General features: G+C 42.6%; 1 protein-coding gene across 2 annotated transcripts; it reads right to left on the reverse strand.

The window, feature by feature from the left end:
• Positions 1 to 13,281: 13,281 nt before the first annotated feature.
• Positions 13,282 to 110,196, reverse strand: SLC9A2 (solute carrier family 9 member A2). Of its 2 annotated transcripts, none has more exons than XM_019931259.3 (12): positions 109,624 to 110,196; positions 75,762 to 76,225; positions 68,292 to 68,542; positions 51,257 to 51,474; positions 50,608 to 50,810; positions 42,276 to 42,365; positions 41,494 to 41,564; positions 34,244 to 34,405; positions 30,139 to 30,235; positions 27,775 to 27,906; positions 26,208 to 26,298; positions 13,282 to 25,193 (listed from the first exon to the last, which is right to left on the reverse strand). In XM_019931259.3, the coding sequence occupies exons 1-12, from the start codon at positions 109,928 to 109,930 to the stop codon at positions 24,823 to 24,825; spliced, it is 2,457 nt and encodes an 818-aa protein (XP_019786818.1). In that variant the 5' UTR covers positions 109,931 to 110,196; the 3' UTR covers positions 13,282 to 24,822. The 2 variants fall into 2 exon arrangements, with proteins under 2 accessions (XP_019786818.1, XP_073647062.1); XM_073790961.1 differs by lacking the exon at positions 109,624 to 110,196 and adding an exon at positions 95,229 to 95,340 and having other exon boundaries at positions 23,580 to 25,193.
• Positions 110,197 to 143,461: the final 33,265 nt, after the last annotated feature.

A 143,461-nucleotide genomic window follows, 5' to 3' on the forward strand; every position in this document is an offset into this window, starting at 1 on the left:
AAGACAACCCTCAAAATGGGAGAAAATATTTGTAAATGAAGCAACTGACAAAGGATTAATCTCCAAAATTTACAAGCAGCTCATGCAGCTCAATAACAAAAAAACAAACAACCCAATCCAAAAATGGGCAGAAGACCTAAATAGACATTTCTCCAAAGAAGATATACAGATTGCCAACAAACACATGAAAGAATGCTCAACATCATTAATCATTAGAGAAATGCAAATCAAAACTACAATGAGGGGCTTCCCTGGTGGCGCAGTGGTTGAGAGTCCGCCTGCCAATGCAGGGGACACAGGTTCGTGCCCTGGTCTGGGAAGATCCCATATGCCGCAGAGCGGCTGGGCCTGTGAGCCACGGCCGCTGAGCCTGTGCGTCCGGAGCCTGTGCTCCACAACAGGAGAGGCCACAACAGTGAGAGGCCCATGTACCGCAAAAAAAAACAAAAACAAAAAAAACAAAAAAACTACAATGAGATATCATCTCACACTGGTCAGAATGGCCATCATCAAAAAATCTAGAAACAATAAATGCTGGAGAGGCTGTGGAGAAAAGGGAACACTCTTGCACTGCTGGTGGGAATGTGAATTGGTACAGCCACTATGGAGAACAGTATGGAGGTTACTTAAAAAACTACAAATAGAGCTACCATATGACCCAGCAATCCCACTACTGGGCATATACCCTGAGAAAACCAGAATTCAAAAAGAGTCACGTACCAAAATGTTCATTGCAGCTCTATTTACAATAGCCAGGAGATGGAAGCAACCTAAGTGTCCATCATCGGATGAATGGATAAAGAAGATGTGACACATATATACAATGGAATATTACTCAGCCATAAAAAGAAACAAAATTGAGTTATTTGTAGTGAGGTGGATAGACCTAGAGTCTGTCATACAGAGTAAAGTAAGTCAGAAAGAGAAAGACAAATACCGTATGCTAACACATATATATGGAATCTAAGAAAAAAAAAAGTCATGAAGAACCTAGGGGTAAGACGGGAATAAAGACACAGACCTACTAGAGAATGGACTTGAGCATATGGGGAGGGGGAAGGGTAAGCTGTGACAAAGTGAGAGATTGGCATGGACACATATACACTACCAAACGTAAAATAGATAGCTAGTGGGAAGCAGCCGCATAGCACAGGGAGATCAGCTCAGTGCTTTGCGACCACCTAGAGGGGTGGGATAGGGAGGATGGGAGGGAGGGAGACGCAAGAGGGAAGAGATATGGGAACACATGTATATGTATAACTGATTCACTTTGTTATAAAGCAGAAACTAACACACCATTGTAAAGCAATTATACTCCAATAAAGATGTAAAAAAAAAAAAAGAATCCATAGTAGACTCTTATTTAGAAATAAAATAGAACTATCCAGGGGTCAAAAAGTATCTTTCTTCTTTAGAAAACTGGACCATTTGTCTACCATTTGAAACTCCTAATTTACCATGATTCCTAAAATGCTCCCAGCAATCATTCAGTATCTCTTCCCCAGGTTCTCTCGGCAGCTTAAAAAACTGTCTATACTCCAGGGTGATTGTTAAACAGCTGCTGTGTCCTCATGATCTCTTTACAAATTCAGACGTTGGATCTTTTCCCTTTCAGCCTCTTTTCTAGACCAGGTGATGAGGGGAGACAGACATACCTTAGCACCAACCTCAACTCACAGTAATCCTATAATAGAACAACTCCATGGCTACTGTATGTGCCCACTCCTTTAGTGAATACTGAATCTGTTTTACGCTGATATGATTGTCACAGTGAATCTGCAAGAGCACAAGCATAAGCATGGTGTCTCAGGTTCAATCCTGTGGGAGACCTTGATGGTCAGAAATGTAAATGGAGGAGAATGATAATAACTAATACTCATGAGCATCTACTGTGTGCAGACACCATCCCAAGCATATTAGATGCCTTGAGTACAAGTAAGTCTTCAGTAGGTAGAATATGAAATAATCCATGTCTTGGGTGGGAATTTCAGCATCTAAAGGTCTTCTTGGTAGGAGTTAAAGATGTTCCTGGTCGCATGTAGAAGGCCAGAGGTAAGCAAAGAGAGCTCTGCATGGGGTCCCACTGCCAAAGGCAATTCACAATAATTTGTTTATAACTTTCAGTCTGTCCTCTGGATCCCTGAGGCTCCATGAGAAGGCAACGTGGCTGACTGAGGACCAGGAAATGACCCTCCAGGATCCGGTGAACCTGGGACAAGAACAGGAACTGCAGGGACCAGCTCTCATTCCCACGTTCTCCCTTGTTACTGGTATTTCAGAACGAGTATTTCATTGAATTAAGAAGAGGCGGACTTTCCTTTCACAGATGACTGATATTGGGCAAACGGTTCAACTCTGAGTCTCTGAGCGTATTTTTTTTTTTAATTGGAGTATAATTGCTTTACAATGGTGTGTTAGTGTCTGCTTTATAACAAAGTAAATCAGCTATATATATACATATATCCCTATATCCCCTCCCTCTTGCGTCTCCCTCCCTCCCACCATCCCTAAGGATGGCACACTTCTGAGACATTATGTCTATAAACCTGTTCCTTCTCACGACTCCCAGTGTACAAGCCAGGAGACCGAAGCGCAGTGACATACGCCCCTGCCCAGGGTTGCCTAGGCGGGAGGTGGGGCTGGCACGTGGTTAGCATTCACTGAGTGTTGTCTTAATGAATGAACAGGGAGGTATTTAGGACAGGTTTCTCTGAGTTTTTTTAATACGGAAAATGGGAACAACGCTTCAGAAGATGACTGGGGGTATCGAGTAAGAGGACGTGCATCAGAGGAGCTGGTGCACCACACACATTAGGCTTCTCTTCTATCCTGCCTTTAGCTGGGGATCATTCTTGATGAAAAAAATATATTTTTAAAAAGAAAAGAAAAGAAAACTCCCTATGCTAGCATCCCAGATCTGACTCAGGTTTATTCCCACAGGCTAACTTCTCACCAAGGGCTCCCAGCCCTCCTCTCACCCATACACACCATCCTCCCTCCTAGGTCACCAGCAGTTCCCCAAATCCCTGCCCATTCTGCTCCCCTCAGATGAGAAGTCCCTTCTCTTCCTCCTGGCTGATGAACTCTTCATTAATCCATTCCACAAACATTCACCATTATGCTGCGGTGTGTAATATGTTCTTCTAAGTGTTGAGTTACCATCCGCACTCTCCAAGGAGACTGCATTATACACCCTATACCACTTTCCCATATATTTAACTACACTCCTGCCCTTCTAGACAGTTGTCAAGTCCTGTGTCTTGAAAAAAACTGGGTCAAGAAATTTTGTTCAATGAATAAATTAATAATGAATGAATAAATGTGCCATGGACAATCTGCCCCATTATCCTTCAAGATGTTACTGGGGACACTGGTCCCAACATCTACAGTGTCCCATTATGAAGACCTGGAGGAAATTTCTGGATGCTAAAAAAATGTTGTGTTTCCACAGAGCACTACTGTTATTTTTCATCTTAGAGACACTATACTTGATGCATTTGACAAATGCATATCACTTGCCTGTTCTAAGACAGGGTGCTGTGTCCTAGAACCGTGACAGTGAATAAAATGTGCTCTTTATCCTCAACGAGCTTAATTCTCATGGCACTGAGAGTACTTTTCTTCATTTTGGTACCTGGAAAGCTCGGGGGCAAATGTGCAAAAGGTGATGTCCCAGCTTCCTGCTTCCCTCCCCTACCCTGACTTCCTTAGTTTCCTTTCTGTGTGCCCCTGACTTTCTCTCTCTCACACACATATTTTTAACCTATTATTTTGTATGTGTTTATGTAAGCAGCTTCAAATACTTCTGAGAACAACATAAAGACTAAACAGTGAAGCAAACAAACATGGACACTTTGTGAAATCAGATATGAGAAGTCACCATGTATCAGTTGCGTTTTTCCATTCTGAAAGATCCTTGAATTCTCTGTTCATCCCTGCCTTTTTTCCCATCATTCTGATTATTTCTACTGTCATAATTTCACTTGGCAATCCTCCCGACTTCCTGGAAATAGCATCCCCTTTAGAGTCTCTTGTCATTGAGAGAAATTATGGCAAAAATGTTTTTAATTTTTCAATCTAAAAAATTTATAGTCAACCTTTTAAAATCTTGAGGATACAAAGATCAATAGCATTCCAAGGCGGTGTGGTAAATTTTTTTTTAACAGATTAAATAAAACTTGACAACCAAAGGCTAGATGACCATAGACAATGGAAGGCTTTGCCTATTTTGATTAAATGTCTTTTTATTTAGTTAACTGTGTTTTTTAATCAATAAATACACTAAAACTTAGCAGAAATCCCAAGCCATGCTTAATTTGTGAGTGACAAGGAGCAAAATATTTTTTTCTAAGGTCATAATTTCTAATCCTGATATTGTAATAGTCTTAATTATCTCAAAATATATAATGAAACTATCTAAACATTCCCCCCAAAAATTAATTCTGGTTCACTTTAGTTTAAAACAAATGCAAGAATGGCTCACCATCCAAAAGTACTGAACAAATGTGTAAACAAATATACAAATCAAACTTTCAGAAAACTGGAGTGGTTTTTTGGAGATTTTCGGGTAGATTCTTTTTTGTCTTGGAATAATATATTGCAGAACCACAATACTTATCTGCCATTCCAACATCCAAAATTTCTGAAAACCAAAAGCTTTGGCAAAGCAAACCTGATTGGCATGAGGGTGCACATAAGGTATCGTGTGAATTCTTACATACTTGACTTCACAAGCATGAATGTGTTTGATTACAGGGCTCGCCAGGTTTCACGGGGGGTGTTAAGTAATGTACGGTATATGCATGTTGCTACTTTTTCAAAATCCTCAAAATTCTGAGTTCTAAATACACCTGGCCCTCAAGGTTACGTATAAGGTTACATATAAGGCCCTCAAGGTTACATATAAGGGATAGTGGCCCCACAGTCCTAGACACAAGGCAATAGACTAAATGATGACCCTAAAATTAATTGTTTTCCCTGTGATCACGATTGAAACAGATTTTTCCTGCCCATGAACCATTACTATATGTCTCTGTGACTCTAATGACCTTTGTAAATCTGTTCTGTGTTACGGTTCTCGGTTCTTGTGTGTCATCCTCCCTGCTACCTCCCCCATCCAACAATATGACAATAGGACCACAATCTGGAATTTTAAGAGGTTATTTTCACAAGCCTTCTCATCTTACACAGAGTACAGGAACAACATATAAACTCTATGGGGGTGATAAGAGGTTCTGTTTTTGTTTACTGCTACATCCCTAACACGTAGCACAATGCTTTATGTACGTGCTCAGTAAAAACTTAGCTGACCAGGTAGCACTCTTACTGAGTTGAATTAAATTGGGTTGAACATTGCCATCTGCTGGCCACAGTAAAAAATTGCATTCCGTGGTACACTATGGTCCACTGGGATTTTTATATAATGCAAATATTGTAGAGCAAGGATTTGCTATTGGGATTTTTATATCACACAAATACTGTAGTGCAAGGATTTCCTATTTTCACAGGATATGATGCTGAACAGCCTTAACTAAGATGATGCCATCAAAGCACCAAGGCCCTGATAAATACTTATGCTGAACACAACTGTATCAGGATCCACAGGCTCATTCACTTCATTAATGTGGGCAATTTACACTCCACCAAATTAAGAGCTACTTACACAAGTAACTCAAACAAAGGGAGTTCTATTACAAAAATATCTTTCACTTTGTAGAAGTGTCCGACGCCTAGCTCCAAGTTCAATTCCCATAAAGAACTCTTAGTGCACTTAAGTGCATTAACTCTTGAAAGGCACAAAAAACTTGGAACTTATTTTTTTAAAAACCTGCCTTCAATTGCAATCAACACACCAAAAAACATTTCAGAAACAAAACTGAGGACAAAGGGGAAATTTTCTGATACATAAAAATAGAAATGAAAATTATGTAACCATAGGAATGTATTATATAAACAAATACACATTTAACGATTATAATTTTGATTTAATTTACTCATCCCTTTGTCTCGTTGTATTTCTTTCTGAGGGTACACGTATATTCCATATACCAGAAGCCTGTGAATGAAAAGGTTCCCCTCTCTGGTCTCCTGGTTGTCAAAGTGCTTTGCATGAATCTTGCACACATGACTTGAGTCTTAATCTAGAGAAAGACACTTTTATTTATCCTTGGCTCTGGGGATGTTGCCTTCCCCTTAAATACCTTTGCCACTGGGTCTTTCTTTATTTGTAAAGATGAAGATGGACTTTTACATTTCCATTCCTAAGACTTTTCCAAGAAGGGATTTGTGAAAAGCTCAAATGAGCCCCAGGTCTGTGAGCCAGCACAGGTCGACCCCAAAGGAAAGAGAATCCAATTCATGAGAGAGTGTGGGAGGCAGGGAGAGACACACCCGGGTGACCTTAGTGCCCCCTGAGGGTCTCGTCGGGGGAAAGTAGCTGGTGTTGCATTGGTGTGAAATTACAGTCAGAATGCAGGCAGAGGGTCTGATCGCTGCAGGTGCTACAGACTTCCCTTCATGTCCCGCTCAGCCAAGTCCCTTAAGTTCTATTTAATTTAATTACACGTGTGGTAAGGGGTTAAGGGAGGACTTATCAGCATACTCAAATAGCACAAAAGCTAAATAATAAAAAAGACAACAGCGACAAAATAATAACACCCAGCACTCACTTTGTCCTGAGCATTAGTCTAAGAGCTTTGGGCTTATTAGGCCATTTACCCTCCACAATAACCCACTGTGATAAGTGCTGTGGTTTCCCCCGTTTCATCATCGAGAAAATCAAGGCAACTCTGAATCTCTCTATGGCAGAGTTCGTTATTGCGGACTGATTTGTTACTCGTCCCCAAATTCATCTGTTGAACCCCTGACCACCACTGTGACTACATATGAATCAGGACCCATGAGGAGGTAATTCCGGTTAAATGAGGTTGTAAGGGTGAGGCCTTAACGTGTCACCCCAGAACACGGAGATAAAGTCAAGAGTTAGATGCTCTAGGCAGATCTCAGTTCAGCATCAGTTGTCAAAGAAATACTACAATGTGGAAAAAGCAATAAGGCTTCCATTTCCATCCTGGAGTTTATAGAGAACTGGGAAGAGCATTCTGCCACCTTCTCCGCAAGTAAAAGGTGAGACTAACTTCAAATGCATGACTTTTCTTGAACCCATGGGAGAATCAAGGTCTCAGGTAAACAATCAAACAACTTGTGTTTCTGAGGAAAACTTGTCTTTCTTCTGTGGGAAGAAAAGGGACCCAAGCTTTGGGGAAATGCAGAATGGCAAGCATGTAAGTTCCTAAGAATATTCAGCTAAAAAGTTCTAATGATTTGCATTTCTCTAATAATTAGTGATGTTGAGCATCTTCTCATGTGCCTCTTGGCCATCTGTCTGTCTTCCTTGGTGAAATGTCTATTTAGGTCTTCCACCCATTTTTTAACTGGATTGCTTGTTTTTTTGATATGGAGCTCCATGAGCTGTTTGTATATTTTGGAGATTAATCCTTTGTCTGTTGTTTCATTTGCAAATATTTTCTCCCATTCTGAGGGTTGTCTTTTTGTCTTGTTTATGGTTTCCTTTGCTCTGCAAAGGCTTTTAAGAGTAAGTAAGTCCCATTTTGGAATATTACTCAGCCATAAAAAGAAACGAAATTGAGTTATTTCTAGTGAGGTGGATGGACCTAGAGTCTGTCATACAGAGTGAAGTAAGTCAGAAAGAGAAAAACAAATACCGTATGCTAACACATATAAATGGAATCTAAAAAAAAAAAAAGGTACTGATGAACCTAGTCGCAGGGCAGGAATATAGAGGCAGACACAGAGAATGGACTTGAGGACATGGGGTGGGAAGGTGAAGCTGGGGCAAAGTGACAGTAGCATCGACATATATACACTACCGAATGTACAATAGTTGGCTGGTGGGAAGCAGCTGCATAGCACAGGGAGATCGGCTCGGTGCTTTGTGACCACCTAGAGGGGTGGGATAGGGAGGGTGGGAGGGAGGCTCAAGAGGGAGGGGATATGTGTATGCATATAGCTGATTCACTTTGTTGTACAACAGAAACTAACACGGTATTGTGAAGCAGTTGTACTCCAATAAAGATCTATTTTAAAAAAAAAAAGGTCTAATGAATCAATACAGGCCAAGTGTGGTCAGCATGAAGACCCTGCAGGTCCCAATAAAGGAGGATTTGATGAGCTTACTTTTTCTCAACAATCCTTGAGATCCTTTCCCATCTCGGTATTGGCTGGGAGAGCAGAAAAGCAAGCACTGCCAAACCACTGACCTCCCTCCCCTATGGAACAAAAGCCTTAATCTGCATGGGGAAGAGCAACAAAATTGTCACATTAGGGCACTGGTGGAAACCCTCTGTAGCTGAGTGAGACAAGAGGTTAATAAAACAAGAAAGAAAGGGATAGAGAGAGAAAGAAAGGAAGGAAAGAAGGGAGGGAGGAGGAACTTTCTCCCCCTGTAGCTGAGTAAGACAAGAGGTTAATAAAACAAGAAAGGGATAGAGAGAGAAAGAAAGGAAGGAAAGAAGGGAGGGAGGAGGAACTTTCTCCCCCTGAGAGAGAAGCAGGACTATGCACAGAACATGCAGAATTGTACAGAAACTACTCTGTATGAATCCATAATGGTGGATACAGATCCTGATACATTTGTCCAAACCCATAGAACATGTAACACCGTGAGTGAACCCTTAAGTAAACGATGGACTCTGGGGGATATAACTACCAGTCAGTGTAGGTTCACTGACTATAAGAAAAATACCACTGTGGTGCAGGACGCTGACAATCAGGGAGGCTGGGTTTGTGTGTGTGGATACAGAGGATATATGGGAACTCTCTGTATTTCATGCTCCATTTTTCTGTGAACCTAAAACTGATCTAAATAATAAAGTCTACTAAAAAGAAAACAACCAAAAACAAACCTCTGTCCCTAAGAGAGGAGCTGGAATATGTGATGCCAGGCCCAGCACTACAGCTGAAAGAGGGATGGGAGCATTTGTGAAGGCTGCACCCCCAAGACTCAGGTTCGCAGGGCCCGTCTAAGACAGAGCCTGGCTGAGACACAGTTATCGGAGAATGCTCCCCTCCCCTGCCGGCCACCAACATGCCAACATGGGTCAAGTACAAAAAACACTGGAATACACCTAGAACTGTAACAGAAATTTGGCACTGCAGGCATTAGGTACTGGATAATTCTGTTGTGGAGGGTGGGGTGCTGCCCTATGAGTTGTAGGCTATTCATCAGTATCTCTAGTCTCTATTCACTAGACGCCAGTAGCACACCCCAAATTCAAAGATGTCCCAGGCAGCGCCAAATGTCCCCAGGAGGCAAAATCACCGTACTTGAGAAACACTGCACTAGAGAAAGGTCAAGAGTATGGTGTCTGGAGGGCAACCACGGCAACAACAAACTACAGTCTCAGACCACTCTCGACCAGATTAACACACACCCTCCCACTGAAGGACTGGCAGGAGGAAAAGTGTGTGTATATATACGTACTAGTATAATTTCACTATTACTGTCCTATACAACATGCCAAGCTTTCAACAAAATATTACAGGAACGTGAAAAGCAAGAAAAACCAGTCTGAGTTCTACTTCCAGAATGACAGTCAGGGCAGTTCCACGGATCCATTCCCCAGTGAAACTAGTATAACTCGTGAAATCTATTTAAAACATCTGACCATTTAAAGTCTAAGAAAATTGTCCTAAAAGCAAAGAGCAAATGAAGAAACCTTTATTCAAAAAAATCTACTTAAATTTTGACAAGAACAGCAAGAGTCCTTGACATTTTAGCCATGGCCCACTCCCTCCTTATCTCGCAAAATTTACAAAAAATAGTAATTCACAATAGACTACAGGCCTAAATGTAAGAGCTAAAACCATATAACTCTTAGTAGAAAACACGGGTATAAATATTCATGACCATTAATTAGGCAATGATTTCTTATATGTCACAGCAAAAGCACAAGCAATACAAAAATTAGATAAACTGGACATTATCAAAATAAACTTTTGTTCATTAATGGACACTATCAAGTAGGTGAAAAAATAACCCTCAGACTGGGAGAAATATTTGCAAAGTATATATATCTGATAAAGGACTCATATCTAGAATATATAAAGAACTCTTACAACTCAATAATAAAAAGACAAACAACCAGTTTAGAAATGGGCAAAGTGTCTGAACAGACATTTCTTCAAAGAAGATATGCAAATGACCCATTAGCACATGAAAAGATGCTCAATATTATCGCCCATCAGGGAAATGTAAATCCACAATCATTAGATAACAAGTGTTGATGAGGATGTCCAGAAATTAGAACTCATATATTGCCGGTAGAAAACAGTTTGACAGTTCCTCCACGTTTAAACGTAAAGTTACCAAATGACCTAGAAGCTCCACTGTAAGAGAAATGAAAACACATATCTCCACAAAAACTTGTACACAAATGTTCACAGCAGCATTATTCATAATATCCAAAAATTGGAAACAACCCAAACGTCCATCAACTAATGAAGGAATAAATAATATGTGGTATAACCATGCAATGAATGTTATTTAGCATCCATGCTACCATATGGATGAACTATGAAATCATTATACTAAGAGAAAAAAAAGTCACAAAGGAACACGTATTATAAAATTCCATGCATTCTGAAATATCCAGAATAAGCAAATATAGAGTCAGAAAGTACATTAGTGGTTACCTAAGCTTTGGAGGGCTGGGGGTTTGGAGGGTTATGCTTAAGATGTGCAGGTTTTCTTTTTGGAGTGATTAAGATATTTGAAAATTGATTTTTGTGATGGTTGCACAATTCTGTAAATATTTTAAAAGTTATTGAATTACACATGTTAAACATGTGTTGATTGGGTAGTATGTGAATTATATCTCAGTAATGTTGTTTAAAAAAAAAGAAAGAAAAAACACAGTCTGAAGAGACAAAGCAATCGTCATAACCAAACCCAGATATGACACAGATGTTGAAATTATCACACAATGAAATTAAAATAATTATGATAAATATGTTAAAGATTATGTTGGAAAAGGTAGACAATATTTAAGACCAGATAGGCATCTTCAGCAGAGATGTAAACTGTAAGAAAAAATCAAATGCAAATTCTAGATATCAAAACACAATAACAGAGATGGTGATTGTCTTCGACAATTTCATCAGCAGACTAAACACAGACAAGGGAAGAATCAGTGAACTTGAAGACAGATCAATAGAAATTATCCCAGCTGAAATATGAAAAGAAAAAAAGAGTGAAAGAAAAAACTAAACAGAACACATCATTCAAGGTCTAATGGGTAATAGCATTAGGTCATGCTACTGCATCACTGGAGTCCCGGAAGTACAAGGCAGAAAATGGGGCAGAGAAATATCTGAAGAAATATGGCTGAAAATGTTCCTAAATGAGAAACACAGCAAATAACAGATCAAAGAAACTCAGACAGTATAAAGCAGGATTAATACCAAAATAGAAAAAGCACACAAATAGGCCTATCATATTCAAACTGCTGAATATCAAAGAAAAAGATAAAATCTTAGAGGCAGCCAGAGGGAAAAAGCAAATTACCTACAGAAGAACACAGCAGACGTATCATCAGATAATATACAAGGATGAAAACAATAGAGTGAAATCTTTTAAGGACTGAATGAAGAAAAAACCCACATCTCACTCTAGAATTCTATACCCTTTAAAAGTAAAGGAAAAAACAAGCCTAGTCATACAATAAAAACAGGGGGAATTCATTGCCAGCACATAAGATAAGAAATGTTAAAAGAAGTTCTTCAGGAAGAAGGAATGTGATATAGATCAGAAAGTTGGTTCTAAACAAAGAAAGTAAAATTGCTCTCCTTCTAGTTTCCTACAGTGGAATCCTGGATTATTGATTTTAGATCTTTTTTCTAACATATGCATTCAACGCTATAAATTTCCAAGTGCCACATTTGTTGCATCTGCCAAGTTTGATAAGTTGTATTTTCACTTTCATTTGGTTGAAAATATTTTTTTAAATTTATCTTAAGAGTGTATCTTTGACTATGCGTTATTTAGAACTGTGTTGTTAATCTCCAGATATTTCTGAGTGTTTCAGCTATTTTTCTGTTATCTAGTTTAACTCCATTGGGATCTAGTTCTAGTACATTTTTTCGTAGATTCCTTAGTGTTTTCTACATAGATGACCATGTGGCTTATGAATAGGGACAATTTTATATCTTTCTGTCAAATACAGATGTCTTTTATATCTTGTGCTTGCCTACTGCATTCAGCTGGGAAACTGATGAAACTCACTGGGAAGCCACCAGAGGGGTGCCTATGGAAATGGCCAGGAAGTTACTTGCTGGGGCACCTGGGAGGTTCCCCTGGAAAGCAGCTGGGATGCCCACTGAACTTGCCACCTGTATGGGTGCCACTGAACCTTGCTGGGGGCTAAGGAACACTAAGTATCTCACATTCTCATGGCTACCACACACAGCACACTAGTCTGGAAGAGAAGCTCCTTCCCCATGCAGTGTCCCTCAGCACGGTCTATTGTCAGAGTTTAACATCAAGCCACCTAGCAAAGGAGATATGTTTACAGGGTCCAGCTCCAGGGTCACACAGCAAGGCAATAAGGCGTGTATCTGGAGCTAAGAGCAATAAACTGAAAACGGGCACGGTCCATTCTTCGGTACTCAGCTTCCAAATGCACCCTTCTGTTCACATTTCAATTTTCATAAAACAACTCTATTTTTCCACCTAACACAAGAAAAAAAGTCTCAACGGTCGTTGCACCCATTCTGGCTCTATACGTTACTCAATTACTCCTCAAATTCAGTCAGTCTTACTACATTTTCTGTTACCTAAAGACTAAATTGTAAAGTTAGGCTCCAACTGCTTGTATGTAAAATTACACTTGGAAGAAGACAGAAGAAGATTAGCATACGCGAACACCCACATGTATAACAGACAGAAAATATGCAAAGCTTCTACAAGTCCTCACTTCTGTACTGGGCCCGGGCCCAAGGTCCTAGCTGATATCTATGGCTTCCTTCTTTTGCTACCTATTTCTTTTTTTTTTTTTTTTTTTTTGCCAAGGTTCTTTATCTAAAGGAGAAAACTTTTCTAGAGATTTCAGAAACAGTAGTAATGTTAATGACCTAATTCAAATTGACAACAGCATGACAATTAACATACAAAATTTCATATCTATAAATGAAGCTTGAAACTAAGTGTCCCTTAACCAATTTATTCCTGGAAACAGCTATTATAGGAATAACAAGAGACACTGATTCCAAAACTGAGATTTTTCTCTTTTTTTTTCCTACTTATTTCTTCCTTCACTTGCCCTCAGCCTAAACATAAGCTGGTCAGGGGTCTTTACTCCATGTAAGGATGAAACTCTTCCTTCGCGAGTTCAGGAACTGATTTCCCAGAGTTCTATCTTCTTTTGTTTCTATGTTTCTGGAATTTTCCACATAAAGTCCTTCCTCACTCCACTGTACATCACCCAATTTCTCCTCGCTAACCAGGCTCCATCACTCCAGCCAGGAGAGGTACCCCTTTTGCTTCCTAACGGGTTGGTAGCACCTGGAGGCCCAAACGTCCATATGACGGCCTCCTCTCCTCTCAGTAGCACCTTTGTTACGCCCCTGGTGGAAGCCCTGCCCTCTTGCGATGGAAAACCTCAAAACCAGGCGGCTCCAACTTGCCTAAAGGACAGCGAATGTTCCAGATGTGAGTTCCAGTCGCGGGCCCCAGAGAAAGCGCTCGCGGCTTTTGTAGAATCCTCACAACTCCAGGAGGCTGGTCCACACTATGTCCTCCTGTGTTTCAAGGGGGCAAACCGAAACCGGGAGGGGCCAAAGGAACTTTCTCCAGGTCAGTCACAGCCAACTAGAGCCCTAGGTCTGCGCATCTTCCCACCGAAGCCGGCGCTACCACCTAGGCCCACCCCTACCACTCCTCAGGTGAAGCTCATTATCTCAATTACCTCCAGTCCTCCAATAGCATGGGCGGCGGGCTCTTTATCCCCAGGATACGCAGAGCTTCATTATCACCGTCATAAAACCAGCGCGTCGTGCACACACGTCCACTCCCCGGGCGGGACGCGAACCAGCGGGAACCCGTGCAGACTCCCCCAGCCGCGTCTGCTTAGGAAGCACAGCCCAAGAAGGCAAGCCCGCGGCGTTCAGCTCTGCGCAGGCGCAGCCGCTCGCTTCCGCCTGGGGGCGGGGCCAGCGCCGCGGGCCTGTCAGGTGAGCTCAGCCCCCAGCGCGTGTGAGCCTACGGAACGCTGGGGCTGTGGCGGCTTGGCTCCGGACCGGGGCCTGGCCTCGGCGACACCGTGGCCGCGGGAGAAGCCCAGGACAGGGACCCAGGCGGGGGCTCCCGGCCCCGGTACCGTCGGAGCCCGCCGCTTCCTGCTTTGTCTCTACCTGGTGGGATTCCTGGTGAGTGCGTGCGGGGCTGGGCGCGAAGTGCCGGCTGCGTCCGCGACCTGGAACCCGATCAAGGGTGCTTTTCCTTGCAGCGGTCTGCCTGGTGATGCCTCCCTACCTCTCAGTCCCACTCTTGCCGCGTAACCCCCTTACCTCTGCACCTGACCACAAATGAGGCCTGCCCATCGCGCCTGCACTGGGTCCAGTTCGCGCCCCCCAATCGCAGCCCCGCCGTTTAAGACGCTCCAGCACCAGCTTCAGGTGTGACTCGGTGACCGAGTCGCGCTCGAGGGTGACCCTGGGTGTTAGATCCTGTGGCAGGTGCATCACCTGCAGCCTGGACAGCAGGGGCGCTCGGGGCAAGCTTGGGGAAGCCCAGCCGTGCAGTAGCTAGGGGAGCGGTAGGAACACACAGGTCCTTCTTACCAGGCCAGCTGGGGAAGTTCTGTTGGTCACCCCGCTTGGGCAGAATTAGGTACATTTTCCTTAGGGTTCCTGGTAGACTGGAATGCTTAAAAATGCAAATCACAGTGAATTATACACATCTGCCTTTCCACAACCTTCATATATTGCACAAGGCAGGTTCAGTTTTGTTACGACTTGTGTGCACGTCCTGGTTTAATAAGGACAATTATTAATTTCCCATGTAGAATGGGAAGATTAGAAAACTGAGTGTATGGTAGGGTAAGCCATCCAGCCAGCTGGCCCTCCATTTATTCATGGAATTTATGAAAACCTGTTACGGGGTAGGGGTTATGGAGCTCCAGGCACTGTAATACACATTCCCAACCGGGAAGACCCTGCAGTATTACTAACTGAGCTTGTGTTGGTAATTCCTGTGCCATTATATGCGGGAACCCTACATCTGCCTCTTCAGCCCTCTTTCCCCAAGTCTAGGCCTGGTTCAGTTGCCCTGGTTGTGAGCTAATCCGGGTTAGGGCAGCCTTGGGACAAGGACCCAGGAGGATTTCCTCTTTGCTGGGCCTGGGACTTCATCTTGAAGACAAAAGGAGCTGGTCAGTTTTAAGTGTCAATGGGAGAAGGCTGCCTTCTGAGGCCTTGAAGATGGTCCCCAAGGGCACTGGGTCCTGGCAAAGAGGAATTACTGTTTGCTGCCCAGATGCAGGTGAAGATCACGACTCCCCAGTCTGATGCCTGACTCGAGTTAGGATGCTGAGCTGTGCTTAGCTAGGAGAGGAGTGGGGAGACAGCCTCCTTCCCCATCCTCAGTGCAAGGTGTTCAACAGTCTGTAAAGTTTAATGTTGAGCTAGTAGTTGTTAAGACAACGATGAAAGCATGTTCATCAAATCCCTTAGACACAGAACCATGAGACACCCAGGGAGGGCAGCGTTTGCACCAGGCTCTCTGTCTCCAGTTACCGTGGCAGACCCCACCCCAGGCTCAGTGCTTGGGTTCAGAGCCTGGCTCTCCTTCTGATCCCATTTCTTTAATCTTAGTTCAGTCTCAGGATGTGGTGCCTCTTCAGCCTTCCAATCCAGTCACCCAGAATTCAGAACCGTCCCCTGTGGGTGGTTCTTCAAATTTGGAAAGGGAGTTCTGTGTCATCCATGCTCTGGTAGGGGATGGGGACCACCCTAACTCAGATGGTACTGGAATCTGGCTCTGCCAGATGAAAAGGACCCTCACCTGGAAAGTCCAGACCAGGGTTCAGAGAGTTTTGGAGACCAACATGACGAGAAGGCAAAATAGTGTGAGATTTTTAAAATAAATTTGCAGATCATTCACTATGACCTTCCGATACAGATTTAAATATTCCAAGCTTCTCGTATGTTGGCTACATGCTGTGCACATGGCACAGCCTAATCTAGCAAGCCTGATGGAAAGTTTTAATAATTTTAATAATTAGAAAGAAGCATTAGGTCTCTAATATCTTAAGGAGAAAATGTAAGATTTCCCAGAGTTAAAAGAGAATAGGGAATTTTTTAATGGAAAACGTTGTAAACAATTAAAATATATGCCACTTTGGGTATCCTTGAAGAATCTAAAGGCTCTTTGTTAGCTAACATCTAAGGAATATTATACATAATTTAGTTGTTATTTTTAATATACCTAGGGATGTAAAGACCCCTAAGACTTTTAGGAAGATGGTTTCCAATTGGAAGAGGAAAGGAATAAGATGAAAGCATTTGCCAAAATGTTTTGTTTTTAGCTCTTATCTGTGTTTCCAGGTTTTAGTTTGTTCAGGAAGGAAGACTAAGATGACCCTCTAGGTACTTTGTGATTAGCATCCTAAGATGATGCTAAGATCTATGATTGCGGTCCTTTCTTTCCTCCAGATACCCGGAGAGATTTAGATTCCATTTAATCAGCTTTAGTCAGGTGATAATTCTTTTTTAAAAAAAAGATAATCTACTAATCAAGAAATATTTGGGTTCCTACCCTGAAAAGGGTCCTAAAACTTTAGAATGTGTTCATCAGATATCACTGAGAGAGGTAGATGTACCCCGAGAAGGGTTTAAGTGGTCCCCTCTCACCTGATTTCCTTATAAATGGTTATAAGCACATGACCAGTTGCCAGATTTGAAGTGCACTCAAAAGAGGGTGGTTTTGAAGAAGCTATGGCTTCAGAAGAAGGGAGAAGCTGCCTTTTATAGTCATGGAGAAGTCAATTTTAAAACAGAACTTCCTGAGAGGAAAGAGCTAGCAGCCGGCTAGAGAAAGATAATATTTTTCAGGCTAAGTGTTAAAGTAAGTCTGTTATGAGTTGCCGTTTTCATATTTACCTCCTATAGATTTCAGCCTGACTACTTACAGCTTCCCCTCCCCTTCTTATTTAGAATAATCGTTTGAAATAAATGACAAGTGGTACTGGGAATTTTTTTGGGAAAAAGAATCTTGTTGGACAATTGAGTTTCCTTTTCTGAAAAAGCCAGAAAATTCAACAGCTAGCTGATGTATTTTGAGTCTTATAAATCATCAGCAGGCTGATGGGGCAAAGCTGATAGTAAAGCCCAGAAGAAACTGGCTCAGAAACAGAGGAAATTTTAAGTAGTCTTAAAATTGAAATAATGAGCCATGGTTCTGGTATTATAAACGTGTCAGCTATCTAAGGTCACTGGATATTAAGTATATGGCCATCTAAAGCTGTAACCATGGAAAAGGGCCCCTAAGAAGCGTATTTGGAAGTTCGTGTTTCTATATTAGGTTAATATACAGCCACCAAGAGAAGGAAGCAAAGGATTAATTGTGGAAGAAAAAAGATATTTCTATTTAACCAGGATTACAGGAAAAGGAATTTGGGTTGAATATAAAGAAAACTCTCTGTGTGTGTGCAAGATGTGTTTTTCCTCTCCTGAACCAGTTGTAGCAGGTAACCAAGTGACAGAGGAAGGAAAACAAAACTTAAAGGAAAAAATGTCTTTCTACTAACTCGAGTATTAGCCCAAACGATCAGTACTTACCCCAGAATTGAAGGAAAGAGAACACGTTTCCACTTCTGCTGTGTCAGACCTCCCTCAGCCATCATGTCTCTTAATGTTCATCCCGTTTCTACCACGCAGGTACTGTTATCCCCACTTTTTACAGATGGCAGCACCGACGCTGGTAACATGAAATAACTTTCCAAGGGCACATGCTTAGTAAGTGATGGAGCTGGAATTGAAAACCTCTGACCCCAGGGCCCATGCACCTTCTGCGCCTTAGTGAAGAACGGCAGGCCACCCCCTAGTACATCAGCCTTCTCTCTCCTTTCTGCTGTACTGAGACTTTCCCTTCAGGTCTTACCTCGTCAGGCTATAGACGGCACATGGGTCTCCTTCCTTGACTCCGGGAGGAATTTCACATTATTTAACAGGTGCTGCTTTGCTCAGAAATACGCATTATCCCTCCCTCTTGGCTCATTTCATTACTCCCCATTTTTTAAATTGGAGGAATGCATGTAGTACATGCTCCTTGAATATTAAGGATCAGTGACAAAGAAGCTAAAGTTAAAATGGATTCTCAGGGCGATCCAGGCATTTACAGGTGGCAGCTCTTGTTACACATTGTACTTGGATTCCTTGATTCCTTGAATTTGATGAGTATAGCTTACCGTAGAATACAATTTTGAGTTCTTGTTTGCTCAAAATTTTAGATACTGTGGGGTTTTTTAAATCAGTTTATAATTAGGATCACCACTTTAAAGACACCCAGGCCTCAGTTTCCAATTTGCGTTAATGAGCGTTTTGTTGCTTAGGAGTTGTTTGGTGTGAGCACGGTCATCCCTTTACTGAGCCTTCGTGTCAAGTCTTTTGGAGCGAGTCCAGCAGTTGCTGGAATAGTAGGTGAGCAATCCTGCACATTTTCAGGGCACTGATTTTCAACCCCCCTGAACTGAGTACCTGAAAACACATCAGTCTTTTAGCTAAGTAATATCCAACGGTGAACTGAAAAGGGGATAAAATGAATTTCAGACTATTTCAGAGTACAACCCTGGAGCAAATGTAGTTCATCTTTTCCTAGACTACGTATGTTCAGAGAGGTTTCCAGGTATAGCATCACCCCCATGCCCCACACCGCCTGTGACGTCACAGGTACTTACTGAGCCTCTCCGGGGAGCTGGTTAGGCATGGACTCCTGCCTGCGGGAACCTGTAGCCTAATGTTATAGTCATGGAGAAGTCATGACTCCTCGCCTCATGCAGGGTGAGAAGGACTCTCTCAAGGTCCCTAAGGGTGACCTTTGCCTCTAGTCTCTCTCCTGCTTTCCCTCCATTTTATTCTGAAGGCCTTTTACTAAAAATTATATTAATTTACTCTTCCATCTGAAAAATTATTATGGGGTAATTTACTTTTTAAAAATGGTCTTTTTTTCCCTGATGTTTTTCTGTTAATTTCATCCATTTTTGTGATGGGTCTAGCTGATTTTATAGATACCACTTATGTTTTTTACAGGCTCCTCCTGCGGCGTTTTGCAGTTCTTTTCCAGCACATTGGTGGTAAGTCCTCTTCCACCTGGCAACACATGTTGAAAGTATAACCCTACGCCTCTGAGGCCACCCATCATGGCTGTAGTAAAATAGGGGGTTGAGGTTTACCAAAAAGGAAGTGTGCAGATGGTGAGGACCGGCAGTGCCCTTATTTCAAGAAGGATCCCTCGGTCATCTCTCTCCCTCAGTTGACCTCTGAGAAGACATAGGCCTGAAGAGATTGCGTGGCTGGATCTGAAAGGACTCGCTGAGTCAGAATGAGAGCCTGCTTTTTAAATTGTAACATGTTTTTCCCATGATTCCCTACCAAATTTGTACTAGGAGAAAAGAATGTAAACAGAAGTTATTACCAGTTTTGTTTGTTTCAATTAATTGACAGTCATCAAATCCATTCAGATCTTAGGATTCTATTTGAAGTTGGGCCTTTTTGAACTACATGGCTTATCAATTATAAAACTTAAGTGTATAGACGGAGGAGCCACTAGGAGTGGTGGGTTGTACACCGACCGCAGGGGGTAGAAAGATCCAGAGCTGACCTCGCCACTGCCACTTCTCACCACGCAGTAGTTTGCAGTTCAGAACCTGTCACTGATGCGCCCCTTCTTTCCTGCTCCTGTGTGCCCTCCAGTGCACCATGCTGGTCCTGAGGCCTCGGCGTCCAGTCATTCGTGCAGTACAAACAGAATGGTCAGTTTTGTCCCAGGGATTGATCAGCTGTGACCTTGGTCTAAATAGCTGGTCTCACAGTGAGTGAACACCATGTACATACAACACTATGTTCCCGAAGAGTGGCTCATGTGTAAAATATATTTTATTATTTGTTTTTGTTAATGAATTTATTTGTTTATTTTTGGCTGTGTTGGGTGTTCATTGCTGCGCACGGGCTCTCTCTAGTTGCGGAGAGCGGGGGCTACTCTTCGTTGCAGTGCACGGATTTCTCATTGCAGTGGCTTCTCTTGTTGTGGAGCACGGGCTGTAGGTGCGTGGGCATCCGTAGTTGCGGCACATAGGCTCAGTAGTAGTGGCTCATGGGCTCTAGAGCGCAGGCTCAGTAGTTGTGGCGCACGGGCTTAGTTTCTCCACCGCATGTGGGATCTTCCCAGACCAGGGCTCGAACCCGTGTCCCCTGCATTGGCAGGCAGATTCTCAACCACTGCGCCAGCAGGGAAGGCCCTGAAACTACTTTAATACTCTTAAAAATTCTTCTTTCACAAATTCCAGCTCTCATGACCCCATTTAGTACAAATGAGAATGGTTTTGATGTATAAATATAAAAGTTGGAATTTCTGGGGCTTTCCTAGTTTCATGTGATGTATGATTTTCTCCATAGTGACTAATTAAACATTTCCGTGTAACTTAATACTTTAAACTTCTGTACGACATTTCACAGAAACCAGGAGAAGCACTCCTTTGTCAGCGTACACACATACAATTTGTTTGGCAGATACTGTAACTGGAGGCCTCATTTAAATTAGAAATTTAAGTAGAAAAAAAGCCTCGTTTAAATTAGAAATTCAGTTACCACTAGTACTTATGACTCAGCAGGACCCAATGAAATAAAAAGGGGGAAAAACATTTGAATATTTAATTCAAAGTATTCCGTTACAGAAGTGAAAATCAGAAAAGTCACCACCAGTATGTCCAGCATTAAAGTCGGCTGGGCATCTCACGGAGGGACTTTCTCCACCCTACAATACGAGGACGACGGGTCCCCATAAAACCTCTGTGACAGACTGAGAGGTCCCGAGCCATCCAGAAGAATCAATAGGCCATGCGGGTTGAAACGTGACCGTCCATTTACAGCAGCTAGGTTAACTCTGCACACAGAAAAACTCATTCCCTGACCAGACCGGTATGAGAACTACCCACAGTTTACTGACTGTTCTTAGAGGTAGTCAAGTAGAATTTTATTTGAAAAAGAATTGTAGAAAACTAGAAATATAAACGGGATTGGAAAATGACGTGCCAGCAGAACACTGAAAACACTCGACAACTAACTAACCATTTGGGTATTTGGCCACCATCTGCTGACCGACCGTCTGAGGGTGTCAGCCACGTGGGGAGTGAATGACATTGGGAAAAATTCCAGAGGGAGCTGTCATTTCTTGTCATTTATCGTGGACGAGAGCTATGGTCCCTGCCAGGCAGCAGTTACCAGCTGGGGCTCTCACTTGCCTTGCAGGTAGGTTGAAGAAAGGACCTGGTTAAAATGTGGGATATAAAGTACCAGCAAGCTGGGACTTCCCTGGCGGTCCTGTGGTTAAGACTTTGCCTTCCAACGCAGAGGGTGCGGGTTCAATCCCTGGTCAGGGAGCTAAGATCCCACATGCCTTGCCACCAAAAAACCAAAATATAAAACAGAAGCAATATTGTAAGAAATTCAATAAAGACTGAAAAAAATTGGTTCACATAAAAAAAAAAACAGAAAAACCCCAGCAAACTACCCATTTTGCTCTAAGAGTGGAGAAAAAAAAACGAACCAGAAAATCCCAGATCACCAGACAGTTCTGATTCATGAGCCTGGCTTATTCAAGCTGACGGAAGGAATCAATATTCAGTGTTCAGGCCTCAACAGATAATGTCACAGCTACATCAACTGCACAAAGAAACCCTTCAATCACCCTTGAAAGAGTAAAGTATGCACTTGGAACTAATAAAATATTAGTTCTCATACTTGTTTGTGAAATGCCAGTTTTAACATAAACATGATTTGGGCAATGCAACAGATGCAAAATGTGCTGAGACATGTAATAAGTAACTGCTTCTCGCTTCTTATATAAAGAAACATGCCACCCCCCGCCGCCAGGTAAAACGGTACACCCCGACTCCAAAACTTAGCAAAAGCCGAAGGGAGTTTCACCCTGAATATTTGGGGGCATATACAGCAAACACATGTTTCTAAAAAGTGTCAGACCTTGGGGCCAACTTCTAATCGTCTGCTAACTGACAGAACTGCTCCCAATAACCAGCCTTAGCATCACATATAAAGAAATAAGCCCTGACTTTGTAAATAGTTCAAATCAATTTTTTTGACAACAAATATGAAAGACCCATCAAAATTCCACAATCACAGTGGAACTCTGGCCAGATCAAGTGTTGTTTGAAACAAGGGAATTATTTACAAGGGCAGGGAGGTTTCTGTACTGCAGAAATTTAGATTGTTGTGACATTTAGCTAAAGGGTTTCAACTCCATACCCTCTCCTCCTGTAGTGTCTAGAAATTAATAATTTCATAAAAAGAAGGTACAGAGAAAATACTAAAGTCAAATTTCTTTTTCATCGATTTTATCATTCCACAGATAAGGAAAAATTTAAACTGATAATAAAGATAAAATGACATAAGTGTTCCTTTTTAGAAATTTACACAATGTCATCCAAGTGTTTTACCTGACTTTTAATTGGTGAAAGCTGAATTTGGTCTACGTGCTTAACAAGAAGTATCATCATAAACATTTCCATGTTTTTCTCCTTCCGTTCCAGAACGTTAGACTCCTTCTAATATTTATTAATCTAGGACACCAAGAAAAATCAGGAAATTCATTTTTAAGATAATTTTACATCTCAGCTTCCTTTTCAGATTTCATAAACTGTAACTTAGTCTTCAAACTCTCAAAAATATACATCACATCTCTTGGTGAATCATAGTCCTATAATGAAAATTCTAAATTAAAAGTCAGTTTTAATTTATTTCCAGCAGATGAAATACATATATATTTTTTATATATAAATATTTCCATTTAAAATTAAGAATTTTGGCACAGGGTCCTAAACTTGCAGTTTTCAAATTACGTCTACACTGCTTTCCACTGATCAACCTGGGAGAGTTTGGGAAACAAATCGTGCACTTTTTGAACTTGTACCTTGTGTGTTTACCCTTCCCTCTGTCTCATGCCCAACAATCTAGCAGTATTCCAAGATTTTAGAACATGAGAAAAAAAGGTAGAAGATTTACTTCACATTGGTGGAGGAAGAAGGAAGGGATAAGATTTACGGCTGAGGATTTCTAAGTACCGGATCTTTTTGTTTAATTTATTCATCTTTTTCCAGCAATTGTAGGTGGTCGCTTGTCTCCTTTGCTGTATCTCCAATGTGAATCCAAGGGACTACATGAGTGGCTTCATCTCATATCTAAACCCAGAAATTTTGAGTCTTGTTCTAGTCAAGTTTTAAAGAGGGGGTTTTTCTGGGAAGAGTGACAGGCCAATAAAATCTATCGTCTGAGAGATTCCAATATTAAACTTTAATGATTATGTTCCACTTCTTGTCTTTCTGCTGTACTTTTAAAAAGTACTCAGATGAGTAGAATTCGTTTTTAGATGAAGAATTTGAGCTACTACTTTCTTGAGGGGGGAGAGGTAAGAAATTACAGACTAGTGCAAAAAAAAGAGAACTCCCACATTCTCCAAAGTGCTTCCTGCATAAAATTCAAAACCTGAATTCTCACCAATTGGTTAAACATTGGAATATTGTTTATCCCTACTTTTATCTTTGTCTGCTTGGAGCCTCTGTCCTGGATTCAAAGTTCTAGAATGTGCTACAGAAAAGGTCTAAAGCAGGTGGCTGCAGGTGGGCGTGACAGGGGGTCTCCTGCATCCTCCTCCCAGTATTGCACAAGAGAAAACCCGGCAGCCAGCTGTGCAGGCGCTGCCCTGTCATCTCCACACCCACCACGTGAGGCCAGACTTTGTCACAAGCTGGCTCTGAGTCTGGCATAAGCTGGTGTCACCCACACAGCCCTTCTCTTTGTACCATTTAAACACGACGGGGAGATGGAATCTAGATGTCACCCAAAACACGCGGTAGAACGAGGAACAAATTGAAAACCAGCTGACTCTCATCATTTCATAGGCGCTACAGTCTGGGAGCCAGGCCACGAGGTTCTGCCTAGATGCTCTGGCTGTTGCCATCCTCAGGGGTCTCTGCTCCGTGCCGTGCTCTTCCTTAACCAACTGGCGTCAGCTCAGGATCAGGAAACACCTCCACCCTGAGCTGATGCCCCCCATCCTCTAGGAGCTGCCCTGGATGCCATGGAAAGGTGTTCTGAGTATTTTCAGTGCCGTTCACTGAAAAACTAATTGCAGATATACATATTTTTTCATAAATAAAATCTGAGGCATATATGTATATATTAAAACTTTCACCAACAAGGGTGTGTTAAAAATTTCAAGTTCTGTCCTTCAAGTTCAATAAAGGCACACGTGGCTTTTTTTTCTTCAGGCTTGCACAGAATACAACTGCTAGCAACAGGTCCTATGAGACATGTTATGGGGCTTTTGTTTCTTTGATTTTCTGCTTCTTGGGATAAGCATTCGCCCCATGGATCAAAGGCATGGCTCTACCGCCCAAGGACAGTATTTAGGTGCATAGAGGGTTGGAAGTGGATTCCCTTGCTGTGTCAGGCTGCTGGGTAACCAGCCACAGCTGGGCAGGGCCGGTCCCCCCAGGTCTGCTTTGGCCATTTCCATTAAGGCTTCTCAATCCCGAATCGACCTTTCCGGTTTCCAGGTTCTGATGCCCTTCGGACCAGCCTAGGTGGCGCCTTGGGTCGGATGCCTTCGTTCATGTGGTCGCCCCGCATGGAGCTAAAGTGGCCTTTGGAGAGGAGGGGCTGGCAGAGCACGCCTGGGGCCTGGGGGCCCCCCTCTTTGCTGTGGGCAGCTGGGGAGCTGCAGGGCTGCGCTTGCCTGGAATCAGCATCTGCCTCGTTCTTCCATTCCATTTTATAGGCCTGGGGGGCTTTCTTTGAGAACTGTTCTGGCAAGAAGCGCCTGGCTCGGGGCTGCAGGTTGAGGACGGTGGTCCCGACGTCTGGGTCTGAGTCACTGCTGTTGCCACCTGCCAGAGAGCAAAAGAAGGACAGCGTGGGCGGGCCTTTTAGGGAGAAGGTGTTACAGGCGACTGGCCAATACATTTGTGGGTCTGGCACCTGCTGTGCCCTCCCTGGGGCTCTGGGGGTCGGGCAGGGAGGCCAGAGGGCTCACCCCGACTCCAGCTGAGTCCTGGGCGCGTGCATAAGTCCCATGAGCACGCATGTCCACAAGTGTGTACTCTTGCTAATTCTGAAGAGCTTCCCATGTGCCAGCCACTGTCCTAAGCGCTTTTAAATGCATTAACCTACTGAATCCTCATAACCACCCACTTTACATATGAAGTAACCGAGGTTCAAAAGATATTAGTAAGTGGTGGAGCTGGATGTCAAACTGAGACCACCTGGCGGCAGCTGTGCGCTCACCTGCCCCGTCAGAACGGCCCCAGGGGGCTCAGTTCAGTGTCTGGCTCACGGTAAACAGATCAGTAATTAGCTGCTATTATGAAGACTCTTGTCTTGATCTAGGATGTACAATCTCATGCACAGCTTTATTTCCTTTATATTTTCATAAAATGGTCAGAACACCAATATGGCTTGCAATCTACATAAAGATTACCATCGAATGAAGAGATGTTAGCCGTCATGTCAAAGCTTTAATAATTACAGCCAGAAGTCAATTATATAGTTGCCTTTATGAAAATATATTAAAATTATTATGAACATTTAAAGCTAGAAATGTTGTAAGAGTAACAGAATTAAATTTAAACCTTTGAAGACTGACAGCTTTCTGTTTACCTGTTCATCAGCCACACACAGTGACATCTGCTTTTGCTACATCGAATAGAATCAAATAACTGATTGAATTACATATAACGCCATTCCAAAAGGATGCAACACTAATAAAAGGTCACCAAATTATTACTATAGATTTGCAAACGACTGAACTCATTCATTGTCCTTAAAAGAGAAGGAAAAATGTTCTATTTTATAAACACTAATAAATAAGTTTAAAGTCTTTTTGCTCCAGCTGTATTCAATACCTGCATTAGAAATATTCTTTTTCTTTTGTAGCTTTTCTGGAAGCTTTGTATTTTTTGGTAAGGATAAATATCGGGAGGTTGAGGTGGAAACCTGTAAAAAAAAAATAGAAAACCTTGTTTAGATGACACACATGTCATTTATTGTATGTTACGGGCTTAGAATTCTATGTCAAACCTAACCTTGGTGTTAAAAATTAAAATGTTAGCTCTAGATTCCGAAACTACTGGGTGAGGAGCTGTAGGGATGGGGAATAAATTTCCAAGTAATAGTCATTTTATTTAAAATACGTAAAACCTCTCCTAAAATATCATGGAAATCAGTACTACTAAGGAAAACAGAAATGAAGTGGGACCCTTAGGAACAAGGTATGAAAACCACCGGCTTTTCTTAAAGAAAAGCTACAGAAACACCCACTTATAAAAGCATTGCTAAAAAAGACTTAGAACCTACATGGATAGGGAGGAAGATACATGAAAAATGTAGCATGTTTAAGTTGTATTTACTTTCACAAATCTTGAAAATGACAGAACAGAAAGTATTACTATAGCCAACGTGCTGGCACTTGTGGCATCCAAAGCCACAGTCTCTAGTTTCTTTAACTTTTAATCGATGCTGCCACATTTCACACGTAAAAAAAAATAATATTGTTCACACATAACCGTTTTGGTCTCTGACAGCTCAGTATAGAACATTATTGAGAATGAGATGCGCTGCCTGCTATGTCCGATCAATCAATCAGAATATCCTTTTAAAGTGGCTTCCTTATCTATGGCAATGCCCTGGGCCAAGTCGAATGCTGAGCACACAGCATCTGAAACTCCCCTGACATGCGCACGTGCACACACACACACACACACACACACACACACGGCCTCCTAGAAGTTTCCACACATGCACGCACGGCAGCCCCCCTTCAGGCTGCACCCTCTCCCTGGAAAGGTCAAGACTCCAAATGAAGCCTGGCCCTTCCATTCAGTTTAAAACTGTACCCTGACAGGGATATCAGCTCCGTGCTTTGTGACCACCTGGAGGGGTGGGATAGGGAGGGTGGGAGGGCGGGAGGGTGGGAGGGAGGGAGACGCAAGAGGGAAGAGATATGGGAACATATATATATGTATAACTGATTCACTTTGTTATAGAGCAGAAACTAACACACCATTGTAAAGCAATTATACCCCAATAAAGATGTTAAAAAAAGTAAAAAACTGTACCCTGTATGACCCTTCTCCATCCTCCCAATCTCCTTCCTCAGCCCTTTTAGGTTTATTTTGTCCACAGCACTTACTGCGTCTAACATAACAGATACTTTTCTTATTCTGTCCATTCCCGGTGGCCTTCTCCCCCACTAGAATGTGAATTCCACAAGGGAAAAGAGCTCTGTCATTTTGTTCACCAACGTATTCCAAGTGCCTAGACAGTGTCTGGAAGGTGATAGGTGTCCGAGCAACGTCTGGAAAGACGTGATGATGAGCTCCATCCCAGGATTCCTGTGAATCAGCCCCCCAGGGCCATCCTGGCTTTGCTGTTGAGAGCCTTCTGCGTCCCAGAGCCACAAAGCCCCCTTACCCTGTGCTCCCGATTCAAGCTGCTGTCCTTCCGAACGCTCTCCCGAAGGCTGTGCCTTCGACGGATCAGGATCTCCTTGGCTTGCCTCTCACTCGTGTCTGCAGTCAGATTGTGTCGATTGTAGGACAAAGTCTGAAATGAAAACACAAGCAACGTATTACAAAAACGATGATCACTGCCCGGAAATTCCAAAACTTTACTCCATTTCTTTGGCTTCGTACCTGAGATAGGTACTTAACAATGAATGTGCAGAGGGGAAAAACAAGAAGTATAGAAGTTAACATTCTTTCAAATTTTGAACGAATTCATGTTCTACCAAATCTCAATTTAAGGGTAACAGTGGTAGTAATTTCAAGTTATTTGTAGAGATATATGATATATCGGTGTCACAGAAACCCTTAGAACTTAGAGAAGTGCTCAATTGATATTACCTACTGTTATTAGCTATGATGAAGATGGTGATGGTGGTGGTCTTGTCTAAATGTGTCAGAGCAGGAGCTGTACTTTATTCGTTTGTATCTTCTGCAGGGAATACAGTGCTTTGTTCTACTCATAGATATAGTCAATACATACACCCACACATGTATTCAATAACTATGTATTTGATTCAACCAAATAAAATCCTCTACTTAAGAAAAAAGAATTCATGTTCTAATAAGAGTCGGTGAATACTTTTTTTTCATTGAAAAGTGTGATCTTTATAAATGAGAAAATGATCGCATTCATCAAGCACCTTCGACTACCTTGAAGTACCCTGTCTATATTTACCCATCAGTAGTGGCTGGGGAAAAACACAAGTCAACTCATACCTTCCCTATTGAATAGTAATTGCTAGTACAGAAACCAACCACTTTGGGCCACTTGGTGGCGCCATGACCCTCTATTAAGTCAAGAACATTTCTTCTTTTCAAGTTGAGAAAAGCTGCTGGCTCCCTCAGTAATCATCATGTCCTGGTATTTGAAGCCATACAATTTATAAACGAGGGCTGTCCAGGGCATAATATTTTTAGTTTTACAAGCTCTAGAGAAATCCACTTCCTAAAATAAGTTGTATTTAGTAATTAAATTCATTTTCTGATAGAAATAATGTGTACTTCTTGGGAATACCCTTATCCCCAGAACTATATCAGACCTAGCAGAGATAAACAGAAGTAATGCAGAACAGCACTCAGTTCCTGCCTTGAGGAACTGGCTATCTTAGTTGGGCATTGAAAGCTAAGAAAATAATAACTAAATCACGAAAGGAGGTACTAGAACTGTGTGGCACGTAGGAGCTCTAAGTGCTATTATCCCATTCAAAGACAGGTCTGGGAACAACATAGAGGGCGTTGGGGAAACCTTAAAAATTGGAGAATATGGATGGACTGACAGGAAGAAGTGGGACATTCCAAGTGGAGACACAGGGGAGAGCAACACAGTCCAAGGAATGAATTCAGACCTGTCCTCCGTGGGTGTCTGGGTGGCTGAGGGAGAGGTAGAAAGGGGAACTTAAAAATAGATCCCAAAGGCTGAAAGAATAGTTAGTTTAGCCTGAAAGCCACGACTGCTTTGTCTCATTTTAAATAGGAGGATGCCGCGTTCAGAGGGGCTTGAGGAAAAGAATGGAGCAGCCGTAATGTCGGATGGAACGGGCTGGTCTGTGGGGAGGCCAGCTAAGAAGCCACGGAAATGACCCTGATGTGAGTGACTGGGACCCCTGACAACTGCTGTGTCCCTGTGCCACTTCACCTCACTGTGCCTCAGTTTCTTTATCTGTAAAATGGAGACAATAATAACACCACTTGTTAGAGGATTAAAAGAGGTAATACACGCGATGCAGAGAAATGGGGCTCGGCAAACTGTATGCACTGTTAACTGTATTATTAGCAAACTATGAGAACGAGGTGTTAAAAATGGAAATGGTTTGAAGGAAGTGACTCAGAAGATACAGGAAAGGAAGAAACGATCGCACTTTATGAACAACAAAGAAGGTTAAATACATTTTTAAAAGGCTTCTTCTAAGCAATAAAGCTATTTCATTAAAAAAAATTTTAAAGAGCAATCAATTGCTTTCCTCACCATTAGATAACACACTTTTTTTTTTTTTTTTTTTTTTTTTTTTTTTTAATCTCCAATCCTTTGGTAGCAGAACTCCCAGCTCCCTGGGTCTCCAGCCTAGAGCCTTGACCAAGATGTCTGGGAGGAGGGCAGTACCCTAAAAGGACAGACCCTGGGGTGGGTCTGAGGGAAGGAAGTGTCTGGTGTGGGACCTGCTGAGGGTGCATGACGGTGGGACAACAGCCACTGTAACTGGACAGCATCTAATCTGAAGGCATATTTTTAGCCAAAGGCAAATACATATTTTGCTAAGTAAATTATTCTTACTCGCTGACGGATCTGATAGAGATTTCTTGATAATATTTCTCGAATTTCATCCATTTCACCAGGTGTGAGCTTCCTTATTTTTTCTTCACGACAGTCACTGTGAAAGTTTAGAAAAAAATATTTTACTATGCAACATGTATCAAATTCATCAATTTTCTTTCTTAGAGATATAATATCATCATTTAAGAAGAAGAATCTTGGGACTTCCCTGGTGGCACAGTGGTTCAGAATCTGCCTGCCAATGCAGGGGACACAGGTTCGAGCCCTGGTCCAGGAAGATCCCATGTGCCGCAGAGAAACTAAGCCCATTGGCCACAACTACTGAGCCTGAGTTCTAGAGCTCACAAGCCATAACTACTGAGCCCATGTGCCTAGAGCCCGTGCTGTGCAACAAGAGAAGCCACCGCAATGAGAAGCCCGTACACCACAACGAAGAGTAGCCCCTGCTCGCTGCAACTAGAGAAAGCCCACGCGCAGCAACGAAGACCCAACGCAGCCAAAAATAAAATATTAATTAATTAATTTTTTTAAAAAAGAAGAAGGATCTTAAAGAATAACACTTAGGAATTATTCAATATTTTTAAGTAATTCAAAAATCTAAAATATTGATTTCAGTGTCAAAATCATTCATACAAGTTTAATCATGCACAAGTTTTTTCAGGGTCTATTCATGCAATTATTTAAGGAGGAAAGACCAGAGTAACTTGCAATACTATCACTTTATTATTTCTAATACTCCATAAATTAATATAGGATTTTTTTCCCCAACAAAAACTTTAGCTGCATTTTGCTATTATGGTCTATTCTTTTAAATACCTCCTTAGAAACATTTACAAAGACACCATTTATAATATGTATGTACATACAATTGATCCTCATTATTCAGGGATTCCGTATCTGCAAGCTCAACTACTTGCTAAAATTTATAAACACATTATCAGTACTCATCGCACTGTCCTAGTCATTCACAGACATGTGCAAAGTGGAGAAAAACTTGAGTCGCTGGGCATGCACATTCCCAAATGAGGTCAAACTCATCTGCCCCCTTGTCTCAGCTCTCATGCTGTAAAAAAAATGTCCTTTTCACAGCCTATTTAGTGCCATGTTTTTCACATTTTTGTGCTTTTTATGGGTGATCTTGCTGTTCTAAATGGTCCCCAAGCATAGCTCTGAAGTGCTGTCTAGTGTTCCTAAGCGCAGGAAGTTCCCAAGTTTTAACTCTACTTTTTCTGAAGGATATTTTAGCAGGATATGGAGCTCTAAGTTCAGTTACACTTTTTCAGAATTTTTGAAGCTACCAATGGTGTCCACTGGTTTTGCTGAAAAATCGGTTGCCAGGTTTTTTTTCTCTTTTGAAGAAAATAAGTCTCTTTTTCCCTCTGAGTATGTTTAAGAGGTTCTCTTTGTATTTTTTTACTTTTAGTGGTTTTACTAGCAGGTATCTCATTTGGTTCTCTCCCTATCTAATCTGCTTGGGGTTGTCACAGTTCATATCCTTTATCTATTTGGGGAAGTTCTCAGTCATTATCTCTTAAAATATTGCTTCTACCAATTTCTCTCTCATCTCCTTCTGGAACTTTTCACTATATATATATGAAATTATCCCATATATTTCTTTTTCATCTTTTCTTCATGCTGGTTATTTCCTTCTGTCCTATCTTCCATTTAATCACTTCTCTCTTCAGCTGTGTCTAATCTGTTTTTCTACCTACCAAATGAGATCCTAAATTTAGTTACTTTATTTTTAGCTCAAATATTCCACTTAGATATTTTTTGTTTATATAGTCTCCATGAGGATGCCAAAAGTGTCAATGCCATTTTCTTTCCTTAAACATGTTATTGTTTCTATTTTAAAGTCACTGTCTGATAAATCAATTATCTGAATCCCCTTTGTGCCTATTATTACTCTATGTTTTGTTGATCTTTTCCTCAATATTTTCAGTCACATTTCCTTGTCTACTCATATGCGTGGTTATTTTGGATTGAGTGCTAGACATTATATATAAAAAAAATCATGAAGATAGTTTAACGCTCTTTACAATATTATTTCCTCCAGAGAAGATTTAAATGTACTTCCCTTGAGCAGCTGAGATAGAGGCAATCTCAGTCTCTGATGATTTAAACAATCATGAATTGAGATAATTCTAGGCTGGACTTCTTTCCTTTGAGGGTTAAGGTGTAGGATTTTGAAGGAAAACCTAGAGCTGAGGACATACAAATTCTCCTCCTTCTTCGTAGGTTCTGAATTCCCATTTTATTCTCTAAGACCAATTAGTCTGTCAAAACCTCTGTTTTAGCTTTTTAGAGTCTCAGATACATTCTCTGTATTCCAGAGAGAAAATGGCAACAAATACCAGTTCTATCCTCTTGAACTTCCCGCTTTTTTGACTCTTGGCCAAGAAATTCCTCACTGTAAGGGTACTCTCCAGCTTTCAAGCAGATATTTAAAATATACTTTGGACGAAACATACTTTGTCCTTTTACCTCTAGTTTTCTCAGAAGGTAGTTGGTCTGGCCCTCGGTTCATTATTGCCAGAAATATGACTCCCTATTGCCTTCCTTTTTTGCTTCTATCTTCCTCTAAAGAAAACATTTCAGGAGAGGTGGAATGGTCAATATGGCAATCATTTACCCAGCTATGTAGCTATCCATTAATTTTGTTACCTACTTTCCCTAACCCTAAACGTTTGCCTTTACTGGCTTCTACCACTGGCTTCAAAATGAACTGTGAACAGAGGTAAAAGTGAGATTTCCTTCTTCTATGACCACAAAGGCAATGGCTCCCTTTTGAGAAGCTGGATAGTTGAATTATTGCTTGCTGCAAGCACAAAAGGAACAGTGCATAAGAAAGATCGTAAATTGTAAAGCTAGAGTAAACTGTAGGATCAAGTCTAGCCCCATTTTCTACTTGAAGAAACTCAGCATCAGGGAAACAGATGGACCAGCTTAAGGTCACACAGTGAGTAACTTGCGGAGCTGGGACTATAAAGCAGTCATTCTGCTCAAGCACCACCATTTCCAATTCAGTATAATGCCTTTATGTCTGAGCCATCCTGACCACTACCTTCTTTTTATTCTGGGTTGTGTGAACTACCACAGTTTTTACAGGGGACTATAGTCCTAGTAAAAATCACAGTTTATAAGGTCGGGTGTGATTTGGAGCTTCCTCTCTCATTTCAACCGTCCCATAGATAGCATTTTGATTTAGGTGACATTTAGCTTAAAGGAGCTTCATTCAGGCTCATCGGTGAAAGAAGAAATCAGTGGAACCCGTAATCTGTCATTTTTGTGTAGAGGAGGAATGATGCTTACATGATAAACTCGTTTGCTAATCTGCTAACAGTATTTACTGTCCTGCTATGGATTTGCTGTAAGAGTCTGCTGTAAGACGTTTAAGTCTCTACATTCTGGGTCTTCATTTCCTCATCTTTAAAATTAGGGAGACAGACTAGGTCAATGCATCTCAATCCTGGATGCATATTAGAAACTTCCATACACGTATTATATACTTATAAATAAACCTATACCTGGGCCTCAACCCCAGAGATCCTGATTTTATTGGTCTGGGCGGGGGTGGGGGCAGGCATACGTATTGTTGAAATGCTCCTACAGTTTTTCTAATGTACAGCCTGGGTTGAGAACCACTGCACAAGATGATCACTGATGATCTTTCCAAGACTTAAACTATGACTCTGCAAATAATCCATGAGGAAATAGCTTTGTAATTACATGCATATTTATAATTGCAAATTATAACACACCTTAAAATATTCCATTTCAAAATGCTTGCTAAAGAGGCTTTACTTTCAGAACACACTGAATTGCCCAAAGCAAATATCATAAAGGCATAATCATCCTAAACATGACAAAGTACTTTCTGACTGGTCCACTCTGCAATAACACAACATGGTGTGATGTGACATGACAGAACATAACATAATGGACACACTTCCAGGCTTTCACGTTTTAACCAGGATCTTGTGCTGCTGTGAGGTCTTAAGGAATCATGTTAGGAGATAAGTCAAATTTGCTGTTATTACTGGTTTCACAAAACTATAAAGACATACTTAGTAATACTAACTTTCATTTGCAAAACAGGACTTACTTCAGAGATGCAAAAGAAGGGACAGTACTTATCATTCCCGTCTCTGCCATCTCAATGGCATGTTTTATTTCAAGCTTTTTATATAAAGACACAATGCTTGACTTGGGTTGGTTCTCCCGAATCAAAAGCCTTCGCAGGTACTTGTCATCAAACTTCTTAAACCTAGAAATAAACAAAAGCAAAGCTTTGATTAATTAACATGCCACGGATTAAGAAGAAAAACCTGGTTTTACCAATAAAATCATTTCCACTACTCCCAGGGAAGAAATTTAATAGCAGTGTTTAGTTAGTCTGATCATTATATGTGCATACCTGAATATATATGGATATGTAGAGCACATATTAGTATATTTCTGTATATAGCCACAACATACATGTATCTAATATTCACTAATTATAGATTAAAATGCAGATATTTCTACATTTCCTATGTCTCTGCTTCCCCCTTCAGCAAAATTATTCAAAAATGTTGTTAATACTTCCTTTCTCCAATTGCTCTCCTCTGATTCTCTCTTGAACATTCACAGATCAGGCTTTTGCCTCTAACTGTCCATTGAAGCTACTCATACTGAGGTCATCAGTGACCCCCACGAAATAAACCCAGTGGTCAACTGCTAGTCCTTCCTGACCTGTCCTGCTTAAAACAGTATCTTCCAGGACACCACACTCCCCTGGGTTCCCTCCTACTGCTTTCTCAGCCTCTTGCGTTGGTTCTGTTCCTTCTTTCTCTCCTCTTATGTCAGAGTGGGTGCAGTCCTGGTCTGCTTCTCCACCTCCACTCACTCTCCTGTCTTGTCCAGCTTCGTAGATTTTTTTTTTTTTTTTTTGTGGTACGTGGGCCTCTCACTGTCATGGCCTCTCCCATTGTGGAGCACAGGCTCCGGACGCACAGGCTCAGCGGCCATGGCTCACGGGCCCAGCCGCTCCGCGGCATGTGGGATCTTCCCGGACTGGGGCACGAACCCGCATCCCCTGCATCGGCAGGCGGACTGTCAACCACTGCGCCATCAGGGAAGCCCCCTCGTGGATTTTAATAGCATCTCTATACCCAAAATTCCCAAATTTGTGTCTGCAACTCCAGCCCCTCTCCCAAACCCCAGAAATGAGTGTCCAGCTCCCTGCTCAGCATCTCCACTTGGACATCTCATAGGCGTCTCAAACCTGGCGTGCTCAGAAGGATCTTCTCCCAAGTCCTCCCCATCTCAGCTAGTGACGACTCCACCAGGTAAAAAACCCTGATGTCACCTTTGATTCTCCTGCTTCTCCCCTATTCCATGTTATGGCCTGAACTGTGTCCCCTTAAAAATTCATATGTTACAGTCCTAGTTCCCAGGACCTCAGAATGTGACTGTATTTCGATTAAGTTAAAATGAGGCCATTAGTGGGCCCAAATCTAATGTGACTGGTGTCTGTATTATAAGAGGAAATTCGAACACAGACATGTACAGGGGTAAGACCATGTGAAGAAGCAGTAAAAAGAAAGACACTACAAGTCAAGGAAGGAGACCTGGAGCAGAGCCTTCCCTCACAGCCTTAGAAGGAACCAAATCTACTGACACTTTGCTCTTGGACGTCTAGCCCACAGAACTATGAGAAAATAAATTTCTACTTAAACCACCACCGTGTGGTACTTTGTCATAAGCAGCTCTAGCAAAGTAATACCCCACATCCATTCTATCAACAATTTCTGTTGGTTCCACCATTAAAATACACACAACAATCGAACCACTTCTCACCATTTCTCCTGCCATCACCCTGGTCCCAGCATTATCATCTCTCAATGCGTTCCTGCAACAGGGACCCAGTTGGTCTCCGTGCTTCCACCACTGTGTTCCTATGGTCTATTCTCGACACAAGCCAGAGTGATCCTGGTAAGTCAAACCACGCAACTCCTGACTTGAGTAAAAGTACAATGACCTGGAGGCCCTGCACCATTTGGACCTGCCCCTCTCAGCGCTGTGCTGCTCTAACTCAGGTCCAGCCTCTCTGAGGTCGTTCCTGTCCTGGAAATGTGCCAGCTCTGCTACCGCCTCCAGGCCCCTATACTTACTATTCCTTCTACTAAGAACACTCTTCCCCGCACACTTGCAGGGCTCGTTCACAGACCTTCTTTAAGTCTTTCCTTGAAAGTCGTTTTCTCAAAAGAGCCTTTCCTATCCATCCCATTAGAATTGCATTCCCAGAACTCCCTATTCTACTTCCCAGACATATTTTTCTCCATAGCACTCATCACTTTCTAACAGGCTATATAATGTACTCATTTATTTTATTTTCTGTCTCCTAGCACTAGAGTGATCCATATGGGCAGTTTTTTGTTTTGTTTGTTTGTTTTCCTGTCTCACCAGTGCCTAGAACAGTGCCAGGTGCACCGTAAGCACGTAGGCAGACTGGATCATCTGGTCCCAATTCCTCCCTGGATCCACACCCTGTAACATATCAAGTTACTTGGCAATGTCCTTCCACCGTGGCCGAGGTGCCCTGCTCTGTCCAGCTTCCTGCCACTGAGCTGAATAATGTCACCTGCTTTGGTCAATGGGCTATTAGCAGACACGATGATGAGACCAGAGGCTATTAATGGGCTTGTTCATCGACGCTCACTTCTTGTGCTGCCACATCGCCATGAGAAGGATGTGTACGTAGAGTGACTCCTTAGCCGCAGGACAAAGGTGGATGTCGCATGAAGCAGAGTTAAGTCACCCCACCTACACCAGAAAAGGCCAGCCGGGATCAGCTGATGACTGGCTAACCCTCTGAAGCAGGAGCAAGACCAGGCCAGATCAGCCAAGCCCAGCCCAGATCAACTGACTCTCAGCCTCCTGACTCAAGTACTTAAATAACAAGTGACTGTTCCTTTGAGCAGCTGAGTATTGGGTTGGTTTGTTACATAACTGTTATGCCAATATTCAAGTGAATCAGCATGCAGTTAAGTATTTGCTGAGAAAAAAATTAATGTATCAGAGTGATCCCCATAAGCCCAAAGAGGTTTACAGGCACACCTGTGCTATGAAAGGAAGCAATGTTAACCCACATCCTTGGTGCTAGCCCTTTGTTCCAAATACCGGAGGGCTAAGAATAATTACAGATTCGTCCTGAAAGGGCTTTGCTACTGACTGGCCACTGCACGAAACACTGGGTCTACTTTTTTCTACGTTTATTTTGAATTTCATGTGAAGCTCATTGAACCAGGACACCTGGCAACAACACAACATCTTTTTAAACTTTTATTATTATTATTATCATTAGTATTATTGTTTTAGCTTTTCACTAGAGATCCACAAAAGGACGAATAAACATTAAAGACAATGACATCTGATCTATGTAGTGTAGGAATTGTGCACTTTTTTAAAAAATTTATTTATTTAATTTATTTATTCTTGGCTGCCTTGGGTCTTTGTTGCTGTGCACGGGCTTTTCTCTAGTTGCGGCAAGCGGGGTCTACTCTTCACTGTGGTGCGCAGGCTTCTCATTGTGGTGGCTTCTCTTGTTGCGGAGTCTGGGCTCTAGGCGCACAGGCTTCAGTAGTTGTGGCTCGCGGGCTCTAGAGCACGGGCTCGGTAGTTGTGGCGCATGGGCTTAGTTGCTCCGCGGCATGTGGGATCTTCCCGGACCAGGGCTTGAATCCATGTCCCCTGCCTTGGCAGGCAGATTCTTAACCAGTGTGCCACCAGGGAAGCCCAGTACACTTTCTTTCTTTGCTTCATTTCCATACCTTTCATGTGTGCCAAGCTACACATAGGTGACTTATTTCATTATCATTAGACAACTTTTGCCAAATGTGAGAAACTTCCCTACTGCATGACCCTTTCATTTCATTCTCAAAGGATCAAATGACTCAAGAATTCTCTGGCAGGACCATTAAAAATCCACAATAGGGCTTCCCTGATGGAGCAGTGGTTGAGAGTCCGCCTGCCAATGCAGGGGACACGGGTTCGAGCCCTGGTCTGGGAAGATCCCACATGCCGCGGAGCAACTGGGCCCATGAGCCACAACTACTGAGCCTGCGCATCTGGAGCCTGTGCTCCACAACAGGAGAGGCCGCGACAGTGAGAGGCCTGCGCACCGTGATGAAGAGTGGCCCCTGCTTGCCGCAATCAGAGAAAGCCCTTGCACAGAAACCAGGACCCAATGCAGCCAAATAAATAAATAAAATGAATTTATTTTTTTAAAAAAATCCAAAATAAAAGGATTTCAGAGGAAAGGGAAAGATACCCAACACACCTAAACCAATCACTTGTTTTTTATGCCATTTTTAGTAACATCAACAGTTACGTACAGACCAGAAATGAGATCGGAGAACTGATTTTAAAAATGGCCTGTACCAGCACCAAATCCCTCCATAGTAACTTCTCTTCTCTACTTGCCACATACAGTGTGATTGACAATCCAGGAAATTATTTGAAATTTACCTCGAAAACTTCATGCATGGAAATATGGAAGGGTCTATAAAATTATTGAATAAAGTACATACACTGCAGAGAAAAATGTTAGGCATGTAACAATATTACCTTTCAGACATTTAGTATTGGGTTGGCCAAAAGGTTCGTTCGGGTATTTCCATATGGAAAAACACAAACTTTTTGGCCAACCCAGTATTCATAGTCCAATTAGCCCGGTGCCTGTAGGTGTCTGCCTGGAACAGACTTACATATAAAGTGTCTCTGCCGGGAACACAGGATGGAGCCGGACTTTCTCTGACATTCAGTCCTTCACCTGAGTCCCAGACCAAACCACACGATCACAGCATTCACCTCTTCCATCACCTACCACTGCCCCAGGGCCTGGGGACCTGATTCTTACACCACGTCTCGGTTTCCCCCTGTAGAGGTAGAAGGAGTGGGATAAATCCTTAGTCCAATCTTCCCTCAGGAAAAGAACAAACTGTTCTGGGTTACCATGCTCACTTACCACTTCAGGAAAGGACTGACAGGATGCGAGAGAAAGAAAAGCAGTTGGGTTGAAAGGGAGACGGAAGATGGATAAACGCTTGTCTGTGAAAACAACGGAGAACAAGAGGCAGAAAAGCCTGTATCACAGGCTTGGCGGAGACAAGGAAGGTCCCAGGGACGTAAAACAGGGTAACATTGAAAGTTATGAGGCAGAGAGCTAGGGTTCTCTGCTCTACCTCCTGCCTCCCAGAAAGTGAATACTGCCCAAGATAAACGGCCTTTTGTTTCATACTTTTACAATGGAGAATTCAGTTTGCTTTATTTTATTACCATGTGCCCCCATCTGGCTAACTGGGTACTCTGTCCATACATACAAAATATTTTTCCTTCAGTTATGAAGTCAGGCTAGATCCAAGGGGCCTCTCTACATTAGTAAACAATGTGGTCAGGCTTGCAAAGGTTGTGCCTTCCCTTATAGTCTCTGCAACTCATTACTTACCAATGTCTCACACACACACACACACACACACACACACACACACACCTGTTTCCTGTGTGACTGTTTTGTTGCCTTTATTATATTGCAAAATTTTAAAGGCTCAAGTCTATGGCTTGCACTTTTCATGTGCTCCAGTATCATGTCAGAACATGTGAGCAAACAGTAAGCCCTCAAAAATGCACTTATGTTCAATTACATGAATTGGTAGGTTGGTCAACTTCAGCAGTGGGGAAGATCTGTTAGCAAGTTAGAAAAGAAAAAACAAGAGGGTGATAAGGACCACCAAGTACCCTTTGGAGCCTGTCCATCTCTCTTCAGGGACCAGCTGAAATGCACGCCTTCAGAAGGCTTTCCCAGCCAGTGATGTGCCGGTGAATGTTAACAAATTACTTTCTGAGAAAAAAAAAGAGGCCCTGATCTGTAGCATTTGTCAGTCACCTGGCACACTCTCACCATGGCTGATTCAAGCCACCAATGCAGATGGCACTGAACTTAGATCAGGGAGGAGATACATACAGTCAGCTCCCACCAGCCCATGCGAGCTGGCTCCTCCGGCATCCCACTGGCCCTAACCCTGCTGTCTGAATCCATCCTTACTTCTTGATCCCATAAGTCTGTATTTCAGAATATATTAAAGTGTGCACCTAATTCTGCCTAGCCTGTCTACCTCTTGTATTTCAACTATGAGATCCTTGAAGAGAGGCACTGAATCTTAATTATCATACATATATACACATATGTAAATAGAGAGAGAGAGAGAAACACATCTATGTAACTGTACATAATCTTCCAGAGAAGTGCAGCTTTAAAAATATTTGTCATTTTGGCAAGTCTATGTATCTCCTCAGGTGCTCTGGAGTTCTGCATTTGACAAAGCCCCTCAACATATATGGGAGAGCAAATAGTAATGGAGCCCCCAGTTTTTAACCAAACAGACTGCATTCCTCAGCCGCCCATATAATTAGTCCGGGTCATACAAGGCCAGGCCATGCGATTCAACTGGAAGAATTGTGTGGAATTTCTTCTGATAACTTTGGTTAGGAGGAAGCTAGTACATATTCTTTGTCTCTTCATTGACTTTATTCCTGGAAAGTGTACACAATGGCTAATGCTGCAGCAGCCATTTTGGTTTAAGAGGCAACCTTGAAAATGGAGGTTCTTGGTGGAATCAACTAGATGGAAGGGTTCTGGAACCCTGAGTAATCTGTGGAGTGTAGCTCATCTATTAAAGGTACACTGCTGGGCTTCCCTGGTGGCGCAGTGGTGGAGAGTCCGCCTGCCGATGCAGGGGACGCGGGTTCGTGCCCCGGTCCGGGAAGATCCCGTATGCCGCGGAGCGGCTGGGCCCGTGAGCCATGGCCGCTGAGCCTGCGCGTCCGGAGCCTGTGCTCCGCAACGGGAGAGGCCACGACAGTGAGAGGCCCGCGTACCGCAAAAAAAAAAAAAAGGTACATTGCCTACCTGATATTTACATAAGAGAGAAATAAGCTTCTATCTTGTTAAAGCTACTATTGTTCCAGGTCTCTATTACAGCTAAACTTTACCTTAAAGGACATACTATGGCACAACAGGAAAGATTTGAAACTCTGAAAAATAACACAAGTCAATATGCCCTACTTCCTGTGGAGCCTCACTTGCTCCCTGTACTGTCCCAGGCACTTACAAATTGGTTGAACCATGTTATAGTTTTTCCACCACCTCAAGGCCATACCATTTTTCTTTTTAATATACAGACCATGGCTTGCACTGAGTAAGTGTTTAATAAATATTTGTTGAATTGATTTTCCTGTTCCAAAAAAAAAAATGTCCTGCTTCCAGACTGATTCAGAGCCACGTAATAAAATAATGGCAAAAGGCCTTCTTACTTGTCTCTCCAAAAGTTGTGACCCCAGTGTCCACAAACATCTTCAATCCCGGTCTTCACGTGATCAAAAAACTAAAACAGAAAAAGCAGGCTGATTAATTTTACCTCAAGTCAGTCATTTCCATTTCTATTCATAAAAATTAGGAATTTCTATTTACAGAAATTCTAATTCTTATTTCTACTTATAGTTGTAAATATTTTATCTATAGAAAGTCTAATTATAGAAATTTCTCTTAATATCAAGCTTAAACGTCAAAGACCCTGACAGTTTTTGCTTTTTGTTTATTTGAATAAACAATAAAACAACAATTCATCTTCGAACAAGTTGATGAGATGTTTGTCATATCAATCTCAGGCAATTCATAGATTATTTTTCTTATCATGTATATGTATGGCTGAGTCGCTTTGCTGTGTACCTGAAACTATCACAACGTTAATCGCACATACTACAATATAAAATAAAAAGTTAAAAACAAATAAAACAGCCTGTTCATAATTTTGGAAAATATGAAATATGGTAATAATTTTCCAGTAGAAACATTTCAGGTTGAAGGAAGTGATACTCCTGTATTCCTGAAGGAGTATAGCCTCCTTGGGGCTGTGTTCATTCTACCCCCAATTCACGCCCTTCTCCATCCAACCTCTACCCTACCCCACCCCCCTCACCCTCTGCCAGTTACCTCTTCAGGAAATGAGCACCATGGTGTCAAGCAGTCTGACTTAATCCAATAATTTTCCCTTTGACCATTTAAATTGTTACACTATGGTTACATTAACACCTACCCGACAATGGATTTCCTCACTGACAGCTTGCTGTTTCTTATTGGACCTCTTAACATCAAGGAACTCCACCAGCGGTCGGATAGTTATTCCCTGCACAGAAAAACAAGGAGGAGAAGGGAAACTTCTTGTCAAATTCAAGAATAACTTCTATTCTCCTAAACTTTGATAACTGACAAAAGATACCCTGCCCCCAAGACTTAACACAGCATATGTAACATTTTGTTACTTTTCTTCTTCCTCTCTAACAGCTGGCATATTTTCAGAGGGCCATGTCCCCAAACCTGCTACTAGAAGCAAAACAGTGGACAGAATGCAAGGAATTGAAAACGTAATTGTATGTAATTCTAAGAAATAGAAAAAGAGAGTAATTCTAAAAAATAATAAAGTATTATCCAGTTCAGAGGAATCACCTACTTGTATTATTCATAGAAAACATCTCAATGATTCATTCACTAATCTATTAAACAATTTTAATTGAGCGTTCAGGGCGTACATGTCGGCGGCTCGGGCATTTGGGACACAGGGATGGACAGTTAAGGACCTCAGCTTAAGGACTTCATAGTCTTATGAGGAGAAGGATATGCACAAAACCAGTTACAAAGTAGGCACAGGAGGAATGAGAGAGATACACAGGGAATGGGTCAAGGAAGGCTCTGCAGAAAGGGAACCCTGGATCAGAGTCTTACAAGTTGTTGGAAGCAGAACCTAGCAGAGACCTAACAGGAGCATAGGACCAGCCGTGAGAAAGGACCAGTGTGGGTTTGGGCATGTTCACAGGGCACTTGGGAAATGGAGAGAAACATAAGCTATTTAGTAAGCCAGGAAGAGAAAAAAATCCTTAATATAATAAAAAATATCTGCCAGAAATCTCTAGTGAACATCTGACTTAATAATGAAACATTAAAAGCATTTCCGTTAGAAGTAGGAAAAACACAAGGATACTCCCGACCTGCTGTTCCACAATGCTTGTCCTGGTCAATGAAATAGGAAGAGACAGAGGGGAAAGCATAGATACTGAAAATAGAGTGACAAGGGTTTTGTTGCTCAAGAATGACCTAGTTTTTGTCCTAAAAAATCGACAACAATCTTTTTTCATTTAAAAGTAACAAGAAAGTTTAGTAAAGTGACTAAACATAAAAAGAACATACACAAATCCATCCCATATACTAATTTTAAAAAAAAACCAGAATAAACACCTACAAAATAGCAAGGAAACACACATGTATAGTGAGAGATAGAACGGGAGAGAATATACTTAATACTACTTTATACTACTATATTATATATTATACTATATGGATACTATATATATATATATATATATATATATACACACACACACACACACACACACACACACACACTTTCATACTCTCTACAGAAGTACATAATACAGTATATAATCCTATCATGAAATGCACAGAAAGCCTTTACAAAGAGAACTGTAAAATGTAATTAAAGGTTATTAAAAAGATTTGAGTTTGAAAAACCACACAAAGTTCCTTGGTGGGATTAGTTAACAGTATTATGATGGTAATTTTACCTCAATATATGTGCAATACAATTTCGATAACATATTCCAAAGGATTTTTAAGAAACGTGAATATTTAGAAGTTGAGAAAATGTTCAAAATTAATCTGGAAGAGTAAATGGAACCAGAAAAATTTAGAGAAAGGAGAATGATGGGGCACTAACAGATCCCAAAACAAACTATCGCTATTATGTTTAAAATTATGTGATACGGGCACTAAAATAGGCCAATGCGGGGTCCAGGAAGATCCCCGAGTCTCTTGCCTGGCTGGCCGATGGCTGCCACCACTCGGCATGAAGAATTCATGACCAGGAGGCATTACTGGATTTTCGGGGAGGGGTGGATATGTTGTGAGATGCTCCCTGACACGACTGGTTCCTCGCTCACCTCTCTGCATGTCTTTAAGTCTTTAAGAATGTTTCTGGTAACGTAAACTGTGACACACACACATTTTGTAAAGGAGGTCATTAATTTTGTTCCATCAGTCCAGCTTTGGGCGTTTTTCAGCTTCACTTTCACTTTCTAAAACATGAATGATTTTGAGCAAGTTTGGCGTGACGCACCTTGTGTTCTACTTGTAGTTCAGTCTGCCACTTTGAAATAACATAGGAGGTAATAACCATTTTCCAATCAACACATATTCTGTCATTTTTAACTTATGTAAATGAAAATAGGTGTCAACATGTGGTTTACAGGGATGGGTGATTTCACTTTCAGATTCCATGAAGCCTCTAGGTTAATAATAGCTCCAGGAAAAAAAAACCCAACAAAGTCAGTGCTATTTATAAAATGACACAATGTGTTCTGAGGATACTAAGTGTTGTTTCACATGCTTTTCTCTACCAGGTATTCATTCAGTTAATAATAAGCGAGTGCCTTATATTTGTAAATACAGGACATAAAGGTAAAGATTGCACACGGGGCCTGCCCCAGTCACTAAGCTGATTTCTTCCACTAGACGGATAACCTAGAATAAATAAAACAAAACTGATCTACTACAGGAAGCAAGTGTGGCTCAGCGCCCAGGTCAAGTCAAGTTTCTAAAACTACAACATAATTCAGTTTATAATTAATAAAAGTGTGGATGAGATGCAATGACACGTCTCATTTAAAAATACATATTTGTACAGATGAACCTATTTGCTGGCCAGGAACAGAGACACAGACAGAGAGAACGGACGTGTAGACACGGTGGGGCGGGGGGGGGGGGGAAGGAGGGGCGGGATGAATTGGGAGATTAGATTTGACATAAATACACTACCATGTGTACAATAGCTAGCTAGTGGGAACCTGCTGTACAGCACAGGGAGCTCAGCTGGGTGCTCTGTGATGACCTAGATGGGTGGGATGGGGGGAGAGAGGTCCAAGAGGGAGGGGTATATGTATACACAGAGCTGATTCACTTCATCGTACAGCACAAACTAACACAACACTGCAAAGCCACTATACTCTGATAAAAAATTAATTAATTAAATTAAACCCCAAAAAGAAGTATTTGTTTAAACAGTGTCTTTTTAATAGTCCCCATTCTCTCTTAGAATTATTGGCAGTTGTCATGCTGTGCTCAAATGGAATTATTTGATAGGTTCTGCCTTACTTTCTCTCCCTCTCTTTGTTCGTTCCTTCCTCAATCCATCTATTTTGGAGGGAGGGGACGTGGCATCCGAATGTCATATTAAGTTCCCCAAGCTGGATGTTATATTCTAAGAGCCTGGGTCTCTGGTTGGGGGACACATTAAAAAAAAAAAAAAAAAAAAAAAAAAGGGATACCTTTGAAAATGCACCTTATTTTACCACGTTGCGGAATTCCTCATTTTGGTCACCTGGGGAGCAGCCTGACAAGGCTTAGCAAAACAGCTTGTTACCATCCATGTGGGTGAAAAAATAAAGAAACCCCTTAGTTTTCCATCAAACCAATGAAAAACGTATTTGCAAAGCACAAGTTAAATTTTCACCCATTCATGTGGCTTCAGCGCCATAAACACAACACCCCAGAGTCAGGCCTGGCAGAGGGGAACTGCTACACAGCAGCCCGGGAAGAATGACAGCGAGGTAAGCTTTATTTGTTCCCTCCGCCATCTCTGCTTTCTGCCCACCCTCACCCTTCTGCTCCCAGTAAAGTGAGAAAGTAAAAGGCACTGCTGCCTGATTGAAGAAGGAGCATCTTTGGGTCTGTTCTTTTGGAAGAAAATGCTTTCTTTCGTTTTTGTTTTTTCGCAATTAAATTTTGCAAAAAACAAAGCGGGGCTGAGGGCAGGGCGTGGGGGACGGCTTTATATTTCTTTGTTGATTTAACAGGCAGGCAATTTCCAGAAAGACTTGAAGAAACTGTTTTCATTCATTAAAAAATATTACTGTCGTGGCTATGCTATCCTATATAAGGCTTTTTCACATTCCAAACTTGACCACAGAGATCGTAAATCTGGTTGTACACACAGTGTTTATTTTAGAATGGGGTAAATGAGATGAGAACCATAAAAGTATTCAAGGAGGAGCTTGCTACCTTGCAAGTAGGGTGAAATGCAGACTCGTCAGTTTCGGACAATGACTTAACAGCAGATCACAACACTAATCCAATGATGGAGGCAAAAAGAGACTCTGCCCTTGGAATTCCAGTCAACCGTGCTCCTTGATGGACTTCTCCTTAACTACTCAATGAATTTCCAGAACTGTGACCATCTGCCCTATAATTATAGGGACTAACTGACTAGTAATTATTGGGCTCTGAAATACATTGAAAGGAATTAAGTTTTTCTTTCTCCTATTATCATTTTACTTCATGTTATAATGCAAACAGAGCAAATCATCAGGTTAAAACCTTGCATCAGGTATTGTGTTTACATACATATTTCCTCTCTACTGCCTGGGAGGGAGGTACCACGATTCAGACCTTAGAGCAAAGCAAACTGAGGCTCACAGATCCTATGAAGAGCTGGGCCAGAACACTAGCCCAGAACGGCCTACTCCAATGTCTGTGCTTTCTACTGCTGGATTCTACCCTGCCTCAATCTTGAATATCATTTTAAAACAAGAGAGACAGCTTATATTTTCTATATCATTACCAATCTTATTTATATGAAAACGAACGTACACGTCCAAGGAATCAGAATCGTTTACTCATTCACTATTCTCCAAGCAAGACTGTTCTCCGGGAAGATGTTAATGGCTTCATCAAGAGGCTACTTTCTCTAATTATCAACGTGATTCAAGGAACGTTAAAATTCTTATTATAAATCTTAGTATCAAACAATAAGCCACGTGTCACAGGAAATTCTGCTTTAGAAGATGGTGCTAACTCTAGAGTATCAGGATGGAAGTATTAAAATACTTCCTACAAGAAATACTAAAATAAGAGGGAAAGGCATTTTAATGTTTAATAATAGGTCCATCAACATAAAAGTTGTCATTTGGAGAAGAATGCATCGCTATTCATCAGAAGGCAAAATTGTATGCATGGATGATAATTAGTTGTTTCTACTATGTTTGGAACCCACTAAGTCTCTCCTCCCAGGCTCCTTTCCCTGAGTCCCCTAATAATGGATGTATTCTGGAAAAAAGAACCTTTCTGAAGGCAGCATGTGTGTATTTGTGTGTTTGTGCACGTGTGTGTTCATCGTCTCCTAAAGACCAGTGGGGGGATAGGAAATGGGAGGGAAAGGGGTCAGGTCAAGGACCCAAGTGATAGCCGTTAGTCTCCAGTCTTTGCACAGAGAGAGGGGATGGGGCAGAGCACAGCGAAGGGAAGGGAACAGGAGGTGTGGGACCACACAATTCCTCTTCCTATGAGTGTCACAGTGCGTGTCGCAGGGTCATCCTTAAACCTAATCAGAGCAGAAGACTGTCCACGGGGCATGCTTGCAGATGCCGAACATGGACCCCCCAAAAATCTCCATCACTGAAGGGTTTACTTGCTACGTTTACAATACCAAACAGAGCCAACACAACTATTTTGTTTGTTGCCACTACTGTTGTTAATCTGTCACATTAAAAACTTTCTTAATCAATGTTAACTGTTGATCTACACAGCGCTCATCCAAAGTGGGTGTGTAGTCCTTTAATGTGGGGACTCAAAACGTCACGTAGACCTTATGCCTGAGGTACGATTCCAAAAAGCCAAAATACGAAGAGTGTAAAAATGACACCTCATATTGACCACCTGTACGCATACGTTCAATGAACAACAGTATACATTTATTGTACTATTTTTCTTTTTCCTATGTGATGTTTGTTCTGAATGCAGAAGTGCAATGTTATGTCTGTCGAATCTAATAACTAAACCACCCGAGCTTGCATTTTGCGTGTCCTCTCTGGAATTACATCTTTTTATTCAGTCTTTTTTTATCTCACATGACGAGGCAGAGACCCATGGGGTTGGGGGTACGGGGCTGGTTTTACACCATGGATACTTGTGTAGACATAACGGCCGATAGATTCATCTCCAAACGACCTGGTTCTTAGGTGCTCTAGACTGCCATGGTTCTCTTTTTGTATTTGATGCTCAGATGTGACACCCTGATTTCTGAGAGCCTGGAGAAGAGTCCAGAGCATTGACTCAGGCTGGGCAGGGCTTTCTGTGGGGCGTTAGGGCAGGACAGCTAGCTTGGGAAGAGCTGGAGAGTGACTCCCAGGCCTGACTTGTCCCCCTCAAGCACTCTGCCCCAGGCTGCTCCTGAGACATTAAAGGGCTCAAGGCAAAATAGATTCACTTTCTTTTTCGAATTCTTTCCCAGTTGGGTTTTTACATAATATTGAGCAGAGTTTGAAAAACAACTTGTGTCGTTAACGCGGGGCATTTGTTATACTAACCTCTTTACACTTAATGTATGTTTGAAAAGTTTCCTTAATAAAGTTTCTAAAATGTCAAAAAAATAAAAAAAGAAGAAGAAAAACAGGCAAATGAGCAAAAGCACATTAGTGGTTGCCAGGGGCTGGGCGAAGGGAAGGGAGGAGAGTGCCTGCCTAACGGGTATGGGATTTCCATTTGGGGTTATGAAAAAGTTCTGGAGTTAGATAGTCCTGATGGTTGCTCAACACTGTAAACGTATTTAATGTCAATGAATTGTACCCTTTAAAACTGTTACAGTGGCAAGTTTTATGTTATGTGTATTCTACCACAATTTAAAAAAACTGGGTTGAAAAAAATAAAGAATATTTGTATGTGTAGCACTGAATCACTTTGCTGCACACCCGAAACTAACACAACATTGTTCATCAACTCTACTCCAATATAAAATGAAAAGTTAAAAAAAATGGATTCCCTTCACAACGCTGCCTCAGACGTGTGAGACTAGGTAATTGGACGCTTGTTCCAAGGTTCCTGCAAACACACGGTGAAAAGATGAAAGCAGGGAGTCTGCTTCTCCTCTCCACCCCTGGGGCGCCGTCTCCCTGCGTTGAGAAAAATCAAACCAACCTGGGATGTCTGAACCAAACTAGTATGTGTTCCTCTAACTGGAACTATCCCTAACCTTAACCGGGTAATACTGTCATCTCTCTCGGCGGGGCGGGGGGGCGGTCAGCAGAGCTCCCTGCAGTTCTGAGCTTGCCTCTGGAGTCGGGGTCCCAGGCTCACCCCCAGCCTCCATCATTCACCAGCCTCTGCCCCTTCTTACCATCTTGCCTGATCACTGCTCTGGGTCCCACACTGCCTTTCCCACTCGTATCCTTGTATCCTTTCCTCTTAACAGCCTCTTCTCACAGCGGCCAGGGGCTCCTTTTACCAAGTAAAACACGTCACGCTTCTTCCCCAAACTTGGATGCTTCCGTTTCACCTGGACAGGAGCCAACGTGCTGACACTGGCCTGACTGCCCCCGCTGCCCCACATGACCTAAGACTCCGGACTCTCCCTCACCTCCTCTCTCCTAAACCACACTGCCCTCCAGCGGCCACGTGGGCTACGTGCACACCACCTCCAGACCTTTGTCTTTAGTCCCATTTGCCTGGAATGTTCTTCAGCTCAGCTAATCCTTTTCCCCCCTGAAAACCTTTACTCAAGTATGTTTTTCACCATTGCCTTCCACGACTAATCCATTCCATTCACCCTCACCAGGCCTGAGCCCTACAGCTTCCTGCTGTCCGGGTCTCTCACCCTCTAACAGACTCTAACTCCCTCACTTACTCTGTTTACTTTCACTGGAATGGAAGCTTTGCAGGGTCGGGGAGATTTCTGGGTTTTGCTCACTCTTGGACCCTAAGCACCGAGAGCACTGTCTGGCTCGCAGAGGAGCCCCAGACGTAATTTCTAGATGACTGTCCGCAGAACAGAATCTCCTAAGGGCCGGATAATTAACTTAAAGGAGCTGATGAACTTGCAAAGTCAGGATCTTGACCCAGACCCACGCCCTCCTACCACAGCTGTCCACCTCCCCATATTAAATGTGCAGTCACCCCTCGCATCGTTTCCAGGGACGCACAGCTCAGCAGTGAACCCATGTCAAAGAGCTGCTGGGAGGTCGTCGCACAACCAGCATTTAATGAGCACACTTACTAGGTCAGAGAGGAAGACAAATGCCGAGGATTAGCAAGTGCAGCTCATAAATTTCCAGGAGAGAGCTCAGCTCACACAGCTGAGTTTCCTTAAATAGCAATTCTTCTGTGTCAGCCAAGTGACCAAATTGGACTCCCTCAGGCCCCTGCACACCCCAGTGACGTGAGAAAACACCATTTTCCCTCATGTCCTAACTACCTAAGCCTCAAGGCAACTTGGCATCATGTAAAAGGAGTTCGCGATGGTCACCTGAGTGACCTTGTTTCCTCCTGATAAAGCGAGAGACTTTGCCGGGAGACCGAACTCCACTCACCAGGATGAAGACAGTGAAGAATATGACCACTATTGCCGCCGTGATGAACAGCTTTTTCCGGGGAAACACGGCAGCAGGAAGGAGAAACACCAGTGCGAAACAGATGGCCCCGCGGAGCCCACCGTAGGCAATGATGAACTGGTCCTTGAAGGTCAGAGGAATCGTCCGGAACCAGTTAATGGCCTGGGTCAGGACAAAGACACCTGAGAAGAAAAACAAAACCAAAGGAAACAGACTGTGTGAGGCCAGGACACAGGAACGTAAAGGCACATTTTCTGGGCTTCTGTTTCAGGGTAAAGTATTTCCAAACAGGTCCCTTTCCTACCATCCTGCCCGCATTCCTCCTCCTGCCTCGCATCACTGGGCTCTTGGAATCAGAGACGCCAGGAGAGGTTAATTCCACTTAAAGGAAACGCATGAAAATACTCCGGGGAGGAAAGAGTATGTCAGGATGAGGGGAGAGGAGGAGAAACAGGAGAAGGGAGAGGCCGTGGAGAGCGAGGGGGTGGAGGAAGGAGATAAGAAAGACAAGAGCTCAAGATGAAGAAAAGAAGTAGCAGCAGCGGCCACAAAGGGGAGGGGCAGGAGGAAGGGCCCATCTCTCCACGCGCGACCCCCAGCGCTCACGCAGGGGACACGTGCTCATTACCCAGCGCCCTCCAGATCAGGCAGAAGGCCAGGGTGAAGCAGACGAAGGCCCAGTTCCACTCGTGGTTCCTCCCCACGGTGGACACGCCCATGAAGATGAAGATCAGGGTCTCGCTGACGCTGCTCAGCATCTTCATGAAATACTTGATGGTCGTGTAGGATTTCTGGGACACGTTTTCTTCCACGTACTTATTCATGGTCATTGCACAAGCTATGATTCTACAAGAAGAGAGGCAGCCTCAATTTAAACAGGGCAAGGGTCCTAATCAGAACATGAGTCAGCACTTAGCTAACTGGTGACTCCACCCTTCCACCTGTGACTACAGCACCACTGACTGAGTTTGGTAAGTGAACGTGATTTGCATCCTTGGAAACCCTACTGTCTCTAGAGGTCTTCATCGATACGCATGGCTCCAAGTGCCCGGCTCTACACAGCTTTCTAGCCTGGAGATGTGGACTTTGGCATCATCAGCTATACTGCCAGTATCACAAATATAGATAAACGAGTCCATAATAAATTCAAAACCCATTATCTTCCTATAAAGCCAGTTCCATCTCCTCTATTCCTCTAGGGCCCCAAATGCTAAGCTATCGCTTAAAATGCTAAGCTTGAAATTATGGTCACATTGGAATTCTCTCTGCATCTCCTTGCTGCCCCCCTCACCATCTTACTGGTCACCAATTGTTTTCTAACCCTCATCCTGGATCTCTTGGACCCACCCATTCTTTTTTACCCCGATGCCTTAGTTCCGGGTCTCATTTCTACTTATCTAGGACATCCACTTCTGGGAAATTCAAAACGTATTCACAGGCTCTGAAAATTCCTAGTGGAAAGAAACGGTTTTGCTTGTTTTCCCAGCACTTCCAAAACTCTGGGACCACAGAGGTCTTCGTGTCCCTTTCCCTTGACATCTATCTTTTTTTACTTTTCTTTTATATTGGAACATAGTTGATTAACAATGTTGTGTTAGTTTCAGGTGTACAGAAAAGTGATTCAGTTATACATATATATGTATCTATTCTCTTTCAAATTCTCTTCCCATTTAGGTTGTTACAGAATATTGAGCAGAGTTCCCTGTGCTATACAGTAGGTCCTTGTTGGTTATCTATTTTAAATATAGTAGTGTGTGAGCTTCCCTGGTGGTGCAGTGGTTAAGAATCCGCCTGCCAATGCAGGGGACACGGGTTCGAGCCCTGGTCCAGGAAGATCCCACATGCCGCGGAGCAGCTAAGCCCATGCACCACAACTACTGAGCCTGCGCTCTAAAGCCCGCAAGCCGCAACTACTGAGCCCATGTGCCACAACTACTGAAGCCCGTGCGCCTAGAGCCCATGCTCCACAACAGGAGAAGCCACCACAATGAGAAGCCCACACACCACAATGAAGAGTAGAGCCCACTCGCTGCAACTAGAGAAAAGCCCGCAAGCAGCAACGAAGACCCAACGCAGCCAAAAATAAATAAATCTATAAAAAAATAAATAAATATAGTAGTATGTACATGCCAATCCCAAACTCCCTAACTATCCCTTCCCCCACCTTTCCCCGCTGCTAGCCATAAGTTCCTTCTCTGAATCTGTTTCTGTTTTGTAAATAAATTCATTTGTATCATTTTTTTTCAGATTCTGCATATAAGCGATATCGTACAATAGTTGTCCGTTTCTGTCTGACTTCACTCAGTATGATAATCTCTAGGTCCATTCACGTTGCTGCAAATGGCATTATTTCATTCTTTTTGATGGCTGGGTAATATTCCATTGTCTATATGTACCACATCTATTATAATACCACACCTCTGCACAGTCTGGGGAAGGAAGGGCTCAGGATGCAGCCCAGACTCCTAGGTTGGGTGCCCGAAGCCCTTCACACTCTCCCCTCAGTGACAATTCCAGGTGCCCCGACCCCCGGCCCTCTCTCCATTGGGCACCCAGCACGTGCTCAATGGTCTGTCATTTCCCAAAGGGGCCCTGCTCTGTGCTGTCTTCTTGGCTGGAAGGTACCCCTGGCCAACTCAAAGGCCACCCACAGGGGGAAATTTAGTATGAGCTGGGTGATAGCTCATACCCGCCTCCATCTAAGGAGACACAGTTACTAGAAATTACCAAAAAGGCATCATTATCCAAGGGTGTTGGAGAATAAAACAGGACAGAATCTGAGTGAGCTGCCCGCCTTCCACTGAGCGATAACTGCGCCACGAGCTAATCGCTGGTCATGATCTGTGAAGTTTCCCACCTTCTCAGAGCTCTAGAGCCGCAATGACCCTACGAGCTTTCCCCCAACCCCCTTCAACCACTGCACTTAGTCTCCCTTACCCTGAGATGTCTGATGTTTTACCAAAATCTTCCTACTCTAAGCATGAGGAGAAGTAGAAGAATGAAAATCTAAGGGCCTTCTGAGTTGAGACCTGAACAGGTGACCACGAATATATCTCATTGCAAGGAACCGACCTGTTCCTTCCATAGAAAACTCGTATATCTATTCTGCGCCACCTATGAAAACAAAACAAAGACGCCCCCAACCCAAGGACCGTGCATTTGGCCTCAACGTCGCTGCCCACAGAATGAGCAGGTATTTCTTTCAGATGGATATGAGTGAGGAATGCATAATTCCTGTGGCTCCCCAAACAAAGAGAACCTTATTAAATGGGCCAGTAAAATGCAGCAGCACCAACACACAGCAAAGCCTGCGAAGAGCTGAGGGCTTATCCAATGAGTCCACGTCTACAGAGCCTCCACTCTGCCAGGGGCAGTGCAAACGCTCTGTACGAGTTATGTCAGCAAACCTCCTTACGAGCCTCTGAGGCAAGTTCTGTCATGGTTCCCATTTTACGGATGAGAGAACAAAGGCAGACAGAGGTCCAGCGACTCACGGTCACACAACTAATTGATGGTGGTGCCAGGATTTTAACCCAGGCAGTCTGACTCAAAGCCAGAGCTGTCAGGGACCTAACTCTCGCTCTTTCTTTCTTTCTTTTTTTTTTTTGCGGTACGCGGGCCTCTCACTGTTGTGGCCTCTCCCGTTGCGGAGCACAGGCTCCGGACGCGCAGGCGCAGCGGCCATGGCTCACGGGCCCAGCCGCTCCGCGGCATGTGGGATCCTCCCGGACCGGGGCTCAGTTATCCCTGATGAAAGTGAGGTCCTCCCCCCTGCCACGGCCGTGTGCATCCGCTCCCAATCACAAGCTCTTTCACTGGTTTCCTACTTAGTGGCTTAACAATAACACAGGTTTATCACCTCACACTTCCAGAGGTCATAAGTCCAAAACCATTTCATTCTCTTCTTGATCTGGGGCTAATGTCAAGGTGCCGACAGGACTGTGTTACTTCAGGAGGCTCTAGGGGAGAATCAGTTCCTTGCCTTTTCTACCCTCTGGAGGCTGCTCACATCCCGTGGCTCGTGGCCCTGTCATGCTGACCTCTGCCTGCCTGGTCCCATCTCCTCTGACTCTGACCCTCCTGCCTTCCTCTCATAAGGACCCTTGTGATTTCACCCAGCCCACCCAGATAATCCACTGTTCTCTCCCCATCTCAAGACCCTAACTTGATCACATGGGCGAAGTCCCCTCTGCCGTGCAGGGTAACATATCCCCAGGTTCTGGGGACTCAGACTTTTGGGGGCCATCCCTCAGCCGGCCAGTGTCGTTGGCACTCACCTCCCTTGTGTGGTGGCCACGACCCAGGGCACGTCCCCCGTGGGCCTGGTGACCGAAGCTAGCGGGAGCTCTGCCACACTGGCCTGACATGAAAGCCTGGACCCTCCCCCAGTACAGCGGGCAGTAGACACTGTGGACCAGAGTGGCAGGTGCATCACTGCCAGCCACCCCTGAATACAAACCGCTCGTTAACGGCATTTCTGAACATTTTCATCTTGCATATTTTGGCTCAATTCTTTTTTAATCAGACTTTAAAAAGTAAAAGTTGCCCAATGCTAAGTAATGAGGGCAAAAGCCAGAAGAATCTGAATCATACTATGTTTTATGAAGAAAAGACACATACACAGCAGCACACACTAATGAACCTTCTTAAATGTTGCCAAGTTGAACGTCTGTAACAGAACCAATGAGGGCCATCATTCTTTCTTGAATTCTCTTATCCCATGCAAAAGATGTTCTAAAATGATTTGACTATTAGGCATTTAAACTTAAGGACAAATATGGAGAATGACAAACACCAAAGTACGTACCACCCAGCTTTTTCCAATCACGTTTACTTTTAACAATAAAGCATCAGCTATAGAGTTGAAACCCCTACATTTCTCCTATCGCCCCTATTTCCCTCTGTCCCTCTTGGATTTGGATTTTTTGTTTATCATTCAAAAAGTGATCGTTAAAAGGGCTAAAGAAACTTGCTTTTGCGTATGTGCTAATTATTTCCCCCTGAGATCACGTTCACATCGTTCACTGGGAAAGATATAAACCATACAGGCAAAACACAATCTTCAGCCCATTAAATGAGAGATTAAACAAAAATTTCTATTCAGAAATTATTGAAAACTATAGCTTTGATGTAGGAATAAAAAAATACATGAATTATACATGACTGTTCACGGGATCATTTTCCATTGCTTTGTATCCTTAACATGACACCAGAGTGATACTCCTGTCTGCCAGACACCTCCCTGTAACTCAACACCACCTCTGAACAGCACAGGTGCGATCCTCCGGGGGAAAAACACCCTCAGCAGGTACCAGAGGCCCCCGAGCCCGGCAATGCCCTGTTCAGGAAATGCGGGTGTCTATGACGGGGATGCACAGAACAGGCTGGGGACGAATGTTTCAAAGGTCGCGTTCTGGTCCGTCAGGTACAGCTCAGTGAACACAGCCCCTCAAGCAGAGGCCAGGAGGTGTTTCACTGCAAAGAGGGGTCTTTTCTGCTGTAGGATGCTCTAACCTCCATCCAAGCACCTCACCTTCAGTAACATCCTATGTACACAAAACTACAAATGAGTTAGTCTCCCTTCAATTAGGGAGGCACACACAATACTACAGTCTCCCTGGAAGACAGACTGCCCCTTTCCTGGATCATCACCTATAGCTGATAGTATTAACCATCACCATAAGCTTGACTCTCCTTCATTTTTCTAAAAGAATTATGAGACGCTTCTAGAGCTGGGGAATGGTGCAGACTGGAGCCTTACTGGGTCTGGAGCTCGTGGCCAGGAGTGCCTTGGGTAGGAAGTCACGTCATAGCAAATCCCAGTAGCACTGAAGCACGTACAGAGAGGGAAGATGTCTTTCTCCACCAAAGAGAACTCATGAAACTTTCACACCTGAAGCCCACAGCCTCTCTCCCTCATTCTGAACATCAGCGTGATACTATCCACACCAAAATAATAACCAAAATAACTCGTGACGTTTTAGAAAACTCTAGATGAATTTCTTAACCCTAGAGCTCCTTCAAACATAAAACGACTGGCCTTCAGTATTCCCAGTCTGACCTTACTTTTAACAGCTCACGTCATTGAATCATCTTTCTCCCCGCTTTCCATGTAGGTCTCTCTGTCCTAATCTTCCAATTTAGTTCATATGATCAGGAATAACAACTGGACATCAACCAATATCTTCTTAGCATCTACTCTGGGTCAAGTTCTGGGCTGGGATCTAGGAAGACGGAAGCAAATAAGAGGCAACTTCTACTCCCAAGAGTTCGTGGTCTAAGAGGAGAAAGAGTCATGGAAAGGTAATTGTAACACAGCATGGCAAGCGCCAGAAACGGAGAAGGGGAAGGATGCTTTGCGAGCACAGGAAAGGAAGTCATTGCTCCTGCCACAAAAGAGGGGACATTTGAGCAGAATCTTCATGGGTAAGTGAGAGCTCCCCGAGCAGGAAGAAGAAGTAAATGATCCAGAAAAAGAAGAGGACACATTCAGAGCCATGAACAGGTTGGTATATTCAGGGACCTGAAGAACTGACTCTGCTGCAGGGGGGAGAGAGGAGGAGAAGGTTAACAGGTGAGGACACGGAAGTTAGGGGCCAGGTAATGACATGTGACATAACTCTTACGTGTTATGCTTAGGAGTCGATTGTATAGGCTGGTGGGGAAAATGAGAGATTATATCTTCCACCAAGTAATTAATGTTTATCTCCCCAGACCAACTGGAAGCTTCATGGGGGGAAAAGTGTCATCAGTGCTTATGACAGTGCCTGGCACCTCATTAATGTGTTTTGAATCGATGATGACATGGATCTAGGGATGGATTACTCATCGGAACGGTGGTGTGTCGTGGACAGATTTGCATTCTAGAAAGAGAACTCTGAAGGACATGTGGAGGACAGATCTGGAGGGGAAAGACCTAGAGCTTGGAGTCAATTTGTTTCCCGCAGTGGTTTTTCGTTTGGTTTTCAAAATCCATCGCAGCACCTGGCCCGTATAACCTCCCAGAAAAGGTCTATGTTTGGACAGGTGTTAGGTTCCATTCCGTGGGCCCACGTGGAGGTAAGGTTCATATAGAATGCACTGGGGCCCTCTGCTTTGTTATTATCTTGCCTCACATGGTGGTTTAACATAAATGTAGGGTGATTATCACCAATTTAGAGACAGAGAAGCTAAAGCACTATAATTAGCGGTTTTTACATTCACCGGCAATTGAGCTTTTCTTCATCACTGTATCACTCTCAATGCAGCATACAAAAAATTCAGGCCAGCTAATACTGTCTCAACGGTCTTCCGGGGGGGAAACAGACTTTCTCTGCAGATAATATGTCACTGGACTATCTTCTGAACAGAAAATTCCAGCTAACACTTTTTTCTATAGTACTCCACGACTCCACCCCGGCAGCCAATGAATCGATGTTCACGTCTATGATGTTCGCTTCCTCTCCACCAGAACCCACACTCTGAGAGAGCAGAAGCTACCCTTCTTCCACAGGTAGCATGGCTCCCTGCATGCAGCGGTACCAAGCGTATGTTCGCCTGATGCTGGCTGAGTCCAGCTTAATGGAGATCCACAGCCCTCCACTAGGCAGTCGGCATCTGTAGGACCAAAGGGAACGGCACCCATAAAGATGGCGGGCAGTGAAGGCAGAGTTCTGGTTGTGAAGATAAAACATACACATACCTTGTCTGTGTTCCCTTACCTATGGTGTAGCCACGACTCGGTTCATTCTGTTTATAAATACTAGTACTTTAATTTTTTTGAAGAGTGGTCAATTCTCTAATTTCGATTCCCACGTTAGACCTGTTCTGTAATCTGAACTGTGAAGAACTAGAACTGAGCCGACAGAAAGAATGTTGCAAAATTCTTTCATGCCTACTCCATGCCTGTGCGTGATCTTAAAAAGTATGGATTCAGTTGCAGGAAAATACAGCCCAAATAACAGTTGCACATTCCCCATAAAGACTTTGCCAAACATAAAAGCATACTCTACCAATCAGTGCCAAGCATTAGCAAAGATGAAGAACAATTAAAAAGCTTTCTCTGTATTGATTAAAGCCAGGTCTGTGGTGACTCAGGGTACACTGTATGTTCTCAGAATAAAGTACTCACTCATGTGAGGTAAATTAATTATTCCAGGGCACGAATTTACTATACAATGGATTGCCTCTTCCAGGAAACCTGACAACCAAGAGAAAGTGAGTTTGACATATGAGAAAATTTTTTTATAAATTCTTTTTCAAAGAAATATCCAACCACCAAAACTGAACAACCTCTCTTAAAATACCAAAATGAAATAAATTCAAATAAGTATAGCTGCTTGATTATTCATGCAGTCTTGCCCATTTCATGGATTTTCCACATCTCGTGTTTTTTTCTACTTTAGATGCTTTCAATTCAACTACTGTTTGTAGCTCGTTTCCTGCCTCCTAAAGCAAGCATGGTTTTGTGGAAAGAACACATAAGAGATCACAGCTCAGGGTCAAAAGTGTGATGAAACACAAGGCATCAAGGGACCCGCGGCATCCACTGACTCTAGTTGGGGACTGTTGACAAAGGCATGAGAGGCAGGAAGACTGGACCAAGATCTTGATGATGGAATTAAAGTTTTCCAGCTGGGGCTTTCCTGGTGGCGCAGTGGTTGAGAGTCCGCCTGCCAATGCAGGGGACGTGGGTTCGTGCCCCGGTCCGGGAGGATCCCACGTGCCGCGGAGCGGCTGGGAGGCTGGGCCCGTGAGCCATGGCCGCTGAGCCTGCGCGTCCGGAGCCTGTGCTCCGCAATGGGAGAGGCCACAGTGAGAGGCCCGCGTACCGCAAAAAAAAAAAAAAACAGAAAAGGGAATTATTCTTGGAAATTATACCGTATTTACATTTCTGTTTATAATCCTATTTTTCACCTTGGCCTACATATAACTAGAAAATAACTTTAGCCTTATTATTGCTTAGCCTTCAGAGTCTGAAAGACGAACATGCCACTTTAAATTGTAAGCTCTAGACCAAGAGCAATGTAGTGATGACTTGATCATCAAATCACTTTCTACAGTATACTTGAAACACAGGATATAATATAATATATTATATATAATCATTTTCAGATATAGCAGTAATATAATCATTTTCAGATAAAGACAAAGACCAGTCAAGAAACAGTCAGAAAAGCAAAGTGATGGCAGAATCAAACAGCAAAAACGAATGGTGAGCTCTACGGAGCAAAGCTAACAGAGGCACGATACAAGCCATATATGTAATCTTCAAGTTCCTAATAGTCATGGTTAAAAAATGTAAAAAGATGCTGGTGAAGGCAACTTTCATAATATGTTTACTTAATGCAACAGATCGAATACACTGTCATTTCAACATGCAAGCCATATAAAAACATTAATGAGATATTCTACAATCTCTTCCTACTAAATCTTAAAAATCTGATGTCTATTTTACACTTAGAACACACCTCAAGTTAGACTGGCCATACTTTAAGCGCTCAAAAGCCACATGTAGCACATGACCACGAGAGTGGACTACACTCAGGAAAACAAAAAAAGTGGCCGTCCACCGGTTTTGTTCCTCCTTCAAAAAACCAAGCAAATACTGGAGTTTACCAGCTGAATCTATTTCATTAAAAGTTTAAACCATCAAAATAAATGAAAATAAGTTCCCGAATCATTTACACTAATCTGGTTAAATACTGTGTGATCTCACGTATCTGGTATCTAAAAAAAGCAAAGTCACAGAAACAGAGAGTCAACTGGTGGTTGCCAGGCGCTTGCAGGGGTTGTACGGGAAACAGGTAACAGTGGTCACAGGCTACAAACTTCCAATTATAAGATGAATAGGTTCTGGGATCTAAGGGGCAGCACGGTGACTGGAAAATCCTGGATGTGATGGTACATTCGATAGTACAGGCAGTTAACAATACTGTATTGTGTACTTGAAAGTTCTCACCACACACACACAAAGAAGGGTAGCTACGTGAGGTGATGAACGTGTCAGCTAACTTTATGGCGGTGATCCTTTTGCAATATACATATATTATCTAATCATCACGTTTTTACACCTTAAACTTGCACAATGAGGTGTGTCAATCACATCTCAATAAAGCTAGGGGAAAAAAAAGGGTTATAATTTCAAATTCCTTCCTGACTTTTCTAGTTTTGCCCTGCAGGTGAGGCAAAATTATACAAAAGAAAACAAAAGATAGGTGAGTCACCATTAAAAATATAATACAGTTTTGTTTGTTTCTTTTTCACGTTTTTCCTGAATGTGTCTGGAAAATTAAGGGAGATACGATTTGTCTTTTTTCTATTGTTTAACTAATTTCCTGCCTCAGTTTACTATCTTCCTCCCTTACCCACTGCCCCCGTGCCATTTAGTGTTTGAGGTGGTCATATAAGGGTTTTTTAAAATATTTTATTTTGGCAGTTTTGAAATACATACTGTTCTTCCACTTTTATAGGTTTGTTATTTTACAATTTGATTTAACTTAAATAGAACTGAATTGGTCACTGTAAAAACTCATTCTTTTGTTTTTGTTTTTGTTGTTTTGCTGCACCACACAGCATGCGGGGTGCAGGATCTTAGTTCCCCGACCAGGGATCAAACCTGGGCCCCCTGCAGTGTAAGCACAGAGTCTTAACCACCGGATCACCAGGGACGTCCCCATATAAGATTTTAAAGAGGTCAGTTCTGACCAGTGAGAGCCATCGGGGAAGGCATACAGCATCATCAAAAACAAAGCTTTTATTTGTCAAGACAATATAAGGTACAAAGAGACGGTGAACAGAGCACGAGACCCAGAGCCATAGATGGAAGCCTGCGTTATGGTCCCCTCTCTCCTTTCCCTCCAAACTCTACCTCCCTGCTGTTCTACGTGATGTGCAGGCATACACAGCCACCCCCCAGCACCTGGACTTAGCCCTCGTCTAAAGCATCGTCTCTACCTGTCCTGCTCCAAGAGCCCCAGCTGGCCTGCAGTGAAGCCAACAGCTACTCTGCACGCAGGTTGCAGGATTAAGCCAACTCTTATGCAACTGACTCAGTCTTTAATAGCCATTTCTTCTAGAAGAAAATTTTTTTTTGTTTCAGGGGAAGATGTGGATGTTAGGTTAGGGGTGAATTTGAAGTTTAAAGCTCCAACTAGAAATAAGATGATGTGGCCTGCTCTCTCTCTGTTTTTTTCAGGCTTTAAGACTAATTCGATTTACATGGAGGCCAGGCCAGAGACTAGGTGATGACTGATGACTTGTGTGCAGACTAGCATTTATCCAGGTTGTGTTATCCAGATTGCTTTGTTAAAGTTCCAGGTCACCTTCTCACACGGAGCAAAACACCCAGTAAACATGAGAAAAGCCTAGGGAAAATTAATAAAAGGCACCTGTCTTACGCTCAAAATAAACAAATGATCAAACATGCTTTGGATCATGTTTTATGAATGTCTTGAAATGTCACGTGCTCTTTTCTTTCCCCCCATATTTTGAGAAGACCGGTAAACGTGAACTAGTCATCGTGGCCTGTAGGGCTCTGGTTTTGTACAACTGTATCTTGAAGAGATGGTCTTCTAACTGCTACACCTGGTGGGCAAACCAGGAGCAACCAGAAGAAGAAGCTACAAGATGGCCAGCAAAAGCATGCTTTCTTATTGTTCTCAAAGTTTCCAACAGATGACAATCACCAATTCCTACACAGGAAGACAGGAAAGAAAGGGGACATGATCTTCACAGCCTCAGCAGTGACCGCTTCCGAACAGAGAGCGCAGCCCTGCTCCTTTATCCCTGAGCCCGGCATTCTGGAAATTCCTGTGAAAGTCTCATTTTTAAAATGTCATTGAAAGGTGCTTGTCTTTATTTTTTTTATTTTTTTTACATCTTTATTGGAGTATAATTGCTTTACAATGGTGTGCCAGTTTCTGCTTTATAACAAAGTGAATCAGTTATACATATACATATGTTCCCATATCTCTTCCCTCTTGCATCTCCCTCCCTCCCACCCTCCCTATCCCACCCCTCTAGGTGGTCACAAACCACCTAGCTGATCTCCCTGTGCTATGCGGCTGCTTCCCACTAGCTATCTATTTTACGTTTGGTAGTGTATATATGTCCATGCCACTCTATCACTTTGTCACAGCTTACCCTCCCCCTTCCCATGTCCTCAAGTCCATTCTCTACGTCTGTGTCTTTATTCCTATCCTGCCCCTAGGCTCATCAGAACCTTTTTGTTTTTTAGATTCCATATATATGTGTTAGCATACAGTATTTGTTTTTCTCTTTCTGACTTACTTCACTCTGTATGGCAGACTCTAGGTCTATCCACCTCATTACAAATAGCTCAATTTCGTTTCTTTTTATGGCTGAGTAATATTCCATTATAGACATTTTTCCGAAGAAGATATACAGACTGCCAACAAACACATGAAAGGATGCTCAACATCATTAATCATTAGAGAAATGCAAATCAAAAGTACAATGAGATATCATCTCACACCAGTCAGAATGGCCATCATCAAAAAATCTAGAAACAATAAATGCTGGAGAAGGTGTGGAGAAAAGGGAACCCTCTTGCACTGCTGGTGGGAATGTGAATTGGTACAGCCACTATGGGAACAGTATGGAGGTTCCTTAAAAAACTACAAATAGAACTACCATATGACCCAGCAATCCCACTACTGGGCATATACCCTGAGAAAACCATAATTCAAAAAGAGTCATGTACCAAAATGTTCATTGCAGTTCTATTTACAATAGCCCGGTGCTTGTTTTTATTGTTAGAGTGGATACTGGGACATATCCTGGACGGGCCTGTTAACTGGAGACCCAGGGCCCAGGCCTCACCCTACAGCCATGGTTTTTGCCCACCAGGGCGTCACTTTGCTCATTCATAAGATGGAACTGGTAATTACCATTTCCTACTTTCCTTGCAATAATGCTGCTAGAATAATTGAAACAGCAAATCGAAAATATTTTAAGTGCCCTCTAGAGACGAAAGACTAAGGAATTATCAACCCATGAAAACAAAACTAAAGAATATTGGGTGCCTGCTGCCCTATCAGGAGGACGTGGCCATTTTTTTTTAATTCGTAGAGCACAGCAAAGAGAAATCAGTATTTCCCGGCAGGCTGCCGGCTGCTGTGGGGACCAAGCATCTCCCTCTTCAGGACGGTGGGTTTTCAGCATCCCATGCCTGGATCCCAGGGCAATGAACAAGGTGAGGACCAGAAAGTTGCCTGACGCCCACAAGAGGGAACAGAGTCCCAGCTCAGTTCATGTCGGTGTGGATCTGAACTTAGGAATCCCTTAGGCGTCTGTTAGTGTCCTTGGGTAAGGGGGATGGTGGGAATCATTTTTGTTTTATCCCTGCGCAGTTTTCTGAACATAAAGTTCAAAACACGTGAGCCAAGACACAAATTTCTAAAATTAGTGCTATGAGTCCCCTCTCCAACCCCAACTATAGAGCTGTGATACTCGAAGGGTCCAATGCTATTGAGGCGTGAGGGGTCTTGTTTGAGAGACTAGAGACTTTCCCTTAACTTTAGCTCTAGAGCTGTGGAAACGCACTCTGACGCACGCACACGCACACACACACATGCACACGTACACACTTTCCCTACTACAACAACTTATCCCAGTATAGAAATGAGCAGAAAGATATTAGAAAATTAGAAAACAGGAACTTTCATCTACCCCCTAGTGTTTGAAGCTAAAACTCTCCTGAACACACAGGAACACGTGGACACAAATAATTCCTTAACGTTAAATTAAGAATTGAACTATTAGGAGAGGCCACAAAGGGGAAAGAAAACCTAAGACTGTCCAGAAGCCAGCTCTCCAAACAGCTTCTAAGACAAAGAACGAGAAGACAGGTGGAACTCCACCTCCTATTAATTTACTTGTTGTCAGTGAAGATCATATCAGATCACAAGTTCATGACAAAAAACCAACAGCAGTGACAGCAGGCTTTGTGGATGCCAGGATACACTGCTTCCAACATCTTTCCAAAGAAATCAAAATGCTGGAATCCTGCCCAGTGCTTTCCTACCTACAACTAACACAACACTGTAAAGCAACTATACTCCAATAAATTTTTTTTAATTTACATAGAGTAAAATTCACTTTTCTTTGGTATAGAGTTCTGTGAAGTGAGATAAATGCATACAGTTGTAGAACCTTCACTACAATCAAGATATAGAACAGTTTTATCACTCCCACAAATTCTCTCATTCTGCCCCCTCCTAGTCAACCCTTCTCTTCATGTCCATCCTCTGGAAATCACTTATCTGTTTTGTCTCTATAGTTCCGCCATTCTCAAAATATCTTATAACTGGAATCACACTGAATTTATCCTTCGGAATCTGAGTTCTCTCACTGAGCAATATAGATCTGAGATTTACCCATGTTGTTGCATATGTTAATAGTTCATTACTTTTTATTGCTGAGTGGGATTCCATTGTACACATGTACCATAATTAATTTATTCATTCACCAGATGAAAGACATCTGAGTTGTTTCTAGGTTTCGGTGATTATGAATAAAGCTGCTGTAAACTTTCACACACACACACAAAAACAAGACACTGCATTTTGAACCCAGACCCATCTTCTGCTCTACAGAAAGATGTTTCTTTTACATCAGACTTTTGTATCAACTACCTGCTCATTACATGATCTCATTCTAAGACAGGCTGCCCAAGAGTCCACCCAGGACAAAGTTGAAGCACAGGGGCATCGGAAAGGCATTAAGAAGAGGAAGGAAGAAGGCGAGAGGGATGGAGAAGTGGGAGAGAGGGGAGGACAAACCCTGGGAGGACCAGGTTTCACGCTCCACACTCTTACAAATTCAGAGAGACGTGCTGCAACCCTTCTCTCAGCTCCCCAGCTGTCTGACCCCTCTGCCGACTTCCCTTTCCCTGTGGCTCCCATTTCTCTTAAACAAAAAGGGGCTCTTCCGTTCGCCTGCCGATGCAGGGGACGTGGGTTCGTGCCCCGGTCCGGGAAGATCCCACATGCCGCGGAGCGGCTGGGCCCGTGAGCCATGGCCGCTGAGCCTGCGCGTCCGGAGCCTGTGCTCCGCAATGGGAGAGGCCACAGCAGGGAGAGGCCCGCGTACCGCAAAAACAAACAAACAAACAAAAAGAGGCTCTTCTGAGCATGCTCAGAAGTCAGGTGCCTTCACTCCCATTAACCTTAACACCTGCTTTTAAACGGTAAAAGAAGATGCCATCAGCGTGAAGTACGATAGGAATTTCTACACTCGGTACAAGTTAAATGCGGAAGAATGACGAGTTCTATAAAAGAGGTGTCCGTGGATGTGCAATGTTAATTACATCAGGACACCGATGCCCGGGACCGACATCCTCCAGCAAGGACAGTGAATACAGCGTGGAAGCGCACACAGTGCACTTTCCAAAGGGCGGACATGCACGTCTGTGATGTACCCCACACAGAGACAACACACACGGTCAGGTTTTGAAGACCACGCTAATCACCCCACCCTAGGAAACAAGGGTGTGACTTCTGAGAACAAACGCACTTCGACGCAAATCTGTCCCTTCGTTCGCTCTCACAGCATTAACAGGGGTACATGGTAAAATGCAAAAGTGTTTAAATCTCCTGGAATATTTCATGTAATTGTTAACATAATTTTAGTGCACTCACTGTGTGCTATGGCAGTATTCGTGTCAATGCAATAAGGGACTTTTCTGTGCACTAAGCTGTACGGTAAATGTTTACTTTGAAGTTGTGGACAAAAGTGAGGTTTTTCATCTGCCAACAAACCACAGTAGAGAACTACCCGTGCAGTTTCCCAGGAATACGTGGCCCCATTTGTCCCTGACGTCCTAATTCCCAGAGCAAGGAAAGCCCTGATCCCGTCTTTGCAGGAGGTTGGGGACATGAGGCATCACGAGCTCTGTGGACTCTGGGCCCCCCCAGACATTTCTAAGCAGAGACACCCCAGCACGCCAACCCCATCCAACACTTCACCTGTCCTCCCCACACTCTGGACAAGCATATTTAGATAACTCTGTGAGGGTTCTAGAACTTTTACATATGCACTCGGTTGAAATATATTCAAGGTTCTTACACCAACCATTGCTACAATACTGCTGGGAAACTAGACACAAAGTCCCTGCCCTGTAATCTTTGCAGAGACCTTGTCACCAGCTGATCGGACACTTTCAATGACACCAGTCAAAGAACAGTGAGGAAACTGGAGGTCATACAAAAATGATACGAATAGCCACCAGGAAGGCACTGCACATTTCATTACTGGGTCAGACTGGATTAATACAGTGCTTTATTTAGGTTCCCTGGGATACAGAAAACCACACAACCTTCTAACACATGGCTTTCACTACAGTGGGTTCCACTCTCCTCGTGGAGGGAGACAAACCTCATCTGCTTCTGCTATGAAAGTGGTGGTGTGGGGCAAAAGCAAAGCAATCCTTAATCAAAGCGTCACCTAAATCAGGGCGCAAGAGAAATCTTCAGGAAGAACTAGACCTACATTTACAACACAAAACTCTAAATAGCGTAGCAGGCCCCAGCAGGAGAGCTTAACATGTATTAAGCTGTAAATAAATATTTGTCAAAATTAAAACTTTTTTTTTTTTTTTTTGGCCACAAGGCTTGAGGGATCTTAGTTCCCTGACCAGGGATCGAACCCAGGCCCCCAACAGTGGAAGTGTGGAGTCTTAGCCACCGGACTGCCAGGGAATTCCCCCAAATTAAAACTTTGAAAGGCATTCCATTAGTAAGCATTTCTCACTGGCCCTATACAAGGTGTGACCATAATATGACAGGCTTATTCTTGGAAGCTGTAGAAACATCCACACCCAACAAGTACCCTCCTTCAAAGTGACCCTCCAACGGCTAAAACTGGATCCAAACGCTACCAGCCACTTGTAGAACATTTTGAGAACATCCTTCCAAATCAGTTAGTGAACGATACACAACTGTGTCGTTAATAAATAATTTCTTGCTTTATCCACTTCTTGCTTTATAACCATACCTCTTTCTTTAAGAAGCTGAACTCAAAGTACACGACGGCGTGCCTTATTCACTGAATTTTGCTTTGAATGATGTAAAGCTATGATCTCACATCAAATCTATCATACAGAGCGAAGGTTCTCTACTACTAACATTGTTCAAAGGAACTGACATAAGCAATTCCAGAATTCCAGACGAAGTTTGGGGGATACAGCCTGGGTGGAGTTAGTGGACCTGAGCAACACTGAATGGGCATCAGACTCAGAGAATTCTTGGTGCCTGGCCATCCACCCCAGCACTTTATTGTCTTATTTCATGAGATCCAAGAGGTCACTTTTAAGGCTTCCATTTTAGCACCAGATCACTTGCCTACACTTTTTTTTTTTTTTTTGGCCGCATGCAGGATCTTAGTTCCCGGACCAGGCATCGAACCCGGGCCCCCTGCAGTGGAAGCGCGGAGTCTCAACCACTGGACCGCCAGGGAAGTTCCGCTTTAGGATACATCTAGCTGATCCATACTTTCATTTTTTTGAAACAAAGAGTAACGAAAATCTACTTTTAATTTTTCTTAAAAGAATTCAAGAACATCTCCTCTTTTACATAACGTATTCAACTTTCACATCGCAGCTTAGGATACATGAATTCCACGAAATGCCACCAAGTGCTTTTAACAAGGAGTTCGATACTTACGCCATGATGCCCGACAGGTGGAACATCTCGGCTGTGATGTAGGACAAGTAGCTGTACAGGAAGACGAAGAGCGGTTCGATCACGCGGATGTTGTGTGTGAAGCGAGTGGTAAACGCCGCGATGAAGCCCAGGAAGACGCCGATCAGCACGCCGCCGATCCCCACGACGAAGAAGTTGGCGATTCCGGCAAACACGTCGATGGTCTCGATGGTCTTCATCTGACAGAAGGACTTGAACAGGTTGTACAAGACCTGTGGGAGAGGCAGAGGGCACGTCAGGACCCCCCAACTTCCCCGACATCCTCACGGCCCCAGAAATCTTCCTGCCTCCTAACAAGGGCGTGTCTTCTGTGCCCCAAAGTGGACGATCAGTGGAAGTGACTGGGCATCTCTTTTTTTTTTTTTTTTTTTTTTTGCGGTACGCGGGCCTCTCACTGCTGTGGCCTCTCCCGTTGCGGAGCACAGGCTCCGGATGCGCAGGCTCAGCGGCCATGGCTCACGGGCCCAGCCGCTCCGCGGCATGTGGGATCTTCCCGGACTGGGGCATGAACCCGTGTCCCCTGCATCGGCAGGCGGACTCAACCACTGTGCCACCAGGGAAGCCCGTCTTTATCTCACATTTTAACAGTGCATTTAATAGCTGCAAACAAAAAGCACTGATGAAAGTGTGTCATGAAGAAAACTATTTCTAGACGTGAGAGAGAGGAAACTTCAAAGTTATTTACCTGACCTACTGCTAAAACATCACTTTTCGGATCCTAAAGGATTATTTTAAACGGCTTGGTTGCCCTTCAACATACCCTGCTTGCGTTGCCGATGCTTGGGAAGGAGTATGTCACAGAGAAAGCTTGTCAGTGCTGGCTGTGAATTTAGGGACACTTCAAGGCCCCTGTTGTGGGGTTGCACCATGGAAGGGACCCACCCATCCATACAGGTCCCCTCCCTGAAGACATCCTCCTCCCAGGTCACTGAGGTCCTTGCCCCGCCCACACATGCACCTCTGGTGAAACACAAGACCTGATGGGGTTTTCTTCAAGCCAAGAGACAGCAACCAGTGTGTGTGTGTGTGTGTGTGTGTGTGTTTGTGTGTGTGTGTGTGTGTCTACTATAACTTCATGCACATGTGTCCTTCTAAAATGACGAGACTACACTGTTGCTTGGTTTCTGAAAAATTTACACTGTCTTTTACATAGTTTAATTAAGTCTTCAAAAATGTCAGGCATTCACACCTGCCGGGCAGGATGCTTTCAAACATGTTTCCAAGGACCACTGAGCAAATGGCATGGGAAGTGATGCCTTCCTCTGGAGTAATTTTTTCACGAAGCCAGCAAGTGAAATACAGTCAGGCACATGCCCTGCTTCTTGTGATATTTGCAGAGGGAATCTCCAGGGAAGCCGGCTAATGGGACACTGTGATGAACACCTTGGGAGTACAGGCCGTGCTACACCCTCCTTGGGATTCTGAGAAACTCAAAATTAAACCCATCCATCCACAGGCACAGAAAACGTCAGAGGCGATACCAGGATCCAGGTCTCCTAGCTCTGGGTCAGTTCTTCAATTTTAACCATGAGAATGAATCAGACACTCTGCTAACCAGAGTGTGTCCTGGCAAAAGCCATTTCATCCTTTTCTACTTCACTAACAGTCCTTTATAGCCTACACATTACAGGTTTCGGGGAACTTTTTCCTCTTTTCTACTGGATCATAAACTCCTTGTAATTAAGGATTTCGCCTTACTATGATTTACTTCTTCCATGTTGCCTAGTAGATGACAATAAATGTCTGTTGGTTTTGACAAAAAACAAAACAAAAAAAAACAGTGGATTATTACTTAGAAAGCAGTGGGCTTTTCCCTTCTCTTGATTGTTGGTGTAACAGTTGAGAGCATTTGGTATTGGACCTCCAAGAAATGACTTGAGTTTAAGAGAAGAAAAAAAGCAACTCACAAGCCTGAGGACTTAAATATCCTGAAGGGTCATCATTTGCCAGAAAAGAACTGGCTTCAGGTCGTGCTGCTTCCTCGCATCCAGAGACTGCTGCACATGTCAGGTTTCATCCACATCAACACGCCATGATCACTTCCTGAGAGCGGATCGGACATGTTCTATATTTACCCCTTGCCTCTAAAGAGCCCAGGCCAAAAGGTGACGGTCACCCATCACCTGCTGCCCAGGGAGAGGGACAGATTTTCCAGCCTCCTGCCCTGCACAGATAGCCTCCCCGGGCCACTCGGGCTCTGGGTTCCGACCCCTGGTTTCCACTTGCCTGCCTCCCGCCCGCACCAGTTGAGTGCCCCCTGCAGCTACTACAAGACTCACTTTCCTTTATTCCATTCCTCACTCCCAAGTTGAAAATCGTTGGCTGCCTGACTTAGGGAAGAAGGCTCAGTACACCTGATGCATTTTTTTAATGCTTTGTGACACCCTGCGGTCTAGGACAGGGTCTCACCACGGCTCTACAAAGCACACCGTATGTATTCAGCCCTGTCCCCGGCTTCTCTTGATAGAAACCCAGCCCCTAAACCGAGGGAAACTCTATCTGTCTTCCATGGCGCCGCTCAAGTCGCTGTTCCTCTCCGGCCTTCCTGGATCCCTACGGCGCCTGCGAGCTGTCCTTCCCTCTGCCCCTCCTGCAACACAGATGATGCCCCAAACCAGCCGGCATTTGGGGACGCGCCATCCTGTGTCGCTGGTGTCGCCTCTTGAATGCCAACCTCATTTCCTCCGAGGAATTAGAAATTCCCTGTGCACAGAACCCACGTCTTCTCCTCTTTCTGTTTCAGCTCCCCTCCCTACCCCATCTAGACACTTATAAGGCCTCCAAAGGAGGCGCAGGCACTCATTCCAAAGGAACAACGGGAATACACCGTCATCTTTCCCAAGCTGCTTTCCAGGCAGCCCCAGCCATGGCGTCTCTCCAACGTACATTCTGTGTTTAATATCCCTTTAGGCTTTGCAAAGAGTAAAGCTGAGTCACTGGCTTTTCACTTTCAGTGCATTGTCAGAAGCTCCAGTTTCATCATTCCACTTCCTCGGATGCTGGGGCCACCTTACGAGAAACTAGCTTAGGTAGAGACGTTACCTTGACAACCAGAAAGCTTTCCATAACCTCCCACCCGCTGTACACTGAACCTGATACCTAGGGATGGGCACAAGATAAAATTCTTTTAGTTACAACCAGCCATAACCCCACAGTTAGTTCATGCCAGTTACATCCTTTAATTTTACCACAAGGGAATCTATATAGAAAGGTGCTTTTGAAGTTATAATTTATATGTAGTATATGTATATGTATTATGTATGTGGCTACAATTATGTCTCTAGTTGGTCTGTGCAAAGTTGACCTCAACGTGACAACTGTATCTTTAGCAAACCGAAAAGCCAGGGGTGACTGTTTGCTGGATTCCATCTATATAACAGGCTAATGTGACAGCTGAGTACTTTCAAGTGTTTCTATTCATTATTATTTTTTTAAAAAATACTTGTGTATATTAAAATTAGATAGGATCTGTTTTGAACTTTGATTTAAAATGTGCAACAGTGCAGTGAAATCATGTACTGCAAGGAAGCAAACAATACAGGGTTTTTGTTCAGCACAGCTCTGTTCCAGAAAAAGTTTTCAGGTCACTTTTCCTGATATGAAACACAAAGGATAAGCATTTCTGCATAAGTAATTTTAAATCTGTTCTGCTATTTGCAAAAGCCAAATTAAGTACCAAGTGGTCCCTCTTTACCCTCCAGCTTCCTGAGTTAAATTCCACTGCACGGCACATAATGTCTGGGCCATTAGTGTGTATCCCTAGCTTCTGACTTAAGAGCCAGCTCTCCTTAACCAACTCTAGTTAGGGTAGACTGAGGAAACTCTTTAAGTGTTCTTGGAAAATGTGTCAGAATATTCAGTGGTTGCCTTCACACCTTCTAGAAATTACCATGTAAGCCTAACTCATTCGATCATGGACCACAATGGAAACAGCAGTACTTCTCAGATAGCTGAGAACCTGAACAATCTTTACCCAACAGGGGAAAGTTTGAAAGGTTTTCTTAAAATATTTCCTATAAGGGAAAGCACAAAAATCCCATTTAAAAATCTTAGCTTTTTCTTTTTTGACTCTCATTTCTCCAGTTAATTCCAATCTAGCCCCAGACCACAGAACAAAGAGTTTGACTTCAATTTATATTATATATTATCAATTTCCCTTTGCTTTGAGACATTTTTATGGCAGATTTTCTCCCTTTCAAATCTTCTAAGCTCACTATTGAACTTCCCAGTTAATTGCCTGACCTACAATTCTGCTCATCCTCCAGCCTATGTTTTTTGTTTGTTTGTTTGTTTTTTTGCGGTACGCGGGCCTCTAACTGTTGTGGCCTCTCCCGTTGCGGAGCACAGGCTCCAGACGCACAGGCTCAGCGGCCATGGCTCACGGGCCCAGCCGCTCCGCGGCATGTGGGATCTTCCCGGACCAGGGCACGAACCCGTGTCCCCTGCATCGGCAGGCGGACTCCCAACCACTGCGCCACCAGGGAAGCCCCAGCCTATGTTTTTAACCTGACTTCTCTCTGTTTAATCTCTACCCTTCTAGTTGCAGCATTTAGTAACTCAGCCTTCTCCGTGTATGCAGCAGGGTCTGTTTTTCATACCTTTCCCTAACCCATGAGTTCCTTAAGCCCTCCTAGAGATAAGACTAGATGAATGAATCAAAGAATCTTCTGTAAAACATCTCTACCTCTATTCTTTGAGAACACCTGACTAGGAGACAAAAATTATAATTTTTTATACCATTTTCTAATTGTTCCTAACACCTGGGCAATTCAGCCCACTATTCAGCCAGTCTGGTGAAGGAAATACCTGGTGGGTTATTCTTCAGTGTTAGGTGGGCAAAGCCCCCAAGCATGCTCTGGTATCTGTGGGAGGTGGCTTTAAGGGTCCACATGGCTTTTGGCCCAGGGTAAAGAACCTACCAACGAAGCCTCTTTCATTTGAAACCACTAGAGTCCTTCTGACTCACAGGCTTTGGCCTGGAAACAAGGGCTCCACATCTGAAGAGCAGCCATGCCCTTTCTCCGTCCTTGGCCCATTTCCTGCCGTGGAATGGCTGGCCCTCAACCTGGCTCACTGCCCTCTCTGGGTCAGCCCTCCATCTCGACCGTAAAACCACATCTGATGGCTTCGAGCCTCTGGACAGGAAGCACAGGATGTGCCTCTGGAAGGCACGCTTTAAAGGGTAGTTTAGCCAGATCGTTTGCTGAGATCTGATTCTTGACACGCTCAAAGAATGGACCACCGAGGCGACTGAATGAGAAATCTCAGAAGAGAAGGGAAAGCAGTGCAAAGACACAGCAGGTCCTTCTGAAACTGACCTGATGTTGCTACCTTGCCCTAGGAGGAATGCAGCAGGGTGCTATTATTTCTTTGTAATGTTTCCTATACCCTAAATAGACCCAAGATTCCCACATTGAAATTCCCACAGTCTCCCTAGAACCAAGGTAAAAATGTACATATCAAACATTAGTCACAATGGAAAACTTCATGCCTCCGGAAAAGAGAATGAGTTTATAAAACATCTTCATTGTTATGGCAGTTTCCCAGTTAAAATTTAATACTGGTGAGTTAATGACTAAGTACCGTTAATGAATAATGGAATAAATGAAGTGGATTTTGTTACTTGAGTGAGGTAACTGCACTGTCTCAAAATAGCTCTTAGCTATACTAAAAAATGGCATTTCCTTATCAGTAAATTATTTTTATGTAATAATATCCACATGGAGTTAACGAACATCCTTAAAGGTGATATTTTATTCAGGTCAGGGGTCTGAATACAGGCTAACAGAGAATAATGTTGGTTTCTACGTTAACTCGTTTTTTGTGTGTCACATTATTGTAACGTTTAACTGAATTATTAAAAGGATATTCTAAGCTTGTTTCTGAAGCTGATCACAGTAATCTATCTTTGGATGAGGATGAGATGCCCCATGACCTACACACAGGACATTACACATACTGGAAAAGACATCATTCAAAGAACCTTCTCGGGGACTTGCCCTGGTGGTCCAGTGGTTAAGAATCCACCTTCCAGTGCAGGGGACGTACGTTCGATCCCTGGTGGGGGAATTAAGATCCCACATGCTGTGGGGCAACTAAGCCCGCGGGCCACAACTACTGAGCCCGCACGCTCTGAAGCCTGCGAGCCACAACAGAGAGAAGCCCGCAGGCTGCAACGAAGATCCTGCGTGCCGCAACTAAGACACGGCACAGCCAAATAAATAAATTTTTCAAAAATGAAAATTAAAAAAAGTGACAAATTACAAAAAGAATCCTCTCTCCAACTTCGAAGGAAGGACCCTCATCAGGCATTCTTTAAGTAACACATACACACTAAAACTGAAGCGAATTGACTCTTTTTTTTCTTGAAATCTATGTTAACTTTTAAATGAATCAGGAATACCATTTTAATAATAGGAACTAACTAACAGAGGGGATAATATAAATTACTTAAGTTACTTAAATACACTTTACTTCACATTTCCTTCAATTTTCTTATTTGCAAAATGGGAAGAATACCTATTTCATAGGCTGTTATGAAACTCCGAGCACAAGGTATGCATTCGCTACCATTCCTATCACCATCACTACTACAGAATCCCGGCTAACCTAAAAACAGCAACACCAGTGCCCGCCGACTGGTTAACCAGCCCAAGGTCACCTGAGTGTCCTTGGCTGGTGGAGAAGGTCTGGACAGCCATGTGGGTGCGGGGAGAGGCTTCTCCCCTGAGCTCAGGAAGCAGTTCAATCCTCCTAATGTTAAGCTCATGACAGCCTCTGACTCTAATTATGCGGCAATTAGTGAGAATTAAAAATAATTTGCATTTTCTGAATAAATACCCATTTATGGGGAAATGGTGAGGACCCAGAGTCTGCTGGCTGAGCAAGAAGAGGAAGTGAGTTGTGTGACGAAAAATCTGCCTCCGATCTGGAAATAAAAAATACACCCTCCCAGAGGGAGAACAGCACTCAGTGGGCGTGATCCTTTCACCCGTACTATACACGCCACACCCTGAGGGCAGCACTTCCCACAAAGAACGCTGGGACCTTGAGTCCTTTGGATTCGGATCAAAAACCATCACTGCTGAAGCCGTCACAGTGAGAAACCCCCAGGGATACACAGGTCACAGTCACTGTGACGCTTCTCTGGCAGCAGCAAAGCCGTACAAGCAGGGACCAGCCACGTAGCTGGCAGGATCCAGGCAAAATGAAGTGAGGGGCCCTTTGCAGAATCACAGATAAATAACAAATAATAAATTGACTGAGAACTTTAAGACAGCGAGAACAGAGCCTTGAACCAAGTGAGGGGCCCTTCCCAGCACAGGGCTGGGGACCGCTCAGCTGCCTCATCTGCAGACAGGGTCTCCCCTCGGCGGCCGGTGGGTGGTGGCCCCGGCCCGGCGGAGCGATGTCGTGTGAACCGTCACTCACCACTGTCACGGCGTCATTCAGCAGGGACTCCCCAAAGACCAGGATGTAGAGCTGCTCGTTGACGTGGATATTCTCGAAGACAGCGAGCACGGCCACGGGGTCCACAGCCGAGATTAGGCTCCCGAAGAGCAGATTCTGGAGCAAAGTGATGTCACTCAGGCCGAAGGCTTCGATCTGGCAGATCCCAAACAGAGACACCCCGATGCCAATGGAATTCCAAAGCGTCCCGACCACGGCGTACCAGAAGATGGTGCCGATGTTCTCAAAGAACGGGCGGGTGGGCATGAAATAGCCCGCGTCCAGCACGATGGGGGGGAGGAGGTACAAGAAAAACACATCCGTCTTCATGGCCGGGGGGGATTTCTCATCCACTCCGAAAATAATCCCACCCAGCAGAAGTCCAACCATGATGAGAAGGCAGCTCTCAGGCACTATGGTGGGTAATTTGTGATACAGATGGAAGCCTGTGAAAGAAAAAATAAATAAAGATGAAATTTGGGTTACGTGAGAATTATGGAAAAGGCAAACTGGTTCTCTCTGACAGAACCAATAGGTCCTGTTTCAAAATCTCCCAAGGTCAACGTAATTGGCTATACACGGGCTGTAGATATTACGATGCAAAAGTCAGATGATCCCCTTAAAACTATTCACAAAGCACATTCAGGTACACATTTCAATTTAAATCAGAAGTGGAATACTATAGGAACACGATACCTAAACAGCACAGCTTTCATCTAAATGCCTGTTTTCTTAAAGAAGACAACGCAATTTTACATTTGAAGCAACCTTGTGATTCCCAACACATTTTCAGATGTCCCAAACCATTTCATCCTCATAAAAACCCTAAGGAGTAAGGCAAGGAGGCATTTTCACCCCTTTTTTTATTTATTTTTTATTTAAACTGAGGCTCAAAAAGATACGGGGTCGTGCCAACGTGGCCACATCACAGGCCAGGTGTTGGATCACCGCTGTCTCCTCTGGTATTGAGAAGAGTGTGTAACTTGCTGAATATCAATATTTCTAATTTCAGATTCCCTTCATTTGGAACGCTGAATATGTTTAATTTTCAGATGTCTGCTCCTTCGGAGACAACCAAATCAACATCAAAGGTCCATCAGATAACTACCGAAAAGTGGGGCATATAAACACGCCATGATCCCCAATGTCATAGAGTTTCTAATCAAGGCAGGAACAGATGTGTTTACGACTTACTCTAGTACAAGGCATCATATGGTAAAGCCCCAGTCAATCACTAAGGGAACAGAGAAGAGGAAATCCGCTGAGAATGGCATGCATGAGGCAGCATCTTGCATTAATCACATAGAGAAGGCAGGAAGAGTCTCCTAAGAAGTGAAGGAATGGAAGGAAACACCTTTTCCTAATTCATGGTGGAGCCCAGTGTGGCTTCAATGCAGACACCATGTTAGGGGACGGCCCATAGCAGGGGAACGGGAGGGAAATGCGGGTGGTACCAGCATGTGGGCAACACAGGAAGCAACTTCACACACGGAGGTCACTTGGCAGGGCTTACGTGAGGCCAGCCCTTATCGGCAAGGCAACAGCGGGCCATCCTGAAGGCATTTCATACCTTTTAGAATTAAAGCAGCAAATGGAAATTATCTGAATTATAGGAAGACGGTATTAAAATGACAGAGTAAGTCCTTAGAAACTTACAATCACCGCAGGTTTAACAAGTAAACGCTTAGAAGCCTACAAACCACACTGAAGTCATAGCATGAAATATGTGTGGCCCCCCAAAATGTAACATAATTTGAAGAAATTTTAAATTTCTTTAAGAATTAATTTCTAAGTAATAAAGCGAACCTCTTTATATTGGGTATTCAACTCATCCCTCCAGCTTGGATTATTTTCTTACTCATGTTACAGCAGACTCCAATCATCATTGGGGAATAAACGCATTCAGCTGATGCAGCCACGCCAGACCCCTGACCCTCTGGCCTGTTGACCTCTCTGTGTTAAACAAAGAAGTTAAAAAAAATATGTCCACAGGGCTTCCCTGGTGGCGCAGTGGTTGAGAGTCCGCCTGCCGATGCAGGGGACGCGGGTTCGTGCCCCTGTCCGGGAAGATCCCACATGCCGCGGAGCGGCTGGGCCCGTGAGCCATGGCCGCTGAGCCTGCGCGCCCGGAGCCTGTGCTCCGCAACGGGAGAGGCCACAACAGTGAGAGGCCCGCGTACAGCAAAAAAAAAATATGTCCACTGAAAACCACATCTTTGCAACCCCTCCGCACGCTGACTCCTGCTTCTATACCAACTTACCCTGTAAGATAAGGATGTCCTGGTACAGCCTCCCCGGCCCCCTGGGGTCCAGTGCAATCTGTTCCTTGGTGGAATGCAGAGCACAAAGGGCCAATCTGAGGGCGCCCTGTGTGCCCTGGGCCATAACAGCTGCCCCCTGGCTTGGAATCCAGCTCCCCGCCTCCCTGCGTGTGGCCTCGGAGGCGTTCCCACCAGGCCCAGGCCAGGTGTGCTCAGCTGTGAAATGGGGACACACACACCTTTCCCATAAAGAGTGGTAACAGTAACTAACCACTGGCCTGCAATGTCACGTATGCCCGGACATTTTGTTTTCTGTCTCTCTTCTACTTGAAAAAGCAAGAGAAAACGGTTCTCAAGAAATGCGCAGAAGCAAGGAACAGGATCTCTGCAGACCAACTGGAAACTGGACAAAGCCTGCTGTGGCGGGCTCCTGCTTCCTCTTCTGCCTTTTTCTTCCCTGTTCTGCCACCCAGCCTTGGTACCCTGTGCTCTCACACGGGGGTGCCATCCTTCACTGTGTTGAAAGGAGATCCTTACTCCTAAGAACGGAGCATGGGAGACCAGGTAGGTGGGAGAAAGGAAGAAACCCTGCCTGCTTAAATGCATCGCGGGGAGGGACCAACGGCTGCCGTGCTTGCCACGTGACTGATCCTGACCAGGATCCCAGGTGAGCGGGAAACCAGGATGCAGTCAGGCAGAAGGGCCACCAGGATGGAGGGCTAACGGAGGCCTGGAGGAAGGGGAGGGAGCAGGGGAAAATCCCGTGGTCGCCAAAATCAGAGGAGAGCGGCAACAGGCCAAGCGCACTTGTTTAAGAAAACAGGTGTTTATATTTAGAAAAGGCTGTTCGCCTTTCTTTTCCGAATGCTTAGGCCATTCAGCACCTCTCTGTGTGACCCTTGCTTGAAATAGGACAGCAGTTACTGAATCTGCCCAGTTGTTCCACAGGCAAGAAGGGATGAGATGAAGCGTAGTCACAAGAGATCTGAGTCCAGTGCTTTTTGGGGAACATAATCAGAGACGCTGAATTTTATAACCCTCCCTCCTGGCAAAAACGGTTCCATGCGGAAGTGTCTATTCTTGCACCAACCACAGGAGTCAAACCTCCTAGCAAAGCAGTTAGGCAAAACCAAACAAAATAAAGGCTTCTTAAATTTCACTGTTCACAGAATAAAACAAATAAATCAGCATTTACACATGTGCATATATTTATGGCTCCCCTGGCCACAACCAAGTATTTCTTGAAGAGAAAACGAACTTGAATAGACCAGGGTCATTATCCTACCTAATAGTATTGACAAATACATCAGTTATCGGGAGAAAACTTTTTGATGATTATCTACTATTTAGTCCAGGGGTCAGTTAACTTCTTTTCTGTAAAGGGCCTGATAGTAAATGCTTTCAGCTTGCAGGCCATACTTTGCTATTATAGTACAAAAGTAGCCAGAGTTAATATCTAAATGCAACTGTGTGGGTGTATTCCGATCAAAGTTTATTTATGGGCATTGAAACTAGAGTACGATTTTATATGTCACCAAATATCATTCTTGTTTTGATTTTGTTTAACCATTTAAAAATGTCAAAGCCATTCTTGACCCACAGACCATATAGAACCCTGCTGGGGGCCCTCTCTGGCCCCTGGGCTGTGGTTTACTTACCTTGGTTCAGTTTGTACCTTGTATTTCCTGCTAACTTCTATTTAGACTGTCTGGGGCATTGTACTTGTGTCATTCACTTTTTATTTCTGGAACATAAAAGTCTGTGAGGATGGATGCTTTAAAATTTATTTTATTTTAATTGCAACAGAAATTCACTTCGTGGGAAAGGGAACAGAATTAGGATCTCATACCAAATACATAGTCGAGTGGCTCTATCTTCCTTTCTCTTTGCATATAAGTGTTGGAATGAACTGAACTTAAAAACTAAAGATCTAGGTATAACTGAGTGCAATGCAATTAATTCACTATAGTTTCTCATTACACATAAAATAATCCATGTGTTAAATTCTGGAAAGAAAGCAAAGTGAACAATAACACAGGAAGCTTCCAGACAGTAGGATCTATAAAAGAGCAACAATGTAAAAATCTGCATCAGAGAAAACCACCCCTCCACCACCACCACCACCAACAACAAAATACAAAATGTTTCCCAAAAAATACAGTTCTGATTAACCAGCAGCACGACAGCAAGGGCAATGGAAACCTGCAGAGGTAAGAAGAGAGAAACACCTTCAGTTGAGAAACTCCTCACTGGAGGTGAATACAGACACACATGTTCTAACTCATGCTCCATGTTTTAAGAGAGCCTAAAAAAATAATGATATTTATTAGATCCACAAATGTTTGCCAAGCCCGTGTTAAGTAGGGGACAAGTACCCCTGGGGACAAGGTCAGTGAGGGCAGCCATTGTGGCTGTGAGACCCAGAACTAGCTTCCCCGGCTGGTGCTTCTTGAAGCAACTCTGGGAAACTGTGGATTTAAATTAAAGAATATTCAGAAAGTTATGCCTATTTGGTTGGAGAACAAAAGGTAAATATTTATGGAATACATTAAACTTGTTTTTAAGAGAAATAAACAAGTGTGTTCAAGTCTAAAAATGCTGACTTTATGTATCCCAATTCACATAGTAATCAAATATACAGAGGCCACAACAGTGAGAGGCCCACGTACTGCAAAAAAAAAAAAAAAAATTGAATTGCAACATGCAATTGACAGAGGCAGAGAGAAAATAGTAAGAAATACCACTCTGATCAGATACATAAAAACAAACTATCACTGCATGATAACTCTAGTCAACAAAGACCAAGTAAGAAAATTTAACTCTAAAAATAAGTAGAATCAAATTGAGTAAATAAATAATACAAGCAACTAATAAAAAGCTAAGCAAATAAATACATAAAAAGAATAGAAGTCAGTAAATAGAGCAGAATTAACTGCTCTATGTCAGTAACATTAACCTGTGAATATGGATTTCTCACAACACTTAGTCACATGCTGGGATTGAAACATACATCTAATTTCTCTCCATCAAAAAGTAGCACAACTGTGAAGATAGAGGTCTTAAAAATGCTCCACTTATTAGATCTGCAAAGGACTTATAATAATAGATTAATTGAAAAATATGAAATTATAAAGGAAACATGAAAATTTTGTTGGGATTATCCCAAAGCAGAACTTAGATGGTATTTAATTTTTCCAAATGACTTGACCACTTACAAAAAAGAGAAAACCAATACGTGTTTAGTCTTTCCATGAAGAACCTGAGAAGGAACAAGCAGAGTTAAACCCTTAAGAGGGTATTTGTTGAGTACCTTCCCTGTATAAGACTCTGAGGGGCCCAGAGATGGATCACAAATGGGCCATGTCTTCAGTGAGCTTATATTGGCCCATAAGATAAGACTGTAAGTAATTATAGTACAAGATAGAAAGTGATACATGCTATAAAAGAAGAGGTATAATAAGTACCAGGGAAGTAAGGAGAGGAGGAAAATTAATTCAGATGAGGAAATTCAAGAAGGAACTGGAGCAGGTGGCATTGAGATAGCTGGATGTGGATATTTCCATTCGGAGGGGATGAAGCACAAGGAAGACAGCAGGAAAGGCTGGGCATCCTGAGCACAGGGTGGCAGGGCTGGCCTGAACATGAAGCGTATAGGGCAGGTCAACGGAGAGGGGCCATCAAACAGGCAGCAGCCACACTGTAGAAGGCCTGGAGAGCTGATCCTTCAAAACCCGCCTTTGTTCTGTGGGCAAGGGGAGGGGGAGCCAGTGAGGGTGTCTCAAACCATCCTTGTCTTCCACACATGGAGCGGACAAGCTCTTCCCAAGAAACCAGAGACCAGACTTTGGAAATGAGAGGGTCAAGGCCGTCCAGTTAGAGTTTTAAACCAGATGTATGTGATTAACCATCGGTAGAAATAAATAAAAAGTTGATGCAAACATGCGACTGAAAAGTGTAAGAACAGCCCAAACTCCAAAGGGATCTATACATGATCTCATAAAGTCCTGTCTGTAAGGAGAGCCACTCAGCACAAGGAGGGGTTAATGACAGAATCCTACTATCTAGCAATGAAAAACAGAAAATACCAGTTACATATAACAAAAGAAAAAACTACATTGCAGCATTATATATGACAGGGAAAAAGCAAGCAATAAAAAGTATGCATCTCATTCCATCTTTTTTTTCATACAATAGACATTTATGGAGACCCCACTATGCGCTGGGTACCATATCAAAGCACTAGGGATGTAGTGGTGAACAAAAGGAAGTTTTTTTCACTGGAAGGCTTCAGTGATGGGCAATAAAATATATAAATCAAACAATAAATACACAGTTGACAGGTGCTGATGAACACTACAAAGAAAGGCAGAGAAGGGTGAGAGTATCCAGGAGGGCAGGACGGGGTAGAATCTGACATCAGTGTGGGCAGGGAAAGCCTCTTTGATGGATGACATCTGAACAAAACCCTACATGAAGTGAGGGTGTGGGACATGGTGGAGGAACTTTCTAAAACAGAGAGGAACAAGGGCCCTGAGTTGGGAGCACCCTGAGCGAGGTGGCTACTGCAGCTGGAGCACGGGAAGTAAGGAGAACATGGTAGGAAATGATGAAAGAGAGGCAGCAAAATGCTAGAGCGTGCCAAGCCTGTCACCATGGGAAAGACTCTGGACATTCTCTGAGACCAACAGGGGGCCACCAAAGGTTTCTGAACAGACGAGTGTCACGATCAGATTCACGGTTTTACAGGGTCATTCTGGCTGCTGTGGAAGAAGAGAAGCAGGAAGACTAGTCAAGAATCTTCCAGCAACATGGGAAAGAGATGATGGTGGCTTTCATGAACGTGGTGGGGAGAGTGAGAAGAGGTTGGATGCTGGATATATTTTGAGAGTTGCTCCAACAGAATGTGTTGCTGGCCTGGATGAGGGATGTGAGTGTGATACTGTGATATAATAAAAAAAAAAAAAAGCTATTTTGTTCTTCATCCCCAGCTCCTGGACAGAGCTCCTAAAACCTTGCTAACTCCCTAAGTGATAAAGGTGCTAAGAGCCTCTTTTGTTCTACTCTTTGGTCTTTGCCTTCAAGTCTCAACACAGAGTTCTTAACTTCCTTGGAATTTTCTGGGTGATAGGAGCATCTTTTGCTCTAATCTTGGTAGGCTCCTGGATACGTTACCAGAAAGACCAACTACGAGTAGAAGCTTGGAATGTTCAGCTCCACCCCTCCCCCACCACTGGCGGTGGCCTTACTAATCGATCTGGCCCATGTGATGCAGCCTCAGTAAAAGCCCCTCAACTATGGGGTTCAGAGAGCTCCTGGGTTGATGAACAAATCTACCCACTGGGAAGGTGGTACATGCCAACTGCACAGGGACAGAAGCTCCTGAACTCAAGACCCTTCCAGACCTTACTCCATGTATCTCTCTATCTAGCTGTTCATCCGTATCCTTTCTTATACAATAACCCAGTCAACATAACGGTTTCCCTGAGTTCTGTGAGCTGTGCTAGCAAATTATTGAGCCCATGGAAGGCATCGTGAGAACCCCAGTTTATAGTCAGCCAGTAAGAAGCACAGGTGACCACCTGGGACTCACAGATGGCAGCAGCAATGGGGGCGGTGTTGTGAGACTGAGCCCGGGATGAGTGGGATCCGATGCCAAGTCCAGGGGGATAATATCAGAACTGAACTGAACTGCAGGACACCCAGCTACAGTCCACAGAGGATGGAGAACTACGTGGTGTGGAAAACCCACGCACGTTTTGGTGGCCAGAAGCCTTCTGTGAGTGAAGAGAGAAAAACAGGGAGTGTGTTTTCTTTCGGTGAGACAGCTGCATCAAAGGTGAATCCAAGGCTTTCGGCTCAAACATCTGGGTACAGAGTGGGGTTATTTACTGAGATGAGAACAGGGAGAGAGGAGATTTCAGGGGAGAAAAATTGAGATTGTAAATGCCAACCAGAATCTCCTTGGAAGACACCCAAGGGAGCTTAACAAGTTGACAGCAAGATCTAGCTAGAAGAAATGGCAGACGATTTCTATAGATCATAGATGAGCGATGAGTTGCTACTTCTTTTTTTAAAAAAACGTTGTAAATGCTCTTTATTAGTTTTCAACTTTCAGTATCAGCTTAGAGATGAAAGACGTTAACTATGGTTACAGGCCAGAATGTAAGTCTTACCAACCTTGAAAATATAAAAATAAAGGTATATCTGGTCAAAACTGGATGGAAGAGAGAAAGTTCTTAATATACTCATTTTTTGAAAATGGGAACTGAGAGATATTGGCTAAAACTGATACAGCAACAAAAAACGCGTCAGGAAATTAAAAGCACTTACCTCTGAAAAGCAGGTCTAGGCTTAAGGAACTGGGGGAACTGTTATTTGTTATAAGCTCTTTAGGATAACTTAAAAATTTTTTTAATACCATACATATACTACTTTCATTAAAAAGAATAAAAAACAATACTCAATGTTATTTTAATTGAATAACACACCACTGTCAAAAATACTGCCCTGTGTTCTTATTAAGCCCATAATGGACAACGGGGTGAAACAGCAAGTCCAAATAATGTCAAACAGTGGTACAACAATGGGGAAAGAAAGCATAATTTAATCAGAGGTATCAGAGGTCATAAATGAAGAGAAATCACACACACACATAAATACACACACCCGTACACACACGTTTCTTTTTTGCTTCTACAACTGTAGAAAATTCCATATAGATCAAAGAGTTTAAAATTTTAAAAATCTATGAAAACAAGAAAAATCCTATGCTGCAATCATCTCATTTACAAAGAAGTGATATATTATAATCAGTGGCCAAAAAGTAAAGAATTTTAAGATAAAAGCCAGGTATGCCTGAATTCACCTTTGTAAAGTCTGCAAAAAAAAAAGTAAGAAAATGAAGATTAAAAAAACAAAAATCCAACTGTTGCTTCTGGGAAGTTGGAGTATGTATTCTTCTCTATTCCTCCCACTTAGGACACTTAAAAAGCCTAGGTATCATGTACAAAACAAGCACAAGGAGACTCTGAAAGCTGGAGGGACGAAGGAGGACGGCTAGGGACCTCGAGATCTGAAGAACAATACAGCAGGGAGTTCCCTGTGCTTCCTTTTTGCCTCCAGTATCCCAGACTTGGAGCTGAAGAAGCCAGCGACCTGGAAATGCCCATGGGTGCTGAGAGCAAGAGCCCCAACAAAGCCCACTCCATCCAGACAACGGACCAGGAAAGAGGCAGCCTCACAACACGTAATACTTCTCGATAATAACTGCTCTATTCCAGCCAAACCCACAGATCAAAGACCGAGCAGAGATTCTAGATCCCGCCCTTCCTAGACTGTAAGGAACACCCCAGCCTCCCTACTAGGGTGTGTCAGAAAGGAAAAAGTAGGGCGGTGGGACTTTCTCCACCACCGGGTAGAAATGAGCACCCCCTCCCCCACAGTGCCTGTGAACACTACGTGGGGGACCTGGAATTTGCATTGATGAGGTACCCCACATCCTCCTCACTGAGGTGGACAAGAGGTGGCCTGGTGGCAAGTCAGGACATCCTCTTCCACCGGATGGTAATGAGGACACCACTCCCCTGGCTGTCAGTGGAGGCCACCAGGAGAGCAGCAAGGAGGCACTCCTACCCCATCTCAGCAAAGACAGTGTCAGTGCAGACCTAGTAAGGACCAGGGACGGCCATCGCCATATAGCAGTAATGAGCAGACCCTCGGTGGGCAACGGAGACAAAGTGGAGAACTTGAAAATCTACCCCACTGTAAGTAACAATATGGCAGCTCCTCCCCATCTCCCCCAGGAGTGGTATCATAAGAAGTCACCTAAAACAGAAGGTATAAATAAGACCCATGGTCTCATAACATAATACCCCAAATGTCCATGTTCCAATAGAAAACCACTCATCCTACCAGGAACCAAGAAGATGTCAAACTGAATGATAAAAACACAATAGATATCACCATCATGATGACAGAGATGTTAGATTTATCTAACACAAATTTTAACACTGCCATGATAAAAATGTTTCATGAACAATTACCAGCATACTTGAAACAAATAAAAAAATAGGAAGCCTGAGCAAAGAAATTTAAAACCTGAGTAAAGAAACAGAAGCTACAAAGAAGAACCTTATGGAAGTTTTAGGACTGAAGAATACAACAACTGAAATTAAAAATTCAATTGTAGGACTTCCCTGGTGGCACGGTGGTTAAGAATCCACCGGCCAATGCAGGGGACACGGTTTCGAGCCCTGGTCCGGAAAGATCCCACGTGCCGCGGAGCAACTAAGCCCGTGCACCACAACTACTGAGCTGGTTCTCTAGAGCCTGCAAGTCACAACTACTGAGCCCGCACATCACAACTACTGAAGCCCGTGCGCCTAGAGCCTGTGCTCTGTGACAAGAGAAGCCACCACAATGAGAAGCCCATGCACCGCAATGAAGAGTAGCCCCTGCTCGCTGCAACTAGAGAAAGCCTGTGCGCAGCAATGAAGATCCAACACAGCCAAAAATAAATAAATAAATTTATTTTTTTAAAAATTCAATTGTATTGGCTCAACAGCAGAATATTAGTAAACTCGAAGTATGAATTAGTAAACAGGAAAGAATTACTAAATTAGAAGACAGAATGGTAGAAATTAACCAATCTGAATGACAGAGACAAAACAGGCTTAGAACGTGAGGGACCTGTAAAATTATAGTGAAAGATCTAACATTCATGTCATCAGAGTCCCAGAAAGAGAAAAGAAAGAGGGTGGGGCTGGAAAAGTACTCAAGAAATAATGGCTAAAAACTTCCAAAATTTTGCAAAAAATATAAACCTACAGAATGAAGAATACGAATGAGCGCCAAAAAGGATAAGCGCAAAGAAATCCACATCCAGACGAGCTATACTCAAACTTTTGAAAATACAGAAAAAGAAAAAATCTTGACAGCAGATAGAGAAAGGACACCTTATCTACAGACGAGAAAATAGAATTTTAGCAGATTTCTCTTCGAAAATCATGGGGGCTATAAGTGACACAACATTGTTCACATGCAGGAAAAAAAAGAACTGCCAACCCAGAATTCTATACCCAGCAAAAACAGCCTTCAGTAATGAAGAAGAAATCAAAACATTCTCATTTGAAGGAAAACTAAGAAAATGTGTTGCCAGCAGACCTGCCCCAAAATAATGGCTAAAGGAAATTCTCAGTATGGAAAGCAATGGAATCTTGGAACATGAGGAATTAAGAAAAAAAAGTAAAAATACAAGAAATTCAATACATTTTCTTTCTTCCCTTGAATTTTCTAAATTAAGCTTGGCCACTGAAGCCAAAATTACAACGCTGTTTGATGTGGTTCTCAATGCACATAGAGAAAATGTTTTTAAGACGAGCATATTATAAGTGGGAGAAGGTAAAAAACATAAAGGGAGGAAAGGCTCCTTTACTTCCCTCACACTGGTAAATGACCACATGAGTAAACTGCCATTAGTTACATACATGTATATATATATATGTAACTAGCACATGAGGGTATATATATATATACACACACACATACATATACACATACTGATGATGTAATACTTGGAGGAAACACTAAAAACTGCTATACAAAGAGATACCCTCAAAAACACTACTGATAAATGAACATGGAGTTCTGAAAAGTGTTCAAGTAACCCACAGGAAAAGAAAACAGAGAAATGAAAAACAGGGAGAAAACAGAAAACAAAAGAAAAAGTGGCAGATTTAAACCCGAACACCGCAAACACACCAATAGTTACAAAAAATGTAAAGTGTCTAAATGCATCAATTAAAAGACAGCTGTTAGTAGAATGGATTACAAAGCATGACCCAACTATATGGTGTCTAAAAAAATGTCACCTCTATACAATGATATAGGCAGGTTGAAAATTAAAGAATGGAAAAAGTCACATCATTAAAATATTAATCAAAAGAAAGTGTGATTGGCTATATTAATATCCAATAAAGTAAGCTTCAGAGCAAAGAAAATTACCAGAGACAGGGAGGGACCTTAAATAATTATAAAAGGGCCAATCCACCAAGAAAATATGGCAAGCCCAAATGTGTATGTGCCAAATAACAGAACTATAAAATATATGAAAAAAAACCTGATAGAATTGAAAGGAGGAATAGGCAAATACATAATTACAGTTAAAAACTTCAACACCTCCTCTCTCAATAATTGGTAAAATAAATAAGTAGATCAGCAACGAACAGGATCTAACTCTATAGAAGACTCCAACCAACAACAGCAGAATACACATTCTTTCCAAGAAGCCACAGATTATATACCAAGATAGAACAGCTCCTCGGCCATAAAAACAAATCTCAACAAAGTTCAAAGAACTGAAATCATACAGAGTACATTCTCTGATCTCAACCGAGTCAAACTGGAAATCAGTTCACATACAGAAAACAGGAAAATCTCTCCACTTCTAGATAATCTATGGGTCTTCACACCCACTAGGATGGCTGTAATCAAAAAGACAGATAATAACGAATGTTTTTGTGGATGTGGAGAAATCAGAACCTCATGTGCTGGTGAGAATATGAAGCGTGCAGCCATTTTGGAAAACAGTCTGGCAGCTCCTCAAAAAGTTAAAGACTTATCACTTGACCTAGGAAATTCACTATTAGGTATATATCCCAAAGAAATGAAAACCTGGCCACATAAAAACCTGTACACAGACATCCGTAGCAGCATTATTCCTAATAGCCAAAAGGCGAAAACAACCCAAACGCCCATCAACTGACAAATGGATAAACAAAATGTGGTAAAACCGTACAATGGAAGCTGATTTGGCCATAAAAAGGCTGGCATACTGTCACATGCTACCTCAAGGATGAACCTGAAAATGTGCTAAGTGAAAGACAGAGTCACAAAAAAACCACATACTGTATGATTCCATTTATAGGAAATGTTCAGAATAGGCAAATCTACAGAGACAAGGTAGATCAGGGACTTCCTAGGGCTGGGGCAGGATGGGGAAATGGCCCAGGCATAGCTAAAATATACGGAATTTCTTTTGGCAGTGGTGAAAATATTCTAAATTTGATTGTAGTGATGGTTGCACGTCTGTGAATATCCTGAAGACCATCAGGTTGTACATTTTAAATGGGTGAAATACATGCTATGTAAATTACATCTCAATCATACTATTCAAAAAAATCCATGGGTCAAAGAGGAAGTCTCAAGGGAAATCAAAAAATTGAACCGGATGAAAATGAAAATGCAACATAGCAAAAGGTGGGACACAGCTAAAATAGCACTGAGAGAGAAATGGATAGCACTAATGCATTCATTAGACAAGAGGAAAAGTCTCAAGTCAATAATCTAATCTTCCACTTCAGGAACCTAGAAAAAGAAGAGCAAAACAAACCCAAAAGAATCCGGAAGAAGGAAACTAAAGATAAGAGCAGATATCAGTGAAATCGAAAACAGAAAAATAGAAAAAAAAGAAATCAGTGGCATAAAAAGCTGGATCTTCTCAAAGGGTGATGAAATCGACAAACCTCCAGAAAGACTACCAAGATAAGAGAAGACAAAAATTGACAACATTGGGAATTTAAAAGGGTACCACTACAGAGCGGGCGGACATCAAAAGGATGGCAAAGGAATACTATGGACAACTCTACACACGCATATGACACCTTAGATGAAATGGACCAATTCCCTAAAAAACACAAACAACCACAACTCACCCAAAATGAAGGAGGTCAGTTGAACAGCCCTGTAAAATAAATTGAATTTGTAACTTAAAACTATCAAAAGAAAAAAATCTCCTGGCTCAGATGGTTTCACTAGTGAATTCTACAAAACAACACCAATTCTATACGATCTCTTCCAATAAACAGAGGAGGAAAGATTTCCCAATTCATCTTATGAAGCCAGTACTACCCTGATATCAAAACCAAAGACAGGACAAAAAGGAAAGCCAGAGACCAATATCCTTTATGAGTATTGCAAATACTGTATTTTATTTATTTATTTATTTGCGGTACGCGGGCCTCTCAGTGTTGCGGCCTCTCCCATTGCGGAGCACAGGCTACGGACGCGCAGGCTCAGCGGTCATGGCTCGCGGGCCCAGCTGCTCCGCGGCATGTGGGATCTTCCCGGACCGAGGCACGAACCCATGTCCCCTGCATCAGCAGGCAGACTCTCAACCACTGCGCCACCAGGGAAGCCCCGCAAACACTGTATTTTAAAATAAGAAATATGTTTTTGGTCTTTGACCAAAGACCTGGTCTGTTCCTGGCACAGAGCTCCTAAAACCCTTGGTATTTCCTAAGTGTCTTTTGTTATGTTAATGAGGTCACTTTGGGAAAGTCCCTGGGGCCCCTTATCTTGTCTGCCCCATGGGGGAGGGGCTCCTTAAAGAAACAAAGTTTCACCTGAGAAATGAAGAGGAATAGGAATTGTCCAAGCCAAGAGGGGTGGAAGGGTCTCCCACGGCAGCGGGAACAGCACATGCAAAACTCTCTGGAGTGGACATGACTGTGGTCCATAGGAGGTGCTGCCAGAAATCCAACAGAGAGGGTGAGAATGACCAGTCCTGGCCTTGTCGTCCACAGCCTGGATTTACCCCCGAACTAGTGGGAAGTAGTAACACCCGACATGGTCAAGGATATGAAGAAACAGGTACACTTTTCAATCAAGACATTGACGAAGTGTTTTGAGAGGACAGTGTTGGCCCACGGGGCTCTCTGCCCTCAGTGACACTGTGCCACAGTCTTGAGAAGAGCTTTCTTGCACTAGAGCACTTGACCCTGCCTTTGACCTGGCTCTTTTCCGGGGATCTTACTCCACATCTACGGAGAGACACACAGGGAAAAGGGATGAGCTGCATGTGTTCTCTGTGGAGGTTCCGATTCCTGAAAGCTAAAAACTGTGTGCCTCACCTTTTATCATAGTCCCTCGCTTTCCTACTTCCAACTTTTCTAGCTGTCTTCTTTAATCTCTAAGTTTGTTCTTTTGTTTCCCAATGGAATGCATAGCCAACTGGTTTATATCTGATTACACTAAAGGTTTATGCGTTTATCACTGCTCGCAATTTGCACCTTTGTCTCGATTTTGATAAGGTTGTAAGAACTACACTATAAAAGTAAAATATTCACTTTAACCAAACACAAAAGAACAAATATTGCACGATTCTTCTTCTGTCAAATACCTAAAGCAGTCAAATTCACGGAGATAGAAAGCAGAGTAGAGGTTACCTGGGATTGGCAGGAGGGGTGTGGGGACTTACTGTTTAATGGGCAGAGTTTCTGCTTGAGCAGATGCAAAAGTTCTGGAAATTGATAGTGGTGATGGTTGCACAACACTGTGAATGTACTTAATATTGCTGAACTGTACACTTAAAATGGTCAGTTTTACGTTATATATATTTTACTGCCATGGAAAAAAATCTTCACTTTCATTTTTCACTTTCCTACTCATTTTTATTAAATAATTATGGCAAAGTAAAATGAAATATTGACAGAACTGCATAAGCACTGCTAAACAAATAAGCATGAAGAGATGATGTTGCTAAAATTGATGTCTGCTGATAGGCACTGTCGCCATGCATATCACCCCAAATATTAACTGGTCAGCTGATCCCCAGCCTCTGAACTGAGCCTTTGAAAGGCAACTCTAGGAGCAGTGATATAAAATGTGCAAAGTCTGAGCTGTTCAAAAATAAGAAGCAAAAAAGAATTTTTCTGCAATTCAAAGGGTAAAAAAAGTAATTTTTACAAAAATGATCACAGTAAGACATCAGAAAAAGGGAAATGGGTGAGGAAATTATAACATATTAACATGATATAACAATCTACTGCTGCACGTATGTTTATTATATCAATATTTCCATGGGTTTATTCAAAATAATCATCAGTGAACAAGGGCACAAGAAGAGTTACAATATTGTTTTAATTATATTTGAAAACTGTTAAATTCACTTATTTTATTCATCAAAATATTTTAAAGGAAAGTGCTTACAGGGGACCTGAGAATCTACTGAGACTCTAAGACCAGATATTCTTTTTTTTTTTAATTTTATTGCTGTATAGTTGATTTACAATGTTGTGTTAATTACTGCTGTATAGCAAAGTGATTCAGTTATACATATACACATTCTTTTTCATATGCTTTTCCTTTACGGTTTATCACAGGATATTGAATATAGTTCCCTGTGCTACAGGGATCTTGTTTACCCATCCCATATATAATAGTTTGCATCTGCTAACCCCAAACTCCCACTCCATCCCTCCCCCTCTCCCTCCCCCTCAGCAACCACAAGTCTGTCCTCTATGTCCGTGAGTCTGTTTCTGTTTTCACAGTTATGTTCGTTTGTGTCGTATTTTAGATTCCACATGTAAGTGACAGATATTCTTATTTAAACTGACAAAACAAGGAAGTTTTCTCAAGGGTAAGTGACACTTTCACTTAGGGTACGAATAACTATCAGGGTGACATTTGATTTACCCACAGAATTTACCTTTCACAGATGATGAAGCTGCTGTGTGATTCAACTGAACATCAGAGGCAACGTGAGAAGGACCCGCCAGCCTCCTAACAGCCATCCCAGAGCTGTTTCCACACCTGGGATCCTTATTCAAGGTGTAAAACGTGAAAGCCGCTCACTTAGATATTCCATAACAGCCTTCGCATTTTTATCAACGGTAAGAGTATGTCACCATTTGTATGTACTTATTTCTCTTTTCGTAACATGATCCCACTCTGAGAATGGCACTTATTTTGATTATTATTAAGTGGACTATGTAACAAATTCCAAGTGATCCTGAGTGCGTAAGTGTCCCAAACAACAGACTCTGCTGCCTTCAGTATAACCGGGTATAAATCCGAGAAGCAAAATTTCAAATAACATGAAAATGTCCGGACCAGAGGGCTTCCCTGGTGGCACAGTGGTTGGGAGTCCGCCTGCCGATGCAGGGGACACGCGTTCGTACCCCGGTCCGGGAGGATCCCACATGCCACGGAGCATCTGGGCCCATGAGCCATGGCCGCTGCACCTGTGCATCCGGAGCCTGTGCTCCGCAACGGGAGAGGCCACAACAGTGAGAGGCCCGCGTACCGCAAAAAAAAAAAAAAAAAAGTCTGGACCAGAGTTAGCAAACTGGCAGGTCACAGGCCGTCATGGCCAGCAGGCCTGTTTTGTTGTGTTCATCTGGTGTTTTTAAATATTGAGCTAATATATGGAAACAGAGTTTGCACATACAAATTCTCTTGTCTGGTTTATCTTGAAAAAATCGGCAGATTGGGCCCTCTGTCCCCCGCTCCATATCAATGTGTGTAGGGGGGCAACCAGCTTTAGCCAGGACAAGGGTTGGTCCTCCAGCTCTCCTGCCTGCTTCCCCTACCCTGGCCCCGCTACAAGAATCTCATGGGACCTGCTCACGCACCACTAGGCCCACTCCGTGTGCTACCTGTCTAGACCTCAAGTCCAAAAGCCAATCTTCAGGTGCTACTAAGACTGTAGTGGAGACTGGGGAACCTTCCATTCTATTTCTCCTCACTAGTCTTTTTAGACTCCTGACTTCAAGTCTCAGCTGTGCCAATGAGATCCCAGCTCAGGAACTGAGATTCCCTGAATTAAACATGTGGCTTCCCATCTCTTAAGCAAGTGAGTGAGGGGCCAGAGGCCTCCCTGTCCCTGCTGGGCTGGTTTCTGCCAATGGGCTGAGTTCTCTGACACGTGCCGGCCAGCGCATGGAGGTGGTGACGTTCACTTCTGCAGGCGGACGTAACATCTGAGGGTACACTGCCACTGGCCTGGGAGTTTCCTGTCCACCGGAGGCAGGTCAGATCCTGATCCAATCCTGGAGCCAGGGCTGGGCATGGATTTGACTCACGCCCTGGTCTCATCACCACCTGCACTAAACCCATCCTTCAATCTCAGACTCGTCATTTCTATTCCTGGGCCATCAGTCAGATGAGATCAATTCCCAGTATTATATATTCCTCTGTATAAGAAGTTGGGCGCAAAGAATTAGCCTGTATCTAATGAGTAGGAAAAGTATTTTTGCTGAGTAGACTGCAAACATCCATAGCTAGAAATTTCATATTTAGTTTTTAACTGGCAGCCTCATGACAGACTTAAAAGTTGTGTGTGTGCCTGTGTGGCGGTGTGCATAACACACGCAGACAAGGACACACACACACACACACACACAGAGTCATCCATGAAGCCCTTCAGGGTCACGGTGCTTCATGTAAGATACTGTATCCAAAGCTGACGGAGAGTTTCCTGTCACAAAAGGACACATCTGCTGGGGCAAAAGGCAGAGGCAGCTGGAGATGCTGCTTTATATATATATATACATACATACACACACACACACACACACACACACACACACACACACATATATACATACATATGGAGCGGGGAGACTATCTCTCTCTGGATTTCAAGAAAAGTCACAAATCGAAAAAATAACAAGCTCTCCCTTCAAATGACAGAGTTCTTTGGTCCCACCCATGGAGGTGTTTGGGAGGAACCAGGCTCTGAGTAGGACTAGGGTGGCTGGGAAGATGCTCCTGGCACTGGATCCCTCGGTCCACGGGGTCCTGGGGCCCAGCAGACAGGCCCAGGGGGCTCCCAGGCTTCTGCTGCCCCAATCAATCCGGGGCAGGCCAGTCACGAGCAAAGTTCTCCTGGCTGTTAAAGAGGCTGAACCAGGGCGGCGAGCCCAGTGAACACGTGGCAAGATAAACAACCCATTGATACAGCCCCCCACCTTGTGCCTCACGGAATTTCTAGAACCCTCCGATATCTCTTTAAAATCTATCCCAGTGGAAGGACAAGCACAGGCCCCCTTCACTAGAGGGCTATGTCCGTGGTCCACAAGGTCACTATTTGTCCAGGGATTTTCCAAGAGATTGACATGCAAGAGACGGGCTGGCTAGTCAGCATCAATGTAAGTATACGTATGATAATTATTTTGCATAACGATCTTGTAAAAAGCAAATCAATCTCTTCCTTTCCAAGAGAAGAAACTGTGCTTGAAGTCTGAGGGACACCAGTGAAGAAACAGTAAATAAGTAAACAAACACACTGTACTCTTCTGTAATCGTATTTCTCACGTCTTCCTTAGAGTTATTCATGGTTTTGAATTTTCTATTCCGTTGTTTACCACTAGCTGGCTTTCAAAAAACCAAAACCAGTTATGTACTTTACCGCCTTGGCTACTTCCTGCCAAACAGACCATCTTGGATGACTCGGGTAACGGGTCATACTCTCCTTCCTGAAGCCACAGGAGCAAGGGGACGGGGGACGGGTTCCAACGATGTTCAGTTCTTGCTATCAGCACACTCAGATTCTAGGGCAGCCAACAGAGGAACGACGTGAGGTTTGTATCGTATCAATTTTGCAAAATGTTCCGTGAGCACAGTGCAGCCGAGGTGGGATACACATCCCACACCATCCAGACAGACAGCCTGGCAAAACTCACCCCCGAAGCTCACCAAGGCAGCAGCTCTGCCTCAGGAAATAACAATGACCCTGGACAGCTGTCGAAGTATTTCTGCATATATGACACCTGGGCGTGAAAGACGTGCCTCCCAACACATATCTCATCTGGAGGAGTAAAGTGATCTGGGGGAGTTTCTCACACAGCCAGGTGGGAAACAAGATCCTTGCTGGAAAAATGCTGAGCGCCGGCCCTGGCCACGCTGAGTATTCTTATTCAGAAGAGTCTCCAGCTTGTGTTTCACGTAAATTGCAGCTCAGAACTGTCGCAGAACTTGTTCTGCATCCGTCCGGACTGCAGGTTTAGATTGTACGACTATGAAGCGAATCCTGCAGCCCTCAGCATCCTTAATTTTACTGGGTTTCATCTCCTTGTGGCTCTAGACCACCCCCCCTCTTTTTTTTCTTCATTTTCCATTTTAGTGACAGAAGGGGTTTGACCAAGAAAGGATTAGGTTTGGAAGAGATCGTTCAGACGGTAAAAACTTTCCAGCGTATAGGCATTGTTTAGGGGGAATTACAGAATCCAGGGAGTAGTCAAGTTCTGGTGACTGTTTCAGAACAGACCCTTTGCAGAGCCTGCTGGCAGATGGGGGCGGGCAGGGAGGGAGGAAGCTCTGAGCTGGGGAGTGGTGATAAAACTGTAACCTAGATTCAAAATTCTCCATGCAGGGCAACAGTTGAAAGCAATTTTTCTTTTATTGCCCCGGGTTAGATGTTAAATCCTGGGATTTGTCGTTCAGCCCATGCGTTGGTAAATGAGTTATGGCAATTTGGGTTTTGCTGTTTGCCCTCTGTCATCGTGAAGTTGTACGAGGCTATCCAGGGAGCCTACCCCATCCACCCAACCACCTTGTGCCAGAGTTTTATTTTCTGTTTGGTTTTCAGTCCTTGAAGAGCCTGCCTTCCAAACAAATTGACCACTTGCTTAAAATAAGCAGATCAAAGTATAGGAAAAGAACCCACAATTGCCGGTAATTGCTACCTGATTTTATTTTTCAATCAAGTGGTTGCTTGCACTCAACTCTAGTCAGCAGTGATTTACATGGTGGGGACCTATGGGCATACTGGGGCCCCGGGCTAAACTAAGAATGCGCCCTATTTGGCAAATTGACACTCATTCCAAACGTCCTAGAATCATAACATTTTTGTCCACTTTGCTTCCTCTCTGGCTTCTGATCACCAGCTCCGTGGTCTTCATACACCCACGTGTCGTACCATTTGCCTTTCACTGCAAAGACCACCAGGGTTTCAAGGAACATCAGAATGTATGAATCTTAAGGATCGTTATGTAGATTCTTAACGGCTCCACCTTCATCAGACTTAGTATTGCTTCATCAAGATAATAGTCAAACTTACTAACGCACTTAGTGGAAATATGGAGGACCGGAGTCCTGCCAATGATGCACATCTGTCCAAAGATTTAGGATCAGTAAGTAACAACTCCCCTGATGTCACGTGACTTCAAAACACAAAGTTGAAAACAGCAAGACCAAATGAAAAGAAAAAAACATACAAAACAAACAAACAAAAATCACTGCAGAGAGTAAAGTCGTTAAATACATACATCAGCTATCGAATCAACCAATACCTTTGGCAAAACCATTAGCACTTAAAAGCCGGGTTAAGGATGAGGTAAAGTAAAATAAAGACTCCTGTGAGAAGTAACACTGATGCTAGATGTCAGACAACTGAAAATATAAAACAGTATTGAGAATGTAGACGTGGTAGTTTTACCACCCAGCGTTCCAAGCTCCACAGAGAAAGACAAACACAAAAGATACAACGTATCAATCCCGGAAACCTCTACAGGAGGAGGGAGGGACAGAGTGGATAATAAACAAACAACCACATGTCAGATAGTGATAAAAGCTCTACAGAAACCCGGCCGGGACTACAGGGCACAGAGAGACTGGGGCTGGAGCTGTTGCAGGCTGGCATATGTATTTTCTAATTCCCCTAAAAATGTGAGCTCAAGCTAGAGGCGGCATCTTCCTGGCCTTCCAGACAGTTCACCAGAGAAAGCACAAAGAATGATGCACATTCTCCTAAGGAGACCAGCTGATACCAACAGTGTATCACTCCCAACCCTGCAGAAGGGAAACTTCCATCAGATAGGAGAGGGGGGGCTGCGATTTCTCATCATCCCTCCTCTTCACCATTCCAGTGTTTTGTTAAAGAAAATGTACAGTCAGCCAACATGTAATGCTGCTTTAGGATACTGGTGATAGAGAGGGTCGGTGGACAGTTTTAAAATAGCAATAATGACTTTGGGTAGCATTTGTTTTAAAACTCTTTCCCATCCAGATTCCTAAAGGAGCCCCGTTTGTACACAAAGGAACTTGGAAATCTACTGAAAAGTGCATTTCCCCTGCCTGTGTGTGAGTGGACATGTCTGGGGACCCCAATGACACTGAGTAGACTCAGCAGCTCAGTGGTGTCAGGATGAGGGTCTGGAAGAGAGGCTGCCCCTGCAGAGAAGGGCTCACCTGACTCTGAGTCTTCTGTTTCAAGACAGGAACCTGGGATAAAATGAAGCATTTTCTTTTCCATTGCAAATTAGCTTACAAAAGCAGAATGATGATTTTTAAATATGTGCAACATCAGAAACCGAAATATGCATGATTTAGAGAGAAACCTTTGCATAACAGCAGGAGACAGGAGCACCTAGACAATCTGACGACTTGCTACAGAACCACTGGACAGGAGAGACTTTGGGGGGCATAATGCTCTGAGGCTTTGGAGGAGGAAGCAGGACATCTGTTCTCCTGCAAGGGCTAACCAAATCTCCAAGGCTGTAAGGCAGCAAGTTTTCTAAGCGGATTAACTGTATCCTCCCAACAACCCTATCAGGAAGCGACTGTCATTATCCTACAGATGAAATAACTGCGGTCATAGAGGTTTATTATCTCATCCCCGGATCCACAGCTAGTAAGAGGGTGAGCTCAGATTTTGGGGCAACAGAGCCTAAGTCACCACTCCAAGCATGTGCAATAAATGCAGATGCATGATAAGGGACAGAATGAATTACCATACAAGTTAGTATATTTCAGAGGGAAAGGGCACAGTATTAAGATATGTGCTAGGACAAGAAATGTAAACCATGAACACCATGGACAAACCAGGATGGATGGTAACCTTCGCTACCACCTGATTTAAGTGAGATGAAACAAAAAGTATCTTTAAACATTATCTAGTTATTTATTTACACAATGATTGTTTATTGAGTACCTACTACGTGCCAGGCACTGTTCTAGACAGTGGGTCAAACAGATAAATTCCCTTCCTTCGTGGAGCTTACGTCCTAAAGTGTGCATATGTGTGTATGTGCATGTGAGTGTGTGTGTGCGCAGTTCAGTAAGTGTGTATGCATGTGCAACAGTGAAACAGATTTAACATCTTTTCTCCTGTAAATCTGTTGAAATAGAACTTTGTCCTATTAAAATTTACATGGTAGCTCAAGTTATAACGGGTTGAACCTCTAACCTATGAATCCTTAATATGCTAAAAACATATTTCAAAAGCGTTAGAATTCTACCTTCCCTAAGTTAGGGAGGTGGAGAGGCCAGACCAAGATTCAGGCATTCTAGATGCACGTTCTAGCTCTGATACTACTTAGGTTACTCTGCCTTCTTGTAGCGTTTTCTGTCCTACGCGGTGCACAGTCACCGTGAGATCACACTCACCTTAACTCTGCAGTCACAGCTTGCTTTCACATGTTATTTCAGTTGCTCCACACAATGACCCTACGAAGCGGGCAGGACGTTATTTTTGTCCCACTTTACAATGAAAATCTGAGACGGTCCAAACGACGTAATACGGCTCCAGCAGGAAACTCGAGCGCAGGCCCCTGGGTCCAGGTTAAGGGCGAGCGAGACAAGGCACATCAAGGCGCTCTGGAGACCACGGACGGAGGTCTAGAACTTCATATTCGTCTCCACGGAAGGCGGGGTGACAGGGTGAGGCACAGCGGAGTGACCGAGTACACCTGCCGCGGACCCACCCCTTCCACTTAACAGCTGTGACACCTAGGCTCTCTGAACCTGTTTCCTCACCTAATTTTTAAAACTGGAGGTCCTAATGGTGCCTGCCTCCCAGAGTTGCTGTGAGGATTAAATAAGATAATGGGTGTAATGCACCTGACCCAAATACCTGGCGTGGAGTAAGGCTCCACCCTTGTCTGCTATTGTTATTCTACGAAAGAAGCCACCATAGAGGGATCACCCAGCCTCACTCGTCTCCACCCTCCATGCCACAGTAGAAGACTGCGCTGGGGCTCATTGCACCGCTCAGGTTTCCCAGCCCTTGCATCACAGGAAACAAGCTCAGGAATCAAGAGCAGCAGAAACGGCAGTGGCAGAGTCACAGAAATATGGCAACGGGGTGTTTCACGGCCCTGTGCCTCCGTAAGGGGCATCCAATGGTGAACAAAACCTTTAGGCTGCCTTAGAGGAGTTCCTCCAATGCAGGGTGGGCGTGTGTACTCTTTCATTTTCAGTTGAGATTGCTAAACGTAATGGTGAATTCGATTTTTCTGTCTTTCAACACGTGAGCCTTTGTATGCCAACACTGCGGAACGACATGAAATTCACCTTTAAAATACGACTTTGTCCTTGCTGGTTATCCATTTCATATATAGTGGTGTGTATCTGTTAACCCCAAACTCCTAATTTATCCCTCCCCCGATTTCCCCTTTGGTAACCATAAGTTTGTTTTCTATGTCTGTGAGTCTGCTTATGTTTCGTATATAAGTTCATTTGTATCATTTGTTTTTAGATTCCACATATAAGCAATATCATATGGTATTTGTCCAGTTTACTTCACTTAGTATGATCATCTCTAGGTCCATCCATGTTGCTCCAAATGGCATTATTTCATTCTTTTTCATGGCTGAGTAATATTCCAGTGTGTGTGTGTGTGTGTGTGTGTGTGTGTGTGTGTGTACACACATATATATATATACACATATATACGCATACATATACGTATACACGCATATATATGTATATATATGAAGGAAGAGGGGAGGGGGAGTGGTATATATATATATCACATATCCTTTATCCATCCCTCTGTTGATGGACATTTAGGTTGCTTCCATGTCTTGGTTATCATAAATAGTGCTGCAATGAACACTGGGGTACGTGTATATTTTTGAATTACAGTTTTTTCCGGATGTATGCCCAGGAGTGGGATTGCAGGATGATATGGTAGCTCTATATTTAGTTTTTTAAGGAACCTCCACAGTGGCTACACCAACTGTATAGCACAGAGAATTATACTCAATATTTTATAATAAGCTATAAGGGAAAAGAATCTGACGAAGGATATATATATATATATATATATACATATATATATACACACACACACATATATATGTATGTGAATAACTGAGTCACTTTGCTGTACACCTGGAACTAACGCAACACTGGAAATCAACTCGACTCCAATCGAAAAATTAAATTAAAAGAAATTAAAACATATGATTTTGTCACAACCACAAAGAAGGCCTTCAGAGAGATTCCTGTGCCCTCCCCTGGAACTACTGAAGAGGGAGAGGAATACACACATCTTCAAACAGGAGTAAACTATAAAAGTCAAGATGAAGAAAGCCCTTGGACAGTATGAACAATGTGCAGGATTGTTGCAGGAAGTACGTCAATTATGATTCATTACATTTAAGAGATGTAACTGCAAGAGAGTAACTATAACTGTGCGTGTCTCATTTAGCATGACAAGACACCATTGTTCACACAACACTTTAATGTAACGAACACATGTTTCTCTTGGTCTAAGTTTCTTTTGCTATAGAAGTAAAATCTTAGTTGTAAATGTTTTCCTTCCCTACAGAGTATCTCATATTATCCCCATGGAAATATTAAACAGATGACACAGATACAGATCCCTGCTTCTACTAATTAAATGCAAGAACCAAGCAGGGAAGACTTGCCAGGATCACAACACAAAGCTGATGGCAGAAGTGGAGCTGAACAGGGTCTTCCTACTTCTAATCTGGAGATATCTTTTCCAAAATGTAGGTCCAACACTTCTTCAACTGCTGAGCTATTGCTCTTCTACCCAAGTATGGAAATATAGCAGATAAAACAAAGGCAGAATAATCAAATCCTTCATACTGAAAAACTAGGAAAGTGCATACTATTTTCACCTTACATTAAAGAGAACCCATTATGATAGTCCATAAGCAGGACATATCCATGGACTTTAACTATTACATAGAAAGCACTTTTTTTAAAAGTACCATGTAAAATGTCACTGAGTAATCCAACAATGTGGACACAGAGCCTCCTCTCACTACAAACATATAATATTGATATCTAGCCACACTCAAAATAAAGGAAAATGGGTAGGAAGCCAGGAATAAGGACAGAAATCAAAACGAGAGATGTCAGTAGGATTTCAAGCCACAGTGAACCAGGGGGACTCCAGACAAAATACCTGCCCTGTGTGCTAGGCTCTGGCGTTTGAATACCCACATGAGGACAAGAAATGTGACTTCACACCAGTAAGGGAAGGACTCACGCATAAATTCCTGAGTTCCAAGAGCTACTTTGTCCTAAATAAAAAAATAAATAGTGAAAGTGGCCTATAGTCAGGAAAAATGGTAGGAAACATGTCAACTTTTTATGGCCTTGGGCAGAGGGAAAATTCAGCTGTAAGTTATAAAATTCAAGGTCTACCCCACCTTATAAGATATATATAAGATCTATTTACCTAGAGTCATTCAGGAAAACCAAATTCTTGAGTCATATAGGAAAGCCAAACTGAGAACCAAGCTAAAATCAAGCTAACACTAAAAACCAATCATTGAAACCCTGGGTCCCAGCAAGAACACGCAAAACCAATTTGTAAGAACCTTTCACAACATGAGGAAAACAGACCACTACCAAGTAAACATCCCAGAAAACATCTCAGAATTTAAGTTATGCGCCAACAATCATACTCCTGCAAAATATGTAGGAAAACGTACCTGGGATGTGAGCCAAGGCAGTCTGGCCTGGCTCCTGCTAAAGCAGGTAATCATATTAAAACTGAAGTGTAACCACAAAAGGAATAGAAACAATGTATGATAATGTATAAAAAAATGAAGGAAAAATTTGACTAAGCCAAAACATGGCAAGAAAAGAAAACTGAAGACACCAAGGAAAAGCACAGTAAACAGAGAGCAAAGTCCAAATATATCGTTACGCACGATATATGTAATTATATGTCTCCTTAAACTACAGATATTTGAAAATTTAAATTAAAGATACAAAATCAGCTACAAGTGGTTTAATAAGCTACAGTTAAAGGAAAATTATCCAGTTGATTTGATAGTTATGGTAAGGGAAAAGATATGTCTGGAAAATATAGATGTGAGAAACATAGATACAGAAAAAAATACATTTGCAGAATGAAGTTTATTTTGAACAACAGTAGGAATATAACAAAAAATAGACTCTGCGCCACAAGAAAATTATTTAAAATAGAGAAGTTAATACGTAACTTAAAAAGTAAAGGAAGAATCCACTCAGAAGATATAACAATATTGAACGAGTATTTACCTAATAACATAGCGTCAAAATACTGCTATAGAAAGCAAAAAATGAGAAAATTACAACAGCAACTGACATCACAGTCTTAGAGGTTGATTTTAATGTACCCCAGAACCTAAGATATAAAGTAGCCCCAAAATTAGTAACGCTATTAAAAAGTTGAACACCGTAATTTGAAATTTCATCTAGTCCTCTGTGGGTATGTATATATGTGTGTCTGTATATGTACACACGTGCCTGTATCGTCCCTGAAGACGATAAACAGAGAATACACAATCTTTCAAGCAAGCCTTGACATGTATTTTTAAATGGCCACCTATTAAGTCACAGAGGATATCTCCATCAGTATCAAAAATCAATCAGGTCTATATAACCAAAATGGACTAACATATGAATAAAATGAAAAATAACCACACATCTCTATGTGTTTATTAATGAACTACTACAATTCTAAATAATTACTGGGCTACAATAAAAAAAATCTCAAGAAAATTTAAAAATACTGAAAACTGAACACTGAAAACTCTTTATATCAAATCTATGCAATGCAACTAAAATAGGATCAGAAGGATATACTTCTAGCCTTAAATACATATATTGCCATTCCTCTAAGTTACACCCATTTGGGTCATGAGAATTCATATGTAAGAAGAGTTTCATTTCATCTCATAAAGCAGTTATTTGACTTCATAAAGACCAAATTGGATTTTATAGACTTTAAATTGGTGGCTGATACATCACGCAGTCATCTTTTCAGTTTTATCACTAATATGTTGTGTTAAGTTCTCCTCAGAATACAGATGGTTGCATCATCTCCCTGAATTCTTTAGTCTTTGCCATGTTGTTTATTGTTATTATTATAATTTGCAATAAAGATAAATTTACATAACTTAGAGTATCATGAATACGTTTTGTTTGTAACATAGTCAAGTGTCAGTTTTTCATTGCTTTGAATTTAATGAGAACAAGTAGTCATATTTTGAAAAAATGTATTAAGGGAAAATGGCTTATTAGAAGTTGTAACAACTAAAGTAAACTACTGAAATAACTTTGTCCACTTTAATAAGACTAATGTCATTTAGCCATGCCAACTGTGGAGCTTATGAGTTCATAAAAATATTTATCATTGAAAATACTGAAAGCAATGTTAAATATGTTTTCAACTGTAAGTGTTTTTTCAGGGATTAATTACCCTTGTAAGGATTGGAAAGCAAGTAAATTCAATAATTAATGAGCTAAGCTTGCAATTCAACAATTTTTTTAAAAAATAACAAAATACAGGCTTCCCTGGTGGCGCAGTGGTTGAGAGTCCGCCTGCCGATGCAGGGGACACGGGTTCGTGCCCTGGTCCAGGAAGATCCCACGTGCCGCGGAGCGGCTGGGCCCGTGAGCCATGGCTGTTGAGCCTGCGCGTCCGGAGCCTGTGCCCACAACGGGAGAGGCCACAACAGTGAGAGGCCCGCGTACCGCAAAAAGAATAAAAATAAAAAAATTTAAAAATACACCCAAATAAAGTAGGAGTAACTAAATAATAAAGTTCAGAAATTGATAAATTAGAAGCCAACCAGAATCTAATTCTTTGAAAAAGAAGCCAACCAGAAAAATTCATAAACTTCTATGAATTTTGATCAAAGTAAAGAAATATAAAAATAACAATATTAGGAATAATAAAGTAGAACTTAAATAGAAACAAAGTGGAGATTTTTTAAATCATAAAAATTAAATTTCTTCCCATAAATTTAAAAACACAAATGAAATAATGTCTTTCTAGAAAAATAAAAATACAGATTCCAAAACTGACCTAAGAGGACATAGATAAGCCAAACAGAACTATAAACTTTAAAGCAATTAAATCATTGGTGAAAATCTACCCATATACAAACCATCCAATTCACTTGGTTTTATAGTGAGTTTTTAAAACCCTACAAGGAACAAATAAGTTTACACAAAAGGTTCTTTGTACACCTCTTTAGGGCTTCAAGCTATAGGAAAGAATTCTGTAAAAAATAAAGCATCTTATCAATGATAAATATTATTCTCATTCTTAAAGTTGATACAAAGACTAATATTTTGGGTAGAAAATCACCTGCTATTATTTTAAAAGGTACCAAAATATGTCTTTGGTAGAGTGCAGTGATAATTCTAGAAGGCGCCTGAAACAGTCTTTAGAAAGAGACCCACTGAAGTCATCCTTTGGACAGAAAACAGGAAATGTATGGTTGGCCCAATAGGAAGAGTTGGAGGTTTTGAGGCGGTAAGAAATTAGAAGTCTTCTTTGAGCTCTATTAGGAACAAACACAGGCCATCAGGAGGACCTGGCTTTAGACGTATGTTCAAAGCGAGATGTGGTTCAAATAATACGTGAAGACCATGAGCTTCATCCACTGACCAACCAGCCAGTAAATATGCTTCAGGAAAACAAAATATGACGAAAAGAAACAGATCAAAGGCAAGGATAGGTTTTTCCAGAGATCAGGATCTCAGTAACCAGGTGGATATTAACCAAAGAAAGTCTGGTTTCTATTTTAAATTCAGCAGAGTCTGGAGCCCAGACGACCAAATTGCTTTGTCTTTCCCTTAAAATAATAACACAAGTTATTTATTCAAGACAACAGGACGAAGAGAAGTGGAAAATGCTGCATCCTAAGCCCAAGTTCAAGGGTAAAGGAAGTGAAAAGGGCAGGTGAGAGCTGACACCTGGAAGAGGCAAACAGGCCAGCTTCCCAAGACTGCAAGATAAATGAGGGAGTGTCTGGGGGAACCACTGAGGACACAGAAGGGGGCTTTGTTACTTTCAACAGCAGGGGGACCCACTGCTTTGTCCCAGCACCCTGAACAGAGGTAGAATGCATGCCCAAGTTTACCCAGTTTAGGACAAATCCCACTGACCCACGTCATGGGCAAGGAAATCAGAGGACACAATCTTAGAACACTCTAGGAAAATTTTCTCTTCTTCATTCTTTGGCTACCTATTATTCCAAGCTGTAGAACTCCATCCCTGTATACAGGATTTACCAAGCAAAGTGAGCATTTATAACTTAAAAAAATCAACAGTTCAGGGCTTCCCTGGTGGCGCAGTGGTTGAGAGTCTGCCTGCCGATGCAGGGGACACGGGTTCGTGCCCCGGTCTGGGAAGATCCCACGTGCCGCGGAGCGGCTAGGCCCGTGAGCCATGGCCGCTGAGCCTGCGCGTCAGGAGCCTGTGCTCCGCAACGGGAGAGGCCACAACAGTGAGAGGCCCGCGTACCGCAAAAAAAAAAAAAAAAAAAAAAAAAAAATTCAACAGTTCGTTCGAAATATAAACATTCAAAATGAAAGAACAATAAGAGTTCACATGCATGAGGATCTAAGTGAAAAACAAATTGGGAGACGTTTCTTGCCAAAATTTTTTTTAAAAAACTTTTCAAAGGAGGGCTGAATTTGCTATGTTCTTCTATTTATTTAACCTACTTCACACACACATACACAACATCACCATCGTCATCATTTTAGGAAACTTTCTTCTCTACAGAACTTTCTTTTTGACCAAACAAATTAGAAAGTCGATTATCCCTGATAATCAAGTAAAACAATGAAAAGCTGAATCATTCAATACGCTGCCAAAAATGCATATTCTCACTTCTGACTGTAGTTATTTCTAAGTTTATATTGTGCAGCAATCTCGAAAACGATTCTGAATTCACCCTCGGGCATGATTTCAACCTCCTACAAATGCTATCAGGAGCCTCCGTTGCGGACAATCTGTGATCCCCGTTCAGCTTAATCACTAGCAACGTTTCTCCATGTTCTCTGGGGCAGGTAAGCTCAGGTCCATTAGGTACACAGCATCAAAGTACCCCAAATAGAAACCATGGCATTTTGCGTGTGTTAACACTCCTGTTACCCCATAGCCTCACATCCCCCTGCACTGCTCGATTCATCACCCTACCCAAACGTGAGCCAATTAAGTCATATGAGTCCTGCCAAAGCAACAGTTTTTCCAGTGCAAGAGTTGAAATGGAATTTAATGGCCAGACCACAGTTTAATGGGCTGTAAAAGTGCCCTTGGTACCAGCACAGTCTTCTCCAAAGCCAAAGAGAAAGTTGAGGGCCTAGGGGAGGTAGAGGGGGGATCCCTGGGCATTTCCCAGCTCCTCTAGGAACAGCGCAGCAGCAGGAGGACAGGGCTGGATTATATCAAGGCAGCACCTAGAAAAGACCCTCAAGCACTAGCCTTTGGTACTGGAAGCCTACACTTATTTCTCTGAGAACCGTAGCCTTCACCCCACCACGGCGGTCTCCACTCCACTCAGACCGTTCTGGCTGGGAGATACGAACGTCTGTCTGTTTCCATCTTGGCACCACCTCAGGTGCAGGGAGGAAAGAGGAAACAGTAGTCAGAGAAGCTCCACTTTTGGTACAGGCAAAGAGACAGGCAGGACAGCAAATGCCAGGGAACAGAAACACATCTGGATGAGAAAACTGCCCACAGGCAGATGAATACACCTAGGAGCTCACACAAGCAAGAACGCCTTCTAATAAAATACCATACAATTAACACGATAACGTCACGTAAGACGAATAGATTGTGATGGAAAAAAGCAAGTGTAAAAAGGCAATGCTCAGAATAAGAACGCTTGGAAAAGGCAGAGCCTAAAACAGAAGCAGGAAAATGCAAGAGGCAGCCCAGTCCAGGGGAAAAGGAACCGCAGTGCCAGAAAACTGGTGGAGTAAGCCCTGCTACTCTTCCACCACTCCTGATGGTGACAATATTCAGCGCTCACTGCAGGCCCAGCACTGTCCTAAGAAGGGTATACAGATCTCTTCTCATTTAACCCTGACACCAAACAAGCCTCCAGGGTAGACAGGAAGATGAGACATCGGGCAGAGCTGGCTGGAATTCTGGCTCACCATCAGGCAGCAAGGTAACTTCCCCAGCTCTCAGTTTCCTCCTATCTGAAACGCGGTCATCATACCTGTCCCGAGTGGTTGTGAAAATTAGAGATAATGAACTTAAGTGACTACTAGCGGCTGTTATTAGTGTGATTGATCAGATTAAAATAGTCACGAGTGAGGAACAGAAGAAAGAGCTATAATTGAATAGAAATGGCAACAGAGAAGTAGTCATGGAAACAGGGCATGAAATCACCCCTTTGGTGACAGAGGCTCAGAGAGAGAAAGAGTAGACAGCGCCTGCGCTTGGCTCCGCGCTTTGTGCGTCCGTGGGCAACTCGGGCAAACTCTCTGAGTTTCAGTTTCCACCTCTACCGAGTGGGTATTAATATCTGCCCTTCCTACTTGGCAGGGCTGCTGTGAGGACCGCATGAGATGGCACCTGCGTTTACTATGACAGGCAATGAGTTTATGCAAATGTGCATAATAGACAGGGACATCTTTTCCCCCTTATCCCATTTCCCAGGCGAAATTAAAACACTCAACTAGTAGAGCCACGTCAAAACCAGGCAATTACCGGCTGCAAAGCCTTTAAATAGCACATGCCTCCTTTGGTCACCATGAACAGAAGCTAGTTAATTTAATCTGACATCGAAGGTTTGTTTCGGGCTTACCTCCTGCACCCTGCACTTTCTATAAACCATCCCTGCTTTGCGCTTCCCTCTCAATTTAGGCCTTTGCTTATTCCTCTCTGGAATGTTGTTCCATTTCATCTCCAATTGACCATCTTCTGCTCATCCGTGAAAACCTAGTTTAAACGCATGGGACCTCTCAAGGAGCAGATGTATAAAACAGACGCAATAATGCATAAATTCTGTCGACCTGATAACGTTTTGAAATCATTACAACAACAGTAGTTGCCGTATTTTAAATTCAAAAGTATTTAAAATATAAAGTACAAGCTCCACGATCCTAACACAAGTTTATGCGGGGTGAAAATAAATGAAGATGAGAAGATCCATTCGGAGGCTCCTGCTTTCCAAAGGAGACTAAAATGTAGTTTGGAAACGTGGGTTAATTACTTTCAAACATGCATCTGGCTTCACTGGCCTCAGTCACCACGAAAATGCTTCCTGGAGAGTGACAGCCTCAGCCCAGAGGAAGGGAGGAGACAGGGCGTCCCCGTCGTGCTGCAGGCACTCAGGTGTCCCTGGTCCCCTTCCAGGCACCTCACTAGTCAGGTGCACGGCAGCGTCTGCGTCCCTGCCAAGGCACGTCTCTCTCCCAAGCATCCAGGGCTTCCACCGTTCTAGCCTGGGTGCTGCTGGCGCCCCTCTCCCAGTAGGTGAGACCCATGAACTTCAGCCCACTGCCCTCCTTCCTCAGTAAAGAGGTCTCAGCCTCAGCAGAGGGCTCTCACACTCGGCGTTCCAGGCAGAGCAAGCCGCAAATCGCTAAATTTGTACGGGTTAAAACTCCGGGGCTATTTCCAGGCCAAGGTCCACTCGAGAGCCAAAGCATGAAACTGCCCCTCCCAGGGTCCCTTTCATTGAAGCTGCTCTGTCGTCCCTGCCCTGGTCCACGGGGAGGCGGCCACGACCCAGAGGTCAACTCGCCGATCCGGGCACCCTCCCGGCCTTGGTCCCCGCCGCACCCCGCGGGTCCAGCTCGCTCACCGATCTTGGCCAGGGAGGCCAGCAGGATCCACAGGGTGATCTCGAAGGGGATCTGCACGTGGGGGTAATCCAGGGTGAACACGGGCAGTCGGCTCTCCTCGAACGGCGTCGTGCCCGGAGCCACCACGCTCGCGGGGCTGGGCGGGCTGGAGCTGGTGCCCATGACCCGCGGCGCGTCCAGCAGGGTCTCGGCCAGGGCGCCCGCCGGCCCCGCCACCTGCAGGAGCAACAGCAGCAGCAGCAGCAGCAGCGGCTGAGGCGGCGGCGGCGGCGTCCGCCGGCTCCGCCGGGTACCCGCCGGCTCCATGGGCTCGGCTCCCCCCACTGCCGTCGTCCCCGAGCTCGGCCCTCGGCGCGCTCAGCGCATCGCCCCGGAGCGGGCAGGGCCGCCCGCCGGGCCCGGCACGGAGCGGGCAGCGAGAGCCGCCGCCGCGGGGCCGGAGGTCTGCAGCGCACCGACCGGGTCCCCGCCGCGAGCGGGCGCGGCGCCTGGTGGGGGCGCACGGGACGCGAGGCCACGGCGCGGAGCCTCGGCGCCCTCAGCCGCCCTCCGCCGCCAGCCGCCGGCCCATGTCCCGTCCGCCGCCCGCCGCGGCCCGCGGGCGGGGGCGGGGCGGGGCGGGCGCGGCGCCGGGGCCGCGGGGCGGGAGGACGGGCCCGGGGCGGGCGCGCGACGCACCGGCCGAGCCCTTGGGCGACGCGGGGCCCGGAGCCGCGGGGGCGGCGGCCGCGCTCGCAGAGGCCCCACGACGCGCGCCGAAACCCGCCAGCCTCGGAGCCTGTGAGCTCTGGGCGGAGGGGCCGCGCGGTGGCCGGAGCTGTCCCCGCCCCGGAGGCCGCGGCGGGAGTCCATCCAGGGAAGGGGCCGTCGCGACCCAGGCGGCGCGCGCAGGGGACCCCGGGCGCGGGGCCGGGAGGAGACGCCGGCCCAGCCCGCGCCCCGCAGAGCTCCGTGCCCCGTAGGGAAGGTTCAGAAAAGCCTCCTGTCGTTCCCCTTCCTGGGCTTAATCAGGTCGCGCACAGGGCACGCTCTCGGGGCGCTGAAGCTCCCCGTGCAGAACTCCGGTTCCCACGCTCCCATCGAAGCCCTTTCTTTTCCACCGTGTACGGGTGTCACTCATCGGGCCCCTGTCGCTTCCACTTTTCTCCTCCCCGCCCCCGTCACGAAAAAGAAAAACATCCTCTCTGTTTTCAGGCTTCGAGGTGTCCATGTCCGCGAGCAGCAGAACCACCATTATTTCGTGGAAAGCCCGTGATTTGCCGAGCTCAGATTGACCGGCTGCGCTAATTACAGGACGGTCTGAGGGCAGGGCAGGGGAGGGGAGGAAACGTGGTTCTTCTGCACCCGAAAGAGCCTCATCCGCCAGCGCAGCCCGTCCTCCTGGTTCGCACAAGGCGTCTTAGACCTGCCTGCAATCTGCTGTCCCAGCATCTTTATCACCAGGAACTGAGGGGACCCTAAAAGCTGACCAGTTGTCACTCAATTAACTGAAACCATTTTCCCTTCGATATTTAGGAAATAAAATCCTTCTCTTTTCTCATTTTTTAAAATGTGTCCAAACATGGGTCCTGCTATTACACACCCTGCAGTTCAACATTCAAAGCAGATTTTCTTTTCAAAGTTCTAACACAGGGAATTTGTGAAATGTCAGCAGAAGGTACAAGGAAAAAAAATAATAATAATTAATAATCCTCCACCTAAACAGAACCATATAAGGAACAGCCATCTTCGGACCTTGAAAGTAATGCAGAGACAAGTCCAGAATAAAAATGGGAGGATTCTAGGAGCTGGCACAGAACGCTTCACGTAATGCTTTATAAAGCATAACTGTTTCAAAAGTGCAACAGAACAGAATGTAAGGATGTTCTATCCTCTTAAAAACAAAAAAACATGGAGCCATGCAAAAATCTGCCTCCTCTTCTCTATTGGAAACTTTCTGCTGGAAATTTGTATTAAAGGTGAGAGTCACATTCCTCATAAGGAAGGAGCAGCAAATGACAACTGCTTTAAAAAAAAAATGTGCATCTCTACATGGGAAGCTCTATGCAAGGTGTTTTGCTTGTATTTTTCTTGTTGTTGTTAATCATAAAAGCCAAAGAGATAGACATTCTTGTACCCATTTTATAAGTGAAGAATTATAGATGCAGAAAGGTTTGAAAACCATCAGAAAAGCAAACAGACTTACCCAAGTTTACAGATCAAATAATGGTCCAAAAGGAATTCAAGCCCAGGCCTGTCCATGTAACACTCCTTCCATCCCACCCTCCACCATGTGACTATTTACCCCAAAAGAGCAGGTCAGTTTCTCAGGTGCTTTCAAATAGAATAGTGGAGAAAATTTTAGGAATTATCCACAAAAGCGATAGCAGAATAAAGCCTTATTTCCAGTAAGTGACTCAGGCCAGTTCTACACATCGAGTGAAATAATGGTAGGACAAGGGCACATTCAGACAATAATTTCTAGAAGTTTGGGTCACATAATACTTTTAAGAATAATTGTGCCTCAGAACCAGGAAGATGAATGACAAATCGACGTTTCTGGGACCTTCCTGCCCATGGTAGCTGTAGTGACTACAGACTCCAGTATCACTTTAACTTTATGAATCTAGGCTAGTGCAGTTAAAGGTTATCAACCTTTTCTTACACTTGGAAAAATGCTCTTTTATTTATTCTTATCCGTGGAAGATGAACAACTTGGTTTAAAAAACACTTTTTTCATTTCTCCCCTAAAGCAAATAAGAAAGAGTTAAATTGCACCCGCTTGCTGACAAGGACTTGGCTGAGCCATTTCTTCAAAGGGCCCCATGACTGAAAGATCCCATCTCTACTAAGTTAAAATCGTTAGTGGCTTCCTAAGTGGCAGTGGCCCGCCTGCACCACTGCGTGGCGCCAGCACCCTCTCCGCGGGTCAGCGGCCCCCAGAGCGTCCAGCCCTGTGTGTGAGCTTGATCGGGAAACCAGGAGACAGGGAAAGCCTCCATCGTCGGGTACTAGTATAATAGTCAGGAGAGTACCTAGTGATAGTGAGAACTGATATTCCACACTATTTATTCTTTACAGATTTTTATAATATTCACACCTTAACTCCCCCTTCTTTGAAATCTGCATTGCACAACCACGAACGCTTGGTTTCATAATAATATTTCAATTCAAAAATCTTTGCCTGTAAAAAGTTGACGCTTGTAGTACTGTTGATTTTTTGGGGTTATATCTGAGGTCTTAAAGTCTGAACTAGCTTCCTTTTTTTTTTTTTTTTAAGACTTAGTCCTCAGCAAAAAGCTGGAGCCCTCTTCTTAGAGAGCAGCCCTATTGAGGAGCATGCAGTGGTATTTTATTGGTTTTTATTGGTGGTTTTTATTGCTGTTCGTGGAATTAAATGCTTTTCTCTCTTTCGTTTTAGCCAGAGGTATTTGTTTCATTTCAGCAGAGAAATGTTTTACTATCTGAAAAGCTACTTTCTGCAAATTCAAGGTTATAAATGAGTGGCACTTTTGACATCAAAATCTCCTAGTCTATTTAAGATGAGATTCTGTTTTCAGATATTCAACCAGGAAGTTTTTCAGAGGCTCAGTTTTCCTTCACAAAATGAGAGACTTGGAATAGGAAACTTTCTTTCCTTATAAAAGACTTTACAGATCTAAAATCTGAATCCAACACATCTGTGTGAAGAGGACACACACCTAAATCCTTCCTCACCCTCCTCAAGCACCTTGGTGTCACCTGTGGGAGGAGAGATGCCCTATCCTTTAAGCTTTGCCACGTTGTGTCTGAACTCTGATGTGCAACGCAGCCAGAAAGCAAAAAGACAACCCGTAGGACCGTCTGAGTAGTATCCCACTGTTCCACCTAAGGCACACTCATTCATCAATTCAACATATATTTGTAGAGTCCCTGCAGTTGCTGGGCACCTGCAACTAAAAGTCTCTTGGTACCTTTGGAAGCCCAGTAAGTAAGAGCGCTTCAGGGGATTATGGGGGAGGAAACGTAATTTTCCCTCTATCCTTCTGAGGGTTTAGCTGAGACCCCTAAAGGTTAGCAAGGGAAAAACAAACAGAAGTTTATTAACATGTGTATCTCATGTATACATGAGAGATATCCAGGGAGAAATGATCTCTCTCCAGGGTGAGATTCAGGATGAAGCACCATCTTTGTAGGGAAAGGGAAGTGGGGATGCAGGCTTTTAGAGGAGAATAAATTATTTTCAGGAAAAATGAATGGGCCCTTAGAAGAAGAGATGGGAGATATGACAGTTGGTGACACAGTTTGTCTGATGTCAACTTCTAGTCTCCTCTCCTGTGACCAATATTTCCTGGTTGAGGAAATGTCCAGGGAGAAGATTTATGACAGTTGAGTTCCTTTCAGAGGATCTGTCCTTGGGCAGCAAAGGGAAGTTCAGAGAAAGCCTCCCCCTGCACTGGCTGTTTTTCAAGTGACTACAGCTCAAAATCATCAATATATCAAGGTGGCAGATTTGGGGGCGGCATATTCTGCTACCCTTCAGAATCACGGGAAAGATGTTTCTAGAAACAGGAGTTGGAGATGAGGAATATCTTTGCAAATGTATATTTTGATTAGTGTTCTAGAATTTAATCAATGTCTACCATAGTGGAAACAGACAGAGATATGACCAAACCCAAACCTGGATAAAAAGGAGCAGAGTTTAAAACACTGATCTTCATCTAAGCATCTCTGTCCACTTCCCACTTCCTTGAATCATGAGTAATTCCTTAAAGCTTTCTGAGTTTCCATTTATCTGTCCAAAGGTCACTGTTAAAAAGCATTCGTGTGAGGGCTTCCCTGGTGGCACAGCGGTTGAGAGTCCGCCTGCCGATGCAAAGAACACGGGTTCGTGCCCCGGTCCGGGAAGATCCCACATGCCGCGGAGTGGCTGGGCCCGTGGTCCAGGGCCGTTGATGCTGCGCGTCCGGAGCCTGTGCTCCGCAACAGGAGAGGCCACAACGGTGAGAGGCTCGCATACCGCAAAAAAAAAAAGAGGAGGAGTAGAGAGTGGAATGTTTACAGTTTGAATTTATTTATTTCTGAATTTATTTTAATATATACTTTGGTTTATGAGAGAAGGGTTACAAAAGGTTAATGTAAATAAGTTTTGAAATTTGTTCATTCAATATTCATATTCATTCAACACATGATTATTCAACTGAATTTTTTAAGACTTTGCAATAGCTGCTGATAATTGCCCCTAACTCATTTTCTCATGGGTTGGTATAAGTCTTACATGGTAACTCAAGCTCAAAGAAACTTCTGGCTGTAAAAGCAAATATCAAGTAAGTTTTACTCCCTAAAACTACTTATAAATGCATGTTTTATGATATGCATTTAATATATTCAAGTTCTTCTAGATTAAAATACAGATTTAATTTTATGAAAAATACTACAGTAGCTTTGATAAGTATAATTTAGTTTGCTGTATTAGAAATAATGATGATAATATGATGATATGAATGATAATATTACCCTCTTATTGTATTTTAGAATTATATGTCCAATAAAATAAACAGGCTATAAATATCCAAAGAGGGTTCCTTTATAAGAGGCAATATGGCATCTTCAACGTAAATAACTCAAATATGCCCAACCACTGGCCCTAGGAATGAAATTTCCCATCATACAGTGAGGCTCTCTGAGAATTCTATTGAGGAAGTAAAGTGACCCTTCTGTAAATATTCCCTTTTCTGGAATAATTGAGCAAATATTAGACTTATTAGTGCATATTATTGTTACGGTCCCTTTGATGATTCAACTTAAATTTTATACTTATTATATTTTTGTCTTGAATTGTTCTTTATAAGCGTGAATATCTTTCTTATCCTAGAATTAGTTGAGAAAAAAAATGATACACAGGTACAGATGAATGAATGGTAAGGAAGACATGGTAGTTATCATGAAGGTGCACGATACTTACGTGCATCCTTAGGTGGGCACATTTCTGCAGCTTCCCAGGTCTCAATTTCTGTATTTCTTCATTTATGAAATTGAAGTAATAATGTCTACTGTAGAGAGCTGCTGTCAGGATTGACTGTGAAAATGTATGTACAAGCACCTGGCCCAGATCTGCAAAGAGTACACACTAAATGAATATGGCTGTCTATCCTACATGGCCCCTGGAGGTCCCTGCCAGCCCCAAGATTCTCTGTGTCACATGATGCAATGCCTAGTGACCATCCATACTGGTCAATAACACTTGGGTCCTCTATGAATCCCAGAAAATCATAAGAATATATTTTCAGACTAGGTCTCATTCCACTTACTCAGGGGATGCCAGTCTGCACTGGTAGAAATATACCTCCTTCACAAGTGTGAATAGGAAATGCAATTCTTTGCCTTTATGAATCCAAGGGACTTAGATTGTCAATGGTTCAAAATTAACTTGTAATTTATTTCTATTTTTTTAAATTATGTAGGCACTATGGAAACAATCAGATGGAAATAAAAATAATGAAGGTGGAGGGTATAATTGGCCAAAGCGCCAGTCTTTATCATGGACTCAATCCACCATTTGCCTTTGAGTCTGTAGGTACACTGTCCATCAGGAATGGCTAAACCCTACTGGCTATACAAATAAAAAATTAACTTTAGTTCTACTAGACTTCATTTCAGGTCTATTTAGGTTTAAATTCAGGCTTTGAGTTCTAGATTAAATTCATGTTTATTTGGATTCATATCCAACTACTTGAAAACTCTGACCTAGTTACTAATCTAAGGAGTTAATGGTTCAATTATCCAGGAACCCTGTGTAGTCCCTGACGTTAAAGGCTATCAGAAAGGACTTCCAACAACTATTTGTTAAGAATATATGAGCTATAGCCATCAGGGGGGCCGCCAGGGAAGAGTTACACTGGGCCTGGAACCCTGTTTTCCCAGATGTTCATGCTTTGTTGATTACATCACAGGCAGGGACCAGATAATCCAGGCTTATAAAATAGCACCCAATGAATCACTGAAGCCGAAAGGGCTCAGAATCCTTTTCATCAGCACGTACAGAGGGGTGTGACAGTCTCCACAATACGAAACAGTAGAAGAAACAAGGAAGCAAAATGTCCATAAACCAGTTCTAAGGAATAGCGTGTTCAACGCCTCTCCTCTCATAAATTAATCTCGAAGCAACTGAAAAAGAAGAAGCTGAAAAGAAAAGAGCTGGGTCTTCCTCTTACGGGGGAGCACTTACACACGTGCACACACACAAACGAACAATCTTTTCCATTCCAACACTTGCATTTACAGGCAAAGAGAATGAATAAGGTCCTAAAAGATGCACTGACTTAATCCAAGATCAGCGCCACATCCCAGTAGGAAATTCTGACCTCCTGACTCGGTAGCTTGGTCTCTTGCCATTCAGTTTAATAATCCTTATAGTTGATGGTCCAAGAAGGTTAATGAACCTTAAACATTTCCAGGAATCTATCTGGAATTGGCTGGAGAATTTTCCACTTGAATATGAATAGAGCATAATCATGGAAGTTGTGCAAACAATGAGATTCCACACTACTAGATTATCATTTTGAAATATTATATGTTTATCAAGGAAAATGAGATTTAGGAAGAAAGAATTAGCTAAGAGTTTATCAGAGTAAATGAGATTTAGGAGAAGAGAAACGCAAATGATTTTCTGATCCCCCAGTATGCAGAATAGCCTAGTCCATCCTCCTGACCTATAGAAAAGAAAGAATTGTAGAAAGTTCTTGTTAATTTTCCATGAAAGTACAGCTCACTCAGGAGTTGAAACCAAATCAAGCTAAACTCAAGAAACTTTATACGGCAACACACACACACACACACACACACACACACACACACACACCCCTAGCTCGGTGGTGGCCTGGATTCTCAGCAGGAAAGTCAAGCAGGGCCTTTACTGACACCAGCACCTGCTGCCTTTCGTGCCCTATTTTCTAGACGCCCACAACTTTGCCTGCCTCTCTTAGGGAAACAGCTGCAGAGAGGAGCCTTTGGTGACTAAGCAGAACAGTTCCCCTGTGGTAAAGCTTGGGACAAAGGTCAGCTGTGATAAGAATCTCCATAGCTGTGGATGAGGAAGAAACAAAATTAGAAAAGAAATCTCAACCCAGTTTTCCCCACACTCTGTACTTACCCACTTAATGATGTCCTTACTATTTTTCAAACTTCCAGTCTATCGACAAGTGGAAAAAATTTTAATTATCTGGATGAATGAAGTAAAAGAAAAGAAATGGTTATGCCAATTAACACACTTCCCCCCCCCAAAAAAATTACCTGTATAATTACTTCTCTTTTCCATGTAGTTTTTCTGATGAAGAACTGATCTCCAATATAACCCCAACAAAGGCAGTCACTCCCCATTCCTCTATGACTCTCTCATTCTGTGTATGGTCCATATTATGAATTGCATTTAAATGCATATCACACACTCTTAAATTTATTTATTTTTTAAATCACTTCTGTATGTTTATGTGTTTTGTCTTTCCCTTTGTATTTTCACAAAATAGGGTAGGGAAACTAAAATTATCCCTTAGGGTGGACAGGGACTGTGCCCTGTGCTTTTCACACTTTTTTTTTTTGCGGTACGTGGGCCTCTCACTGCTGTGGCCTCTCCCGTTGCGGAGCACAGGCTCCGGACGCGCAGGCTCAGTGGCCATGGCTCACGGGCCCAGCCGCTCCGCAGCATGTGGGATCTTCCCGGACCGGGGCACGAACCCGTGTCCCCTGAATCAGCAGGCGGACTCTCAACCACTGCGCCACCAGGGAAGCCCTTTTCACACGTTTTACTCATGGTTTGTCTGTACATTGCTCCCCCATCCTCCCCCTTCTCCTTTTCCTCTTCCTTCTACCTCTCTTTCCTTTCACACATACACATGCTCTATATATACATACTTACATACTCTAGTTTGAAGCCATGTATAGAGAATTAAATGATTTCCTCTGATGATAATATGTTAATATCCAGCTTGCTCTATTTATCTATCTACCTATGTATCCATCCATCTATCATCTACCTATCTATCTATCCATCTATCTATGTAACTATGTACCTATCTATCTCCACCCCCATAACTTTTCCACATCTAAACAAGGAAGCATGCTTCCTTTTCTTCATAATCCAGTCTAAATCTAACCTTTTCCAGGGTTTTACTATATTTCAGCTGGTCAGAGAGTGATCTATGATTACTCTCAGCTTCTTCATTTCATTACTATCATTTGCTATGGTCTCAGAGAGAAGGTCTCTAGAATTCAGGCTTGTAAAATGACCAGGAAAACCTGGAAATTAAACTTCAAGAAAAAAAAGAAAAGAATATGTCCATTAACCTAAAAATAGTGGTTAGGCCGTATTCACAAGAACAAATTATTTGGCTTACGTTTGAGTTCTTTTTAACAAACGGTGTGGCTCGCGGCCTGAGTCATAGATTATGAACACAACCAAAATATATGGGATATTTGGCTCACCCACCTTGTGTATATTCAACTCAAGGTAAGAGTTAGTTTACTTTTGAAAAATATGCCTACAGTGCAATCCAGTTCTTAGTATTTAAGAACCAGTTATAAACCTGTTCTTAAGACCAGTTGTTTAATTCACAGACATCAAACAAAGCTGTAAAACCAGTTCCTCTATTAGGCTGTAACAAGAAGACAACAACCTATTTGTATCAATCTTTTTATTAGATTATGTATTTGTCTCTGTAAATAGACCTATATTCTCCTACTAGTACCTGCAGTCTACCTTTTGTAATTGTTGTATATATTGTTCCCATTTAAGCAGCCCATGACTTAATCACAAGACGCTTCACCACAATTTCTGAATGTAATGGCATCCTCATGTTTTCCACCAACATCTCAGTGTGTTTCTATCCTGAGATGTGTTTACACTCCTGGAAATGGGAAAATACTTCATCAGGCATGGTTGTACTTTGGTCTGAAAGCCTGTGGTTGAAATGATGCCTATTTAAAGGTATATTTCCTAGTTAGATGTATTAACATGTAAAATGTTGATCCATGTAAAGTTTTTCAAAAATTTTGAAAGTATCGTGGTAAATTAGCATATTACTATATAGGCTTCGTCCCGAGGTATTTGGACATAGAGAATAAGAAAAACTAACAAATTCATCGCGTCCACTGAAGTCACCTGAAAAGAAATATAAGAATATCAACAAGAGGTTGAACAAGTACACATGAATTATTGTGGGAAAACCCATTTTTATTTCTTTACCATTGACTAAACAGTTGATTATTTTTGAGAAGCATCAAAAGTAACTAAACTTCTGAATTTTTCAATCAATTCTAAGAAAATCTTTACAAAAATAAGAAGTTAGTTTTGAGCAAATCCAACATCCGCAAATCCTGTGCTGCACTGTCCTACCGGCAGGCACTGCACTTGGCAAACTCCTACCTTGATTAAGCCAGACGTCTGGCTTCTCTGTACATACACGCAAACACCAGTGGAAAACATCACAGGTATTAAGGTCTGGGACATGATCAGTTCACAATCTCCCCCCACTCCTGGACCCTTCATGCTGCCAGGACAACAGCTAGGTTTTCTTACCCAATTTGTAGTGTTTATTCTTTTCAAACCTGCTCTGCTTTTCTCAAGAATAGTAATTCACCTCCTCCCCTCACCACTCTGCCCTCCTTTAAAAAGAAGAAAGAGAAAGCATAAGCAAGAACTCTCTCACCTACACCAGATGAACCATCTATTTGCTTTCATACCCGTATTCTTCTCTTTCCCTACTGATGGGGGTCTCAATGCCTATCTAAATTTTGTTCTTCAAATCTCATTCTCTTGGGTCTTGTCAGGAAGCTATTATCCTGGTGTTTCCCTGACATTTGGCTAGTTAGTCCCTCCCTCTGTACAAGCAGGGGTCCCCTCTTCCTCCACAGCTTTCCTTCTGTGGCTTTGGAGGCGCATTCCTAGCCCCCCACTGGCAAGATCCCCTCATCTACCTGCCCCTTATTTATTGAGCTGTTGATCAACATCCTTCATCCTTCCGTCCTCTTATTCTTGTATTTTCCACGAACGTTTTCCCCTTCTCCCCTGGTGTTCAAATCTGCCAGTACTTGTGATATGTAAATCGACCACCAGCCCTAAATTCTCCACAGAACTCAAATTCACATTTACTGTGGGACAATGCCTCCAGGGTATCTCACAGTTGTTAAAGATAAGAAAACAGCCCCAAATGGAGTCACTTATCTAAGTCCCAAGTTACCAAAACCAGACTTAACTTAATTACAGTTTCAGCTCTCCCAGAAATGGAATCTTAAACCAGTCAATCAGGAATCACCTCACCAGCACGAGGGAGGTCATCTGCCTGATAGACCCTTGCTATCCCTTAAAGGAAAGTAATCTTGCCATAACCAATCCGTTTTTGTTTTTGTTTTTGTTTTGCCTTCAACAGTGTAACTTCCTTGTTCCTGCTCCCTTCTGCGGATAGAAGTCTTTCATTTTGTACAGCTCCTCAGACCTCCTTTCTCTCTGTTGGATGGGATGCTGCCTAATTCGAATCAATTTTTGCTCAAATGAACCCTTAAAATATTTAATATGCCTCAGTTTATCTTTTAACACAGGTAACAATATTTTTAGAATAAAATTTATTATCATTTCTTCCCAGCCGTCCAATGTGACCCTAATCTTTGTTTCATTAAACGCAAAACCATGTGTTGATGGCTCAAGAAATTTTGGCATTCTACTTGATTTCTCACTCCCCCTTAATCCTGCATAGAATCAAACTCCACCACTTCTCACTGTGACTCCAAGTATCACTGCAATCCTTTCATATCCCTGCATCCCTGTTGCATCCGCCTGCTTGTTCCACCATTACCTCTAGCCTACATATTGCAATAGCCTCCCGGCCTCCTGTTTTTCCACGTCTGAGATCTACTCTCCCTTCTGTGGCCATGGAGATCTTTCCACTCAACGACTATGCTACATCCAACTGATTTAACTTGTAAGTCATCCTGTCCTCCATCACCTTTGCACATGCTAACACATTCCCCTCTACCTTTGCCTTTTTAACTCACACTTATTGGTTAGGCTTTAGCTAAGATGTCATTTTCTTTGTAAAAAATTCCTTCACACTATGAGTCTGGGTAAACCGCCCTTCCAGTGGGCTCCTGTAGCATCCTACTGAATTGAAACTTCCTACTTAGTTGTCTGTATCCACTTCTGAATTTCAGAAACCTTGCCTGACTTGTTCACTGTTGTGGTTCTAGAACCTGGCATACAGCGCCTGGCATGGAGGGAATGTTCCAAATAATTCTTAAAGAAATTCATGAATTCATAGATAAGCAAATCGTTTTAGGACTAGCTGAAGACTAAATGGAAATAAGTTGGGGTGAGGGAAGAACATCATTCACTCAGTAAAGTGATGCATGAGGACAAAATAGTCTATAAAGTATTTTTAATGTCTATGTTCTACCATAAATTCTTAAAATGCATTATAAACATATGACTTTTACTTGTTTATGATAGATTCCATTTATTCTCATTCTCCATTCCTCCCAGTATCGGTGTCATTGGTCACATAATTTTGCACAGGTCTCTAACTGTGGGCAGGGCACATTTCCCTACCTCTGGACTTTGGTTTCAACAATAACATGAGCTTTGGTCAATAGATTGATGTGAAGGTGATGCTGTGTCCTTCTGCGTCTAAGACTCAAGAGGCCTTGAGTGTTTCTGCTGGTCCTTTTGTGCCTCGGCCTCAGCCAGGAGAATACGGCTGTGCAGACCCACTGATTCCAGAAGAGAATAAGAGACCCATGGAGCAGAGGTCCCCCAGCCAGGATGCTTCAGCTAACGCCAGCCTAGCTCAGCTGACCTCAGCTGACTTGGACCCACTGTTGCTCTATAAAGGCTTATGAATTTAAGCCACTGAGTTTTGGGGTAGTTTTTTTAACACCCAATTCTTGCAGCAGTAACTTCCTGATATGTCTGTCACTTGAATGTTTGGGTACAGCTATTCCAGAGAATGGTTATGATATATACTTGCCGTTGTTCATTAAAAAATAATGAAGTTGTAGAAAAAATATTTACAATACATATGTCCGTTAAAGAGTTAAATCCAGAATATATCAAGAATTTCCTGGTTAGGACTCCACGCTTCCACTGCAGGGGGCACATGTTCGATTCCTGGTCGGGGAACTAAGATCCCAGAAGCCGTGAGGCATGGCCAAAATTTAAAAAAAAAAAGAGAGAGAGAGAGAAGAGAAAAAGAACTCATAGCAAGCAAAAATAAAAAGACAAACAATTTAAAATGGCAAAAACAAAACAAAACACACGAAAAACAAAACCCACCTCATGCTGGGAGGGACATTTCACAAAAGAAGGAATACAAATGGCCAATCAGCACATGAAAAGGTGCTCACGCCATTAGCCACCAGGGAAATGCAAATCAAAACCACAATGAGATACTACTTCACACACACTAGTGCAGCTATTACCCCAAAACCGGACAACCTGACAAAACAAATGTTGGGGAGTCTGTGAAAAACTGGAACACTCATTTATTGCTGGTAGGAGTACAGAAATGCCTGACCACACTGGAGAGCTCCTTTGCCATTTCTCATAAAGATAAACTTACCCCATGACCCAAAACTTTCACTCCTAGGTATTACTCAACAGAAGTAAAGACTATCTGTCCACAAAAAGACTTAGAGAAGAATGCTTATTGCAGCCTTATTCATAATTACCTTAATCTGGAAACAGCCCACACGTCCATTAACAGATGAATGGATAAGCAAATTGTATACTCCTAGTGGAATGCTTCTCAGTAAAAAGAAATGAACCCCTGACACACATAACAATTTGGATCAATTTCAAAAACACTATATGAAGCAAAAAAAAAAAAACAAACAAACCCATAAATAGTACGATTCAATTTATGTAAGTTCAATATAGGCAAAATGAATTTATGTGATAGAAATTAAAGTAGTGGTTTTTCTCTTGGTGGGGAGGGGCACAGAACTGACTAGAAAAGGGCTTGAGAGGGTTTTCTGGGGTTTTGGAAATGTTTTCTATCTTTGGTGGGTGGTGGTTAAATGGGTGTATACAATTGACAAAACTCTTTAGACTCGATATTTAAGTTCTATGATTTATTGTATTTAAATTATATACCTACATCAATAAAGCTTGTCCTGGCCAAAGAGGGTAGGGAAAATATACAGATAGATGGGAAAGAGAGAGAGACAGAGACAGAGAAACGCACACAGGCACACAGGGAGAAAGAAAGAAATCATCGAAATTCAAAACTACACTTCAAGGTGATAGTTACCATAAGTTGAACCGTGAGATAAGGGAAGGTGCTCTCCCTGCACAAAATTTAATAACGAAAAGAAATAGTACTTTTTACAGAGTACACGTGGTATTTGTGAAATGAGCGAATGCTTCAAATGGTCCTTAGGGAGCCACGGCGTGATCTTCCAAAGACCTATTGCCTCAAGAAGAAAAACAACAACACGTAGAACACAATTTTGTCTCAACAAGACGTAACTGTACAAGGTAGCACGAGGCAGGGAGAGGCTTGAGGTCGACAGACACTTCTCTGCCTGGCAGAGCACAGGTAGAACTCTCAGGACTTCAAGTTTCCTCGAATTGAATGGCTCCTCCAGGGCTCTGCACCTGACCAGACACCAGACCCTGAGCAGCTGCATCTTCTTACTGGGCATTTTTATCTGGTGCAACCTTGCCTCTGCTTGTTAGTGTAAGCAAGGAAAAAAAGACTTTTCCCCCTGCCCTTCTACGTTCTCCAGCTGGGGCCTGAAAATTAGACTGACAAAAGACAGATTAACCAGAGAACAACAGAGCTTATTAACACGCGCAGTACACATACCTGCGGAAGAAACTCAGTGATGAGTAACTCAGAGGTGGTTAGAACTTGGACCCATGCAGGATCTTAACAAAGAGAAATAAAGGTGTAGGGAAGGGATAAGACAAAAGAAAATGGTTTTCAGGTTTCTAGGGGCTGCAAACTGTAGGAAGGTAAATATGTAGGAGAAACTAATGGGCATCTGAGCGAGGTTGGCTGGTAAGGTCCATTCGGGTGCCTGCTTGCTATCTTCTTTACGGCCACAAAGCTTCCCCGGGAGAGGGACTATGGCAGTCCTCATTCTCAGAAGTTGCTGCTTTTATTCAGATAACAGAAGCTCTGGGACAGCTTCGTTCTGTATCTGTTGATTCTCTTTTGCCTCCAGCTCAAAATAATCCATATGCCAAAGTGGCATATCTGGGGATGGTACCTTCTGATCCTCTCCGCCAGCCAATGAAATGAAATGAAACTACTTCTATTTAGGGCCAAGTCCTTATGTTTACTAATCTTTGAACCCAGAGATCCACAGACTTTAGTTCTCATCACTCTGTTCCATGTTCTAAATCCTGAACCCTTGTGTGTGTGTGTGTACGCACGCGTGTGTATGCACGCGTGTGTGTGCACGCACATCTGCCCCAGTTTATACTATGGTGTAATAGTTTTGTTTAAAATGCCCCAATCCTTAATGAGAGTTGATATCACTGCCCTCCAGATGGGTTCGCCCTGATCATTCTTCCTTTATTATTTACACTTTCTTTGCTTCATACCATAGATGAATTTCTGAGGAAATTGTGTATAAATCATTCGTCAAATCATTTTCATGCACTGGAAAGACTCTATTTAAAGGACTTGCTATTTAGAGAAATATTATACAGAACCTCTATAGAATTGTGGCAGTGTCCCTGGTTACAAAAGAAGGAATATGTTCAGTTTCTCAAAGAGGAAGTGAATGCATTGGGAAGGTATCTGGGGCTCAGAACAGTAACAGCGTATGTTCCAGACCAGATAACGTCCACAGAGCACTGTGTGGCAAGAACGACAACCAAAGTCATGTGCAGGCACAGGACACGCACACAGACAGCAGCGGCCACTGGAGTGACTGTGGCTTCATCCAGCGCCCTCGCCCTTGGGTCATTCTCTCCGGCATCAGAGGCCACCGGAAGGTCCGACTGTCCAAGGGACTGTCCCCTACCTGGGACCCCCTGCTTTGATGAATGGGGAGTAGGGATGATTTGGACCCCACACGTTCCAGAGATTTGGACTCCATCCCCTAAGCCAAAGGTACAGGAAGTCACAGTCCTCCAGAGAGTGATACTTTAGTGACTGCGACGTGTGAAAAAGGACTGGCGAAAAGGGCGGGGTGCTGAGCGGGCCCAAAATGGACAAACGTCAACTACAACTTCATCCACAGCTGATGAACTTCAAGTCCACTCAATATGGAGGTGTAACTTCTTTTACCTATTAAGACTAAAAGACGCGTAAGATTAAACATCCATAGTGGGCTTCCCTGGTGGCGCAGTGGTTGAGAGTCCGCCTGCCGATGCAGGGGACGCGGGTTCGTGCCCCGGTCCGGGAAGATCCGGAGTGCCGCGGGGCGGCTGGGCCCGTGAGCCATGGCCGCTGAGCCTGTGCATCCGGAGCCTGTGCTCCGCAACGGGAGAGGCCACAACACCCATAGTGAGTTACTAAGAGCGCTGGAAAGTAGTCTCTTATTCTGTGAGTTGGCATGTAAATGGATTTAATCTATTTAGAGGATGCGTGGCAATGTCTAACACATTCAAAACTGTGTTATCTCTTTGAATCACAGTTGACTTTCTAAGGCTTCACCTACAGCTCTCCTAACACATACCTGCAAAATGGACTTACGAGGGTGATCTTGGCAACATTGTTGATACAGCAGAAGACAGAGGAAGCAATTTAAATTGTGTTCATCAAGAGAAACATTGTCAGGCAAAAGATGGGACCTCCAAACAATGAAACAATATACAGCTTTTAAAAACTTGGTAGATATGGAAAGATGTCCGAAGAACCTCTTGTGTTAAAAAAAGCAAGTTGTAAGACATCACATATACTATGGACACGTGTTAGAGTAAATATGTTAAAGACAAAAGAGTGGATAAAAGAAAGGCATATACAACATCGATGCTTATATACATACGTGGCCATTTTCTTAAAGGATCCACGAGAAACTCTCAGTCGCTTTTGCTTCTGGATAGTGAACAATAGGTCTGGAGCAGGAAAGAAACCTTTCATTGTAAACCCTATTTAGTGTTTTTAAAACACATATTGTAATACTTTTTCAATTAACTTTAAAAAATAAAAGGGATTTTATGTTGCCTATGTTTGTAAGCTGAATACCCAACATTTATCTTTTACTGAAGGAAATACCTGCAGTAATTGGTAAAAGAAGAATAGTCAAATTCTTTAAGCAAAGCTAGATTGTTGCAAAATCCATAATAACCATAAGTACTTCATATTACGTATATAAATTAAAATTTATAACCTATATAATGTTTATGGACAGGAAACTCCACGTTGGAGTTTCCTGTCCAAAACTGGGAATCAGAGAAGTTAAGTGATTGGAACATCAGAACCAGCGAAAGTGGGTCAAGAATTTTCATGGGCTTTGCAGATTCCTAATCAGACTGCTAATCCCCTTTTTGTCCCAAGACAGGACTGATCTGAGAGAGCAAATTTATTTTCTCCCAAAGATTCAATACAAACTTAACTAGGATAAATTGTGTTGTTTCCCTCAATATTGATGAACTGATGTTCACATAGCTTCGTAAAGAAACCTGCCAGTAATCCACCTGAAAGAACTGACCCCTTCATGGACCAGTGTCTCAACAGATTAATAAACGTCAAGAAATTTGATACTCAAAATTTTGTTTTGTGAATTCAATAAAATTCTGGATTGTCAAATCAGTGATTCATTTTGAATTCTAAAGTACTGAGAGTACATTTTATTATTACATATACAAAGTTTTAGAAGGCAGATTTTGAAAACTATATTTAAGCATATTTAGTGAGTTGAATGTGAAGAAAGAGAAAATTCAATCCCCCATCTTGATTATGTGTTTAAGTAGTTACATTGAGAACAAGCAATGCTTGAATTTTTTCAGACTAAAATTAATAGAATAAGTTATCGAATGAATGAAGGAGCTACATTGATCCTTCTTGATAACAACAACTGACCATGATAGGGGCAATCTATCTAGAAAAAAAAGGGGAGGAGCTCAAATGGCTTTGATGACAGCATATTCTTCCTAAGCATCTACATTTAGTTTTAAAATGTGGTACTAAATAGTGTAATAGTGTTTAGAAATATTTTTGAGCTTTATTTTACATGTAGCCAGTTCTAATGCGTTCAAAGTTAAAAATACATTGTGCAATGTCATTTTTGTCAAATGCCTTTTTGTTAGCAATTCGTGCTTTAAAATACATCTGGAACATCTTACTAGGGTCTCGCGCTCCATTATGTAAGTTCCCATGCTCCACTAGATTGATCGGAAGCTCTGTTTTAAGAAATTAATCTACATTGGTGTCCAATCATTTTGTATGGTACCAGAAACAGAAAAAATAAACAAGCGAGAACACTGGTATTCCACAAACTGTAGGCTAGCAGTAATGACCTGCCCATATAGTAGATTTATGTGCATTTTAAAATAAAACCTCTTCTAATTCTCAACTACCCCAAAAAGTGCTTTCCTATCAGGTGTTTTAATTTCTGAATTTGTGTGAATATTGTTTCCCTGGATACTCAAGATCACTAAGCTATAGCACTGACCTTCCTGCTGCCAGTTCCTGCAAGCTGTTTTATATTTTGATCAATACTGTAAACGTGCACAGACCTAGGGATTTGCATTTCTATATGAGGCCTTTATCCAGGGTTGCCAGATTTCACAAATAATATACTGGGTGCCAGCTAAATTTGTATCACAGTTAAACAATGAATAATTGTTTTGTGAGAGTATGTCTCGATTGTTTATCTGGAATTCAAGTTAAACTGGGCCCTGAGGGGTAATTTAAGGAAAAGTCCTATGAAACTTTGTATTAATATATTGTTGTGGACATCGTTTATTCTACTGTGTAGCTTCTTTTTCACAGAGACCAAACATAAGGTTTTTGTTTGTTTGTTTGTTTGTGTTTTTTTTTTCTCCTGGTCTTAATGCCAGGAAGCCTTGGTTGTCTTCTGTGAAACTATTTGTTTTTATTTTAGAAGGTCTGCACAGGAGCCCTTGATCAGTCTACTGTTTTCACCCTGGCTGCTGAAAGTCTTAGAGCCACATTTGTGGCCCATACAAGTGTAAGAGAGCACGTGGGTACCATGTTTATGCATACTTTTAGCTTCTTTTCTGGCTCCATTTTCTGACCCCATCTTGAGTTTCCTTTCTTCTGTTGCTTCTACTTTGTTATTGTTATTTTCTCAGTTTTTGTATCATTTTTAGCACTCTTCAAAAGTCGTGGGGACAGGGTGTGTGAAGAAAAACAAACTAAACCTGCAGTCTTATTACAAAAATAGTTTGACAGTTTGACATGGAATTCTTTATTTTGAATTGCATCTAAAATGGTTTTGTGACTAAAGATTTACTGAATAGCTATGAGGAGGTTGACAACCTTGGTCCATTTTGAAGGTGGTCCCACAGCTGAAGCCCCAAAGTTGGCCATGGAGTAAAGATCCAGTGCGTTTCCATTCTCCATTCAGGAAATAAAATGTTTGAATTTTTCACCCGGTGTTTTGTAGACTCTTTCCTTCATTACCACCTCTAAAATCATCATTTTGTTCAAATAACATTTGTATTAATATCACGTTTCCAGCCAAATAAATACCTGACCTCCTGTTTCTTTCTTTAACCTCTAAGTTATCAGTATGCAGATAAGCCATTTTATACCTCCTTGTTGATGGGGAAACAGGATGGCTGTCCATATGGGATGCTTTGTGTGTAGTCCCATCTGAAAGTCGAGTTAATTGGGCAGAAAATTAAGGGATTCAGTCAGTGCAAAGGTTAAAATTGGAGCACTTAGTTTAGAGCCAGAGTCCAAGTTAACTCTTGGCTGACTGATCTCCCACAGCAAAGTGTTTATAATTTGCATTCCCGTTTTTACTTCTTTCACTGGCTTAAAGTAAAAGTAAAAGTCTTACATTTAATTTCTTTTAAAATATTTATATATATGGAATGTAAAAAAAAAAAAGGTGCTGATGAACCTAGTGGCGGGGCAGGAATAAAGACATAGACACAGAGAATGGACTTGAGGACAGGGCGGCAGAGGGAGGGGAAGCTGGGGCGAAGTGAGAGTAGCATCAACATATATACACTGCCGAATGTAAAATAGCTAGTGGGAAGCAGCTGCATAACACAGGGACATCAGCTCGGTGCTTTGTGACCACCTAGAGGGGTGGGATAGGGAGGGTGGGAGGGAGATGCAAGAGGGAGGGGATATGGGGATATATGTATGCATATGGCTGATTCACTTTGTACAACAGAAACTAACACAGTATTGTGAAGCAACTATATACACCAATAAAAATGTATTAAAAATAAATAAATAGGGCTTCCCTGGTGGAGCAGTGGTTGAGAGTCCGCCTGCCGATTCAGGGGACACGGGTTCGTGCCCCAGTCCGGGAAGATCCCACATGCATCGGAGCGGCTGGGCCCGTGCGTCACGGCCGCTGAGCCTGCGCGTCCAGAGCCTGTGCTCCGCAACGGGAGAGGCCACGACAGTGACAGGCCCGTGTACCGCAAAAAATAAATAAATAAATAATATTTATTTATTTTATTGAAGTATAGTTGATTTATAATGTGCTAATTTCTGCCTTACAGCAAAGTGATTCAGTTATACATATATATACATTCTTTTTCATATTCTTTTCCACTATGGTTTATCACAGGATAGTGAATATAGATCCCTGTGCTATGCAGTAGGACCTTGTGGTTTATCCATTCTATATATAATAGTCTGTATCTGCTAATCCCAAACTCCCAATCCATTCCTGCCTCACCCCTCCCCGCCTTGGCAACCACAAGTCTGTTCTCTATGTCTGTGAGTCTGTTTCTGTTTCGTAGATAAGTTCATTTGTGTCGTATTTCAGATCCCACATATAAGTGATATCATGTTTGTCCTCTTTCTGACTTACTTCACTTAGTATGGTAATCTCTAGGTCCATCTATGTTGCTGCAAATGGCATTATTTCATTTCTTTTTATGGCTGAGTAATTTTCCAGTGTATATATGTACCATATCATCTTTATCCATTCATCTGTCAATGGACATTTAGGTTGTTTCCATGTCTTGGTTTGTATTGAATTTCTTAAATGGCTTATAAAAGCTATCACCTTGACCCTGTCATGGGAGACTGTCTCTTCCATTTCCATTTTCTCTTGGTTGACATCAAGTAATAGGAATATGTGGGAAGTTAGGGGGAGTCGGAGATGTGGAATTGGATGCATGGCTCCATGCATCAGTACACGACGAGAACAAATAAAAATTAAAAGAAGAGTTTTCTAAAACTACTCTAAAGCACCGTGACTTTTAAAAAATGTGGCATGGAGTTTTTAATCTTCCTTAACTAGAATACCTTGGGTAGCTCATCAAAAACCAACACATGGTATGAAATATTTAATTATTTAAATGATGAAAAACTAGCAAAATCATTTAAAAGAGTGAAGTTAAGCTCGTGCCTCTGGAACGTGGCCACGGAGAGACAGGATCAGACAAGCTGTTAAGAAAAATGCTGGGCTGGGCTGCAGAGCACAGTGCCAGTCTCCCCTTTTGCCTTAAGCTCCTTCAACTCTGATAGCATTTCCGTCTGAGATTGGAAATAGCTCACATTTCAACCTCAGTTTGACTCCTTTCTGGAGTTTCTCTCACTGCACTTTCTGGTTTCATCAAGAGAGGTCACTGTGGCACTACTACTAATAACAGTCTCTTCAGCTCCCAAAACAATAGAAAAGTGCAGTCACTCAGTCAGTCAACAACCAGGTATTGGATGGAATCAGGCACTATGGCCAGGCAGTAGGGGTAAAGAGGTGGGTAAAGGATGTGGTCTGGATCGCATGGGTATGTCGAGAAGGAGGAAAAGAGGATACAGTTAAACAGGCTAAACCTGTGAATTTGGACCAGATCACTGGCAAAAGCACAAATAACCTCTTTGCCTTTGGTAGGCACTGTGTTTAACAGCTTTATGTAACATCTCAAACAGGAAGGACTACTTTTTAAAAGGCTTGATTAAGTCGCATCATTTTAATCCTGTCTATATTTCAAAATACCTTGGAGGTATTTCTTCAAAACAAGCAAGTAAACAGACCAAATAATCCTCATGAATCTCTTCCTTTGAGAAATAAACTCATATGTTATTATCCATCTTTTATGAATGGAGGTCCCTACATCGGGGAACAGTCAACCCATATCCGTTATCCATGCCCCACGTCCCCCCCGCCCCAGAGTGCTGAGGGGTTCTCAACCTTGGTTGAGGGTCCTTTAGAAATCCCCAGGCCAGTTACATCAGAACCATGAGGGTGAGGTTGGGGGTATTAGTATCTTTTACAGCCCCCGGGAGAGTCCAGTGCACAGCCAGGGTGGACAGCTTCTGCCCAAGGATGGCTTCAGCTGTGGTCATCAAATTGTGTTGTCATCCAACACTGAAAATGAGATTTTATAAATGATTTAAGAAAAAGCCCACTTCACAAAAATGGAGGAAATGGTGGGGTTGTGAGCCAGTACCCTTTCGAAGGCTGCCAACCGCTCTCTGGGTTACGTGAAATGAGATTTACGTCAGTAGAGTAGAAGCTGTGTTTTCTGTGTGGTTAAGTACTTTCGCCTGGTTAAATAAGCAAACAAATGTGGGGTAGGGAAAAGAGGGAAAGGAGCGATTTTGACTGGCTTTGTGTCACTAGACAAGAGGGTTCCCTTTCCCTTCGTTTGGTCTCAAACAGAAACTGGGCCTCCTGCCTCTGCCCCTGCTCTGTAATTGATTACAGAGACCTTTCTACCCAGCATATTCACTGGTTCTCATCCCAACAGGGAAAGGTACACAACTTTATTTTTACTTCTTCCTTAAGTGAAATGACTACTCTTTTCATTAACGTGAGCTCTAAGCTATGTGAACGCAAAGTGCATGAAGAGAATTGGTTTTAGTTAAAAAAGTTGTGTGAAAATGTAGTTTATTGATATCTGTGGAGATTATTTTTAATGCATAAAAATTGCTAAAATATTTTCCACTACATTATGGACAAAGTATGGGAAAGTAAAGAAGAGTGTAAGTCGATTGAAAATTGTTCAACTTCGTTTATAGTAGAAGACCTCAAATGAAAGCAATAATGAAGTTACAGTATGAAATTATTTAAAAAATTATAGTGTGTAGTACTGGTAAAGATGTAAATGGAACTGGTGTATCTGTCCATTGCTGGAGACCACATAAAGTGGTAGAAAACATTTGAAAAATAATTTGAAAATACTTTTTTAAGTGCTTTAAACATTCATATCCTAAGTAATAACAACCAAGTAATATTAATATAATACATGATATATGTAATATTATGTTTAAACACTATGAAAGAAAACTAAATGTTTAAAAATTACAGAACCAAATGTAAATGCAGAGGAAACCCACAAAAACAGTACCTTCTCTTAAAATTAAAATCAGAAAATAGAACAAGAGTATACATTTATTTAAATATTCACAAATAAAGATATTTGGAAAATAAATCAATATAAATATCTAACAATACATTATGTAAGGAATTATAAATCTGCATGCAAGGTATTATTGATATGCTGAATATGTTAAAGCCATTAGTTTCATAATTTAAAAATTACCTGTGAAGCAACATAAAAAAGGGTCATGCCATTCACATATACGATCATGAATGAGTCCACTCCAAGCTCAAGGTACAAAGATGCGTTGCTTAAGATCTGGATAAGGATGAGAAAAATCAAGCGGCATGTGCTCTTTGCTATAACAGAGGGGATCATTATTACAGGACTTGAGATGGAGAGACAATCATTTACATTGACAATCGAAAGCCTTACCAGTCATTTACAATTGACAATCTAAATTGTCCATCTAAATCATTTACAATCGACAATCTAAATCAGTCACTTACATTGACAATCTAAAGCCTTAGTAGGGCTTTAGAATGAAGAAGGGAGCATCTGAAATAAAACTGAAAATGACAGTACCAGCAAGCAGATATTTGGTTAAAGTAGGTTACCCATCTGTAGAATGCCGATCAAGCAGAGGGAGAAATACACGAATGCAGAAGGCATGGTGGGGAAGGGAAAATAAATCATTTGCTGAGAAAAACATTCATACCTTCTTACCCAGTAATTCACTCATTCATTCAATCAGCCAACGTCTATTGAGAAGCTACTTAGACCAGACACTTCCTGGTGTACGTTATAGTGGTGAGGAAGACACCATCCCTGCATTCCGGGGGCACATATTCCAAAGCATAAGACAGAAAAGAAGTGTTAGATTAATAGAAGTGCAACACACTGGTATTGGGTGGCTATGCTTCCGAAGAGTTATTATTAGATTTACTGACGATAATAAACTTATGAATTGGAAATTCTGTGTCAGGCCTCTGTAGTTTGGCAAAAGGGTAACAATGTAGAAATCAACACTCAAACTAAAATTGCACTCTTGTAAGTAAATTTCCAACCAGAGGGTAAGGACCAGCAGGAAGAGGGGATTACAACATTTTTTATTTTTTTATTTTTTATTTTTTGCGGTACGCGGGCCTCTCACTGTTGTGGCCTCTTCCGTTGCGGAGCACAGGCTCCGGACGCGCAGGCTCAGCGGCCATGGCTCGCGGGCCCAGCCGCTCCGCGGCATGTGGGATCTTCCCGGACCGGGGCACGAACCCGTGTCCCCTGCATCGGCAGGCGCACTCTCCACCACTGCGCCACCAGGGAAGCCCTTACAACATTTTTGAATGTGCGTGTAAGCCAGTAGTCTTTCACTCGTGAGACTTTCTCCCCCTCCCATTTCTGTCCTTTAGGATTCTACCTGGGTTTTGAGATTTAGGATAAAATCCCACCTCTTCCTTATTTAAGAAAAGCCATTTCGTTTAGTGAAGAAATAGTTGCTTGGTACTTATTCTATGTTGGACATCCTCTTAGGCCCTGGGGACACAGTCAAGAAAGTCTTGCTCTCTGTCCACGAAGAGCATGGGGTCTCGTGGAGGAGACCAAGGATGGGGTGATCGGCGCAGATGGGAGTGCACTCCAAAATCAAATGGGGGAATCAGGGCCAGATTCCTGAGGGAGGTGTGATTTAAGCAGGGTTTTGAGGAGTTACTAAGAGTTAGTCAAGTTAAGAGAAGGTGTGGAATGGTAGCAAATATTAAATAAGGAAGGATACAGTGACAATAAAGGTCTTCTTATTTATTAAGCTCTTATACTGGATGTCATACATTTTATGTGCATTCATCAAATGTTAGAATAACCTTATGAAGTAGGTATGACTACTGTCAACATCATTTCTATGTTATAGACGAAGATACTGAGGCACAAAGCTATGAAGAAGAGTGCCTCCAGATCCTGATTTTTATCGCTAGAGACTAAGTAGATGACTCTGCCTCTCACAGTGCTGGGTCCTTCTCCCCAGCTACAACGCATGCTATTAGCTGTGCCATGCCTGGTTATTTTCCGTTCACGAATGTGTTTGATCTCCCATCTATGCTGGATGTTCCAGAGAGCTGCACACCACACTTCCTGTTATAAGATTGACACTTACTTTACAGGAGAGCTGAGGCTTCATTCCACCTGTTCGTTGAAGAAGAAATGTCTGTTTTCAGCAAACCAGGGATTTTTTTTTTTAAGTACAGAAAAAAGAAATCCTCTTGGGAGAGATGATACAGGTCTCTCTCGAATGTTAGAGAAGAGTCTGAACATACTTAATTTTCCTTAAGTATTTCGTCATGTTTGCAACATGCATAAATGTCTCCAGAATGTTCTTAAAATCTTGTACGTGATTTATTTGCTGATAATAAGTTGTCTATATTTAATCCATCATTTGTCGGGTAATACATTTATCTTCCTAAAACTATCTTTCTCAAACTGTGATAGGACGTTTTCTTTAGGAGTCAAGACCAGGTGGTATTGCTTTTACCCATATGTTTTTTCAGTGATTCTGAAGTAACAGGCTAGCACTCCACCGTCCCCATGGTACCAACTGGTTCTGCCCTTCTGAGTCTGGGGTCTTACTGGGGAATTTTCGACTTTCCAGATGAACAGGTGCTAACCTATTTATTCTGCTTCATATGAAAACTTCTGTACCATTTTAGTCTTATAAGGTCCAGGCCCAGGGATTCGATACATGGTGCATGGAGCTTGGTCACCGAGGGCAATGGGCAGAGCAGGCAAGTGGAGAAGGAAGGGCTGTGGGACTCCCACACACAGCGAAGGCCAGGAAAAAGGGTGGGCTCTGTGGCCCTGCAGGTTAATGACACCCTCTGATTTGCCCAAGAGACGACACTGTGTGTATTTCTCAAAATGCAGATGCCTGGGTCCCAGCACAGAGCTAATGAGTCATTTCAGGGGAGATGGGAGGGAGAGTGTGCAGATACCTGTGCTTTGAACACATTCCCCAGGTGACTCTCATGCACAATAAAGTCTGAGAATCACTAAGATAAAATGTTGGTATGACAAGCGTTATTTTTACATGTAATTACCCTTGTTCTTAAGAAAATATTTCCTGTGTCCAAAGTCCAGAAAATAACCTTTAAACTTTCAACTTGTCCAATTGGCTCTATTGAAAGACCTCCCCACAAAAAAAGGCAGTTTAAATTGTGTGGCAAAACAATTTCATTTTCTTTTCTTTTCATATTCTTTTCAACTAAGCTTAAAGAGACTCATAAGTGCTTTCTAGTTTTTATTGCAATAAACTGGGTTTAAAGTGGTTACTTCAAGTCAGTTCAGTTCAAATGATCTGATTCAGATCACTGCTTTGGTTTGCATTTGTACACAGATCTAAGCATATCACATTTCTTTTTAAGAAGCTGTTTTTAGAGTGAGAAGGAAGTCCCTCTTTCCCTTGAAAACCCCTTTCAACCATTTTTTTTTTTTTTTTTTTTTTTTTTAGCCACACCACGTGGCACACAGGATCTTAGTTCCCTGACCAGGGATCGGACCTGTGCCCCCTGAATTGGGAACGTAGAGTCTTAACCACTGGACTGCCAGGGATGTACCTGTTCTCAACCACTTTGATGCCTGAAATTCATTTTTCTCAAGCGAGGCTCAAATGCTAGGGCTCTGAGACATCTAACACACCAAAATGGAAGGTGCACATTCAGAGCCTTCCTGAGAAGGGAATATTTAGATAAAGTGAAGGGGGCAGGGTGAAGCCCAGAGGACGGAAGGACCTGCACAGAAACAATGGGCTGGACCGCTTTAGACAAAATCGCCCCCTTTATTTTCCCGGGGGCCAGCCCTGCTGGTTTCCACTTCTTTCCCCCAAAGGGAAGGGACCAGCCATTTGAAGGTGATGTCTGGGACTACCAGAAGCACAGCTACCGGAGCTAAAGGAACCACTAACTCCAAGTCTGGCCCCTGGTCTGAAAGGAACAGAGGAAAGATTGTTTCCCTTTACCCAGATAATAGATCAAACTGGGGAGAACGGATTAATCCTTGAAAGCCTTTCAGCCAGACTATATTTGCCACACAGAAAAAGAAAGGCATTCTCTTTTAGCTCCTCTGGGCCTTCTCCCCAAGCTGAGCTAATTAAGGGTCACTTCAGGATCTTCTGAGTTTTCTTTGGTGGCTTCAGAGGGGAAAGATAGGAGGTGGCTTTGAACAAACAGGAACCTCACCCATAAAGCCAATCTCAAGTTTCAACCTCAGTTCTTTTGCCAGCGAAAGCATCCACGTAGAGAAGGGAGTGGGCCATTATGCAGGGAATTCACCCTCAGGGAAAGACGAAACCCCGACACGCACGGAATAACAAAAGGTAATCTCAGAAACACACTCGAAACCTTAATCCCTTATCATGGAAGATACCGAGACCAAACACTGGGTCCCTCTGGTGGAAGAGTACAGCACGTACTTAGGCATACGCGTTGGTGTTCTCCAAACTAAAACTCGGAGGTCATCTGGAGTCTCTTGAAAACTTTCCAGTGTTTCCTAAAGCCTCCTCTGGTTCTCTTCAGCTTAGAGCCTGGCAGTGCTGAGCACAATTATAATTCAAGTTCTTTGTAACAAGTGAAATTTAAACAGATGAAAGGAAAAGAAAATATTTTACCCCTTGCCATCCTTTCCCACTCCCTGAAATGACCAGCATAATGGGTAGCTTTCTCATTTTATCCAGGTGTTCCTTACATCTGGAACATCATGTTTCTCACTGCAGGAAAACAGATTTCGCTCTCACACTTTTTATAGGCTACATAACAGTCCATAGAACAGAAGTACCAAGTATTTCAGACTTATCTTTTTGAGGGACACTCAGGTTACTTTCTGTTTTATTTTGTTGTTCTGCTAATTTCTTTTAACCCCAGAAAAATATTTTTTAAAATACACACACAAAAAAATAATTATTGGTAAGGAGTAGGGTTTAGGGTAGGGGTTAGGGTAGGGGTTAGGGTTAGGGTTAGGGTAGGGGTTAGGGTTAGGGTTAGGGTTAGGGTAGGGGTTAGGGTTAGGGTTAGGGTACAGGTTAGGTGACCCCTGGTAAGTCTTCGCGGTCTTGGGATGTGTCACCGGGTTCTGTCCTCAGCTCCACACAGCCATCCTTAAGCCTGAAGGCATTTTCTAGGGGGATCTGCAGAGCAGCCGAATGGAAAGCCAAACAGGCAGAAAGCATTGCAAGAGATTAGTTCATATTAAATATGTGGGCTTTGGTGCCCTGCAGGGCAGTATTGTACATGCAAAAGCTATTTGGAGGTTTACTTTGCTTTTCAAAAGTTGATAATAAATTTACTAAAGTTACACATTTCACATTCAAACAGTTATTTCTCTAAACATTTAAGGTTGCCCTTCATCTGACGAATCAAACTTATAATTATTGAGAAACTTCAATCCTCTTTTTTTTTTAAACCCATTAGATTTTTTTTTTAAAATTTTATTTATTTTTGGCTGCGTTGGGTCTTCGTTGCTGCGCGCGGGCTTTCTCTAGTTGTGGCGAGCGGGGGCTACTCTTCATTGTGGTGCGCGGGCTTCTCACTGCAGTGTCTTCTCTTGTTGTAGAGCACCGGCTCTAGGCGCACGGGGTTCAGTAGTTGCGGCACGTGGGCTCAGTAGTTGTGGCTTGCGGACTCTAGAGCGCAGTCTCAGTAGTTGTGGTGCATGGGCTTAGTTGCTCCGCGGCATGTGGGATCTTTCCGGACCGGGGCTCGAACCCGTGTCCCCTAGCATTGGCAGGCGGATTCTTAACCACTGAGCCACCAGGGAAATCTGAGAAACTTCAATCCTTTTAAACTTTCCATTGCTATTTGTAGTCTTGCTAAGATGCCTATTTAAAAATCATGGGACTGTTTCAAGTGCTCAAGTATTCATTTTATATTGGAATTTAAGGCCAATCTGTTGTCTCTATCAATTCAAAATCTCAAACCATGCAAATATATAGTCGCAAACATGCACAGTTTCCTTAATTCAAGATATCAATATCACAGATTAGATCTCACAAATATTTTCTATATTTAGTGTTAAGCTTTCCCACCATTGAAAGGTATTAATCCATTAAGGAAAAAATTATGGCATTTCACACAATTTGGGGGTCACTTTCTTATACAATTTTAGGGGGTGCCTTCTCAACTTGGCGAGTTTCTTAATGACCAGAGATTTCATTCAGGACATGACCAATCCTTGTCCCTGATGCTAATGGATTATACCTGACCCTACATGTGGTGGCTGGGTCCATGAATCCAATATTCAAAGGAAGCAATCAGATAGTCCCAGACTTACAATTAATTATATAAGGACTAACTATTTGGGAAAGAGCCTCAGAAGTTGCACCATAATGCAAAGTTTTAATTGGATCTGAAGATACATAATACTTTTTCATTTAACCCTGAAGCTCTTTAGACCTGATGGAATCTCCATTTTTTTTCAAATACTTCCTGTCTCTTACTGATATCAAATAATACCTGCTTGAATTTTGACTCTCCTCTCATGACTCGTTTGAATACTTGATCACAGTTTTCACAGTTGTTCTGTTAACATTGAGATCAAGTTGAGAGCAGCGTTGAGAGCCTGGCTGGAGAGCTATTTCAGGCTCATTCACTGGAACATATGTGGACAACAGACTAGAGGGCTCCTTTGCTAAGAGATGAACAAATTTTCCATGCCATTTTTTTTGAAGTATAGTTGATTTACAATGTTGTGTTAGTTTCAGGTGTACAGCAAAGTGATTCAGTTCTACATAAACAGTAAGTCCCCCACATACGAAACTTCAAATTGTGAACTTTCAAAGATGTGAATGACCTACTACTCAGACATCATTGGATTGTTTTTTCAAGAGGGTAGATAGACTTGAATCCAGCAAGGAACCAGAATCTGTGCCATCAGCGTCGGGCGTGAGTGAAATGGCAGCTCGCCCTCCATCTCCTCTTGCTGACAATCCTTCAGCTCTACCATCTCCCACCTCCTCTCCCTCCTTCCGTCAGTAGCTCTTCTTGCCTGTTCACTCGATGTCAGCCCCTGGATGCCAGCTGCTGTACTGTACTATTGTACTTTTTCAAGGCACTGTACTGTGAGATTAAAAATGTTTTCTTTATTTTTTGTGTTTGTTTTTTATGTATTATTTGTGTGAAAAGTATTATAAACCTATATAGTACAGTACTATATAGCCAATTGTGTTAGTTGGGTACCTAGGCTAACTTTGCTGGACTTACGAATAAATTGGACTTACGGACGTGCTCTCGGAATGGAACATGTTCGTATGTAAGGGACTTACTGTATGTTTGTGTGTGTGTGTGTGTGTGTGTGTGTGTGTGCGTGTGTGTGTGCATTCTTTTTCAGATTCTTTTCCATTATAGGATCCAGGTACAGACCCACACATACATACATAGTGATTTTTGATTTATCTATTCAAGTTCAGATAGGTCAATGTGGAATCTGTATGGCTGGACTTAAAAATTTAAAGCTGCAGACTTTCGGTAGCTGCGCCCAAACTGCAAGCACTGGAGATTTGTAGGTGTGAAAATGTTTTAGTGACAAGCAACTGTGTCTTTACATGTAATGGATGGAAGATAGGGAGGCAAGAAAAGCCAAGGTTTTCTGAGTTTGTTCAACAGAGGATGCCTTCCCTAGCTCAGGATACCACAACTTTCACTGGAAGAGGTTCTATAATTCTCCTGGAGAAAAGGGGTCAATTGCATTCTAGTTTAGATTAAAGTGTACTTTAAAAAATGACAGTGTGTTAGTTTATCAGTATTATTGACAGGCCAAAGGAAGTTTGAAAGAGGTTCATATTTTGTTTGAAAATAATCATAGCAATTAACATGGATTGAGCAGTTACTATTGATGAATATCTTGAATGCTTTCCAAGAAGTGTATTCATTTCCCAACTCACATGACCACTATCATCATTTTTGAGATGAGAAAAACAAAGATTACTTGCCCAACATCATAAAACCAATCAATATAAAAGCTTATATAAAAAACCAGGTATTCAAGCTCCAGAGCTACACTCTTAATTAACCACTGGTATCAACTCCCCCAAAATGAACATTTTGACGCCTCCTTTTCTTGGCATTTTCCCCCACATTTGATCTTTGCAATTCTTGTTTCATTCCCCACTCGGTATACTACTTTAAAATAAGCCTTAGCAGCCATGAAGTATATGTATTTGAGGAAGCTTTCATAAAATTCTACCAAATGTCCTCTCCATTTGTATTCTACAAAGGTTGTGTGTGATTGGATTATTGGCAAAATACCGAGGCACAAGTGCTCTAAATATCACGTTCATATCAAAAGCACCAGTCTCGTTTTTTTCCAACCTCCTTTGACAAATATTTCCCCACCCTGTGCTCAACCTGTTTTCCATGTTACCAGTATGTGCAGGGATGAATTGCTACATTTTCTGAGTATGATTCCTTACCTCTCTTTCTGAGTCATATTTACAATTTTTATTTCTTGGTTTCCATATTGTCCTTTGTATGAGATTTCAGGGTTTCAGGGAAACTCATGCTCATTTCCTTATCTCATACCAAACCAAACACTCTTTCAGAAAACTTACAAAAGTGTTATATTTAAACAACACTGCTGAAGTAAGAACTTGGTATGTGTGACTCCTTTATCTGAGTTTGTGTAAGGTAGAGGTGAAAATCATTTTGCTAAATGTGTTAGGTACCATACTAGGCTTTGAAGAAATAAAGATAAAGAAAACCTGGTAATTGCCCTCAAGCAGCTAATGAATGATTCAGTGGCAGACTGGTTAGTAGACTCCTGTGTGGGGTGAGAGAAAGGCTAGAGAAGAAAACCCAGTCTGACTTCCAGACTGAGACCCTATGACTGCAGGAACCACATCTCCATATATGATCAAATGAATTGGCCATTTGTAAAAAAAAAAAAAAAAAAAAAAAAAAAAAAAAGAAAGCAGTTGAATGCCTACCATGTGGCAGACATTGTTTTAGGATCTTTAAGTGGAATTTGAAAAACTCTTCACAATCTTAGAAAGTAGATATTAACTATTATTACCCCCATTTCATAGATAAGGAAAATGAGCCACAGAAAAGTAGAGTAACTTGCTCAGGGTCACCTGCTGGAGGAGATGAAAACATATTTTCAACTAAAAATATTCTGACTACAGAATCTGTATTTTTATCACCAATATCACATGTTTTCACTAACTGGGTAGTCTCAGATAAGTTATTTTCCTAAAAGTAAAATGATAGTATTTGTTCTACTTCAAAAGAATAATTACCATTAATTGAGTACCTGCTATATTTCAAACACTAATTTTAGACTCTAGAAAAAACAATAGTAAACCTTGAACTCATTGGTGTGCATCATAGCAGGCCATATATCAAGAAGCCCAGCTAGATGGTATTTATTCATTTATTTCTTAAATCATTTAATAGCTATTTCCTGAGTATTTATTATGGTTTAGACTCTGTCCTAGCCAGGGCTAGAAGATACATTCATGAACATGATACTCCTAGGACTCATGAAACTTACACTATAGACAGAAGAAACAAACAATAATTACATAAATAAGTAAATAAATTAAGCCTATTTATTTTGGTGTACCTACCCTGCTTTTTTATAACTATCACTGTCTTGTGACTTACTTGGATGACCTTTAGCTTTTTTACTGAGTGAAGTACCCATTTTCTTACATATATGTCTTAGCAAGACATTACTACTCCTTGCTATTTCCTGGTCACCAAACCTTATCAGAATGTCATCAATGTGGTGGACAAGCATGTCCTCTGGGATGGTAAAATAACCAAAGTCCTTACAGTCTAATTTATGGAATAGAACTGAAGTTGTTATAACCTAAAACAAAATGATGACAGTATACTACTACCCCTTCCAAGTAAAAGAAAGCTGCCACTGGTGTTCCCTATTTATTGGAATAGAGAAGAAAGGCATTTTTGAATTACATAACTGTATACTAAATATCAGGGCTTCTGTTAATTTCTTCCGGTAAATCTACCAGATCCGGAACAGCAGCTGCAATTTAAGACACAACACGATTAAGCCTGAAATAATCCACTGTTACTTTCCCAGATCCATTTTCTTATGTCAGGTTCCTCAGGAAACAATCTCTGAGACGGAGCTTTGTGTGCAGAAAATTTTTTGGAGAGCGGTGTCTGGAGAAACAGGTGGAGGCCATTTGGGGCACAGAGAGAAGTTAAATTCAATGTAGTTGCAACAAAGTTTCAGCTGATGTCACAGGGTGTTCAGATGCTGAAAAATTCAGAAATTTCCTGAATTATGTAGGAGGGATGGCATTTTTATCTCCATACAGATGAGTCATTGGATGCAGTCAGCCCCTATGGAGGGGGAGAAAATTTTCACAAAGCAGCTCTCTTCACCTGAGGATAGTTTCTGGGGAATGACTCAGCCATCAATGAGCAACACCCCTGAAAGCTGGCAGTATGAGTATTGAT

The sequence above is a fragment of the Tursiops truncatus genome, chromosome 14 (genome assembly GCF_011762595.2).
Source record: "Tursiops truncatus isolate mTurTru1 chromosome 14, mTurTru1.mat.Y, whole genome shotgun sequence".
NCBI classification, from domain to species: domain Eukaryota; kingdom Metazoa; phylum Chordata; class Mammalia; order Artiodactyla; family Delphinidae; genus Tursiops; species Tursiops truncatus.

What these genes read in the sequence shown, in the direction of transcription:
- SLC9A2 (XM_019931259.3), bottom strand. Translation starts at nt 109,930, where the DNA reads ATGGAGCCGGCGGGTACCCGGCGGAGCCGGCGGACGCCGCCGCCGCCG. An exon ending in TCTTCACTGTCTTCATCCTG is followed by an intron (nt 42,366 to 50,607) that starts GTGAGTGGAGTT and finishes TTTTCTGTGCAG; the next exon opens with GGAATAACTATCCGACCGCT. An exon ending in GTGAGGAAATCCATTGTCGG is followed by an intron (nt 41,565 to 42,275) that starts GTAGGTGTTAAT and finishes TTTCTGTTTTAG; the next exon opens with TTTTTTGATCACGTGAAGAC.